Genomic DNA, 121,896 nt, shown 5'->3' on the forward strand with positions numbered 1-121,896 from the left:
AGCCAGAGCCTCGCTTTGTACAGGTGCTTTTATGGCCACTGCTTCATCTCACCCGGCAACAAACCTTTGAGTGGGTCACATCTCCCTCACATCACGGGTGAGAAAACGGGCCCAGAGGGGCTCAGGGACTGGGTCAAGGCACAATCACAGAGTATTAAATGTACGGTGAGAGCAACCCCTGTGGTGATAAAATACTGGCAGAGTCAAAGAGAAAAAACCTGTTCCATTTCTTCCAGCCACATTTATTAAGCAATTCATAAGAACCAAGGAACCGAGGAAACAGGAAACACGGGGCAGGTCCTCGCCCTCGAGGACTTCGTGGCCGTCAGGGAGTTCAACAGTGATTGCAGGACGGTATGGTCATAAGGACTGCGGGACACCTTGCCACCGATGGACAGAGAAGGGTCATTCAGACACGGAGAAGAGAGTGACGATTCCCGGAGAGGGATGAAAAGGCAAATGCTTGTTCCTACCAGGAGTGGGCAAAGCAGTAAGTCAAAGCCCTCTGGCAGGAAGCAGAGAAGTAGGGCATTCGTAAGGTATTCAGAAGGAATTAGGTGCCTCTTATGCTCTGCCTTCAATCCTCTCATCCTAGCTTTTACTCCGGCCAGCACTGTGGCAATCCGTTTCCTGCGGGTGTGACTGGAACGCCCCGTGTGTCTCTGGCTCCAGGCCTGCCCTGACACAGCAGCGTGGGACACCTGTGACAATCTGCCCAGCATTCACACATCCACACTCCACAACCAGGAAGTGAGAGTTAATCCCAGAGGACAGGTCTTGGCCACGGAACATGGGGCACCCGTGAACAAGTGCTCCCTCTCTGTCCAGAGTTGCACCGTCCAAGGCACACTTTACACACTACTAGGAGGGATCCAGGGATTGAGTCTGTGATGGTTAATTTTATGTGCCAACTTGGAGGGTGTTTTGGATGAGATGGACATTGAAACAGCGAATGTTAAGTAAAGAAGAATGCCATCCACAGAATATGGGTGGGCCTCAACCAATCAGTTGAAGGCCCGAAGGGAACAAAGACCGACCTCCCAGAGCAAGTTCTCCGGCAGACTGTCTTTGGACTTCATGTGTACCAACAGCTCTTGTGAGTCTCGGGCCCGCCGGCCCACACTGCAGATTTTGGACTTCCTAGCTTCTGTAATCATATGAGCCAATTATTTAAAATAAATCTCTCTGTCCTGCTTCTCTGGGGAGCCTTGAGTAACACAGAGCCCCAGGGACCGACTTGAGAATGCACACTTGTATTGGCTCTCCCCCTTTCCCGCCGCGCTCTCCCGGTCTCCGGAATCATTCGCGTTCAAAATAAACTGTGAAGGGACGTGCACACCTTTGTCTTGGGCTTGCCTTCTAGGTGCTCCCCAGCCAGTGCAGGACATTCGTGGCTCAGAGAGAGCCTCACGGGTCTTCGATTTCCGCGTGTCAGGAGACCCGGAACCCCGGCCAGGGCGCTCAGGTGTAATGGGATAGATGCTGCCGGGCCGCCTCCTGCTCCCCTCATGGGACTGCACTTCTGTCCATCACAGAACCATGCCCCTTTGTATCCCCCCTGCTGCCCAGCATAAGGGAAGTTTCCTAAAAGCACTTGCTCAGCTGGACTGGACGTTTCATTTTCAAATCTGCCTATGTGCTGTCATGACGTAGGCATAGTTTGTTGTCGTTCAAATGTCGTGTCACTCAGTGGGTCCAAATACAAAAGATGTGGCTAAAAACGACGCTCTGGTGCTACACGGGCATAGATTCAAGTCTCAGTTCCTCCACTAAGTGGATTTGGCACAGCAGAATCTCTCTATAAAGGAATATAATCGGATTTTTCTGCTGAGAGAAAATAAAGGCCCGTGTAGAATTCCCTTTCCAGCTAAATGCCAATACCACAGTGAGGGAGAGAAGAGGGTTTTCTTTCTTAAGAGACTAAGAGAGTACCACTACAAAGGTTTTCACTGGAAGAAATGCTATAGGATTTATTTCAGGGTAAAAAAAAAAACATCTGGAAGAGAGAAGTGTTAAGTTTATCAACTAGAAAGTAATTGTAACTATGTGGCAAATCTAAATCAGCACTGCCTGTTTGGAAACAACAGCACTAGTAAGTGACTTGAGGGCTGTAAGAATGAGAGACGGAAGTAACATAATTAACAACAATGGCATAGAGACAGGAGGGGGTGTTTGGCATTTTAGGGCTTTGGCATCATTCAAGACTAAAGGAGAGATATTTATTAATTTCAGATTAAGTCAAAATGAATGTTAAGTATGGAAAAGGGAGGCGTGGGAGTGGACGAAGGGATGTAATGAAAATTCAATTGATCCAACCAAAGACAAGAAGAGGTTTTTTTTTTTTAAATCAAATAAATAAAAAACCACAAAAAGTAGAAAGTACAAAAGCAGAAGGCAGAAATGAATGCATACGTATCTACGTTACCTAAGTTACCACCGGAAGACAGAGATCACAGACAAGGTAGAAATAAGAAAAATGCACCTGTATGATATTTATGAGACACATACCAAAAGCTGAAGTACCTGAAAGACTGAGACTCGAGGGGAAAGTGGTTTACGAGGAAAATATTACCCAAAAGAAAGCTGGTGCACTTATCTTAATATCAGAAAAAAGCTGAAAGATGGAAAGTGTCGTTAGACTTAAGAGGCTGTGATAAAAGGAACATTTTCTCACACAGGTACAAAATTTCGGAACCTGCTTGGAACCTAACAACATAATCTCAAAACATATAGACCAAAAATTGACAGAATTACAAGGAGAGATTGACAAACCCACAGTGAAGTAGGAGGATTCACCATCTTTCCAAGGACAGACTGAACATTTGTGAATATTGATCATGTACTAAGCTATAATGCAAGACTCAACAAATACGAACAACTAACGTAGTAAAGACCAAGCCCTGAACTCAAGATCATAAAAATATAACAAAAAATAAGCAAAAAGTGTCTACACTATTGCCATTTTAAAAAAATAAACTTCAAAATAATTCTTGGGGAAGAACTCAGAAACTGTAATAACTTAGGACCGAGTAATACTACTTTTTACACTTCCCCTCCACTGTTCCATTCTACCCCCTCTTGGCCGATGCCGTTAAGACAAAACACTGACACACACACACACACACACACACACACACACACTTTATGTTGGAAATGAAGAAACAAAAAAGTCGTTAGCAGAAGACCCCAATATTGTGGATCAAAGAGGATCAAGGACAAGCCATTGGTCGAAGAGAGTTCAGTGAGACTGCAGGATGTAAGGTGAATATCCAGAAATTAATTACTGGCCAAATGACTACAATAAATATTTGGGAACTAATTTTTAAAGCGGTACCATTTTGCAATCCCTACAAAGCATTTAAGGTATCTGGGAACAAATCAAACATAAGATGCGTAACATCACAAAACTTTTTGAATAACGTAAGTCGGTAAGGAAATTTGACATTTTAACAATGGGAATCCTCCTCAAACTAACATTAAATGTTAACATTAAATGCAGTTTTACGTAAAGTCTCAACAGGGCTTTTTGAAGAACTTTTAAACTGATTCCAAAATGTATGCGGAAGTGCAAAGAGCCAAGTATATCAAGAACGCTTTGAATAACGTAGGGAGACTTACTGGGCTAGTTATCAAGACTTACTATGAAGCTATCATAGTTAAGTTGTTGGTCCTGAGATAAAAATGTGGTGCATCGGAACTCAGAGAGCTGAGGCAGACTCGTGCATATAAGAAACACAATGCAAATCAAGCTGCTTTACAAAAAGAAAAGGATTTAAGGAAGGAGACTCGACGCGGCCGGTTCCTGCAGCAGCAGGCACACAGCTGGTGAGGGCGAAGGTGGGCGAGAAGGACCCTGCCTTCCCAATCCAAAGGGTGGTGATCTGAGCTCTGGCCACTGACTGCTGCTTCTGACCACCAGGGGGCAGGCAGGAGTGGGCAGCCACTGTTGGTGCACCTTCCGGCACAGCTGCAAGCCCCTCCCCCTCAGGCCGAAGTGACTTCTGTAGATCTAAAGGGCCAGTGCCCTTCCCCCCTCCCCCCGCCTCATTCTTCTCTTCCTCCCCTATTGGAAGCCAGACGTTAAAGATTAGGACATTAAAAAACACTTGCGTGTAAGGAAAAAAAAAAACTTACAAAGTGATCCACGCACACCCAGGGAAAGGCTTGGAAAAGACCTGAGAAGACCTTAAAGTTTACACTCAGGCTGATCTTCAGCACCGAGACAGCCTACAATAAAACAAAAACAAACAAAAGAGGGGCGCCTGGGTGGCTCAGTTGGTTAAGCGTCTGACTTCGGCTCAGGTCACGATCTCATGGTCCGTGAGTTTGAGCCCCACCTTGGGCTCTATCCTGACAGCTCAGAGCCTGGAGCCTGCTTTGGATTCTGTGTCTCCCTCTTTCTGCCCCTCCCTCACTCATTCTCTCTCTCTCTCTCTCTCTCTCTCTCTCTCTCTCTGTCTCAGAAATAAATAAAAACATTTAAAAAAAATGTTTAAGTCATTCTGGGGGTGCCTGGGTGGCTTAGTCAGTTAAGTGTCCGACTTCAGTTCAGATCATGATCTTGTGGTCTGTGAGTTCAAGCCCCGCATCAGAATCTATGCTGACAGCTCGGAGCCTGGAGCCTGCTTCGGATCCGTGTCTCCCTCTCTCTGCCCCTCCCCCGCTCACACTCTGTCTCTCTCCTTCAAAACTGAATAAATGTTAAAAAATAATTAAATAAACAAGCAAAACAAAACAAAATACCCAAAAAAACCAAACCTGGGAAAGAGGGAGAGAATATAATTTCTACTGTTACCACATTGTTAGATTCAAAAGTCCAGTTTTCAACAACAACAACAATAAAAAAACACAAAGCATGCAAAGCAGCAGAAAGTATGGCTCAAAGGAAAAACAAAAAACAGAAACTATCCCTGAAAAAAAAGACCTGAACGGCAGATCTACTAGACAAAGACTTTAAAACAACGGTCTTAAAGATGACTATAGAAAGATGTGAACAAAGTCAAGAAAATGATGTAGGAACAAAATGCAAATAGGAATAAAGGAGCAGTTACCCTAAAAAGAAACCAAAAAAATTCTGGAACCGAAAAGTATGATAACTCAAACAGAAAATTCACTACAAAGATTCAAAGATAGATTTGAGCAAGCAGAAGAAAGCATCCCTGAACTTGAAGATATGACAGTGGAAATGATTAATTCTCAGGAATAGAAAGAAAAAACATTGGAAAAAAGTGAACAAAGCCTAATGGACCTGTAGGACACCATCAAGGAGCCTAACATACGTATTGCGGGAGTCTCACAATAGGAGAAAGGGGCAGAGAGAATATTTGAAGAAATAATGGCTGAAAACTTCTCAAACCTGATGAAAGACATGAATATAAACATCCAAGAAGCTCAATGAAGTCCAAGTAAAATGAACTCAAACAGACCCACACCAACACAATATAATTAAACTTTTTAAAGACAAACAGCAAATCTTGAAAGTAACAACAGACAAGCAAACTGTCATATACAAGGGATCCTCAATAAGATTATCAGCAGATTTCTTATTAGAAATTTTGAAGGCCATAAGGCAGGGGGCCAATATACTCAAAATGCTAAAAGAAAAAAAAAAACAAAAACCCTGTCAACCAAGAATCCTATATCCTTCAAAAGTGAGGGAGATGGGTCGGCTGGGTGGCTCAGTCAGTTAGGCATCCGACTCTGGCTCAGGTCATGATCTCATGGTTTGTAGGTTCGAGCCCTGCGTCGGGCTCTGGGCTGATGGCTCGGAGCCTGGAGCCTGCTTCAGATTTTGTGTCTCCCTCTCCCTCTGCCCCTCCCCCACTTGCACTCTGTCTCTCTTTTTCTCTCAAAAATAAACATTTAAAAAAAGTGAGGGAAAGGGGTGCCTGGGTGGCTCAGTCAGTTAAGCATCTGACTTCGGCTCAGGTCATGATCTCACAGTTTGTGAGTTTGAGCCCCGCGTTGGGCTCTGTGCTGACGGCTCGGAGCCTGGAGCCTGCTTCGGATTCTGTGTCTCCCTCTCTCTCTGCCCCTCCCCTGCTCACACTCTGTCTCTGTCTCTCAAAAATGAATAAAAGTTAAAGAAAATTTTTTTAAGTGAGGGGAGAAATTAAGACATTCCCAGATAAATCAAATTTGAGGGATCTCGTTACCACTAGACCTGCTCTACAAGAAATACTAAAGGGAGTCCTGGGAGGTGAAATAAAAGTACACCAGGTAGAAACTTGAAGGCGTACAGAGAAATAAAGATCTCAATAAAGGTAAATACGTGGGCAATTATTTAAAAGCTAGTATTGTAGCAATGGTTTGTAAATGCATTTTTTGTTTTCTGCATGATTTAGAGACTTACATGAACAGGATTATTACTCTAAAAGCTAGTGTGGTTGTAACTTTGGTTTATAACTCCAAATTTTGTTTTCTACATAGGAGATGAATGCATTTACAAGAATTACCAGCTTATGTTTGGGCATACAACATATATAGATACAATTTGGGGGACATCAACAACCAAAAGGGGTGAGGACAGAGCTGTAAAGAAGCAGAGTTTTTGTAGGTTGTTGAAGTTAGGCTGGTATACATTCAAATTAGGATATTGTCACTTCAGGATGTTAAATATAATCTCCACAGTAACCACAAAGAAAACGGCCCTGGGATATACACAAAAGGAAATGGGAAAGGAATTTAAACATTTCACTACAAAAAGTCAACTGAACACAAAAGAAGGTAGTAATGCAGGAAATGAGGGACAAAGAAGCTATAAGACACGCAGAAAACAAATAGCAAAATGATCAAAGTCCTTCTCATCAGTAATTACTTTAGCCGTGAATGGATTAAACACCCCATTCAAAAGATCCAGTCGCACAAGAAATAAAAAGGCATGATCCAACTATATGCTGTCTACAAGAGACAATTCAGATCCAAACACAAAACAGACTGAAAATGAGAGAGTGCACTATTCCATGCAAATAGTGATCAGCACAGAGCAGCCGTGGCTCTACTAATATCAGACAAAATAGACTTTAAATCAGAAAAGGATACAAAAGACAAAGAAGGACATTATATATTAATAAAAGTTTCAATACAACAAGAAGGTTAACAATTATAAACATTTATATAACTGTTCATTGCTTCTCGGTCATATAATTTCTTAGCATAGTTATTCATATATTCCTTAGAGTCCCTTTTATTGCTTGAGGTCAGTTGTGATGTTTCCTCTTTCATTTCAGATTTAACAGTTTCTGTGTTCTCTCTTTCCTTCCTGGTCAGACTAGCTAAAATTTTGCTACTTTTTACTTTTTTTTTTTTTTTTTAATCAGTCTTTGGTTTTCTTTTCTAATTCTTTTTTCTTTTTCATTTATTCCCACTCTCTTTTTTACGTTTCTTAGAGTGGAAGTTTTGTTTATTGATTTGAGATCTTTCTTCTAATATAAATTTTGTTCTATGCGTGGCATTTGCTGCTTTCCTTAAGTTCTCGTATATTGTCTTTTCTTTCATCTCTATGTATTTCCCAGTTTCTCTGGTGATTTTGACTCTTCGTTATGAATGTGCTACTTCAATATTCCGTATTTTTGAATTCCCCAAATTTCCTCCCTCTCTCATCTCATTCTACTGTGGTTTGAGAACAGACTTTGTATGATTTCAATTCTTTCAACCTTAGGAGACTTGTTTTATGACATAACATATGGTCTATCCTGGAGAATGTTCCATGTGCCCCTGAGAAGAATGTGTCCTCTGGTGTTGTTGGGCGAAGTGCTCTGAAGATGCTTGTTAGGTCTCGCGGGTTTAGAGAGTTGTTTAAGTCATCTGTTTCTTTGGGGATCTTCTGCCAAGGTGGTCTATCCACTATGGACAGTAGGACGTTGAAATCTGCAACTATTATTGTTGAGTTGTCTATTTCTCCCTTCAATTCTGTCTCTTTTTGTTTCGTGTACTTTGGTTGCTTTTATGAAAGGTTAGTTGATTTTTGGAGGTCCTTATCATCCCAGGAGTGCTTCCATCTTTGATATCTTGTTTGGAGCCCAGAAAACATGTGAGCTTTTCCACTGGAGATCAATATTCTTCTATAAATAGCTTCTAGGGTGTGACATCAGGGTTCATAGTTCACAGTGTACAATGATAATATTCATTTTCTCCAGAGATAGCTAACAGATCTCACCATCTGGCACCGTATGAAGGTCATGACCAAAGTTGTAGCTGAAAACTGGCATACTGACCCCTAATGCCCTCTTCAGTTTTCTCTCGTGAAAGTGATGTGCCCCATATCGCCAATATCCTCAAACTTTACATTGTATTTCACCCAAACCATGTATTTCACCTGAAAGTCATAATTGCCAAACTACACAGCTGTCAGGATCTTATCTCCAGCTAGAATCTATGTTGGAATCTGTGTAGACTGCACCCCAGGTCAAGTCACTATTCCTAGATTCCCCAACTTCTCAGTACATAGCTTTATGTGTCATAGACTATTTTAGTTTCTTAACTGCTTATTTCGCCATCACTCCTCTCTCACAATGTGGGTTTCTACTATAAGCAAACTCAAAGTGAAATGCTGAATCAGAATTTCATTCATTAGTCTCCATAATGAGGAGTTTTAGCCAGTCCCATCTCCACCTTCAGTCTTTGTCTTCCCAACATGCTCTGAGATGTTCTTTCCTTATGAATTTTATCCAAAGGTAAGTATCATAGATTTGTTTTTGCACTTGGCAGTTGAACAAATGTGAGTTTTGCTGGCAAAAGAGTCTCAAAACAATTACGGAAATAATTCAGCTAAATCATAGATTGGGAGCTTTATTGCTATTATAGATATCTGAAATCCAACATGTTCTTCTGGAAAAGATTCCAATTACAGTGCTTAGAGTATCCTTGCCAAATACAGCTCGGTGCAAATAGTCTCACATGTAATAAGGTAGATACATATAATCCTAGGTGATCTCATTCCACTTGTGTTCAGGGTTTTCAATATTCTACATGCACTTCTCCTTCAAAATATTCTCTTTATTCAAATAGAATTATTTGTCTATAGCTCATGTCTAGACTGAGACTAGTGTTTACTAACAACACTTTGAGCCTTTTTTTTTTTTTTTTCCAAATCAATTTAAGCCCTTATCGACCACGTTATGGACTGAATTGTGCCCCCAGAGCCAGATTCATTGTGTTGAAGCCCGAATCCCAGAAGTCACTGTGTCTGGAGACAGGGTGTAGAAGGAATTAAGGCCGGATAAGATCATAAAGGTGGGGCCCTGATCTAATATCAGCGTCCTGTAAAAAGACAACAGAGAAACGCTTCTTTTCCTCTTTCTCTTGCTGTCTCCCTCAGTGCAGAGGAAAGGCCGTGTGAGGACTTAGTGAGAAGCCAGCCATCGACTAGCCAGGAATGGACCCTGCTAGGGTTTGATCTGGGACCTTCCACCTCCAAAACTGTGATAAAATAAATGTCGGTTGCTTACGCCACCCCGCTCATTTTGTTACAGCAACCTGAGCAGACTCATATACCATGTCTGGCTCTAGAGAGAGGCAGGTAAATGAGACAAAGCCCTCTGCTTCAGGAGCACAGAATCTAGGAAGAAGGGACGTCTCGTGAAAATACGTGATCAGTGCTTCCAACTCAGCCTGCGAGTTCTGAAAGGCTCCACAGAGCACAGATTTGAGCAAGGTTTTCAAAGAGGCCCGACTAGGCAAGGAAACAGCAACCCGGGAAGAGAGAATCCCCGGCAAGGAACTGACACCTCAAAAGGCGGGATGTATCTGGTGAACACTGAGAGGCTACAGGGTCTAGAGGGTACAGAAGGCATGACAAGGAGGCTTGGGAGGGGAGGGGCCGGAAAAAGGGACTGGGGACAAGGTGTGAAGGTCCCCGAGTGCCAAAGAGCCTATGTTTCCCACGTAAGAAAATATCACTCAACATGTTCATTTACTAGAGCTGTTAGGCTAGATCTCTCTTTTTTTTAACTTTATTTAGAGAGAGAGAGAGCACGAGTGGGATAGGGACACAGGGAGAGGGGAGAGAGAATCCCAAGCAGGCTCCGCACTGTCAGCGCGGCGCCCTACGTGGGGCTCAAACTCATGAACTGCAAAACCCTGACCTGAGCCAGTATCAAGAGTCAGACGCTCAACCCGCCTGAGCCACCCAGGCGCCCCCTACAGACTAGGTATCTTCACAACAGAAATTAATTTTCTCCTTCCAGAGGCGAGAAATCTGAAATTAGGTACCTGTCAGCAAGGTTGGTTTCCTCTGAGGCCTCCCTCCTCGGCTTGCAGACGGCTGCCTTCTCCCTGGGCCCTCACGCACCTGTCCCTCTGTACGTGCAGCTGTGTCCAAACCCCCCCTTCTTGTACAGATGGCATTCACCTAGGATTAGGGCCCACCTTGATGAACTCATTTTAATTTAATTACCTCTTTGGAGACGCTAACTCCAAATGTGGCCCGTTCTGAGTCATGGGGCTACTCCTGCAACACCGGAGGGGTGTGGGAAGGGAGAGGGCACAGCTCAGCCCATGGCAAAAAGCTACCAGAGGGATGATACACGTGAGACGCCGCCTGCTAGGGAAGGGACTCCTTTTATGCCATCTGGTCACTTCTCCCCCCGGTGGACTCCTAGCTTTTGAAAGAGTTCATCTGCCAAAGTACACTTACTAACTTATAAATTCTTCATTTCCAAAAATCAAAGACAGTAGGCCGGTCAGATGTGATCAGCAGGTAAATCTAGAATCACCATACTGAGTTGATAAAATCTCCACCAAGAGGAGAACCTGACATTCACATCGACCTGTGAGGACTTGTTGTGGGGAGCGTGTGAGTGTATGTGTGTGTGTGTTGTGGCTGGAGACAAGACTTTCTGGAGTGTCACGTGTGCTGAAGTGTATGCTCCCCCCCCCCCCCCCACACACACAGTGTCTGCATCATAGCACTTAGCATATCGTATCGCAATTTTGTGGTTGTGAGTGCATCCCCCCTCTACATTCTGAATCCCTGTCAACAGGGACCCCATCTCACTCATTTTGCAACCCCAGCAATGTCCCTGGTCGTCTTAAGCTGACTAGACCCATCACCACATCTTTAAGGCCTCTGGAGAACAAGGGACCATGAAGTTGAAACCCACCGCTCTAGGATCTTCAACGTACACGGGAAGGCTCTACGGTCACATGTTCACACTGCCACCATACACACTCTTATTTTAAATGCCATCACGCCGCAGATAAAGATGCTATGGGATATCGATACAGCTGTGGGATCCTGAGCGGGGACTCCTCAAAAGCTGGGGCACTCAGCAGAGCCAGCGAGGAAAGACCATCTCTGCTTCCTTGTCTGTTCCCAGCCGACTCCCACTCCCCCTGACAACAAAGGTATCACCTGGGCCTGGCCAAGTCTCATATTTAACACCACCTTGATAAATGCCATTGAATGAACGAATGAAGGCACACATGAATAAATGAGTCACAGAACTGTAAGTAAAAAAAAAAAAAAAAAAAGGCAGAGCTCTCAGGAAAGGAGGTGAGGTGGGCTTTGACAGATGAAGACGAATTTGGAATAAGCAGAGAAGAGGGAAAGACATTCAGGTGAGGAAATCACAACAGAAAATTCAGGGATGGAAAGATGTTTTAGGGTTTTCAGTAGGTAAAATTTTTATTTATTTTTAATTTATTTAATTTTTTTTTAATGTTTATTTATTTTTGAGACAAAGAGAGACAGAGCATGAACGGGGGAGGGGCACAGAGAGAGGGAGACACAGAATCCGAAGCAGGCTCCCAGCTCCGAGCTGTCAGCACAGAGCCCGACGCGGGGCTCGAACTCACGAACCGCGAGATCGTGACCTGAGCCGAAGTCAAACGCTCAACCGACTGAGCCACCCAGGCGCCCCGTCAGTAGGTAAAATTTTTAAATCAAAGTTTGATATACAGAGAAAAGTTTATAAATCATAAGGGTACAGCTAAATGAATGATCAGAAAGGAGATATATCCACATAGCCCCCTTTGAGATCAAGAGATAAGACATTATTCTCTGTATCTCCTTTTGTACGGTTGAATATTGATCCACAGGATGTATTAGGAAATATCAACATAAACAAACACCTAAGAGGGGGATATGTTCTGTTTCCTCGGTGCATCACAGCAGCTTGAACAACGGCCACGCAAAGACAGCAACTCTTTTTTTTTTTTTTTTAACGTTTTATTTATTTTTAAGACAGAGAGACAGAGCATGAGTGGGGAGGGGCAGAGAGGGAGACACAGAATCCGAAACAGGTTCCAGGCTCCGAGCTGTCAGCACAGAGCCTGACGCGGGGCTCGAACTCACAAACTGTGAGATCGTGACCTGAGCCGAAGTCGGACGCTTAACCGACTGAGCCCCCCAGGCGCCCCAAGACAGCGAGTCTTAATCCCCGGGATTTGTAGATGCGACTTTATTTGGAAACGAGGACCACGGATACATCTTTTGGGGGCCACTACTCCAGCGCTGAAAGAGAGGGATTAGCATCAGTCTGTCGTCAAAATCGCCTGTGGACACGTTAATAACGGAAGCTGACACCTGCCAGGCTGAGGGCCAGATCGCGGACACCTGCAGGTACCCTTCTGCCCCACCACAAGCCGCTAGCATCCCTGTCACCTCTTTCCATCAAAACAGCACAAGTCATTATTAGTTCCGTTTTACGGATCAATAAACTGAGCCACCAAAGATGGGGGTAAAGCTACAGGTCAAACGTGGTGACGACAGAAGTGGAATCTGGACTCTGACGTGATGGTGGAAAGACACCTCTCACCCCTACCCCCCCCCCCCCCGCCTCCTTCGCGACCATCACAGAGGCCATCACTTTGGGGCCATACGCACTGTGACAGATGACAAACACAAGAGGAGACTTCCACACATCTCTGAAAAAAACCGTACATCCTCTTGAGTTTTCTTTTCTAGTCTCGGCCTCCCTGATTCCTGCGGCCTCCACTTAGACCGCGTGGCCCGTCCCCTCACCCCCACAGTCACATCCTCCAAGTCTGCCACACGGCGTCTGCACGCTTCTTTAAAGAATGCTTCCCGGAACCGACAACCGTAAAAACCAACTTTCATGGAGTACTTATGTGCCAGGCTCCCTTCTAAGCACTTCAATTACAGAACTGCAATTTAATGTCAACAACTCCCTTAGATAAGATTACTACTATTATTCCCCATATTGGAAATGAGGAAACAGACATGGAAGTGAAGTTATGTTGCTCAAGGCCACCAAGTGAGGAAATGAAAGCTGGTACTGAAACGTAGGCAGCCTGTCTCCAGAGCCCCGTATTCTTAACCTCTACCCTCTATGCCGCCTCGCCTCGTGCCTCCTCAAGAGTCAGAAGAGACCACCTCCCTTGTTTCAAGTACTATACTCCACGTGATGCGACCTCAGGTCACATGGCAGTTACATCACGTGCAGGCATTCATTTGTTCACTGCTAAACGCGTATGCATCTATCCCTCTCCTCCTCCTCACCAGAAGAGTCCCCGAAAGCCACAGACTCTGAGAGAAAGTATGTGGCAGGGGTGGCAGGTGGACAGGCAGAAAGAAGGCTAAGAATGAGAGAGGGCGAGCCACAAAAAAGGACGAAGGATCCAAGCACGTCAACACGGAGGCGCAACGACAGACCAGACGCAGGGAGACCGTGGGCTGGTTGAGGACAAGTCTCACAGACGCCGCGTCTGCGTTCCGTCATTCCGGAGAGTCCTCAGAGGCAGGCCAGGCACCACCCTTGGCTGCATCCAGAAAAGCCCCTGCGCTCAGCCAACCTCGACACTGGTGATCACTCGGAAGCACCGGCAGCCAGAAGGGAGAAAAGCGTCTTATTCCAAACTCGTTAGACATGGCGGGGAATGGAAGCAAGCCGATCTCCTCAAAGACGTGGCGGACGCGCTCTCGTGCGGCCTCTCTCTGGCTTTGTCTCGAAGACTCGGGCACCTTAGTCGCTTCACCGTTCCGTCGCCACCTCTGCCCCCTCTCCACGTGCGCCAAACCCACTCACCTTGGAGGCCACTCAGCCCCAGTGCCGCGAACGCGTCCTTCATCGCTGCCCTCTGCGGGCATCTCTCCCGCTTCAGAGCCCAGAGCACTTTTTGCCTCTGCCATCATTGGGCCACGATATCTGCCGACGGTTTTCTTTCATTCTTTGAATTCTTGTTGGCAAAATTTTGTTCCCAGAAACATGATACGATAGGCTACGCTATACAATTCACGGTGTTTTGAGCATTTTTTTTAACATGCTAAATACCGCTACTGCTTTTCCAGAGACCGTAAAGCCTCACGAGAAAATAAGTAACAGCTGTACAAGACGTAGCAGTTTGTCTTAATCCTTTTGCACTGATGTCTGAAATGTGAAAAACACAAAAGCTATGACATGTTGGGAGCACCCGATGGAGTGGAATCCCTAGGACGAAGCAAGTCAGGCACTGCTCAAAGTCTTGAGAATCCAGCTAAATCCCAGTTTAATCATTGATATTTTTTTGTTATGAAACCAAACGTGTCGTCATTGAAAGATCTAGTCTAGAATCTATAAAGGGGGATAGGGAGTCTCCGGCCCTTGGGCAACGTTCCAAAAGCCTACTGGAAATCATAAATCTAAGAATAAAACTACTCGAGTTAAAACATCACAGTTCTTTGCTTTCAGCTCGAATCGTAAGAACCCGGTGAATTACATTAGTTACGGTGTGGAAGCCAAAACCTCTGAATGGTACATTTTTGATTAGTAAAAGGAAACTATTGTTTTGTAACTAAAATCTTTTAAAACAAGAATCCCGTTAGAAAAAATAATTTAGGGGTGTCTGGATGGGTCAGTCAGTTAAGCGTCCAACTTCGGCAAAGGTCATGATCTCACGATGAGCTCAATCCCTACACTGGGCTCTCTGCTGTCAGAGCAGAACCTGCTTCGGATCCTTTGTCTCCCTCTGCCCCTCCCCCACTCGCACCCATACACCCTCTCTCTTTCAAGAGTAAAATAAGCATTTAAAAAAAAAAAACAAGAAAAAAACAATTTAAAACCTTCCCATTCAATCCTTACAACTTAATGAAGGTATTATTACTACCTTCAATTTACAGATGAGGAAACTGAGTGAGCTCTTGTCCAAGAGTTCAATAGCTTGTCCAAGGCCATCCAGCTGGCAAGCAGCCTGCTGGGGAATCAAGGGGCAATTAATGCCAGAGCTCACGTTCTTCGTCTCCGGATTTTATTCATCTCCCTTTCCTCTCTCACTTTGGATAGCCTCTGCCTTCCCAACAACTAAAGGAGGAGGGCTCCCAGTAGCTTCAAGTTCAGGCAACAAGCAGCATGGGAGGAAACAAGGCTCTTGGGGAGTGTCTGTTGGAGACACATCACCCTGTGGATTTCTGGACCTCAGACGAGTCCGGGGAAATGCGTTATCTTCTAAGAACTATGGCGTTCGGGGGCACAATCATTTAAGAATTCCATGCTCTATGGTCTGGGGATAACGACCCCAAATTCTTCACTCTGCTGCCTTTAGCACCTACCTCCTCCTGACCGTGGATATCATTTTATCAATACTCAGTCACCCTCCCGGGGAACTGAAGAATGGGATGAGGAAAGCAGCACGTGATATTCTTTTCGGCACTGCCTGCTCTCTACCAGTTTGTTCTAACCTTTTTTTCCCTTTTTCTTTAGATAAAAGATACTCCAGGATGGGGCACAAATTCTCTTCGACAAATGGCCCAAAATAAAAGACAAAAGTACAAGTACATTTCTAGATTTTCAGAGGTCATTTCTAGATTTAAAGAGCACCTGGGCGGCTTGGTCGGTTGAGCATCGGGCTCTTGATTTCAGCTCAGGTCATGATCTTGGGGTCGTGAGATCAAGCCCCATGGAAGGCTCTGTGATGAGTGTGGAGCCTGCTTGGGATTCTCTCTCTCTGCTCCTCTCTCCCACTTGGATGCTCTCTAAAATTAAAAAAATAATAAAGAGGTCACTGCAGGGGCACCTGGGTGCCTCAGTCGCTTAAGTATCTGATTCTTGATCTCAGCTCAGGTCTGGATCTCAGGGTTGTGAGCTTAAGCCCCCACATTGGGCTCTGCACGGGGCATGAAGCCTCCTTAAAAATAAATGAATAGGCCATTGCAGATACAAAGGAGGTGGCGGCTTCTATTAGTCGGGAACTTCTGCAGCCCTACTCCACACTAGCAGCCCCACCGCGGGGCTGACGGTACAACATCTCACATGTGAACTCCGGAACATCAGGAGCAGAGTGGCCCTGTAGGCTTCCTGTTGAACCATGCTTTCTGTTACGTCCTAATAGAGAATGATTCCAATCTCAAAGTTCAAGTCTACCTGAACCAGAGGCCAGGACACAGCGGCCATTCAACAGATCTTATCTTGCAATTTTCTTCACCGGGTTAAACTAGACTTCAATTGTCCACGACGTTAACGACTTGATCACAGTGTGAAGCCGACCCAGTGGCGGTTCCGGTCCGCCAGTGGAACTCGAGCAGCACAAAGGACTCCATGAACTCGTTTTGAATTAGGTGAAACAGGTAAACCAACAGGTGTGGGTATTTATTAACTGAACATAAGAAAATGACCCAGCCTGGGCAACCATAAAAATCCTCGGTGGCTAAGCAAAGTGAAAGGGGTTTCAGAAATACCGTCTAACGCCTTTGGAGAACTATTTCGTAAGTTTCCCAAAGACCTTCACTAAATGGACGCGGCCAAATTCAATGGAGGTAGAGGTCCGTGTGCAAACTGCCTCTATTCTCCTGAGCTATAGGCAGCGTGACGCTGTCATTTCAGTAAGTGGGGGATTTTAACACATAGCGTGCAAGTCAGCCAAAGCGCCATTAAACGCATAAATCTTTTTATTTGCATGAGAAAGGCATCCATCACCTCACGCTACAATTCGCGATGAAGAAGTAAATGTGCTATTTTGCTTCGCCTCACGAGAAAACTTTTGTGTTATTTCCAGAATAAAAGTTGTGACTTTAACTGGCTACATTTCAATGGTAAATACAGTTGATCCCTGAACACGGGAGTGAGGGTCACTGACAGCCTCCCCTGTCCAAAATCCAGGTATGACTTTTGACTCCCCCAAAACTGAACCACTGTTGGCGGGAAGTCTTACTCAAATCATAGTCAATTAACCGTTGACAGACCTTGTATACCCATCGTACAGTGTATTCTTAGCATCAAATAAGCCAGACAGAAGAGTGTTAAGAAAGTCATCAGAAAAATACAGTACTACTATACCGTATTTATTGAAAAAAATCCACACCTAAGTGGACCCGTACGGTTCAAGTCTGTGTTGTTCAAGGGTCACCTGTACCTACACGAAAGGCTACGCCTACTTACCTAAGCTGTCTGTCTCTTGTGTGGTAACAACCCAGATATTACACAGCAAGCAACCTAGCATTTCTATTTTCACGTTAACAATTACCGTTCAATTTACAGGAAGGCACTAGAGGGGGACCTGGGGGGCTCAGTCAGTTAAGCATCCAACTCCTGGTTTCGGCTCAGGTCATGATCTAGTGGCTTTGTGGGTTCGAGCCTGGAGTCGGGGTCAGCTCCGACAGCAAGGAGCCTGCTTGGGATTCTCACTCTCTGCCCCTCCCCCACTCGCACAGTCTCTCTCTCTCTCTCTCTCTCTCTTTTTTTTTTTTAAATAGGCACTAGAGGGGTGCCTGGGTGGCTCAGTCAGTTAAGCGTCCGGCTTCGGCTCAGGTCATGATCTCACGGTCTGTGGGTTTGAGCCCCGTGTCAGGCTCTGTGCTGACAGCTCGGAGCCCGGAGCCTGCTTCGGATTCTGTGTCTCCCTCTCTCTCTGCCCCTCCCCTGCTCCTGCTCTGTCTCAAAAATAAATAAAAACATTAAATAAATAAATAAATAAATAGGCACTAGAGACATTTTGGGATGAATGAGCTTCACACAGAACCAAATACGAAGACTCACAAGCTGCTGATCAGATCAGGAAAGTCTGGGATAATATTTCTCTCAATGAGGAAACAGATGGGTTCGTCCTTTTAGTAACTAGTTGGGTGCCTGCAACCCAACTACAGATGAAGTGAGGTGAGACTGGGGGTTGGCAGGTGGAACAGGGAGGAAGGTGGCTGGAAAGGTCTAAGCGATGACAGTCTAGGACAGTCCCTGTAAAGAATAGGAAGGCTGACCTGGGACAGACGGCAGACATGAGCGGCCACCTGGCTCGGCACCAAACATCTGTGGAGTCCCCAACGTAGGCAGGTGTTCAATGGTTGTTGAAAGGGCTTGTGGAACGGGACGTCAGGCTGAAGTGAGACCTGGGTTCTGGCACTAACCAAACGGATGGCTCTGATAAGTCATGTATCACCCAGAAGGAGCTGTGCTGCAAAAACTGATAAAACCACTAATGAGCATGGCATTAAAGCCCACGCGATGACACGTGATTAGTCAACGTTCCTGGACCAGTTACACATACAATTAACAAGGACAGTGAGACAAAGTCAGGCAACAACTAATCCAGTTTCCTGGCTGGACATTTTTTTCATTATCTATCCTCTGGGGAAAAACCAAACATCTAGCAACATCTACCTTTTTGGATTCCTAGGGGAAGTCGCCATAAGGGCAGTGAATACATCAGGCTTTCTTTTAAATGGCCAACGCGGGGACCACTGTTTTTTGTTTTAATTTTTAAAAAATGTTTATTGGGGCGCCTGGGTGGCTTGGTCGGTTAAGCGTCCGACTTCGGCTCAGGTCATGATCTCACGGTCCGTGAGTTCGAGCCCCGCGTCGGGCTCTGTGCTGACAGCTCAGAGCCTGGAGCCTGCTTCGGATTCTGTGTCTCCCTCTCTCTCTGACCCTCCCCCGCTCATGCTCTGTCTCTCTCTGTCTCAAAAATAAACGTTTAAAAAAAAAATTAAAAAAAAAAAAAGTTTGAGTGAGACAGAATGCGAGTGGGGGAGGGGCAGAGAGAGTGGGGGGACAGAATCTGAAGCAGGCTCCAGGCTCTGAGCTGTCAGCACAGAGCCCGACGGCGGGGCTGGAGATCATGACCCGAGCTGAAGTCAAAAGCTGAGCCACCCAGGCGCCCGAGGGACCACCTTTCTTTAACCCTTGTGTGTGCAATCGAGCTGGATAAGGAGTCCCTAACACAGTGGTCCCAGCTCCCACGCACGGGACATCGTATGCGAACTTGTCCTCTACGAGCACGGATGCACAAACCTTTAGGTTTTCAAATGCTCAACAGCCATAAACCCCTCCCCCACCGAAAAGGTTAAGAACCATCGCTCCAGGAATGTTCCTTTTCTGAAGCAAGCCTCCTAAATAGTTAATTCTCGCGAGTGACTCCCGGGGTGTCCGCGGCTGGCAAGTCTCGTGACCCCCCAAGAGGCAGGGACAGACGCGCTGCTCCGTGCGGCGTAACCTAATCCTCCACTGCACGAAGCCCTGCACCGAAGCACTTGGGAGGGCTACGCGGTGGTATTCCGACCAGAGCGCAGGGACGGATGCATCAGTTGCGCAGTTTAACATCCGCGTCTGCGCACCGCCTCTTCGTTGGTCCTCACCAGTGGCCCGATTTTAAGCAAGTTATTTCGCCTCCGGGGCACCCGCTGCGGGAAGCAAATACAAGCCGGGTGTCCAAGTAGATCCGTTTTTTTTTTTTTTTTTTTTTTCTCATCCACGACCGAGGCCGGTGCTCCGCGCTCCGCAGTCCCAGGCCTCCCTGCCCTGAGCGGCCAGGGACGTCGCCGCCATCAGAGCAGGGCCGCCTGGGCCAGCCCTCTGGGGACAGGAGGAGGCGGCGCCGGGCATCCCAAACCCACTCACGTTTCCCGACCGCCGCCCGTCTCCTCGCAGTCCCGCGGCGCCTCGCACGGAACACCCCGCGCCCCGGTCACGCTCACTGCCTGACCGTGCGGTCCCGAGCGCCTGGCAGAGCCACTTCCCCCGACAGCACAGACCCGCGCGACACCCGCGCCTCAGCCGCGTCCCCCCGCCGCCACGTGACCACCGCGAGCCAACTCCCGCCGCCGGCGCCGGCTCCCCCGGCCGAGGCCCGCGCGTGCGTGGAGGCACGCATGCGCGCGCATGCGTGAGACGGGCGCGCTCCTCCCGGCGACGGTTTCCTAGCAGCTGGGCGCCTGCGCTGCGCGTGGTTCCAGTGCCCGCGGAGGGAGGTACTGCGCGCCTGAGCACGGGCGCGCTTGCGCAGTAACTAGACGCGGGCGTTTCTTTCCTTCCTTTTTATAGAGTTGGTGGGGGGGAAGGGGGCAGATTGGAGTTGTAAAATGGCGGCTTGGAGCGTATTCGGCGCCGTTCCCCCGGCGGTCTCTGGCTGAGCGGCGGCTCTCCCTCACTGCCGAACACAGAGAGGCGAGGCGAGGCGAGGCCCCCAGAGGACATGGTGTTTGAGACCCGGGGCTTGCTGACCACCAAGTCTTTCGAGAAGCTCCGCGCACCGGAAGCGACCAGGCGCGCCCAACCGGGCGAGCAGCGGCGGCTCCAGACCCGAGGCCCGCGCGGCTGCAACCTCGCACCTGCTCGCTGTCGCGCACCCGGCTTTCGCCGCACCCACAACCCAGCGAGTGCCGCGGCGGCCGCCTGGGAGGTAAGAGGAGGGCGGGCGGCGTGGCAGGAGAAGGAGCCGAGCCTGGGGAGAGGCGCCGGGGTCACGGTACGGGACTTGGCCTGGAAGGGGGAGCTGGGCTGCGGGTCCCAGGCCTGGGGAGGAGGCAGCCGGGGTCCGGGTGCGGGAGTCGGAGCTGGAAGGGGAACCCTGGGCAGGAAGCCGGGGTCCAGATCCGGGACTCGGACCCGGAAGGAGGACCCTGGGCTGGAGCCGGGGTGAGCGGCCCGGGCGTGGGGTGGAGGAAGCTGGGGTCCGGGCGCGGGACTCGGACCTGGAAGGGGGATTCTGGGCGGGGGACGGGGTGAGGGGCCCGGGCCTGGGGAGCAGGAAGCTGGGATCCGGGCGCGGGACTCGGACCTGGAAGGGAAACTCTGGGCGGGAGCCGGGGTGAGGGAACCTGGGTCGGGGGTGGAGGAAGCTGGGGTCCGGGTGCGGGACTCGGATCTGGACGGAGAAGCCGGGGTAAGGGGTCCGGGCCGTGGGGTGGTGGGGTCAGCCGGGGAGGGTGGGGCGGGATGATCCCAGCGGCGCGTAGTCGGGTGCTGTTTGTGAAGCCGGGCGCCGGACCGACCTGTCGGGGCTGCAGCGCCCAACTCGGGCGAGGCGGCCCCGGCGGAGGCCGGAGCGGCCAGGGACCTTCCTGATCCGGCCATCCTTCCTAGCCGTTCCCCTCGGTACTTCTTCCTTCTTGGCCGGCTCGCCGCCCTCTCCTCGCTCCCTACACTACCTCTGCCTCGGCTTCCCTTTCTTCGTGCAATCCCGGGCTATCGATCGGCTCTTTTACTCTGTTCCCTTAAGGAGCAATTTTGAGGCTTCCTTTTCCCCTGGCATTTCAGTCTCCGGGGTCTGCCCCCTTGTTTTTTGTTGTTGTTTTTTTTTTTCCTCGGTCAAATATGGGCACATGTGTTTTCATCTTAGGGTATCCTGGTGTCGACTGAAGTTCAGCCCCAAGGATGAGGCAGCGCTTGGTAGCAGAGACCGCATAACTCTATCCGGCGCAAATACTAGCTTTTTCCCAGTTACGAAAACTCTCAATTTGCTATGACAGTGTTTCCTACCTAGGAATCCTTTCAAAAGCTGGTACCTTTTTAACCACAAGCCCAAACGTTTTCTAAATCCTTTTTTTTTTTTTTTTTAAACAGATTTTATTTTTAAGTAAACTACACCCAAAGTGGGGCTGAAACCCACAACCCTGAGATCAAGAGGCCCTCGCTCTACTGGCTCAGTCAGCCAGGTGCCCCTAAATTCTTAGTAACAGCCGGGACATAAAACTCCTTAGGTGCTAGGCCTTGTTCTGAGTACTTAACAGAGACTTCCGTCCCACCCCCCCTTCTTTTTGCATAAAAAGAAAATTTATTAACTGAAGCATCGTGCTTTGAAATAAAATATGGATTTGCTAAAATATATTTTAAAGCGTGGCTCATAATTGAAGTCTTTTTTTCCACACTGTACTTTGTACATTTTGAAGAAAAAAAATAGTATTTTTTATAGCCTTTGCTTCTAACAAAATTTGTTTCTTTAATAAGATGCATTAAGCCCTTCCTCTGTTCTGGGCACTGTGCTAAACTAACTTTTTTTCTTTTTTTCTTTTTTTTTTTAATTTTTTTTGAGACAGAGACTGAGCATGAGCAGGGGAGAGGCAGAGAGAGAGGGAGACACAGAATCTGAAACGGGCTCCAGGCTCTGAGCTGTCAGCACACAGCCCGATGCGGGGCTCGAACACACAGACCGTGAGATCATGACCTCAGCCGAAGCGACTGAGCCACCCAGGCACCCCTAAACTAACTTTTTTCCTTGATCTTACTTCACCACACCTGCCTTGTCTACACATGAGGAGGCCAAGTCACAACAATTAAATAACTTGCCAAAGGTCTAGCAAGGAAATGGCAGAACTGAGATGCCGGCATCTTGTAGTATTTTCCGAGATCCGTAGTGCCCCGGGTCACTGATTGAGCACTTCTGGAATACCTCCTATAAGATGGACAGGTTCGGGGCCTTTGGAGGGGGTCAGCAAACACAGCGAAGATCCCTGCCCTGTGGCCAGGTCACAGATTCAATAAACAGGGTAGGATACGGACGCAGCTGTGTTCATTTTGGTTTTTACTCTGCTGGTTGTCTCCTCGCTTGTGGGTGTGAGTTAGATGCTGAAATTTTACTATGGTTTTTGCACTTTCAGCGTCACCCTTTTTTGCCTTAATCACTTACAGTTACGGCAAAAGCGACTATTTCAACTTCTCCCCTCTTCTGCCCTCTGGTGGAGGTGTTACTTACTGAGTAGGAAAAGAATCCCAGCAGAGACCTGGCCTCTGAACCTTTGGAGTTCAGTAAGATCGAGTCTGAAAGTACCTTGATTGTTTGACTAACAAAGATTAATGGCAAAACTTAACGAGGTATTTGGTGGGGGGAGACCTTAAAAAAGGATTTGCAGGTAATGGCTGGGTCTCATATTTCATGTGTTAGCAACTTGGGCTTTAAAACCGTTTATTCTATAATCAGGAAAGAAAGCGTGTACGTACTTGTAAAAGAGAAGTTTAGATATTATTAAGATATTACTAAAAGCTGAACATCCCTTATGTAATGACTCCACAGGGGGCCAGATTTTGGAGGACTTTGGAATGTCAACATTTGAATTTTATTGTGTAGCTACTAAAGAGAACTAGGCCGGGTGTAAATGTGTATCTTAATGACCATGAAATTCTAGGAACTGACTCTGGTAGGTTGTGGTGTTGAGTCAAATGAGTAGGGAAAGACCTTCAGAAAGGAGTCTAGACAGGTTTCAGGGACCCTGAATGAACTGGTGAATTCCAGGCAAGGCGGGTAGCACGGGAAATGGAATTTGCTTGTTCCATTTAGCTGGTGAGTTAGAGAACGAGCCAGTTCAGCACTCACAATGGAGCTCTCTGTTGAGTGTTTTGGTATTTTTGTTTTTTATAGTAAACAACATATATTAGGATCAGAAAACATTGCAGGTTTTAAGGGATGGTTTCAAGTACCCTCTCTGCTTAGCTGCTTGTGTCCCACTGCAGAGATAATACCGTTGCCCCCCGCCCCATAACAGTGGCTTTAGAGTTGAGCTGATGTCTTATTCTTGAAGGGTGACATGTAAATTTTCAGAATGTTAACACATCGATATTAATTACATTTTGAACTTTTAAATGATATCCTAGCTTAGCAGTATACAGATTGGGGTAATTAAATGTTCAGTCTCGGGAAATTTATTTCTATCAATTGTCTGTAGCCTAAAGAAGAGTACTCATGCTGTGAAGGTATTTCCACTGCCTTATTAAAATTCTTGTCTAAGGATGAGCTTCTTTACTGAATCATCTTTAAGAGAATTTGAAGCATTTAAAATGTTTTGCCTGTAGCAAGACTGTGATTATAATTTGCATAGAATAAATTAATCACTTGTTGATTACGTATACAGTACTTCGGATTTTTAAAAATCAGTGTTACAGTGTCTTTTCAAACGGAGCTGGTTTAGCATTGTTTAAAATTCTTCGTAAAAATTCTTTAAAAATTCGTTGTAAGGAATTACATCTTGATCCAGAAAAGTAAACTTTTCACTTCTTTCACTTTTAACGTAGGGTTGAAACAATGGCCAAAAGAATTGCTGAGAAGGAATTGACCGACAGGAACTGGGATCAAGAAGACGAAGCAGAGGAGGTAAGATCTTTCCCCAAGAACGATTCCCTGCTGCTTCTAAATTTAAATTCATTTTGGGATTCCTCGGGCAGATTTGGTAGGAAAATCAAAAGGCCTTTTAGGGGCGCCTGGGTGGCTCCATCAGTTAAGCAGCTGACTTCAGCTCAGGTCATGATCTCACGGTTCGTGGGTTCGAGCCCCGCGTCGGGCTCTGTGCTGACAGCTCAGGGCCTGGAGCCTGCTTCGGATGCTGTGTCTCCCTCTCTCTCTGCCCCTCCCGCGTTCATGCTCCATCTCTCTGTGTCTCAAAAATAAATAAACATTAAAAAAAAATTTGTATTAAAAAAAAAAAAAGGCCTTTTAAAGAACAGCCGGAACAGGAAATAGTATGGTTTCTTATGATCTGTACTTAGTATAGAAATTTATTTATTACATTTGGCTGTCTTTTTCCCACTAGTTCCCGTTCCTGAAATATTCTGCACCTTTGTAGAAGCACCTTCCTGAATTTCATATACTTGCTGCATTCTAAACTCATAGTTTTAGTCAAGCCTGAAGGGTGAGTAAGTGATCTGGTCGTGAACTTAGCATCGCGCCCGAACGTGAGAAGTGGTACTACACCACGTGACTTCTCCGTCTGCCGCACCCGTAATTTGAGATTTCTGATTGGGGTCACCTCCCTTACTCTAATGCTTCTTGGAGGCCTGTCTTCATGTTCGCACAGATCTGAGACCCCCGCCCCCGCCCCCACCCCCACAACAATGAAATAGAATTTGGATGGCCTAGTTTCTTTCCTCACAAAATAAAAATGGTCTTCCCTCAGAAATATTTCCTTTTCTCTCTTACAAAGAATAGAAATCACAGCTGCATTTTTAGTGCCTTGTCAGCAGTTTGATGCTCCCAGGCCAATAGAATAGTGCTAAGTTTAAAAAAAAGAGGAAGAAGAAGAAATCTGCAAAACTGTTTCCAAGCTTATTCTAAAACTGTCTTCTTGCTGAATCTGTCTTGTCATATGAACGTTTTTTCCTTGACAAATACATGTATTCCTATGTTTAGGGAAACCAAAATCACAAGTTTATTAATATTTTGACAAGGTTTTTAACATTTCTAACTGACTTGGTGCTTTTTAACCAGGTCTTTGGTAACTCAGGTTTTTTCCAGATCTTCTGCCCAGTTTCATTCTGGGCCTAGTAAGATTTAAGACTGCGGTATAATGATTTACTTTGATGCTAAGATATTTCAGGTATGAAAGGACCTCCATTTGGATTGAATCTAATGAGTCTGAAAGGGCATTACATTTGTTTGGGGACAAATGCAACCAAATAGTCCCGTCTGTAAGCATGGAGGTCTCTTTAACCTTACGTGAAATAACTATGGATGACACCTTCTTACAGAAAGTATTTCATGCCAGCCCTACAGGGTAAAAGAAGGGTTGAAATAAACCCAAAGGTCTTCAGCCAACTTCTGATTATGGACGAGGTACTTCAGCTCCTGGGAAGAGAGGTAGCTTCTAAGCAGGGTCCCTTAGAGTCCCAGGTACATCAGTGGGCTTTTGGGTGATGGACAAATGGGCAAGGTTTCTCTTAAAAATGGTATGCACACGTGATAAAAATAAATGTGTTTTTGGAAACTGAAGTAGTAACGTACTAGATTTGGGCATTTGGGTTTTAGAACTGGCTCCACCACTGTTAACTGTTGATGATCTTTAAGGTAACTGTTGGCTTTTGAAGAATAGATTTTGCTTCTTAAAACTGGATTTTTATTCTAAGATACATGTCTTTAAATATATTTAAAATTTGAAGAACCAGTTGTGAATAGTTTTCTACCAAACTTTTGATGGTCTTGGTCTTAGCAAAACTTTTTCTGTGTGTGCTCCTCTCCGGGTTGTATGCAAAGCCTGGATTTGCATAGATCCTGGGAGACTTCTTTCTTTCCTTTTTTTTTTTGAGAGAGAGCACACTAGCAGGGGAGAGGCAGAGGGAGAGAGAGAATCGTAAGCAGGCTCCGTGCCCCTCACGGAGCCCAGCCCAGCGCGCACTGCAGTTTGGGGGCTTGATCTGGATCCCAGAACGGGCCTGGAACTCATGTACCGTGAATCATGACCTGAGCCGAAATCAAGAGTCAGATGTTTGACTGAGCCACCTAGGCGCCTCGTTCTGGGAGATTTCTCATTCATCTAAGTAGCTTTGGGATTCACGATGTAGACAACAGACGTAAACTTTATTTTAATCTGCCCTCTCCTTACTTTGTTATCAGTATTAACAGTACGTTAAAACCAGCAGATAGGAAGATAAGTTTGGTTAGGCTTTTTTGTTCATTTCTTTTTTGGGGCCTCATCTTACTGCTGTTTAATTTGTACGCCTGCAGGTGGGAACATTCTCCGTGGCCAGTGAGGAAGTCTTGAAGAATAGAGCCATAAAGAAAGCAAAGCGTAGAAACGTTGGATTTGAAGTGAGTGTTTTCTTACCGCCCTTGGCATTAAACGCTAATTTGACTTCTGAGTCGCAGAGCATTTCTACCTCTGGGAGCCGTCAGATCGATAAATGCTTTTTAAAATGCTAACTCCACTTGTGAAAATCCTTGATGTAGACCACGGGAGATGGACAAGAAGCGTGGGACCCGTACCTTACCGAGTTGCAGACATCCAGTGTCGATCCTATAGACGAGATTCCCGCCGAACGGCAGTAAGGAGAGGAAAAGACCCGTGGAACGATACCACAGAAGTCGTGGCAGATGGCGTAAGGGAGGGAAACGCAGGGTGTCCTCGGAGTCCTGCTGCTCCTGGCGTCGGGGGCAGGGTCGGGGGAGTCCCTTAGCTCTGAAAGAAGCTTGGCAGGCGCGGGTTTTCTTCCAGGATGCTAGGTCACGGTGTTTTCCTTCCCGTGTTCACAAGGATGAAAGATGAACTGTAACTTGTGAATGGAAGTCACGTGGTCCGTGTTCAGCAGTCACTCCCATGTTTTGTTTTGTTTCATTTTTTTTTTTTTAACTTTTTTTATTTATTTTTGAGACAGAGAGAGACAGAGCATGAATGGGGGAGGGTCAGAGAGAGGGACACACAGAATCCGAAACAGGCTCCAGGCTCTGAGCTGTCAGCACAGAGCCCGACGTGGGGCTCGAACTCATGGACCGTGAGATCATGACCTGAGCTGAAGTCGGCCAGCTTAACCGACTGAGCCACCCAGGCGCCCCAGTCACTCCCATGTTTAACTAGTCTTCCCCGGTACAATTCCCAGCCCTCAGATACCTTCCAGGTGTCTGAGTGCTGACTCGGTGGCCCGGACATCTGTTGTCAGGCTGGAGAAGCTGCTTTGAACATCCGGGGTGGCAGCTCTGGAATGAATCTGCTCCCCTGCACCTTTCGTGGTGACTCTGTTCCGTTTGGTTATTCCAAGTTTTCACTGATCCGATTCCATTCTTAAAGACTGGTGACCGGTCAAAGCTAGGTATCAAGCCTAGTGAAGTTTGATGGCTCTTCCTCGGAGAGGGGGCAGCAGGAGGGAAGGACAACTTAATTGTGGAGGAAGTGATCGGTTCAGTTGGGGAAATGTGTTCTAAGAGCCTGGGGTACGTTGAGGTGAAGTTCTGGAAGACCACTAGGTGTGTGGGCGGCTTCCTGGAACAGGAGGTGCAGCTGTGAGAGTCCTCACCACGCAGGAGGTTGAAACCAGGGAGGGTGGCTGAGAGTGGCAGCTCACGGTGTAGACAGAAACCAGAGGAAGACCGCCTCAGGGAGGGATGGCCCGGCTGTCAGATGAGGGACAGTGAAGAAGTACAAGCCGTGTCCACCACAGTCCAGACTGGGCCAGAGGGAAGGGGGTCGGGGCCCTCTGGCTGCTAAAGGAAGTAAAAGACGCACATAATTTCGACTATAACTTGCAGCGTCAGGTTTCCATCAGAGCTTGTATATTAGAGAAATTAACAGTTACGTCATCTGCTTAAGTGCTGAAATGTGACCTTTCCTGTATACAGTTGACTGTTGACAGTACGGGTTTGAATTGCATTTATACGCAGATTTATTATTTTTTTGATAAGGGAGGGATGTTGGCGTCCCTAACCGCCGGTTGTTCCCATGTCAGCTGTCCTGGATTTGTTGTGCTGAGCACTAGGGATTCATTGGTGGGTGAAGACAGGAGTGAGTAAAATATCCGCGCCTGGTGGGCCTTACGTCCTAACGATGGAAGAGACACGCTGAACATACAATTTTAGTTTTCCTCTAAGTGCCATGGAGAAAAATCAAAGTACGCGAGGGAGATTGACAGACACGGGTGTGAGCCCCGGTGTATTACCTCATTCACTTGTGCTCTCACTTTTCTGAATGACTCCATTCCTTCGTTTAAAAGCCAGTGGTTCTTGAATTTTTGTGATGGCTCTAGAGCCAATGTACTGTCAGCAGTCTCTAAAATAACTATAAATATCCTCTGGTTCTTAAATCTCATGCAAAGTAAAAGGCTCTGAGGAGCTACTCACAGCTTTTTATGCTTCGTCCATGGAATCTTATAAAATGATAGCGCTCTGTGTGGTGTCTTCGGGATATTGATTCATTAAAAATCAAATTTATAGAGTGTCAGAACCAAAGAACTGTATTTATTACGTGCATTGAAATTTATGCAAGTCAAGGCTTTGCTTTTGTTTTTGATTTCTGGGTTTTTCTGGCCTAATTTTATTGCCACAATTGTATCCGTGGTCAGTAACCATCTGAAATCCTATGTTTATGATTGAAATTTTTTGAACGATTTTTTTAAAACTTTGCAATAATATTAGGCTAACTGGCCCATTTAGAAAATGAAGAGTTTCTAGTGTAAGTAATTTTTTGTGAGCTCGTGATTCTAATTCGTTTGTGCGTGCACTTAAGGTTGGTACACTCCCGTGGATGTTCTGAGCATATGTATTTGAGAGTATTTCCTAGAGCCTCCCTTGGATCCTTGATCCAAAAAGCAGACCATCCCCTGCTGCGGAAGGACCACTGTTTTGAACGGGAGGGAAACAGTAACTTCAGTCAAGCACTGTAAACTGAGGACCGTGTCTCCAAAAGTTTCCAGGGGCACAGAGCAGTGTTAGAAGTTCTCGGGGTGCCAGATGTTTCCAGAGCATCTCAGGTTAGAGAGGTGAGAGAGCCAGCCACAGTGGGTTGAAAGTGCTGGAAAGACCCTGCTACTGGAAGTCGCAAGAAAGTGGAGAATAAAAATGTTGCCTGTGGATTTCTCAACTCAGGGAAAGTCTAGATCTGAGAGTCGACTTCACCAGTTCCCAGAGACTAAAGGCTGCAGCAGGGCTTAGGAGATTACAGGTAAGTGGGTAAAGCACTTGGAGTTAACCTGACTCGATGTTTCTACAGCGTCCTTGGGCTGATGGTCTTTTTGATTGCATAGCACGTGAAAAATGGTTCGTTAGGGATCCGTTGTATTGAAATGTTTGCTTTTAGTTACAATTCTGAGGCTGCGTACACAACTTTATCGCATTAGTCTTTTTTGTCTTCTATATCCTAAATCTATTTTTAAAAACAAATCTCACTGTAAATTGGGACTGTCCTTCATGGCTGTCTCAGGAAGGCGGCAGCTTTGGATGGCAGAGCTGTGTCATCAGGAGGAAAATCCGCCTCATTTCCAGCTTGTGCTGGCGGTTTTCCTTTAATGCTGCTGGCGTAAGGATTCTAGGTGCTATCGAGCCAAGATAATGCTGTCACTTATTTAGTTATGAAAGAGAGTTATCTAATGTGTGCTCTTTCTTTGTATTTCAGTCTGATAGTGGAGGGGCCTTTAAAGGTTTTAAAGGTTTGGTCGTACCATCTGGAGGAGGAGGGTTTTCTGGATTTGGTAACGGTGCTGGAGGGAAGCCCTTGGAAGGACTGTCTAATGGAAGCAGCATAACTAGTGCCCCTCCCTTCTCCGGTGCCAGGGCAGCGAGCGAGACCAAGGCAGCCTTTGGTGAGTAGGTTCCCCTCCCGCTGGTCACATCTGGGTAAAGACCATCTGAAAAGTAACTCTGCAAAGATACTTTTCTTGTACTTATCCTGGGTCCTGGGACTAAACGAGCAGAAACGGGGTGATACCGAAAGGGATGCAAATTAGATATCGGCTATTTGCAGAGGAAGTGAATAGAGCGGAAGCTTTTGAGCCAGGATAGACCGAGGTTCTGTTCTCAGTTCTGCTGGCCGCCGGCTCTGTGACCCTGGTAAAGTCCCTTAGCCTGTGAGCGTCCAGATCTTCAACTGTGAAATGAGAGTGACCCTCGGAATTGACCTGAGGGTCAAAGGAGAAGAGGACGCTCTCAGTGGACCCTCTGTAAAGACCTGCCTTCCCGTCTCCTCATTCGTTCTGTGGGGGCCGAGGACTTTCTGTGTGGTGCGCGCCCCCCGGGAACCTAGGGGGTCCTCCGGCCTAGATTGGTTTCGCCCGGCGTGTGTTGATTGCCTGATCTGTTTTGAGAGAGTTGGTCACGAGCTCTCGGGATCAGTGACAGAGAATGGAATCCTGCGCTGCGGTCTTTGGTTTTCAGAAGTGACCCTGGCTGGTTGGATTGTACTTCGCTAGGTATTTTAAGTGTGGCCCGTTGGGTGTCAATTAGGCGGAGTGTTCGGTGTGATGAAGGTAGCACTCCCTGTTAAGATTTTAACTGCACGAGTACGTGCTCATCCCACGGCGCTGGGGGTTAAGCTTTCCCCTGACCGTTGTGACAGTTCTCGGGGAAGGCAGGCATCAGGCATCCTTTTGAAAGAAAAGACCATTTTAAACTTTTAGAGGTTTAACTGACGCGAGCCCCGTTTTTGTACAAAGTTTGATTCTTGTGATCACTGCTTCCTAAATGTCAGACGTGCACACGCTTCTTGAACTGTCACAAAACTAGGGTACGGTAAAAGAAGGTACGAAGGCAGTGCAGCATAAAAATCTGGGGGATAGAATCCAATCAGCCTCTCAGTAAACTCTTCAAACTTTAATTTCCTATAGGATCTGTTGCCACAAATGGTCCTACCTCCTTGGTCGATAAAAAGATTTTAAATCCCAAAACTAACGGTGACAGCCAGCAGCCCTCCTCCTCCGGCCTCCCCTCTAGCACGGCCTGCCCCAGGAACGCCTATCACAAGCAGCTGGCTGCCTTAAACTGCTCGGTGCGGGACTGGATCGTGAAGCACGTGAACACAAACCCGCTCTGCGACCTGACGCCCATCTTCAAAGACTACGAGAAATACCTGGCAGGGATCGAGCAGCAGCTCGGGAGCGGCGGCAGCTGCAGGGATTCCGAAAGCGACTCCGACAAGACGCCCGGCGCCACCGCGTCTCCCTCCCTCTTTGGGTCAGCGAAGTCACAGCAAGAGTCAACATTTTTGTTTCATGGCGGCAAAACCGAGGACACGTCTGAAAAGAAGACGGAGGCGGATCCTGAAAAGAAAGCGGACCCGTCGGCGGGAGCAGCAGGTGCCTCGTTTCACTTTAGCAAGAAGATCGAGAGTTCCGCCTTGGGCTCCTTAAACTCTGGCCCCCTGACTGGGTTTTCATTCTCTTCTGGAAACTCCAGTTTATTTGGCAAAGATATTAGCCAGAATAAACCGGTCTCTTCACCGTTCGCCACAAAGACGCTGGAGGTACAAGCCGACGGCGGCAGCAACGAACGCAAAGGTAATGGCGGAGTTCCAGGCCTTCCTCGCGAGTCGGCTCCGGGTGTGTCCGAGTTGGTGTGTAGTGGCACGAGCGTAGGTGTGTGTTCCGGACGGATCTGGATTCACACTGTGACTGTCGTTTCCTAGGTGCGATCCCGGACAAAGTTGGCCGGCTGTTTCTGAGTCTGTTTTCCCTACTTGTAAAACGGAGTAAGACCGTTTTTGTAGAGTTTATTGTAAGGATTAAGAATATAAAGGTAAAAGTGAGGAACATATAGATATCTGGCACGATGACTTTGAAAATTATGAAACGCGTGGCTTTACGTGTAAAAAATTGAGTGGCGCCTGGGTGGCTCACTTGGTTAAGTGCCCGAGTCTTGATTTCAGCTCAGGTCATGATCACAGGGTCGTGGGATCAAACCCCACGTTGGGCTCTGTGCTGAGCGTGGAGCCTGCTTAGGATTCTCCCTCCTCCTCCCCCTCCCTCCCCTCCCCTCTCCTCTCCTCTCCTCTCCCCTCCCCTCCCCCCTCCCCTCCCCTCCCCTCCCCTCTCCCCTCTCCTCTCCCCTCCCCTCTCCCCTCTCCTCTCCCCTCCCCTCCCCCCTCCCCTCCCCCTCCCCTCCCCTCCCTTCCCTTGTCCCCTCCTCTCTTTACTCCCCTCCCCTCTCCCCTCCCTTCTCCTCTCCCCTCCCCTCCCCTCCCTTCTCCCCTCCCTTCTCCCCTCCCCTCTCCCCTCCCCCCTCCCCTCCCCTCTCCCCTCCCCTCTCCCCTCTCCCCCCTTCTCCCCTCCCCTCCTTTCTCCCCTCCCTTCCCTTCTCCCCTCCCCTCCCCTCCCTTCCCTTCTCCCCTCCCCTCCCTTCCCTTCTCCCCTCCCCTCCCTTCCCTTCTCCCCTCCCCTCCCTTCTCCTCTCTCCTCTCTCCTCTCTCCTCTCTCCTCTCTCTTTCTCTCCCTCTCCCCTGCTCATGCTCTCTCTAAAATAAAAAGTGAATTAACTTCGTTTGACAATTGTGTCTTATTGAAAGAACTGGTCATAGGGGCGCCTGGGTGACTCAGTTGAGCATCCAACTTCGGCTCAGCTCATGATCTCGCAGCTCGTGAGTTCAAGCCCTGCGTCCGACTCTGTGCTGACGGCTCGGAGCCTGGAGCCTGCTTCCAATTCTGTGTCTCCCTCTCTCTGCCCCTTCCCCGCTCATGCTCTGCCTCTCTCTGTCTCTCACAGATGAATAAATGTTAAAAAAAATTTTTAAAAACTGGTCATAAACATCTATGGGATTTCTCGTGTTTAGGTTTTTATAATCGTAGGTGAGGTCACATGGCAGAAAAGTGCTCTACTATAAATAAAACAGGTAGACTCTTGTTAGCCACGGGGAACAAATTGACGGGGTTTTCCCTGGATGTGTCTGGGTTGCAGCCGCCTTTCCAGAAGTTTCCACCTTGTGTAGTATCAGTGCCCCCAGTCAGCCTTCCCTCCCTCTGTTCTTGCTCTTTGAGGAGAGGGGTTCGCGTCCTGATCGCTTGTCCTCACGTGGTGACTGAACAGCCCACACGTGTGAAGATACTTCTTCGTAAGCAGTTAAAAAGTATACGTCTCAGGGATGTTAACTTCGTGAGAGGGAGAGAGAAAGGAACCCGCGGTGGCCGGTTTGCCACCAAATGTTCCGTGTCCCTCCTCCCTGGAGCGAGACTGCCGGTACCCCTCTGCCTGGCCGTCGGGTGCGCCCTCAGGCACCGGCTGCCCCGTGCACAGCATCGGACGGAGACCGCCCTTCCCTTCCCCTGCCCTGAACGGGACCAGTGGGCCCGGGGCAGCGGCAGAGCCTGTGGGAGGGATGCGGAAGTGAGGGTGCCTGCTTCTCCGGGTGCTTGAGGTGCTTGACGCATCGGAAGGACTAAGCTCGCCAAAATACCGGGACGCCTGGGGCCTGCCCTGGAGAACCTGACTCCGGACTACCTTCCTTCGGAGAGAGAGGGTGCAAGCCAGGGGAGGGGCAGAGGGAGAGAGAGTCCCAAGCAGGCTCCACGCTCGGCGCGAGCCTGCCGTGGGGCTCCATTCGTGACGGTGAGCTCGTGACCTGCGTGGACACCAGGAGTCGGGCACTTAACGGACAGAGCCCCCCAGGGGCCCCCCAGGACTGCCTTCTTAAAATTTCAATCTTGTGGCTTTGAATTGTCTGAGCACCAGAATTGCTGTTTAACTTAGTGAGCTTCCTGAGACTGTGTTTCTCCAGAGGATGTTACTTGCATCCCATAGTGACTTCAATCTCCCCTGTGCCTTGGGCCCTGGGCTCGGTCAGGGAGGGGACCCGTGGGACCCGAGCCCCGAGCGGTGTGGCAGTTCAGGCAAAGCTTGCTTACACACGGGGGTGGTTTCTCTGGCAAGTCCTGTAAACAAGTTTATCTTCCTTATCTTTGGCCGTTGCTCAGATCGATTGTTCCTTAGCTCCTTAGCAGGAGCATTTGGGGGGAAGGGGGCTAGAACCCCATCTGACATTCCGCTTCTCTAGTGGGGTAATCTTGAGTATGTGTGGGTGTTGATTGGTTATTTTCCTGTTAAAATTTGGGCACTGAATCATGTCGATAACTTTTCATTCCAAGGCCTTCTAGAAATTGACATCTAGAAGAGAGAAGTAGGTCCTGTTAAAAATTATTCTAATTTTTCAGAAAACCCTTAAAATCCAGCGAGTCCTCCCGCTCCCCCACGCCCAGTTAGACGTGTGCTTCCGATTTCTACATCGGCTTACGTAGGATTTTTAGGTTGAGGATGGGGGTTGGTGCGGGGATAGACAACTTCTTCTGTTACACCGTTCAGCGTTCGATTTGAATTTTACTGAGTTGGTCTTGTTTTTATAAAAGGCGGAGATGAAGAAGAGAATGATGAGCCACCCAAAGTAGTAGTTACTGAAGTGAAAGAAGAAGATGCGTTTTACTCCAAAAAGTAAGTGGGAGTCCTGGGAGTGCGTTCGGTGAGCATGTCTTCGGAGACGTGGGGGGAAGAAAGGGGCCCACGGAACGCGCCGAGCATCCCGTCCCGGGGTCAGGCTGTGCTTGCCCTTTGAACTGGACAAGGAAGAATTCTTGACCCGTGTTTACAACAAGCTGATTCTGTAAATTTCCTGTGGGTGTATCCTAGTCTTTGTTATTTTTCTTTTCTGCCTTTTTTTTTTTTTTTTAAGAGGGCAAGACAGCGAGTGGGGGAGGGGCAGAGAGTGAACCCCAAGCAGGCCCCGCCGCAGAACCCGCCTCAGGGCTCGATCCCACAAACTGTGAGATCACGACCTGAGCCAAAGTTGGACACTTAACTGACTGAGTCACCCCAGTGCTCCTCTTCTTTCCTGCTTTTTAAAGTGCCTTAGAGATAGGTTTTTCCGTGACCCACCTGCCCCTTCTCCACTCGGGCTTGTCTCCTTCTCTGCCCCTCCTCCTTCCTGCACAAAGTCACCTCGTCACTGATTCCAGACTTGGTTTTACTCCCGCTCTTCCTCAGGCGGCCTCCTGTCTTCATGGGGACATGGTTGGCCTTTGTGGCTTTTCTCAGCCAGCAAGTTGTGCACAGTGACCATCCCTTGGTCTTTCCCCCAGTGATGAGAGTTGTTTCGGGGTTTTTTGTTTGTTTTTATATGAGAGCTGTTGCTTTCAGAAGAAAGATCAGAGGAAATTTTGAATTCTCTCATCCCAGTGAGATGCAGTTAGTGCTTTTTAACAAAGATATTTACAGAATACTTACTTGTGCCATTTTAGAAGCTTCCCTACATGTGTTTTCCTAAGTAACAAAAATTTCAGACTGAGTTTCATAATAAGTCACCGTATTCTATGGAATCCCCAAGTGTTCTATCTGAGAACTTTCAAGAATCCAACAATTCCTTTTGCTTATTCTTATTTAATTACACAGATGATACAAAGGAGTGATCCTGACCTGAGATTCTTTGCTAACTGGAACAAATCAAAGGAGCAGGCAGTGGTTTGGGTTTATTAACAACCTAAGGAGACGTGGGACACGGCAGGCTGGGGAGACATTTGATGACGTTACTGGTAGTTCAGCCTTGCTTAAGAATGTTTTCCAAGATTTCAGCATTTGGTAGACCCAAAATTGAAGGAGTCCGGAAGAAACGTAAAAAATAAATGGGAAAAGAGGGAAGAGAGATGGGGGCAGATTGTCCTGCATTTATTCCTGTCCTTAAAGGACCGGGTCAACCTCTTGAGCTCGGGGCCAGAGGAGCACGGCAGAGACCCGTGGGCTGCTTAGCTGTGATTTTGACTGAACTGAGAAAAGTGTCCGTTTTAGAAAGTGTCATTTTAAAAGTTGTATGTGACCCACTGGGTTATCTTTTTAGGAGCTAGCGGCAATTTTATTTTTCTTTCGGGGAGAGCAGGTATACGTGCACATGGGGGAGAGGAGCAGAGAGAGAGAGAGAATCCCAAGCAGGCTCCGTGCCTCGTGACCTGAACTGAAATCAAGAGTCGGACGCTCAGCTGACAGCCAGCCAGGCGCCTCATGAGCCACTATTTTAAGAATTATTATTATTTTGAAATCAGGGAGGGGTTCTACAGTATCTAACCAGTTTGCTTGTTCTGGTTTGGGCCCAGACCCAGCTTGAATCAGTCAAGGATTCATCCTGAAGCTTCCTCTGCTCATTTAATGCGGGTCTTTCCACACAAGTGTGAACGGTGGTGGTCAGAAAACTTGTGACTCGGTTTGTCTTTGGAATATCTGACGATACCTATTTTTCCCCATAGGTGTAAGCTATTTTACAAGAAAGACAATGAATTTAAAGAGAAAGGTGTGGGGACTTTGCATTTAAAACCTACAACAAATCAGAAGACACAACTTTTAGTGCGGGCAGACACCAATTTAGGTGGGTATCTCTTTTTTCAAGTGGCCCAAGTCCTCATAACCACATGGCGTAAAAGACTTCCCCTCGCTCACTGCAGCCCTCTAGGTCGAGTATATTGCTGTGTTTGGGGTTGGAATAGCAGTCGTTCAAACCAAATGCATCCTGTATTTACTGACTATTTACAGATTTAATTAAGTGACAATGTGTAAGGAGATACAGGTGTGTTAAGAACTACAGCCAAGAGGTCACCAAAATGGTTTTCGTTTTCATTTGTGTTAGAAATGTAACTAAGAAGCTATCGATAAAGTGGATGGTTTAATAAGCACAGAAGGGGAGTTAACCGTTCGAAGGAATCTGGTTTATGTAGGCAAAAAACTTGAACGTGCTGCAGTCCATCCTTCACCCCACACCCAGCTTCGCCCTCAGAACAGCCCGCCGGAAGGAGGACGGGGCAGGTCTGAGAGGAAGTGGTGGGTAGCTCTGGGCCCTGCCAGGCTGGATACAGAAACTTCCCTGTGGCTTTTTTTCCCCGAAGGCTCGATGCGTGGGTGACGCCATCATGGTGCTAGTGGGTCCCCCCCCCCCCCGCCGCCCCACTACCCACCCGGGAGTCATGCTTGCCTCAGACAGAGGTTTCTCTGCTGGCCATTCTGCCTTTATTCCAATGACCTCGTGAAGGCTCCGGGTCGTGCCAAAGCGTTCTTCCTTTCGTGTAAGAACGGACGCCTCTCAGCAGGGCCTGGCTGCTGCAACGGAGGCCGGGGATGTGGGCGGGAGCGGGGTGGAAGGTGGTTTCCCCGCGGCAGGGCCAGGGCCTGCCAGAGTCCTCGTGGTCCTCTCGGAGGGACGCCGTGCTGGCATGTGCACCAGGGATCCAGCGCCCTTTCCCGTGACCTCCCTGATGGCCCCCCGCGTGAGATCGGTTAAGTTGAAGAGGGCTTCTGGATTGAACGTTTCGCGTATTGAAGCTGTAGTCTCCCGACACGGGGTCTGTGTGATTTTGATGGACTTTTCCTTTGCTTAAATGCAGGCAACATACTGCTGAACGTCCTGATCCCGCCCAATATGCCGTGCGCCCGAACAGGGAAAAACAACGTACTTATCGTGTGTGTCCCAAACCCACCCATCGATGAGAAGAACGCCACCGTCCCGGTCACCATGTTAATCCGGGTAAAAACAGGGGAGGACGCAGATGAGCTGCACAAAATTTTACTGGAGAAAAAGGACGCCTGAACGCCCCCCCTCTGCGGAGTCGCTGCCGAGCTGCCGCCCCCCCTCCCCCGCCCGCCGCGGACGGTAACTTACAACCTCGTGAGGAAGATGAACGTGGCCAATAAAACCTGTAAATGTTAAGCGTCAAGAAACCGTATCCTCCCTTCTTAACAACTGTCTGATGTGTAAAATAACGTTTGAATGAAATTTTTTGGAAGATTTTTAACGTTCATTTATTAAACCGACCGCAAGTGATTTCTTAATAGGCTAAAATCAGGGTATCGATTAGACTTCCCAAAGGCTGTTCCGATCCACGGGTTTTGGGGTGCGCTGCTGCGGCCTGCAAGGCGTGCCGGCAACCCCCGCGTCCAGGAGGAAACTTGCCTGTGGCATTCTCTCTGGTGGGCTTGACTGATTTGGGAGGACAGCACCCTTTCCAAATGAATCTCGCTACCACGCCGTGACAGAGGTGTTTCTCCTCTGCCGCCTCGTCTTGTTTTAAAGCTGCCTCTTAACTACCAAATGTTCCCCCTCCGCATTAGAGGCTTTAGCTTATCATTTGCAGACATCGGCCTTTTCGCCCCGTGGCCTGTTTTACCTGATTCAGGAACTGCTTTTTCATTTTAAAAGGAAACGAGGAGTTTGTTCTTTGGTTTTGTAGATGGGGTTTTGTAGTGGCATTCCTGAGGTGCTGTTGCCAGTGCTGCGTCCCCTACAGACAGACAGAATGGGGGGTGGTCAGGAATGAGGGTTTAAAAGCACAAATTTGGTAGCTTATAGTTGATAGACCATAGACCGCAAAACCCGGGGGGAAAAAAATTAAAGTTCGAGCACGGTACAAAAAAGAAAGTGAATCTGTCCTCGTTCATTTGTACCGTGATGAACCCTGAGGGTCTCAGAGCTTTTACTACACACGAGCCATGTAAGTTCACCAGGAAACATGCAATAAGGTCATGGAATTGAAATTGTGTGTGCAAACGTTGCCTTTAACTTTAGACAGAAGTACATTATTCTGCATCTGATAAGTTTCCATTGACTTTTTTAAGAGTAAGATACTCGGCATGTCCGTTTGGAAGGGAGCCATGGTTGTGCATGAGAAGATCCCGTCACTTCGCCACCGCTGTTGGGTAGCTAATCCTAGCCTTCTGGGAAAACTCTGGGCACATGAATTAGATGCAGTTTTTAGTGTTTAAATGTCCACTTTCATTCCTCGTTAGTCATTTAGTGACCTTGTTTTAAAGGCTCAGGGTCCGTGCCTGAGGGCTCACGTCTGATCTTCAGCGCATAGAATGTCTTCTGACTTAGGAAAGAACAGTCACGATAACTGTAGATAGTACAGTTGCTTTTTTAAAAAAGAAGCTATAAGTTTTAGATATAAGGGGGGCAGGGAAACCGTTTTATGATCAACTGTGTTAAACACTTGAAGTGTGGTAGTTGGCCCCACATTTATCATGAGATTCTTGTACCTGTTTTCTGGTTCTGCTGAGAGAATTTGGCCCCCGCGTGTGTGTGACTCTGGACAAATACGCAGAGAGGAGCTTACACTTCGTGGGACGTGGTCAGACTCTCACCTGGAATTACAGGGAGGGCGTGGTCACTTCTGTTGCATTTTCCTTTTAGAAAGAGTACGTGGGTGAGTTTCTGTTACCGGCGATCTGTGGTAAGCGGGTGGCTGACACCGTTTCCGCGTCATTGGTCCTGTTCCCTCACCTGAGGTTTATCCAGCCGTTGGAAGGACGAGGCCATGTGGGGCCCCGTGTGTCCTACGTTGGCCTCACGTGCTCCCGTGGTCCCCGGGCGCCTTCGGGAGCGCCTCGGTGGCAGTAGCCTCGGCCTGTCCGGTGGGACGTTTGCCAGAAATGGCCCGAAAACATCAGAATTGGGCCACCTCTCAACCCCCCTGGAAAAATAGTTCATGTCTCTTTGAAGTAGTGGGTATGTGTGGCTTTCTCTTTTCCTAACATTCCTGGCAAACTTGCTGCTACAGCTGTCACTGTGAAAGTGATCATTACAGGGGCAGATGTGACATGTGCGCCATCACTCACAACGTGCTATTTCCTCCGTGTCCCTTGTGCGTGAGGAGCTTTGGCCTCCACTTTAATTATGTACTAATAGAAAAGAGCGTGAGTGTGTGTGGATTTTACTGTAAAGTCTAAGTGCTTATGTTACTCGGGGGCGGGGCCCCCCAGAGAGCTCACCCCCCACCGTACTAATAGCTCAGTTCCGCCCCTTGGCTTTAGTTAGAATTATTTTTAACAAAATAACTAGAAATTTGGCTTTAGTGTCTGATGTAGATGGAAATTTTTGTATTTAGTTGAAGGATCTGTGATGTGTATCATCTGCATGGCCCGAAGGATCACCTTTGATCCTAACCGTGCTGCGTCATATGGAGTGTCCCAGTGGCCTTTTTTTTTCTTTTTTTCTTTTTTTTTTTCAAACTGGTGCCTGTCCCATCTCCTCTGGAGCATTCCCCAGTAAGCAAAAACTTGGGCGTTGTGCTGTCTTCTTTTTAGAATTACGGGCTGGAAACGTGTGTCCCGTTTTTAAAGCAGTGTGTAGATTGTGTTTTCTACGGAAGGACAAGTCTGGCCATTTGTTAAACTGATTTTCTTGACAAGGATCATTGTTGTACAATTTCAGTTCTACATTATAGTTTTGACAAGCTGCGTGCCAAAAAAGATCTACCTGTTCCGGGGTAGAGAAAAAACAATTCACCTTACCATCAGAGTTCAGAACAGGTTGTCGCTGAGCCTTTTTTTGGTTTAGTTTTAAAGTTTAAACAAGTTGTTTGCTTTTTGAGCATTCGTCAGTTACTCTTTACTTCGGAGCGGTCGGGACGCAAGCGCGGGCGTTCGAAGGCTTTGCAGACCAAGTGGCTCGCTCCCCACCCCCCGGGTACTTGTGCTCGCTCTGGAAGTGAGAATCTGTGGTGGGACCTGATGTGTCCTGTGGTACCAGCAGGTGGCCGGGAGCAGCCCATCCAGGCCGCGCTCTACACACTGGTACGTTCTTGGCCAGAGGCCATCGAGCTGAGGACCGTGGACTCTGCCGACGCAGGTGCAGTTGTAACAGCCGTAAAACTTGTTAGCAATCAGTTGGATAAGATGTTTGCTTCCTATGTCACATAGGAAATTGTTTTCTAAAACTAAAATACTTGAATTGTCAGACAATGTAATCTCAATTTGTATTAGTTTTTGAGGAAGTGTAATATCCATGAAATGTGAATAAATGGAAAGTAAACAAAGTCACGGTGTTTGACACTTTTATGCTCCTGTGATGTTCCCGGTGTCGACACAAGTCAAGCGGACCAGAGGGAGGAGAGGTGTGGGGAGGCAGCGCCCAGAAGCCCCCAGGTCGCAGGAAGATCTGGAGGTGAGGACAGACCTACCCATCGACCCCCCGTGCGTGCAGGTGAGGCCCCTTCCAGGCCACTGGAGTTCGCCGTGTCGGATTCGTGTTTTCACAAATGAGCGTTGCGGCGGGGACGGTGGATGGTCACCGGCCACCATGGGAAGCACTGCGCTGGGCGCGCTGCCCTCTGCCTCCAGTGCCCGGGCCGACCTCCCGGACGGCCCTGCGGTGGGTTTTGCAAAGCCAGGGGTTTGGGCAGGTGAGTGTGTTTCTTCCACGTAAGTGAGCGGAGCTGGCATCTGTGTCCGGGTCGTCTGTCAGAAATCTGAACCCTCCCTAAGGATATTTTAAGACTAAGGACCAAAATGATCAAGAGAAAAATACACTGAGGTTATAGAATTTGAAATTTTCAGCGATTTGGCAAACCGCTCTCGAGGTGTTCACGGATCAAACTGCAGTAGTCGGGAGGATACTACTGTGTCGTCGGTCCAGGGCTGACTCCGCACCAGGCTGTACCGGAGGCGGCACCTGGGTCAGTACTGGGAGGACCGACCTCCCGTCAAAGTAGCCCTCCCAAGCTGCAGAGGTCCAATGGGTGCCATCCGAGCGACACGAGAGGGTGCTGTCTGAGGAGGGAGCCTGTCCCCGAAATGCAGCAGCCCTACTGTAGGCGCTCAGGACGGCTGGGTGAGAACAGGGTTCTCAAAAGGGTAACACCTGGGAACTTGTTCGAACTGCAGACCCTGGGGCCCCTCCCCCGAGACCTGCCGGAATCGGAGCCTGGGGATGGATTTTGCTCTGTGTCCATTGAGAAATTCACGCCTGGAAGTGCAGGATTCAGTCGGTGTTGGTACAGGCGCAGAGACGTGCAACCATCACCACTCGTTCTGGAACGCTTCATCGCTGACCATCTGGGTTTCCTCCGGTGGATAGGCTCAAGCGTGAGAACTCCTGGGCCGTCTCCCTCGTGCTCCCTTAGGACTTTTGTTTAAAGATAACCTAGGAGGGGCGCCTGGGTGGCTCAGTCGGTTAAGCGTCCGACTTCGGCTCAGGTCCCGATCTCGCGGTCCGTGAGTTGAGCCCCACGTCGGGCTCTGGGCTGATGGCCCGGAGCCTGGAGCCTGCTTCCGATTCTGTGTCTCCCTCTCTCTCTCTGCCCCTCCCCCGTTCATGCTCTGTCTCTCTCTGTCTCAAAAATAAATAAATGTTAAAAAAAAAAAAAAATTAAAAAAAGATAACCTAGGAGATGCCCTTGGGGCACGTTTCAGCAGCGGGACGGCCGGGACTCTGTCGACAGGAACTCTGGCAGCCTCTTGACACGCGTGTCTCCACCCTCTGTGCACCCAGGGCGGGAGGTGGTGAGCCCACTTTGTGGCTGAGAAAACCCAGCCCCCGCTGCCACGCGCCTGGGGAGACCCAGAGCCACGCAGGCTCTGCCCAGCGTGCCGCTCGAAGGCGTGTGCGCGCCTGTCCAAGGACTCCACTCACTGGCTTCTGGAATGGACGAAAGCCTTCTGAAACAAAGTTGTTTATTCGAAACAACGATAAAGTTCACTAAAAACCATGGTTGTTTCCAACTGAGCAATCCAATTGTTCTATTAAAGTCCGGTTCCAAGATGAACTGACCCTCAATCCACACATAGGAAAGAAATCCCTTGTCACACCCGTCAGCTTTCGTAGAGGCCAGGGCAAGAGGGAATCAACGAATCTGTGAGCAAAAGAAAGGACGCCTTTTGGTTTCTCGTCCCCCGCCAAAGCCAACGCTTGCCCTTCTTTAATTTTCTCAGCTGTTCTGTCATTTTAACAGCCCAGCACGAAGTCCACCATGTCCCCCGTTCACCACGTGTATATACAATGGACTATGTTCTTGCACGAGTGAATTTCTCTTCCGGTTTCCCCTCCTCCCAATATAAAATTCCCAAAGGTCTGTTCTTCCAATCGACGTGTTCTTCTAAGCTAGGACATGACGATCCCTAAAAGTTCATCCAGGGCGGAAAAAAGAGCCAAAACGGCAGCGTTAGCCCTTCAAGGAGTAGGCAGTTCACAGGATGAGTTCACTGCAGGGAGCCCCCCAGACAGCCCCCTCCAGACACCTGCTGAAGACCTTTCAGGTGACTGTTTTAAAAACGCCTCCTTATCTAGCGAGAAGGGGGTTGGATCTGGATGGCAACGAGGACGTTGCCTTTTTTTCAGCCCCTAGACCGCCTGGTGTCAGCACGCCCTCACACGGGCTGCCCTTGGTGGTGCTGCCTCCGAAAATTCTGGTGCAGACGCTTCGAACGCGAAGACTGTCAGGAGGTCACCGATGTGACCGTTCTCCCCATATTTCTGGATCTGCGTGTGCGCTCCTCGCAGACGCCCCTCCCGTTTTCACTTCCTGTCCCATCGCTTCCCACCGTGGGAGGTGATGCGTGCTCTGCACCTTAGACCCAACTGAGAGTCCGTTGGCGTGTGGGGACAAAAAGCCCCGAGACGCAGAGGCTGCCAACGTCTGCGACCGGCCCGCCTCAACCTCTGGCGGGTAGAGCCCGCTTGAAAACAGGCAACACGCTCCACTCAGCGTGGTTAACTGCAGAGTCTCGAGGCAACAGAGAGCCACGGCCCAGAAAGCCATCTTCCCGGAGGCCGAGCAGCCTGTTGAGAGCCTGCAAGCCCGTCCCTGAACTTGGGACCCCTCACTCTGCCCCTAGTCACGTTCCCGCTGCCATGAGGGCTTTTTAAGAGTTTCTCTAGAAATTAAGTGTGGGAAATCTGATGGTGTGGCAGAAGGGCATGTACTGCTTCACAGGGACTGGAGCTAAACCAGAGACATGTCTCTTGGGATTTGTTTTTGCAAATAACCACCTCTGCCCAAACCAAAGCCGTGGGCACGCCAGTCCCGGGCCTGAGTCCCCAGCTCCCAGGAGCCGGGGCCCTGGGGTGGATGCTGTCTGGCTCCGACCCTTCCAAAACAGGAATTCGTGTGAAAGCTCCAAAAACAGTTGAAGAAGAAATCTTTGGCGGGGTGGGGGTGGGGGGGAGGCAAATTAAGGTTCAATCACCGAGTTTCTCGAATTGCTATAATATCCGTATTTAATTTGAAATTCCCAATAAAGAAAAGAAAATAACCAAGTACAGATCCACTGGAGGAAAACACGGAGGAAAAAGAAATTTAATATCCAACATGCAAATCAACCTTCAACAGAAATGCAAAACCCGCACAGCACAGCTCACAGCCAACCAAGAGCTGCTCAGAAATGGTTTCTGTATACCGAAGACGGGTGGCCCAGAAGCTGCCGCTGCTGCTGCTATGGAAACGCCAGGGACAGTCAGATCCTAACGTGTCCAATGATGCCGTCGTGCTGTTTTTGCTAAAACAGATTTTGTAGAAACCACATTACTCAAGCCTCAAGGTCGTGAAAAAGAATCTCAACAGGTTTTCTTTGCAGGGTTGAGTACTCTCACACACACAGTCCGTCTGGAAACCAGAAAAGGTCCCTATTTACACCCAACCCGCCCGGCCCCCCCCCCCCCGCGAGCTGAGGACGTGCGTAAAAGCACAAGGAAGGTAAGAGGGACTGAAAGCTTCCCGCCGCTGCCACCTCGGCAGAGCTGGGGCATCACCGTTACGTATGGTCTCCTGTGCGCCAGGACCGGAGCCGCAGAAATAAAGGTGCCCGCTTGCCTTGGGGACCGAGGAAAACCGCGAACTAACTCTCTCCGTGCATCTGCGGCTTCCTCCACTTCGGGGGGCTACCCGCCGTGGCGCTTTGACCCCCGCCCCAGGCCCCTCGGCAGCCTGGCGGCCTGGCTTCTGTGCGTGGGAACCAAGGGGTTCTCCAGGCTGTTCGTTCCGGAGGTTCAGAGAAAAGGCCAGAGGACTCCCTTCTCCCCCCGAGGACCAGGTCAGTGCCACACCAGGTGGAAAAGAACAGAGGAAAGCAGCCAGAGGTGACCGCCCCCCCCTCCCAGGCCGACTCAGGCCACGGGACCAGGAGGTCACTTCAGGCTCACGCTCTGGGGGAGGTGTCGGCCGGCCCTTGCCTCCCTCTCTCCGGGAGCCTGTGTCCCCGTCAGGGTGGCGATGTGTTTTAAGAGAATTCTGCTTTCTGCTACAGAGACGAGAAGCAGCCTGAACAGGAAGAATCAACGTCATGTCAAAAGATACTTGGGCTTGAAACTGGCCATGAAACCCCCATTCTTGCTAATGTGCAAAACCGCCCAGAACACGTGCCCGGGCAGAAGCTATCCAGGCTCATGGAAAACGCTGGCAGCCTCTTAACGTGGGACGCCTTTAAAGAATCTCGGCCAGCGCCTCAAGACCTCCAAATTATGACAGGGTCAAATGCAGTCACGTCAGTCGTTACAATTTACCGACCGCACAGGGCCCGCCTTCTGGAATGTCTTTTAACGGGGGAGAAAAAGAAGTTTCACCATAGGGTCTACTGGCTAGACTCCGCTCCGTGTAGAACAGAAACCTCATTTCTGAGGGTCTGTTCACGGTCTTTGAAAAGCCCAAACGTTGGCAAGAACGGGGCTCTTCGGAAAACCCTTCCCTCTGCAAGTTGATTGGGCTGCAGAATATTTCCCTCGCTTTATTTGTTGCTCTTTGTTGACTATATAATATCATAAATAATACTCTTTTTCTGACATACCGAGCCTCGGCTGTTTACAGAAGCAACGGGCAGTTCCTGTAAGACCTCCGCGTGGGAGACCAAACGCTCCCGCAGCTTTGGAGGCGCTAACAGGTGGAGTGGAGGCGACACACCGTCCATCGACTCCGGGACCGTGACATTTCTGGTCAAGAGAGAACGTTCTCGGTCATGGCCCAAAAAGCGACGCCTCGTCTCTTCCCAGGAAAACTGTACTTTGACTCCAGTTCCCATCTGAGAAATGCACGCGTGCTCTGGCCATCCCCGCGTCACACAAGAGACGGGCACGCTTCCGGCAAAACGCAAGATGGCCTTGCGAGAAGGCAAACCGTACCAACGCCAGGAACACAGCAGGACCAGGGCGCTGGGGCCCCGGTCTCGGCCCTGTCCCTTGTTACTGTTACTTTGCCACTGATGTTGTTGGTCGCTTTGAAAAAATAAGCCTCGGGGGGACAGCTTACTGCCCAGCTACCAAGTGCTTCTAAAACCAGCATGTCCTGCACAGATCGAGAAAGGTGGCCTCCACGACGCGTGTCCGTCTGTCACGGCGCGGTACGGCCGGGGCCGGCTGCCTGGACGGGACTCCGGCTGTCGCTGTGCGTTTTCCTTGCCCGCAGGCTGGGCGTGACGACAGCACGGTGCCCGCGCAGGCTGGCGCCGCCTTCGTGCTGGATGGAAAACAGCCAGACCGTCGTGCGCATCCGCTCGCGTGTGTCACAGATGAGGGGTCGTCTCCAAACTCCACCGCTGCACACGTTTCTAGGACCCGCCAAGCACCTGTACGCGCACGGTACCATCACTAATCCTCAGCTCGCCTGTGACGCGGGCAGAACTCACGTGTGTCACCTTACAGAGGAGGCGTCTGGTGTGCCCAGGGCCCCCCGGGAGCGGGGGCTGAGCCTCAGGGCCCGGTTCCGGCAGGGGGGGGACCCTCTCGTGCCCCTCTGGACTTCTGCGTGGGAGCTACCTCATTCTTCCACGGGAGAGACGTCAGGAGCGTATTTCTCCCGAGACCTGAGTTCCAGAGTCTTAAGACCCCAGATGACCAGGGAGGAAAAAATTTCCCGAAGAAAAAGCTGTACTTTAGCCACCCTAGACACACACTGGGGGACGGCGTTTGGGTCCCCCGGAGAGTACTCCCGGAACACGGGGCCGTGCTCAGGGGTCTGAGGGGCGAGGCCTGGCTCTGTGCTGTCCTGAAACACTGCTCCGGAACGCAAAGTCCTGAGGCAGCTGGGATACAGCCAAGCAGGAGCTGGGCGCTGCCGAGAATGCGAGATTGTTCCAGCCCAGCCCCGTCACACACACGCGCGCGCGCGCACACACACACACACACACACACACACACACACACACACGGATGCTGGGGGGCGGGGAGGCATCCCAGGTCTACCCCCGAGCCGAGCCGTGCAGGGTGGCCGCCCGACCCAGTCGTACACTGCAACCCTGGAGACTTCGGTGAGGTAGGTGGTATCAGCCCCATTGTACAGGTGGGCAAACTGAGGCAGAATGAAACGCAATAGCTTGCTTTTAATAACAGCATACAAAATCTAGAGAAAGCCCCAAAGCAGCCCGTTCCCAGAGCCCAGCGCAAACCCTTGCAGCGTGCGCAGAATAGAACAGGTGGGGGCGAGCCCCTCCGGCCCCTTCTGTCCTCGCAGAGAGGATCTCTACGCACGACTGGAAACCCTCACGTGTTCCTGGGGACTTCAAACAAAACAACGTGGTGACAGAGACCCAGCTTACAGTTTATTCCCACGGGGGCAGGGCACACGCTTCCGCTCTGGAGAAGGCTCGTGGTTTGTCATCACCGGCGGGACTCCCTCCAGCCGGAACCAGGCCGCTCACGCCAACCCACCAGACCGGCCGCGTGGAGGCCAGTTCCGCTTTGCCTCAGTGAGCTGGTCTGAGAAACGGGACCGGCACACTCAGCCAAAGGAAACGAGCTCCGGGAAACACCCCATCCCCTTCCCAGCTCCCCTTCCCCCCCCAACCCCGGCCCTGGGATGGGATGGAGGTTCTACCCGGAACCTTCCCGGGAGGGGGCCGACTCCACCGCACTCCCCCAAAACACTCTTCTCTGTCTGACGACCGAGCCGTCCCACCTGCCCTCAGAGTCCAAATTCTGTGGGTCATGCCAGCCGAGGCGCAGAGCGGGATTATCTCCAAGGCGGAGGTGTGTGTGTTGGTGGTGCTCTTTGGCTGGAAGCAAAGGCCGTTCTGGCAGGATCGGGGCCTGTCTGCTCAGCTCGAGGCCTTTCTGGAACCAGGCGTGGGGTGAGGTATTCCCAGCCCAGGGCAAAACCCTCAACAGCCGCGTGCCCCGTTTAAAACCCCGCGGTAACCCATTTATAACCAAGCGGTGAACGAGGGAGGGCGGACGGGTCGGGACTAACTCGGACGCCGGAGTTCACCGGTACAGCGTTACAGACTCTGAAGCCAGTTCTCCTCGGGGAAGCGTTGATGGTCCGACACACTGAGTGCCCCCGACCGGGGTTGGTGGGGGGGGGAGGGGTCTCTCCACCTGCGGTCTGTCCGAGCGTGAACGTCGGATCCGTAGGTCTGGACACACGCCGGGCGCCGGCCGCTCCTCTGCTCTTACAGCCCCTTGGCGTCTCTGGGCCTCTCTGGGTGCCGAGGGCCCTCCGGAGACGGGCGGGGGCGGGGGCGGGGGGGGGTGGCGCGTGATGGCGGCTGGGCACAGGGGCGGGAGCAGAGCCAGCAGGGGAGGAGAAAGAGGCACTTCAGTTTGGGCTGGTGTTCGTGGAGTCGGCCCCGGCCCCCGGAGTCGAGCGGCCCCGCCTGGCTGGGCTGTCACAGAAGACCCCGGTGGCGGTGGACGGGTAGGCACTTGGCAGCACGCCCGGGGCCGGGCAGGGCCGGGGGGGCTCCGCGCGGGCTCTGCACACGGCTAGGTCATCAGGATGGGCTTCTGCCGCACCTCCAGGATGTCTAGGGCGGCGGGAGGGGGCGGGCGAGACCAGGAGGTGAACACCCCGAGCGCTCCGATTCCGCGGGCAGTCCGCGCCAAGTACTTCCGCGCGTTTCCTCGCACGCCCTCCCGGGGCTGCGAGACCGGTCGTCCCCATCCTCCAGACGGGAACCGGCCTCGGAGCAGCTGCACAGCCCAGCCATGGTGGGGGGGGGGGGGGTGGGGGGGGGGGGGAAGCAGGGCTCCGGTACCGGCCGGCCCGAGTCTGGAGCCCCTGCCCGGCCCCAGGCGCCTCGCCCCGCCCACCCGTGACTCACACCCAGGGGCCCGCAGTCACCCGAGGGGGACAGGAGGAGCCTCCAGAGAGCTGTGAGAAGGGGCCCCATCCACAGGCCTCGACGGGAGGCCGAGAACCCAACACGGACACCTGCTGATGGGCTCTGGGCTGGAAACAACAGGACGGGGAAGGACAGCCCCAGGAGCAGGTCTCAGGTCGGCTACGAAAAAGCCATCCGGTTTTCGGCCTCCAGCAGCGTAGTTACCTGTTAAAATCCGATGCAGCGGCAAAGTGACGTAGGTCAAGTGTGCATAGAGAAGGAAATTTCCATCCGCTCTGTTCAGCTTCAGCCAGGACCCAACCAGGGACCGCCCCGTGCCAGACAGGGACCGAGACCGCAGGTTGGTGGCGTTGTGCAGATCCGCTGGAGGGGAGAAGGCCGAGTCAGGGCCCCCGGGAGGACCAGGGGAGCACCCCCCACCGCAGGCGGCTGCCTAAGGGGCTGGCGCGGCCTCTGCCGCAGCCTGGGCCCTTGACCGCCAGCCCCTCCGTGCCTCAACCTACCGCAGAGCTGCCCGCCCCTGGCCTGTGGCTGCCCCACTCCCTCCTGCCCGCCCAGCCCCACCCACCCCTCCAGCCGTCCCTGACCCCCCTTCCCCATCCCGGACAGTCTCTTCTGCGGGACCTGGCTCATCGTCCCACTGTGTTCTCTGCTTCCCCGTGGCCCATCTGTCACCGGAAGTGGGCCACCAGCGTGCAGGGCCCAGGGCGAGGCTGGGAGGCCCCACCCGCTCTGATGGATCACCCAGGGAGGCAGGCTGGGGTGCCTACCAGCCCTTCCCTACTGATCTGGAAAGGAGCCAAGGTGGGGAGGGTGCTTTGCCCAAGCACACACGAGCAGGTCGAGGCTGGGGCCCTCTGTCTTTGGGCCCTGGCGCTCAGAACGAGGACGGCCCCAGCTCCGGCCAGGGGCCACCCTTTCACCCCTGCGGCGCAAGCGCCCGGTGCCCAGCACCCACATCTCGTCTCCGGGAGCCAGCCTGCCTCCTACAGCCCCTTCCCTGCAGGGACCGCTCAGTGCTACTCGAGCCTTCACATCTGATTCTGTCACTCCCTGCTTAAAACCTTCCGACGGCCTCCCGCCGCTTAGATGGGGTGCCTCCCGGCCTCGCGGCGTGGGGCTCGCTGGCCGCGGGGCCTGCCCCGGCCGGGGAGACGGTGGGAGGTGCGGGGCAGCTGGGAGACTCTGCCGGGCACGAGTGGGCTGGATGGGGCCCCCACAGACCCAGGCAGAGACGCCCGGTCACCACAGGCGGGGAGGTGGGCCCTGAGGAGACCCTGACGGTCACCCCCGTGCAGGCTCTAGAGGGAGGGCACTGAGGAGGAGCACAGCGGCAGCCTGAAGTCACCAAGTGCAGGAATCAACCAGAGAGCTCGTCTCCCACTAGGCGAGGATTTCTCGGACCCTCCGTGTGCAACAGTCAGACCATCGACATCCGGAAAAGTCTGCAAACCGACGGTGCCTCCTATTCTCCACAGAGCGGGAGCTCCTCAGGGCAGGGACTTCCGTCTGGCCGTCTGCCCGTCCACGGCTCCTCCCCAGCCCTGACGGGCACCCACCGGCTCTCCAGCTGCGAACGAGGGACCGAACCGCGAGGAAACAGGGCCGCGGCTGGCCCTCCGGGCAGAAACGGCCGCACTCACCCCCTCCGTTGTCCTCCCGGAAGAACTCCTCACTGTCGTTGGCCGAGTGAGACTTCTTCATCTCAGCGATCCGGTTCCGGGGCACCTTCCTCTTGAGGGACGGGGAGAAGAAGGCGGGCCGGTTGTTCCGCTCCGGGGTGGGGGGCGTGCTGAAGGAGGTCACCTGGGAACAAAGAGCCGCAGTCACGGGGCAGCCCAGGGACCCCGGGAGGGCCCCGACCCCACCCACCGGAGGGCGGGCCTTCCTGGGGCTAGGCGGGCACCGGGGGCCGGTCCAGCTCGAGGGAGGGCAGGAGGACCTCGCTGCCAGCTCTGCCCAAGGAGGGGCCAGGGGCCCCATAGGGGCCCCAGACACCGGCCAGCACAAAGCCTGGCTGCGGACGCTGCCCGAGCCCCCTGCCACGGCACAGGGATCCACGCAAGCTTCCCAACCAATCCGCAAGACAGGAGCCCCATCGGACAGATCGGTAAACTAAGGTGGGACAGCGACCTTGACCCGCCCAAGGTCACCCAGCAGGAGGGGGTCAAAACCAGGGTTCAACCCAGGTCTTCGGCCTCCTAAGCTCTTCACCCCAATTTCTTCTCGGCTGATAAGCCCCCGTCCCTCTCGGCCCCCGCACCCTTTCGAGGAAGTGCAATGGCGAAGCAGCCAACACTTCCGTCCCCTCGTCTCTCGTAACCACACCGCTCAGGCACCAAACGTTCTGGACACCCACGCGGGGCCAGGCAGGCGCAGCACAAGGGACAGACAGGCACACAACACCGGGCCCTGCCCTCAAGGAGCTCACAGTCTGCTGTGGGGGCGACACACTCGGAAAGCGACAACCACAGACTGAATGCTGGCTGCTGAGACAGAAAAAGGGAAGCACAGGATACAGGGGAGCACAGAGCAAATGGGGTCGACAGCCTGGGACATCAGGAAAGGCTTCCCGGAGGAGACGCCGCTTGAGATGGGTCTTGAAGGACGAGTAGGAGTTCGCCAGGTGAAGAAGGGGGGGAAGGGCGTTCCAGGCAGAGGGAACTTGGCCCATCTCCTCCCTCCTCCCCACGCAAACAAGAATCTGAGGAACAACGTGAGCTGGGACTGAGACTTCAGGAGCCCCATCAGTCTCCTCGTCACGGCTTCCGACATCCAGCAAAGTCGCGGCGGCCGCTGGGCTGCAGACGGTCCTCCCACAAGCCAGGGAAGGTTTTTAAAAGATAGAAAAAACAAAACAAAACACCAGATACCACAATACACACACAGTCTGTATTTGTCATGAGCTGGTTACAAAGGACCCCTCTGGAAAAGGGGGGCGAGCGGCAGGAAGCACAGAGGTGGCGGGGGCCCGGAGCAGTCCCCAGGAGGTCAGGCCCCGCCACCGGCACCTGCACGACCCTGGCGGGTCCCTTCCCTCGACCCCGGGCCTCCCTGAGACTCTGAGCCAGGTGCCATCTCCCTCCCCCCCAACTACCACCCCGGGAGGGAGGGACTCTCACTGCCACTAGATGGATGGGAACAGCCAAGACTCGGGCAAGTCCAGTAACACATCTCTCTGTTCGCGAGGCCTTTCACATACACATTCCGCAGGGCCGGGGAGAGGAGTCAGACTCCTTTTCTCCGCCGTCAGCTCAGAAATCTATCAGCAGCCTCTATTTCACAGATAGGGGAAGCCTCCGCTTGGAACCCCCACCCTGGTCTTCGTAAAAATTAAAAAAAAATTAAAAAAAAAAATAGCACTTATTATTTTTATTTTGCTTCTCAAACACATCCGTTGCAGAAGGAACGAAACCAAAAAGGCTACGAAGGAGAGAGAGACACCTGCTATCTGGCTGCCTGGGCATATGCGCGGCTAACGGTTTTACACTAAAAAGCGTAGCAAACACAGGCTTCCTCATCTCGGGCACGTCAGCACTAAGGGCGTTCCACGCCCTTCAGAGTCACTCTCCCAAGCAGGTCAACAGCCAGTGGTGACTGGTGGCTGGGGAAGCACCCCTGAGGTCACGCCCGAGCCAGGTGCCCGCTGTTCAGCAGCAACTCTGAGCCTCCCACCACCGCGGGGCTCCCCGCTTCGGGATGGGAAGAGACTGGTCCCAGGTCACGCGAGCAGCGGTGCCCGGGTTCCAGCCCACGGTGTCTCACCCCCAAGCCCTTTCCTGGAGGCGGGCTGGCCAAAGCTGCTTCCCGGCCCCCGGCGCCCTCACTCACCTCACCCCTGCCAAGACCCACAGCTCCGAGCGGCAACCCCCTGCCAGACCCAAGCCGGGCAAAAGCAGCCAGCGGGTTGCAGACTTTCTCCCGCCCGAGCCCTGGGCCCCACGGGAGGCCCTGGGAATACAGCTGCCACCGACCTCGGCTTCCCACCCCTGCGGAAGGACGGTGGCCTAGAAAGAGTGGGGTTCAAAGGCTCCGTGCTGCCACCCGAGAGCCGTGTGACCTGGGGCAGCGCCAGTAAATCCGGCAAGCGGACAGGAACACCCATGCCTACCCACGGGCTGCCGCTAGAGTTCAACGTGTACGGCACCTGGTAAACCGGCGGGCCAGGCCGAGGGGAGAGCTGGGCGGCTCCGGGACCTCGTGTTCTCCCGCTCGTCCTCACAGGGCAGGAGGAGAGGCTAACTCATCGTCATCCCCACGGCAGTCCCCAGGGAAGGCTGGCCGTGTGCCCCCGCCCGGCCAGCATGAGCCCGGAGGCAGGTGCCGGGCCCAGCCCGGGTTCCCCTTAGGCTTAGCCCAGCTGCAGCTGGCAGTTCTGGGAAGCTGGCCCACGCACGGACCTGCTGTGTGACCTTGGGCAAGTCACTGCCCTCTTTGAACCCCGGCCTCCTCACCCGAGGGGTGGGGTGACGCCACCTACCTCACCGGGGGGCTGTAAGGACCAGGGAGGCGGTGGGAGGCGGATCCGAGGGACGGGAGGCCCCTCCCCGAGCTGTGCAGCCCTTACCCGCTCATGCATGGGCGAGGCCGGGCTGGAGTCCTCTTCCGTCCCGCAGGGGGATGTGTCACCGGTAGACACACGGCTGACTGCCATCTCAGCGTGGCCCTTGCCCTGGGGCCCCTTCATGCGCACAAACTCCATGTTGTTGTACTTGTAAAAGCCGAATGACATCTTCTGTGCCATGCGGGCAGCCACACTCACCTGCGGGCAGGCGGGGGACGGCCTGAGTCAGCGCACGGAGGGATGGGCTCTTCCTGGGGACACAAGTCACTAGTGTCCTGGGAGGGGCCGGCCTCAGGACGGTGCCCGGCTGCGGGACAGCGGCCTGTCCACCCGGTTCCTCCCCGTTCCCTCCAGCCAGGGCCGGCTTCGGGAGTGTCTGCACTCGGGGTGGGGCCTCCTGTCCCTCGGATCAAGCGTGCCCGGATCAGCGAGGAGGAACATTAACGCGGGCCCCGAAGCACCTAGAGGCGCGCGGGGCCACAGGTGCGGAGGAGGGGCGGCGACAGCACCAGGCGGAGCCGGACCGGGACAGAGGGGCCGCGGGGCCACCCACACACGTACTCGGTTGTCATACACCTTCTTGAGTGCCTCGTAGCGGATGGAGCCCTGAAAGATGACACCCTGGAACATGTTGGTTTTGTCACTGGCCACCAGCTCCACACAGACCATCTCTCCTTCCCCCACTGTCATGTCGCTGAACACCTGGGATGGGGCACAGAGGAGGAGAGGGGACAAGTGTCAGCTGCCCACCTCCCAAACCGCTGGCTGCCTCCCAGGCCACCAGCCCTCCCTTGCCCGGGGCCGCCGGGAGGACTGCTCAGAAGCTCCCATCTGGCAGGGGACACAGATGTCACGCTGTTCGCCCACGGCCGCAGCCCCGCCCCTATGGCACAGGGACCAGCACAGGGGCGGCCTAGCCACGGCAGGGGGAGCAGGGCCGGTGTCTGGCAGGGGGAGGTTCACGACAGTGACTCTGGGACAGGAAGGGGATGCGCCACCCGCTGGCCACTGGGAGGACGATGACGCTCATCGCACGCCCTCACGTGGAGTTGAACGGCGCACGTGGTCTGTCCGTCCCGCTGTCCAGCATGTCCTTCCCTCTGGCTTCGGGCACCCAGCCCCAGCCGCCCCACCCCTGCCCTCAGGAGCACCCGGAGTGGCCATCCACCTGGGAGACCGATCCACAGGGGGCTCTGCATCCTGTCACTGCTCCCGGAGCTGGTGCGCAGACCCAGCTTCCAGGTCACCCAGACTCAGGTTCAAATCTCGGCTGTGCCACGCACGGGCTGTGTGAGCCTAGAGAGGGCACTTCGTCCCCTGAGCCTAACTAAGGTGGTGCTTCAAGGCGCCGTGAAATTGAGGTGAGACCCCGCAACATGTGCTCCCTTCTCTGCGAGGCTTCCCTGGGGTCCTGGCCACCTGCAGGCGAGTACAAGCACCTCGGCGGAGGAGAGCAGCTGGGCAGGAGCGGAGTGGGGGCAGGGTGCGCCCGGTGCTCCCCGGCTGAGTCACTTTCTGCCGCGCGTCCCAGTTTTCCCAGACTGGCCCAGAAACTTCCGAAGCCCGGCCCCCCTGACGTCTTAGCATCCCAAGGCGGGGAGGCACTTATTTGGAGTCTTCATGGAGACACTAATGACTCCTGCCCGGGCAGCCCTTTTTATAGGCGTTCATGACGCATCTTTCCACCCATGCGCTCGTTTGATCTTCGACCCCGACGGGTAAGGTAAGTAGGACGCATGATCGTGACGCTCATTTTACAGATGAGAAAACAGGCTCAGGGCTAGGGGGGGCCCCCTGGCCCCAAGTCCAGCACCAGGAAGAGGGGGAGCCGCAGGGGTCGGAGTCGGGACCGACCCTCGCCTGTCTGCAAACACGTGAGGCCCCAGGGAGGCCAGCTTTCCGCGCCCCTGACCGAGAGCCCGAGGGGAGACATGGCTGGGCGCGTGTGGCTCACCTCCTCGAAGCTGTCGATCATGAAGAAGATGTTGGGGTAGCTGATCTTGGATTCTTCGCCCTTGCTGTCCATGGGGTGTTTACTGGGGGACGCGAACACTTGCTGAAAGGAAGGAGATGTGGAGGGTTGAGCGAGGCCCGACCCCCGCACCCAGGCCCACAGCCACTCGAGGGACAGGTCGCTGTGGTCACGCTGCTCAGGGCCAGGCCAAAGCCAGGTCAGGTCCTATGTCGCTCCACAAGGAGCTGCTGGGGACGACCTGGTTCTGTGTGCTCCTTGCAGGCGACACAGGACCCCAGGAGCCGCGTGGCTTTTTTCTGGTCAGAAGTTCACCTCGAGGCAGGGACGGAGGAGGGGGCGGGTGGTGTCCCCCCCCCCGAAACCCTGAGCAGCCGGTGGCTGCCACTTCTGGGCTGCGCTGGCCGTCAGGAGGCCCGCGGGCCCTCAGCCCCACGGCTTACCTGGGACTTCTTCTTATGGATGTGGATGTCCCCCCCATCGGCGCGCGTGCACACGGCACATGTCACCATGTAGTCCAGCTGGAAGAGAGCGCGCAGGACGGCATGCGTGGAGGGGTCTGCTGTCCCTCGGGGCCTAGGACGGCCCTCCTCCGGGAGCCCCGCCCCCTACTACACCCCTGTACCTTCTGCAGGATGAGATTCAGGCAGACGCTCTCCTCCCAGTCAATGTCAGGGTCCCCGAGGCCCGGCAGCTTCTTGGAGTCACGCCGGTACACCTCCACGTCCACCTCGGGCTCAGTCTCTGCCAGCTGCGAGGATGGGCACGGATGAGCCTGGCCGTGGCCTCCGGGGCTCTTCCTCCCCACCCCCGCCCCACTACTGGGTGGGCAGGTGTTCACGCGGACGCGGACTCCAGCGATGCGACCCCAGGGCGGTCAAGAAGTGTGCCTGGGGGGGGGGGGGGGGGGTCCCTCGGGCCCTGCAGCAGGACGTGGGGAGCCCAGCCTCCCGTCCCACCCACACGGCTTCCGTGCAACCTGCCTGTAGGGGGCTGTCCACCCTGCCACCCGCCACCACCGGCCGAGCGCCGGAAGCCCCCCTCCCCCCTCCCGCGGGTCGCTATGGCAACCGGGTACCAGCTCAGCCGCAGGAAGGGGGAGGGGGTGGGCTTGCCGCAGAGAAGCCGCAGCGCGCAGGCGCCGCCGCCGCGGGAAGCGCCCACACTGCGCCTGCCCAGCGCTTTCCTCCCTTTCTGTTCCTTTGGGCGGTGGGGGCGGAGGGGCTGCCTGGGAACGGCCGTCGGCTCTCCCTGTGTGTCCCTCCGTGCCCACCCTGCACCCTTGAGGCCCGCAGGGTCTCCCCACGTCGCCGCCCGCCCCCTGCCCTCCCAACACTACCCAGTCTGCTCTGGTAGGTGCTTGGCGCCCCCTCCAGCTCCACGTGTGCTGGTCCCTCCAGTGGGAATGCCCTTGGGCCACCGTGGTCCCCTCACTCTGTCCTACAACGCCGAGGCCAGGTGTCACCGCCTTCTCTTGTGGGCTCCCCCTAACCGCCCCTGCCCCCCCCCCCCGTTCTTCCCACTACAACAGCACCGACCGCCCTGTGTCCCCAGTTGTGCCCTCTGTGTGTCCCAATAGACTGCAGGCCCCCCGAGGGCAGGGCCAGGTCTGAGTCATTTCTGTGCTCCCAGTGCGGAGGGGGAGGGGCCTCTGCATTTGCTCACTGCGGTGTTCAATGGAACATTCTAGCATGGGGGCAGCTGGACTTGCCACATGCTCCCCAAACCTTCCCGAGAGTTTGCACTTGGTCCCCAAACTCCTCAGTCCTGGATCCAAGAAACTTTCCTTCCCACCTCTTCACCTGGCCCCCCTGGGAACATGCCTGGAGCGTGCCTGGGACCTGGCCTCTCTGTTCTCCCGCCTGCCTCCCGGAGAGTTCAAGGCTGGGTAGGGCTGAGAAAACCATCTCTAACCAGAGCTGGGGCCTCCCTCGGCCCCAAAATTCAAGGTCCAGCTGAGAGTCTCAGATCCTTATTATCAGAGCCTCTGATCTGAGCAGGTGGCCTTTGGGAAAAGACTCCCAATGTCTGCAACGTGAGCTCCAGCAGAGGCCGGCAGGCCAGAGTGGTGCCGGCTGGCGGGCAGAGGCCACGGCCCTGCGGTCCCCTGGCGGCGTGCCCTTGGGCAGAATGCTCGGCGGTTCCCGTTTCCTCTCAGGTGAGCCTGTGCCCCTGGGCTGCGCTGAGCGACGAAAGCATGCCCACAGTGAGGGTCACAGCCAGAGAGGCTCCCTCGGTGCTCACCACCCTCTCTGCCAGGGGACTCGTGCGGTCACGCCATCCCACACGTCTGGTCTCCGGGGTGTGTGCAATCAGAGGACCCTAACCTTAGTGCGCATCTGCCCGGCCCCCTTCCCCGGACAGGCTGAGCCCCGGGGAGGAACTGATGGGCCACAGTCACATGGCAAGTCACGGGGAGACAAGTCACGGGGAGACAAAGCCAGAATGGCGATCTCCCAGATGCACCCCCCCCCCGCCCCGACAGGGCGGGCGTGGTGACCCGGGGCTGAGGAGCCCTGGGCCAGGCTCCCGAGGTGCTCAGCTCATGGACCTCTCCACCAATACCTGCCCCCGCCAACTCCACCAACTGGGGCCTTTTCTTCGTCCCTCCCAGAGGGCACCCCCTGCCCCCCTTCTCACCCTGCCGGACTTGGCTCGTCAGGTCCCGTGTCCCTGCTGGCCACGCCCCCTTATCCTGGGACCCCCATCTCTCCAGCCAGCCGCTCAGCGTCTCCTGCTGGTCCCTCTGGCTTCAGGCTAGCTCAGAGCTCGGCCCCAGGCCCTCTGACCGGCACACCTCAAAGTCTCCCTCCGCTTCCCACACATGCCTACGGCCCCAGGTGTCATCTCAGAGCCAGTGGTCCTGACCCGAGACCCTGTCCCTGGTCTCTCTGCTGACTTTCAGACAGGAGATCACCACCAGAAGACATCGTCGTCTGATGTCCCACGGGCACCTAGCACTCAACCTGCCCCACAGTCAACTCCGTCCCCCTGCGTCCCCTCCTGTGAGGGCATCGCACTCACCCTGGGCCCAAGTCAGGGACCTGGCCCACATTCAGTCACCTGAAGCCCTGCTAGTTGAGCTCACTTCCTCGGCCTCCCTGCACCCCGCCCGCTGACTGCCCCCCTGCGTCCCGACCTGATGTCCGTGCCCCTGCACCTGACCCCCTCCCTCGTTTCTGCTCCAACCCCTCCAGCCCGACAGCCTGCTAAGCCCCAACTCCTGGCCATGACCTTCAGCCTCCACACGGTCTGGCCTGCGCCTACCTCGTTTCGCCCCCCACCTTTCTGTGCCCAGGCCGCACGCTACCACCCGCGGCCACCTGAATGCACGGGGCTCTCGCGCAGCTGCAGGCCCCCGCTTTGGGCCATCGCCCCTCCTGCTAGGGAACCTCCTTCCATCCTTGCAGACTCACCTCACCCAAGTGGCCTCTGCCGACCACTTCTACCCCTTCCGGTCACCGGATTTACCGTGTCGCCCGGCTCTGTGTGACGCACTTCCGGGTACGCAGCCGGCTGCCGCGCCACTCGGATGCCCAAGGGCCCCGCCCAACCCCGGGTCCTCCTGCGTCGGCTCTCGGGCCGCCGGCACCCAATCACGGCGTCTCCTTTGCAGCAGCCACCAGGCCTGTCCGTTCGCAGAACACCTATGCTGTGAGTGCCACGCTCGCCCAACAGGCACGCGGCAGGGAGGGGGCTCCCCGCACTTGACACACGGGCCACAGCTCACAGGCCGCGGCCGAGGGGTCAGAGGCCACTGCGCCTGGAGCCAGGGGTCTGTGAGCTCCAGACCCGCCTCCACAGCCCTCCCAGTTTGGGGCAGAAAGGAAAACGACACATTTCCACGTTTGGCATACAGGTCGCTTAAACATTTTACGAGCTAGCAACGCTTCTGAAAAACAGACAGACATGTGCGAAGTTTGTCTTATAAACTCGTCCGCGCACTTCGGTTTAGTGGAGGGAACACCCTAGGTGAGTCACGTCGCCTCGGAGCCCTTGGTCTCCCCGTCTGACCTGTCCAGGGGCGGGGAGGACACGACAGGTAACGTGTCTGCTGCACGTAAGGGCTCAGACCTGCCAGCATCATCTCTGAGCTGCGGCATCCTGCCCGTGGCCAGGGCTGACCCTGGCCCCCGGGGTCAAATCTCTGCTCTGTTGGGAGATGCTGGCCAAATCACCTCGCCTCTGAACCTGCTTCCTCGAAGGTACAATTGTGATGGAACCCCTGCCCTTCCAGGGTCACGAAGACCAGCGGGCGTGTGTGGCCGTCTCCACGCGGCCCCTGGCACCCAGCAGGTGCTCCGTGGGCATCACCTTCCCCTGATCACCTGCGTGAGGACTGCAGGGAGGCCGACGCGGCTGGCTAAGAGCGGACCCCGCAGGGATGCGGGGCTGGGGCCGGGGGGGCTGGCTCACCTTCCTTCCGTCCACGCCGCCCTCGCTGCCCGCGTATGCCAGCTTCCGGCGCACGTAGAAAAGCATGTCGTCCTGCCGTGGCGCCCACTTCTCCATGAAGTAGGTAGAGAACATCCACGTCCAGAAGACGATGCGGTCATCCTTGAAGCACCCTGCAGCGGGGAGGCCAGAGAAGACTGAGAAAGGACGGGCCAACCCGGCCCTGGCGTGTGACCTTGGCCAAGCCCTGTCTCCCCCCCCTTCTCCGCACTCCCAACCCCCAACCTGCATGTCTGCTTGGAAATCTGCTGGAGCTCTCTCTGCGATGCGCTAAGCCCCCTGCTCCCTCACCGCCACCCCCCACCCCGGCCAGGGGACGGGGGCTCAGGGACACCTCCCAGCAGGCCCAATGCCTCCACCCAGCAGAGCCCGAGAGCCCCGGCTCCCAGCCCCACAGCCCCCGGCGACTCGGCGTGGATGAATCAGCAGCTTCGGAGGGAAGGGAGGCCCTGAGGAGAGTCAGCGTCACCGCTGTCTGGGCTGGGAGCTGACGACGGCTCAGGCTCCGGAGGGAGCTCAGGCAGGCTGGCACCACCCTCGGCCAGCATCCCCCACCCCCACCCCAGGCTGCGGCAGTTCCCACGGAGAACCCGACTTAAAGGAACAGCCCGGCCGCAGGCACAAAGCAGGGAAGGCGTCCACCCCCTCCCTCACCCCTGCACGCAGCGGAGCCTTTCACGCCAGATCTGTTCTTGCCTGATCTTCGGCGGGGGGGGGGGACTCTTTCTTTCGTTACAAATACTTTTTCTTCGGGATACATAAATCTGTCATCGTCCTTCCCGCACGAGAAGTCGCCCAAGCGCTCTGGTGGGAAAGACCTGGGTGCCCGCTCCAGCTCGGCCACTTGCTGGGTGACGGCAGGCAGGCTGTTTGGGGCTCTCTGGTCCCTAGGTTCCTCCCAGCGAATGTCGACTGACCGGGAGCTGCCCGGGAAGCGGCACATACAGAGCCCGTGCCTGGCACAGAGCGGGGTCTACGACGGTGGGCTTCCTTTCTGGGCACACCCGACGAAATGTCAAGGTACCCGACAGGGCTGCTTCTCACGAACTCAAAAGATTAAACTGTTGCTGGTTTCTTCCTCTCTTTTCCAGAAACTACTCCACCACTGTGACCTCGTCCTGGGTTTGGGATGCCAGAAAGACCTAGTCCCCACCCCTAGGGATGGGGAACCCGAGAGCCGGCCGGTGCCGGCCCCCTCCCCCGACACAGGACTGTGGTCTCCCGCGGGGTCAGCCGTGAGGCTCTGGAAGACTGAATCGCAGAAAACCCCGGGCTTTTGTTCATTTCAGCCACACCGAGACCAAAGCACCGGGGCTCCAAACCAGCCTCTGCCCTCTGCCAGGCCGCCGCCCGCAATCTGTGGCCCACCCACTCCCACGCCCTGCTTGGCTCCCAGAGGGAGGAAGACAGAAGGGGCCTTCTGATTGGGGGTCCAGGTCAGGGAGCCTGCCCGTCGGCCCCAGGCTCACCGGCACCAGGTGGAACCAAGCCCACCAGGTGTCATCACTGCTTTGAAATTCCCACCACGCCGACCTCAGGCACTGCGGGTGCCCTGCAGAGGCGAGGGGAGGCGCCCCGTCAGCCCTGGAAAACTCCCCAGAAGCCACTCTGGCCGTGAGTTGCTGGAGTCGCGGCTCAAAGCCCCGCCACCTGCCACGGAGAGGCAGAAGCTGGCTGTCAGCGTCCTTCCGCAGGGGATCGCTTTCGTTGTGCTGACACCAGTCACCCGGCAGTGACCCGGTGCCAGCTGGGCACCCAGTCGCTGTCAGGGACGACGAGCAGGCCACCGGCTGTGATTCGTGACGCGCCTGCCACCTGTGGGTCGTGGGCGAGGAGCCCCACGTGGGGGAGCCCTTCAACAGTCACGGCGCCCCACCGCACAGGAGAAGAAACCCACCGTCGGGAGGTTCAAGGACCCTCTCAAGCTCACAGTTAGAAGCTGATGCAGCCGCAGACCCCTCGGACCCGCACTCAGGCTCTTGACAAACGCCCCCGCGCTATGCTGGGCAACCTGGCGGAACGAAGGACCCGGATGCCCGGTGAGCAGCTGTCGCGCCCGGGGAGCGCAGAGGACAGAAGGCTTCCTGGGCGGGGGATGGAGTCTGGCTTCAGGAGCAAAGTTCCGGGGGTGGGCGCAAAACAAGCACCCGTCTGCCCTCGATAGAGGGGCGCAGCGGGGGCCAGGCGAGGGGGCCCCCGTTTCCCTGCTTCACGGCGCTAAAAACACTCTGGTCGCACCCCGTCCACCCCGGCCCAGGAGTAAAGTCCGCAGACCCCGGAGCCTGAAGCAGACGGCCGGCTAGTAGTTCACGCCTCGTACGAAGGCTCGGCCCAAAGCCCACCCTTCCGGGGTCCCCCACTCTCCACCGGCCACACCCAAACCTCTCGGAGGGGACGGTGCTGGGCCCGGCACGCAAATGCCCCCCACCAAACCCCCAGCAGCCAGGTGGCCGGCAGCGGTCTGTGGGTGCCACGCGCCCAGCCGTCCCCCGTCTCCCCCCAACCCCCAACCCCAGCGAGCGCCACCTCTGCTGGGACACACCAGCTGCCACTTGCACTCCCCACCCCCCCCCCCCCCCCCCCGTCAGCCACAGGTCCCGGACTTAACAAGCCCCAAAGAAGCCCCACTTGCTGGGCTCCCCAGGGCCCAAAGCAATGACTCCATGGTGGAAGCAGGACGAGTGCGTGGGGGCGGGTAGGCCTACTGTGTGCACCGAGCAGGTGCGATGGGAGAGAAGAGGAGAGGGCTGACCCTCACCCAGCCTGCCACCAGGCGCCCGGCACGTGCAAGTTAGGAGACCCAGCGCCGAGCTCTGAACGGAACAAGGGGCTTCGAAATTCGGTCTACACCATGGACGCCGTTAACGTTATCTTAACGTTAATCGTTAACGTTATCTTAGTACCAACCCAACAAGCCCCGCAGGAAGAAACTCAAACTGTCAGGGAAAGCCCCGCACACCTCACTCTAACACAAGGTGAAGAACGTCCCACCGGGAGGCGGGAGAGGTGTTCAAGTCAAAGAGCCACCAGGACAGCCGCCAGAAGGGGGCCACGGGCGACACGGCGGTGGCACAGACCCCCAGACCATCTCCACGCCCGGGACGCTCAAAGTCAAAGAGCAGGAAGAGAAATCACAAAGGTCAAGAGCTGTCCTCCGGAACGCTTGAAACTGCCCTCGTGTCCCAGAGAAGCAAAATGAAAATCAAAGGGAACTCGAAAACCAGGAGAGAGAAATCCGCAGTCGAGCAACAGACGTCCGTAATATAGAAGGAACTGACATCACAGAAGTTACGGAAGGAAATGCCTAAGACCCTAACAGCTACGTGGGCGAAACACCCAAAGAGGTAGCATAACCAGTTAACAAAAAGGTGGGAAAACGTTAATCCCACTGGTAATGAAAAATCCATGACAAAGAACGAGCTGTCGTTTTTAAGAGGGCAGGGTTGGTATTTACAAAAATCCCACTTACAAAAACTGGCGGGGTCTTACGAACATACATGTTTGCCACCGACTGAGCCCTTCCTAGGTACTCACCCAAGAGATGAGACGTGTCTACGTAAACACCGGGCCACAGATACTCCTAGAAGCTTTATTCGTGACAGCCCCAAACTGGAGGCCAGGAAAACGGACCGACGTGACACAGCCAGTCAGTGGCCTATTACTGAAAGTGAAAACAAACTCTGATCCACACAATGCTAGGGATAAATCTCCAGACCTGCCCAAGGCAAGCGTAAAGGGCTACGCGGGTTTCTGCCTGCAGGGACAAGCAGCAAATGGCCAATGTCCCCACACGTTCTGCCTCTCGTGGTGGTGGCTCCCCAGGTGCGCGCAGCCACGAACCCCATCAGGGCTTCCGCTTTACACGCATGCAGTTTGTTTTACGTGAACTGGGCGCCAGTAACGTCAGTAAAAAGTTGTACAGGTCCAGGATGGCGTGTAATCCGACGTTCGGGGAAGAGCCCAGGGCTTCAGCCGCAGACACGCTGACCAGAGCTGGGGGGCCACAAGGAAGTACCAGAAGCAAACAACGAGAGTGACGGGAGCTGCTGGGCCCGACAGGGACTATCTTTTCCTTTCTGCTTTTATTTTATTTCCAGTATTGTTAACAGTAAGAGGACACCCCCTTTTCCCGTGAAGGTACAACTTTTGGTGAATGGCATAGGGCTGACGAAAGAGAGAGAATGGACGGGGGTGGAGAAGGGACCCCCCCCCCCCCCCGCCAGTCTTCGGAGACCTCGCGCTCCAAGTCCAAAGCTAGGGTCGAGAGTCCAGACTGGGCGGGAATTCTGGCTCCTGGAGGCACCGTGCGGTGTCAGAATTTGCAGGCACACCCAAGTTCAGGTCCCAGCTCTACTCCGCACTAGCCAGGCAGCCAATTCACGCAACCTCTCTGAACCTCAGTGACCCCATCCGTAAGATGGGTCTCACCTGCCAGCCTCCCGGAACCGACGGTGAGGACGGGGTGAGAGGCCAACAGAGCGTCCTTTGCAAGCTGTAAAGTTCCATCCACACGTGGGTTCGTGGGGACCCTCTGCGCTGCTGCTTTGCACGTCTCTCTCAGCAACGTGGCCTTTCCCGAGGCCTGCCCAGCAAGAGATCCCCTGGGTCACAAGCCAGGCAGCTGCCACTCCAGCAGGGAGCTCCCTCACCTGCAACACTCTCCCCGTCCCTGTGTCCCTGTCTCCTTCGCCAGCGGGTTTTCAGGACCCTTGAACCCAGTGGAGGGACTTATGGGAGACAGGCAGCCCCTGATGCTGGGCCACTCACCTGGGAAACACTGCAGACAGCCCCCCCGCCCGAGGGCCACCTCCCCTGCTGGCCCGGGGTCCTAAAGCACCATCTTTTAAATTTTTTTTTTTAACGTTTATTCATTTTTGTGGGACAGAGACAGAGCATGAGTGGGGGAGGGGCAGAGAGAGAGGGAGACACAGAACCCAAAGCAGGCTCCAGGCTCTGAGCTGTCAGCACAGAGCCCGACGCGGGGCTCGAACTCGTGAACCACAAGATCATGACCTGAGCCGAAGTCAGATGCTTAACCGACTGAGCCACCCGAGCACCCTGTTATGTTCTTTAGCCAGAAACGCGGGGTTGGCCGTGTCACGCCAGCACGCGGTCAGCGGGTCACCCCAGCGTGGGGTCAGCGGGGTCACCCCAGCGTGGGGTCAGCGGGGTCACAATGTCACCCCAGCACGGGGTTGGCGGGGCCACACCAGCGCTCCTAAGGGGACACCCAGTTAGGTTCTGCAAGCCTCTGGACACATTGTCGTCCACCAATCAACACGCAACCTTGTTTTATGTGTGTTTGTTTCAGGACACCTGATTTGATACATTGTCGATTCCTCAACACCGAACGCAGGCCAACAGCACAGTAACTTGCGCCTGAGCGAAGCTCACTTAATACACAGACCTTCTCCACAAGGGCCGGTCACAGCCTTCTCATGCCTGGGACCAGACAGACCGAAGCATTATGTTTGGGGTTGCTTTATTTGTTATTTTTATTTTTTGAGATGGGGGCGCATGAGAACGAGGGGCAGAGAGAGAGAGAGAGAGAGAGAAGTGGGGCTCACTGGGAGCAGGGCTCGAGCTCACGAACCATGAGATCACGACCTGAGCTGAAGTCAGATGCTCAACCGACTGAGCCACCCAGGCGCCCCTTGGTGTTGTTTTAAACAGCAAAATCGGGGCGCCTGGGTGGCTCAGTCGGTTAAGCGGCCGACTTCGGCTCAGGTCACGATCTCGCGGTCCGTGAGTTCGAGCCCCGCGTCGGGCTCTGGGCTGACAGCTCGGAGCCCGGAGCCTGCTTCTGATTCTGTGTCTCCCGCTCTCTCTGACCCTCCCCCGTTCATGCTCTGTCTCTCTCTGTCTCAAAAATAAATAAATGTTAAAAAAAAAAAATTTTTTTTAAATAAATAAATAAATAATAAACAGCAAAATCACCAACACAAAGCACAAAAATGCAAAATACAGGCACTAAATCGACCGCAAAAGGACACTCGTGTACCGTATGAGCTGAGACAAGGCAGAAGCAGAAGGTCACCTTGTTCGACCTCAGGGGGTGGGTAACCTGCACCCGTCAGGCAACTCAAACTTTTCACCACTGTGCGCATGTCTGCAATTAATCACGAAAGCACCATAAGTACTGATTTGGTGGCCACCAATAAATTTTAGCAAGCAGGTGAATTTCCAAATACTGATCCATGAATAATGAAGATGGGCCATATGGGAAGAACTAACAGCCGTCAGCTCCCAGGGGGTCCAACTGTTTCCCCTGCCTCCGGCAAATTATTGTCCGTTGACCAGACCTTTGAGAAATCGTGAATTAGATTTTGGGAGGCATTCCTTGAAATCACCCCCGTCCACTTTAAGACCATTAAACCACATGGCTTAATAAGCAAGCCGTGGTAACAACACCCCGAGTAAAACATTCACAGCCATTAAAAATGAGAACCGTGTATTCCAACAGAGAAAACTGTCCGAGAGCCACTTCTAAAAAAGGTACTTTGAGTAGCAGGCCAAGAGATGTTTTTGAGAGGGCAATTCTACCAGAGCCTCAAGAAACAGCTAGTTCCAGTGCGACTCATACATTTTTAGAGCCTAAGAAATCTGCAAATTCTTTTTAACAAGGCAGCATAATGTTGATTCCAAAAATAGTGCATGCATATACATGTGCATGCAGGAAAGCACAGGCTTGTGGACAGCAACACAAAAATCTTCAAAGCAATATTAAAAAGTATATGCCATTTCCAAGCAGGATTTAATCTAATACAAAAACTGTCCCATATTAGGAAATCTATCCATATATGCACTATACATTGACAGATCAAAAAAAAAAATAACACGTGATCATTTCCATGGTACTGAGAAAACATTCAGTAAAATACAATACCCCTTCTTGATTTAAAAAAAAAATTTCGGGGCGCCTGGGTGGCACAGTCGGTTAAGCGTCCGACTTCAGCCAGGTCACGATCTCGCGGTCCGTGAGTTCGAGCCCCGCGTCGGGCTCTGGGCTGATGGCTCGGAGCCTGGAGCCTGTTTCCGATTCTGTGTCTCCCTCTCTCTCTGCCCCTCCCCCGTTCATGCTCTGTCTCTCTCTGTCTGTCCCAAGAATAAATAAAAAACGTTGAAAAAAAAAAAAAATTAAAAAAAAATAAAAATAAAAAAAAAATTTCTCGGGACGCCTGGGTGGCTCCGTTGGTTGGGCGACCAACTTTGGCTCAGGTCATGATCTCACGGTTTGTGACTTCGAGCCCCGCATCGGGCTCTGTGCTGACAGCTCAGAGCCTGCAGCCTGCTTCGGGTTCTGTGCCGCCCCCTCTCCTGCTCATGCTCTGTGTCTCTCTCTGTCTCTCAATACATAATAAACGTTAAAAAAAATTTTTTTTTTAATTCTCCATAAAATAGGAATGAATGAGTAGCTCCTTAAACGTGGTCTACAGCTCAAGTAGAAAACATTGGAGACAAATTAAGTATAAGATACTAGACACTGCAATTAGACAACCAAGATATTAAGAATAGAAATCGTGAAAGTCCAGTAAAATTATCATGACTTACAGATGACATTATACCTGACTTGGAAAATGCAAAAAACTCAACTGAAAAATTATTCAAACACTAGAAGTCATAAGTATAAATCCAGGCAGAAGGTGTAACGGGAAGAAATACTCCGTTCAGAGTTTTTTTTTCAAAGACTTGAATAATTGACAGGTTTGCCGAGATCTTGGCTGGGAATATTCAAATCACAGAGGGAGCGACTCTAGTAATTTGGTCACCTAACATGAGCCAACAGAAAATGCCAAGAGAATGTGTCCGAATTAGCGCGAACGGCCAGGACACTTCGGGAAGAACCATGTGGGGGCAGAGTTCCTATCGTTGTTAAAAACCACACCGGAAAAAGCCCAAAACCCTCAGGCACTACTAACAGCCCCAACCACCCGTCATCACCCTTTGGTGTTGCCCGGGGCCGTGGGTCTACCTGCAGGACAGAAACCGACCAGCGAGGTCAAGAACAGAGGAGAGAGCGGGGACCTGTTAACCCACAGACTTGTGGCAAATACAACGTCGAGGTTCACCGGATGCTAGAAAACAACCCGAGAAAAGTCCCGACCCTGCATCACCTTCCAGCTACCATCTCGACCGGAAGCTGACTCCAACAAAAACTTTTCCATCATGTTCCTGGGCAGGTTTGTTGATGCACACGTTTGTTCATTTGTACCATTGCTTCCTCTGTTTTCCCTGCCACTGTGACTTTGTATCATTTCATGGATTCCATCTTCTCACAAACCTGGGATCCAACCATCTCTCGGGAACCACTGCTCCCCCCGGGCCCAAGCCACCATCGCCTGCCTGCCCGCGTTACTGGTACGGCTTTCTAACTGGTCCTGTGAAATCAGTTCTTGTCCCTTCCCTGCTTAAAATCCTCCCTGCGGGGGATACTTCCTCCGAATCTCCATCAAGTGCTTCCTGGCCTCCCTCCAGCACCTCACTCAAACGCCTGCCTTCCCGGGGAAGCCTTTCCAAGCCCTTGACCCGACTGAAACCTGCAACCCCCACCCCAACGTCTCCTCTCCAGCTTCCTGAACCTGGCCCTGTAGCACATCATCCGTATTTTACCTATTTAGTTACTTTGCTCTCGGACTTTCCTTAGGACGGGAGTCAACACACTTTCCCTGAAAAGGTCCAGACAGAAAATACTTTAGCTTCTGCAGGCCATATGGTCCTGTCTCACCTACAAAATCACCCAGAGCAACATGTGAAGAAATGAGCATGGCTATGTTCGAACACAAGTTTATTTACACAGAAACTGGCGTCAGGCCAGAACTGGCCCACGCTTTGCCAACACCTGCCCCTAGGAGAACAGAGATGCCCCATGAGAACGTAAGCTCCGTGAAGGTATGAAGATTTTCCCCCTGTGATCATACTGTTCGCGGCTGCATACTTAGTCCCTAGAAGAGTGCTCAGCCTACAGGAAGCAATAAATATTGGCTAACTGAATCAGCAAGTGAAATGAACGAACTGGTTAATGAAAGCAACATGGTGATACACATCGGCAGACAGATCAAGGCAAGAACACAGAAAGCAAACACAGAAAAAACACACCGTAATTTAGTTTATATACACATGCCGCTTCGAACCAGCAGGCTGGAGACCGACTCTTCAGCAACTGGTCTTGGGGCAACTGGCAGGCTAAGGAAAAAGAACGAGGCTGGGTCTGTGCGCAACCAAAATAAACTCCAGAAGATCAAAGCTTTTAATGTTAAAAGTAAAATCGTAAAAAAATTAATAAATAAGCTGTGAGAGAATTTTTTTATTCTCAGAGATGAAAAAGCCTCTCTAAATAGACTGCATAAGATTTCAAACAAAAGATTAATCAAACTACATAAAAATAAAATATTTCTATGGGGGGAAAAAAAAGCACCACATGCATCGTAAACAAAAGAAAACACACCAGAAAAATTACTGGAACTGTTTTTTTTTAATTTTTTAATGTTTATTTATTTTTGAGAGAGTGAGTGTTGGGGGTGGGGGCGGGGGGCAGAAAGAGAGGGAGACACAGAATCCAAAGCAGGCTCCGCTCTGTCAGCACAGAGTCCAATGTGGGGCTCGAACTCACGACCTGGGAGATCATGACCTGAGCTGAAATGAGACGCTTGACCGACTGAGCCACCAGGCGCCCCAAAATTACTGGAACGCTTAACTGAGGTTTATTTTCCCTAATAAATAACAAGTTTCATCTAACGCACACAAAATGAAACAGGATGCAAAGCAAAGGCAGATCCAAACGGCGAGGGGAGATTCAAACGTGAAAACAGGCTCCACTTACACAATTACAGGAATGTCACATGAAAACCACAAACATCTACTTTTCGCCTCTTCGATCTACAAAAATCTAAACACCTGACAACACCCCCGGGTGAAGGGGATGCCGAGGCACAGGACTTCGCGTCTGGCAGCAGAAGGTGAACGGGTAACGATCTCCGCAGACACGGCGGGGAACAAAAACCACAAATGCTCATACCTTCCACCCAGCAATTCTCCTCTGGAGGGTTTGCCCCAAATAATGTAACTAATTGTAGCCCTTTGCGAAATACTGGAATGGTCCCCTCAACAGGGAAGTCACGACAGAGGTCAGAGATCGTTTACAGAGTGGGCTGCGATGCGGCTGTTCCACGAGAAGGGAAAGAGCTCTACCTGCGCCAGTGAGGAAAGGTCTCTAGGATAAAGTGAGCAGCAAAGCAGCCCGAGGGGTCCCCCCAGCTAACGGGACAGCCGGCCGCGACCGAACGCTGGCGCTCGGAGGCACAGGAGGGCGGGCGCCGGGCTCCAGCGGGTCTGGCCGGTGCCTGGCAGACCCCAGGCCCCTGGCTGCCTGTTTTCCACTTGTAAGACCACAGCAAGAATGGAACCCACCTCTCGGGGTTACTGGGGGTTTTAATGAGCGGATACACGGGAAGCCCTCCCCAGGACGCTGGCAGGTGAGCAGGCGTTATTCACGCCCTCGCTGGTGCCACCACGGCGTCCCAAGACAGGCTACAGAGAAAGGGGCCTTCTTCACCATGACTCTCCTCATACCCTTCGAGTTCAGTGCCCTGAGCGTGTTCTGTTCTCAAAGTCACAGAAGGGGCGCCTGGGTGGCTCATTCGGTTAGATGTCTGACTCTGGGTTTCGGCTCAGGCCAGGATCTCATGGTTTGTGAGATCGAGTCCCACTTCGGGCTCTGAGCTGAGAGCGCAGAGCCTGCTTGGGATTCTCTCTCTCCCTCTCCCTCTCTCTCTTCCCCTCCCCCCCTCACACATAAGCAAATGAATAAGCCTAAGACAGACTGAAGGAAGTAAACCAAAGGCCCGCGGTGGTTAGTGTTCAGAGTTCTGGAACGACTCTTCCTGGTTGTCACATACTCTGTCGTACATTTAGAAACACTTCTGAACTGAAATAACACCGAGGGTTTACCGAGTGCCGGGCACTGTGCCGAACACTTGTTTTGCCGACGTTAACAGTGTGTGAAGCAGGTTTCATTTACCAGTGAAGACACGGTTGTCCAAGGTCACTCCCATCCACACCTTGTTTAATCTGGAGCCAAAAGGCATGGGGTGGCACTCGTAGGGGCTGGATGCTCAGTGCGGGGTGTGGGGCGGCCCCTGCCCCCCCGAGCATCAGGGGAGGGAGGATTTATCCACAACTCACCCACACGCGCGCGCGCGCGCACACACACACACACACACACACACACACACACACACACACACACGAGTGTTAATACTGCCTCGGTAAGGGTCAGGAACACTAGGGAGGCTCCCCTGAGGAGGGGTTTCACATGAGGGCTCAAACCTACAGGTTAAGTGGGTGAGGGCAGGGGAAGAACATCCAAGGCCCCCCTGTGGGGCGATGCCCGGTGAGGCCGGCTGGTGAAGGGGTCCAGGGGTAAAGATGCCCAGTGGGAGCCAGAGCTGGAGAGGACCCCACTGAATGGGGCCTCCGGGCCTCCACGCTGGCAGGGGCCAGGGAGCCCTGAAGGGTTCCGCGGGGAGGGAGTGGGGCGGAGTCTCTCTGCTGTGGGGAGGGGCCTCCTGAGAGCACGCCTCTGCTCCGCCTGGCCCCCTCCCAAAGGTGGGAGGTCAACTAGCCTCTTTGGGGAGAGTCCCAGGGAGACCTTGGCCCCTGGCCACCCCCACACCCCTGCAGCCGGGGCGGGATGAATAGGCCTCTGTGGCCCCTCAATAGGCCTTTCACCAACTCGTGCCTCTCAGTGCCTCTCAGTGCTCCTAGCTGGCTGAAGACCCTGCCTCGGGGCACAGAAGACAAACAAAGGAGCTGCCCGGGGTGCCCGGCTGTGGTGATAAGGCCCTTGGAAGGGGAAGCACTGGTCAGACGGTCCCCACGTGAGGGATCCCACGGGCCTGGCCAGTCCTCCGGGAAGCATGGGGTTTCGGTGATGCAAGGTGGCCAGATCGGGTGAGGCCCCACACCCCTGCCCGGTTCCCCGTCCTCCTCACCATATGAGCCAGGCCCTCCAGACAGCCCCCCCAAAGTCTGCAGTGTGGTCCCCCGCCCTTCCTCCCTGGCCAAACTCCAACGTAGCCTCGGCCTGCCAGTCCCCCCACCGTAGGGTCTCTGCCCCCGGCCGTGCTGGTCGGTCTCAAGCCTGTCTGTGCTGACACCACAGCTGTCACCTCCCCCAACGCCCCAGGCCACCTGCACCGGAGCACCTGATCCCTTCCACCTCCGCCTCCATGCACACTCCAGCTCAGACACCCTGTGAGGTGAAGTCACTGCTTCCATTCAGCTGATGAGGAACGTGAAGCTCGCAGCTCGAGTCACTCGTCTGACGTCAAGTTCCAAGCAGGCGGCAGGACCAGACTCCTGCCCGGGGCTGCCTTCCGAGCCGCGCTCCTAGCTCTGGGCCACGGCCTCGGCAGCCGGCTCCACACACCTGCCTGGGTGTCCCTCCCCTCCAGGACGAGACACCTTGCTGGCAGGATGACCCAGTACCCAGCACAGGGCGGGGCCCCCAGCAGGCACCAGCGAAGGCTGAACAAATAAATATGGTCGTGATGACTGACCTCCGGCTTCCAGCTGGCTCAGAGGACAGACACCACGGAGGCGTCGACGCTCGCCCAGAGCCTCCACCAGCAAGCACTTTACTCCCGACCCCTTCTCACACATGCACGGCGCTGTGAAATCCTCGAAGCCCGTTTACGACCCTCGGTCGCATCCGGGATCTCCCTAATGACCCACTTCGCGGTGCGGGAAACAGAGGCACCTGACCCAGGTTACCCAGAAGGGCCATAACGGGCCTTGGGACTTGGGACTGGAATCCATGCCAGGGCGGATCAGCACCGGCTCCGAGAGCGGGCTCTGCATGAGGCCCCGGGCATAGTGAAAAATAAACCCTGACCCTGACCGCCAGGTCGCTCTCACGGGGCAGGGCGTCCACCCGAGTGGTCCTTGGCCCGAGGTTCCCAAAAGCGATCCTCTGGACTCTCCAGAACGGCAGCGCCTGCAAATGGCCCGCGGCCACTGGCACTCAACGCCACACCTCACTCCCCACAAACTGCTCCCAGATACCTCAATCCTGCCGGAGCACTTATGGCCCAAGAGTAGCCGCACATTCAAAGCTCCATCTCCTGTGAGCTCGTCATTGCTGTGGCCTTGTTCGAACTCCTGACTCACTGCTTCGCTCTGACACATTAAAACAGAGCCTACGAGACAAGCTGCGGTTCTGCAGGGTCGCCGAGGCTCCCAGACACACGCGCAAGGTGCCCCATCCCAGACCGGAGCCGTGACCGGCCACCCTCGCGCCCACCTGCGCCCCACCCCGCTGCCTGGGCAGGAGACCACTTGCTCGTGGCCCTGGCCACGGCCCAGGGCCCCACCTCCACAGGCTACCTGGGTGGGGGCAGGTCACAGAGCCCCAGAGGCCTAGGTCAGCCCTGCAAGGCGTCCACAGCCCGCCCGCTCCAAGCACTGTGTCCCTGCGGACATACAGCCTGGCGAGAGGGACTCAAGGCCACACGACAGCATCCATTCTGCGCACCAATGCCAACGTCCCCTAGCGCACGAACGTGCCCAACGCACCCTCCCCAGCCCCCCCCCCGGCGGGCCTGCTCCCTCCCTCCCTTCCCCCCCCCCCCCCCCCCCCCCCCCGCCCCGGGTCTGGGTCACGGCCCTTGGCCGCACAGCCGCATGCTCAGGAGGGGCCAGTCCCACATCCGTCTCCGTGTCCCGATCCCCTTCCCCTCACTGTGGAAACCAGGCGGCCCAGCTCCTGCTCACACACCAGACCGGGCGAGGCCACAGGGTGAGTGGGTGCCAAACGACTCCCCTTGGGGAGACGGTGCGTCTGAGCGCGAGAGCGCACAGGCCACAGCCTCCAGTCCCACCCTCGCTGCTCCGCGACCCTGAACAAAGCGCCCCGGCCTCTCTGGGCCTCGCCGTTTTCACCTGCCAACGGGGCGAACACCCCCTCGCCACAGGGTTGCTACAGGACCATGGCTGCTCTGGCTCCCACCCTCTGCGGGAGCAAGCGGGCTTCGCGGCCTCCCCGGCGGGCTCCCGGGCGCAGCGCCTCTGCACAGACAGGCCCGCACCCCTGCGCCCTGCAGCTGCACGGAGCCCCGCCGCGTGGGGGCCACTCCCCTCCTCCTGGGGTCGGGAGGAATCTGGAATCGGGCAGGTGGCACCGTGGTGGCATCACCCAGGGGGGCCCCGCCAACGCAGCTGGGGACCTGCCGGTCATGAAGGCTGCAGCCTGAGGGGGAGGCCGGGGCCCCGGGTGGCAGAAGGACAGGGTCCTCGTTTCCCGCCTTGTTGGGGGGTGGGAGCCGTGATGCTTCCCATTTCTGCCTCTTCCCATCTCATTCCTGCCGTCCTGAGCCACGGCACCCCAGTGGCACCGAGCTCCCTGAGGCGCGGTGTCAGTGGCCCTGCTCGGTTTCAGGCAGTGGCATTGTGGCCTGGTGAACACACGTCCGGGCACTGCGGGTTGAGAACGCTGCTCCAGGTCAACCTTCCTTCCCTCATTTGACGCAAGAGGAAACTGAGAGCCAGAGGGGAGAAGGGCCTTGCCCACAGTCTGGATTCGACCCCGGGCTCTGTCGCCTGCCACAGGCAGCCTCCGTGACACTCTCCGACACCCTGGGCCTGGAGGCTGACCTCCGCCCTAGGTGGAGGCACAACAATCGGTCCTACCCTGCCAGGAGAACAGAGAGCTGCAGTGGTTTCCCCAAAGCAGCACAGCACTTGGGAAAAATTAAATTCTGAATCTTCTCTGCCCTCTTCCCCACTATTGGTCTCTGCCAGGCAGACAGTTCTGTGAGGAAGGCCCACTCAAGGGACACCCCTCCCCAGCACCCCTTGGATACCTATCCATCCACCCATCACCCACACCACCCCCGCCACCCCCCTCCCTGGGCTGGTCAGCCCACCTTGAGCCGCCACAGCACTGACAGCCCAGGAGGGAAGGGGGAGCCTGGCAGGGCGGGGGCGAGGGAGGGGAGGCCACACACAGAGCAGGGAGAGCAGCAGTACGGGACTGGTGGGACTGGCGGAGTGGCAGGGGCGCTGATTCTGTCAAGGGGTCAGGAAGCGGCCGGAGAGCCACCCCCCCCCCCCACAAAGGGCCACAGAGAGGCACAGATCTCCAGCAGACAGGGTGAGGCCAGACCCAGGCAGAGGGAGCGTGTCCCTCCTCCGCGAGGGAGGGAGAGTATCCTGCCTCCGAACTGTCTTAAGAAACCCAAGTCCAAAAGGCGTTTCTCAAGATTTTTCAAAGCACATCCAAAAGCAAAGGGGTTTTACCTGAAGATAAACAGGAACAACAACTCCACCAACAAGACAAAAACCTGAAAACTAAGGCCCCTCTTCTCTGCTTTGCCAACAGACATTTTTCAAGTATTTGCTGGTCGTTCAAGGGAGGGAAATATATATGTATATATGTATTTTTTTTTAATTTGTTTAAATGTTTATTCATTCTTGAGAGAGAGAGAGAGAGTGAGAAGGGGAGGGGCAGAGAGAGGGAGACACAGAATCCGAAGCAGGCTCCAGGCTCCGAGCCGTCAGCACAGAGCCCGACGCGGGGCTCGGACCCACGAACCGTGAGACCGTGACCTGAGCCGAAGTCGGACGCTCAACCGACTGAGCCACCCAGGCGCCCCTATATTCTTTTAAAAACTCAAGCTGGCCGGATGTTTGTCTCATGTCATGTCAGACACAGGACTCCCTTTTACTTATTTTTTTTTTTCAAAGTTTCTTTACTTATTCTGAGAGAGAGAATCCCAAGCAGGCTCCACACCAGCAACGCAGAGCCCTACTTGGGGCTCGAACTCAAGAACCGTGAGATCATGACCTGAGCCGAAAGCAAGAGTCAGACGCTTAACCGACTGAGCCACTCGGGCGCCCCAGGACTCCCTTTTTAAAAGGAGGGGGTCCCTCTCTAACTGAGCTGATGCCCTGCCACCGAGCCTGGGCTGGGCAAAGGCTCCTTCCAAGCTGGGCGGCCCCCGACCTTGGCCCCCACCGCTGCGGGCTCAACTCCAGCCGCTCCAACCCCTTACCTGTAGGTCCAAAAGCAACATCCCAGCCCCCGTCTGTAGCCGACGGGGGCCCTGAAAGGGGTGCACTTGAGCTTCTCCCCCTCACACGTCCTGGCCCTGTCACTGCAAAGGGAAAATAAGGGAGCCTCTGCCTCTGCCCTGTCGCTAATCATCTCTCTCTCTCACCTGTGCGGGGGGCTACAGGTGGGTCAGATCAGACACTCTGCCCCTTGTGGTCCACCTGTGGCAGGGTCCTCTCTGAGCCTCACCCCGCTGTCTGTGCAGACGCAGGGTCGGGCTGGTGGACTTCCAGATCCTTCCTGTCCATCTGGCTTCCCCAGGCCGGGCTGTGACCCACAGGACGTTCTGCTGCCTGAGCCCAGAGCAGGAGGCCGGCTGAAAACCTGGATCCAAGCTAAGTTTCCCACGAGGTAAGACCAATCCAGGAAACGAGGGCACAGCCACCCAATGACCTTGCGGTCGTCGAGACGGTGTCTCGTTTGAACAACACGGAACATGCTTCAGGAGTTTTGAGTAAGAAAGCGTGACTAGGAAACTCTGTGTCTAGAATGTCGAGTACTCCTTAAGAAGGCTTTAGAAGGATGGGAAAGCAAGCCTTTGCAAAGTTAACGGTCGTCTCTGCATGATTGGAACTGTGATTTTTTTCCCATCCTCTTAAATTTTCCAGTTTCTGTAATGTGCGTGGAACACTTTTTCAATGGGAAAAAAAAAAAAAAATTTGGTTTTGGGTGTCTGAGGCTGTTTTTTTAACAAGTATCCTGCGTGCGGATTCTCCTGAGTGGCCTCACGGCCCAGGGGGCATTCCCGAGGCTTCCAGGCTCAGGGAAGGAGGCAAATATGGCCATGAGGGGCCACGGCACCCACCTTGGGCAGGCCACACAACCTCTCACACTCTTGCCTTGCAGAGACAGCCCTGCAGCTGTGACCCTTGGTCTCCTCATTTATTTATTTATTTTTAATGTGTATTTATTTTTGAAAGAGAGAGAGAGTGCGCGTGCACAGGTGGGGGAGGGGCGGGGGGGGGGGGGAAACAGAGGATCCAAAGTGGGCTCTGTGCTGACAGCAGCGAGCCCGATGTGGGGCTCGAACTCATGAACCGCGAGATCATGACCTGAGCCAAAGTCGGACCCTCCACCGACTGAGCCCTCAGGCGCCCCTTGCCTGGTCTCTTTGAAGTGTGAGGTCCAAAGTCCTCCGGTTTCCCTGAAAGGACACAGAGTCCCTGCCTCAGGAGAGACCACAGGGCAGCCTCCTCCAGCCCCAGAAACGGACAGAAGCCGGAACCCACAGGCCTTAAAAATAGGCCCAGGAACCGAAAGAGGCACCGCTCACCACGCAAACGGTTACACTTCCTCCCCACAGCACGGGCCCAGACCCGGCCCGGCCTGCCTCGGTTGGGCTGGAGGGCGTGGGGCCCCAGGGAGCCCCGGGGAACTGACCTCAGGGACCGCACAAGCACAACCCCAATTGCATGCACGGGCACCAGCCCGGGTGCTCTCAATCCTCTGTAACAGCAAGCAAGGCTGGGGTCCGACTCCGTGTAGGGTCTGGACCTGCCCTGTCTCGCTTGCTCCTCACGCTGCCCGTGAAGCTGTCACTTCTGCAATTCCCGTGACGCCACAGACTCTGGGTCGCCACTTCACAGAGGCTCAGCCCCGCCCCGGTCTTCCCTTCCAGCCACACCTCCCGCTAAACCGCCCCCCCCCCCACCATGCCCAGCTACGCCGCACCTAGCAAAATGGGAAAGGGCCAGGCTGGCGGGCTCCCTGGAAGGCAGTTTCCCCACTTCATTCCTTCTGGCTCATTCCACCAACCCCCTGCAGGATGGCTACCGGCATCTGACGGGCCGCAGCTGGAACGCCACAAATCCCACTTCTGCCACCTCCCAGCGACATGACTTTGGGTGAGTCGCCTGGCTTCCTGAAGCTTGCTTTTCTCACCTGCAAAACGGGGTGCCAACAGACTCTACCCCCCATGGGCATGACTGTAGCTGCCGTGTGACGGGCACAGGGCAGGCAGCCCAAGTCAATGGCCACAAAACCCCCCCCGAGGCCGGGCCGAGGGCCCAGACCACTGCTGCAGCCCCCACTCTCCTTCCAGCCGGGCCAGCCTCCCCCGCTCCGCCCAGGCAAGTCCTGCCCTGCCGTGGCCCCTCTCAAAGGCCCCGCACTGCACAATCACCCTGAGCAGCCGTGGTGGCTCCCTCCTCTGTGGCCCCTGAGGGAACCTCTCGTGCCGCCACCTGGGCCCTTCCTCAATCCACCTGCGCACACCTGTGATGACTGGACCACCAGCACCCTGAGGACAGGTACGGGTGGGTCCCACCGCCGCGGAGAGCTTAGGCTCAGACACATCCTGCCACTTACGAGCCACGGACCCGGGGACACGTTACTTCACCTCGAAACCTGCATCTGGTCCTCAGGACAAAGAGAAGAGCGTACCGATACCCACCTTATAGGACGATTTCAAGAATAAAACAGTGAACACGGAACACTCCTCTCGCCGCCGCCCCCCCCCCCCCCCCCAGCACTCCCGGCCAGAGAGAGAATGCCCTAGGCCACCTAAAAGGGGACATCGGTCCAGGCAGAGCCGCTCTGAAAGGTGTTCGGCCCAGGCAGAGCCCAAAGACATTCAGCACGATGTAGGCCCCTCCCCTCCCAGCGCCTGTCCACGGTTCACACCAGACCCCGGGGCCAGGTCAAGTCCACGCGGCCCCGTTGAACGTCAGCGGCGTGCTGCCTCTGTCGAGAGGGAGCCTTCCCGGTACGGGACGCTTCAGCTGACGTCCAGGGCCCGGGAGAGAGCCCAAGCCCCGGGAGGAGGCGTCGGGCTAGATCCGCTTCTGGACCACCTGACTCTTGCCGGCTCCGGGAATCTGGAGCCCCACAGAAGCTGTCTCAGCCAGCTGCCTGGAATCCCAAGCAGCTTCCTGTGGATAAAACACTACAATCCTGCTCGCCGGAGCCACAGCCCTGGCTGCTTCCAGCAGGGTCTCTCCTCCGGCTGAGCCACCTGCGCTCCCGGCTTCTCTCCCCTACTCAGCGGTGCCCTCCCACCAGGCACGAGCAGGCAGGACCAGGCCCGATCCCCCTGCCTGACACGCAAAACACGTCTCCGCTGCAGACGCGGCCGAAGAGAAGATTCAAAAGACAGGCTTGGATCCACGAGGTGCCAAGTGACAATCCCTGGGGCGGGGGGAGGGGGGGGAAAAGCAGTCGCTTTCTCCCATCTCAGACAGACGCTGTGACTCAGAAATGACAACAGTGTGTCTAGGGTCAAGCGTCCCCACCAGAGGCTCCCTCACACCTTCACAACAACCTCAGAGAACATGGCATGGTTCTCAAGAGCCTCAGCTTTAACTGAACAACCACGGCAACAATCTGGGAGGTTCAAATGCAGGAACGTAACAGGTTGTCACAGCTGTGAAGTGGAGAAGAAGGGCCGGGCGACCTGCTGGACACGCGAAGGTTCTCTGGGGGCGGCGTTCCGGGTGGGCAGGCCACCCACTGGGTCCTGACTCCACTCTGGCATTAGGTCACTATTCAGCTTGGCCCTCTCTGAGCACAGCATTCTCTTGTGAAAAATGGAAGAGGGACAGAGTGCACCCTTCTAAGAGGCCAAGATTCTACTCTCTATACACCCATACCCTTATTTGCTCGTCCAGAAAGCCGCTCCCTGGTGCTGCTAAATGTTTACTGGGTATCCGCTCTGCACGTGCCCTGTGCTGGGCACTGAGGAGTCACAGACTGGGCAGTGGCCTCAAGGGGCTCGCTTGCTAACCGGGGAGCCGGTCACACAGACTGTTACAGCGCCACAATCAGCCTGATGATCCAGAAGACATGCATCGGGCACAAAGAGCCTAGGCAGTGGCGCAGGAAGGGGAGGTGGGGTCACTAGGGTGGTGGCATTGGAGCTGAGGCCTGGAGAGGCCCCTGTAGGTGTGTGTGGAGCAGGGGAGTAGGGGTGGCCTTCGGGGAGGAGAAGAGAGCGGGCATAAAAGCACAGAGCATCAGAGCGCCACAGGGACGGAGTTCAGTTCAGGAGTTCAGGACGGGGGCTGGGGGGTGGGTAAGGCAGGAGGGAGGAGGGGAGGGGGGAAGGGTGTGGGAGTGGGGACCGCGTGCCCGGAGAGGAGACACGGGAACTACGGGGCATTTCTCCTCCCCAGATGCAGGGCGACAGGCACAGCGAGGTCTGGCCAGGGACATCTGGGGAGCAGTGGAGGGACACGGCAGGCTCTGCTGTCAGACTGGCCACAGGTCAACCCCAGCCCTGCCACCTCCTCACTGGCTTTCCCTGGGCAAGCCTCCCCCCTCCCAGAACCTCCTGCTCATCTGTGAAACGGAGATGACACTCCTATCAGGCCAAGTCAGAATGGAACTGACAGAGCGCATAAAGGCCCTGGCACAGGGTAAGCAGCTCCGGAAATGTCAGGTGCTAGAATTCATTAGGATCGGCCTCAGGGAATGGCCCCCTGGGCTCCTGGGGGCGGGGCCTGGCAGAGGAGAGAAGGTGCTCAGAGAGGTGGGGAGGGGCTGCCTGGAGCTTGGGAGCAAACTGGGCGGAGGGGCTTGGAGCAGATGGTCCGTCAGACCCCTCCCATCCCAGACATCCTGGGCCAGGTGGCAGGCGGGCCTGGCACGCAGCCTGGCACACAGTAGGTGCTCAGTGAACGCTAGAATGAACTCATGAGGATCCCTCGATGTCTGCTCAACACTGAGTCTTGACGCCTTATCAGAAAAGAAACCTGAGAAACCCATTTCCTGGCCCGTCCCTACTTCCAAGGCACCCCACCCTCGCTCCAGGAAAGGTCATTCCTGGGGCAGGCTGGGCTGGGACCTGCTTCCTGAGGGGACACGTAGTCTTCTGCTAAGGTAACTACAAAAAAAAAAACGAGGATTCGGATTCATTTCCTCTCCTCTCTAGACTCAGGGTGTGGCCTGCTGAGGGGCCCGGACCCCTAGGGGTGCCATGTCCCTGCTGCTGTGTGACCTTAGAGGGGATATGTTGGCACTTTGGGACTCCCCAGTGGTGAAGGAAGGGGGGCAAGGGTAGAATCTCCAAGGCTGTCACCCCCTCTGAAACTCCCAGCTCAGATTGGGGTGGGGAGGGGGGGTGTTGGCTGACAATATGGTATGAAATCATGCCGGCACGAAGAAGGGAGGGGTCTTTTCATGGAAAAAAAATGACAACCACACACTACAAGGAAGGGGGCTCCTCGGCTCGGGTCGGGCAGGATCCAACAGTAGTGATTACCTCACACCCAGCCACACCGGGAGACCCCACCCACACCTTCAGCCCCAGGCATTTCCAAACAATACCAGGTGCCCCCCACCCCACCCCACCAGCAGAGGTAGGACTCAGGGCCTCAGCTAAGCAGGATCACACCCAGAGAGGTGGCAGTCCCTGCTCCCTCCGCTGAGTAGGGGGGGGGGGGGGGGCAAGGCCCAACAGGTCCCCAGTTGGAGCTAATGGGAGAGGAAGAAATGGCAGTGTGGAGAGGTGCGGGAAGACAAAGGCTTCAGGAAGCGGGGGACGGTGGCCCGGACACGCTGGCAGGGAGGTCGGCCCAGAGCCCACTGGGGGCCTGTTCCGCCCCCGTCTGGTGATGGGCTAAGGATCTCCCCAGATCCCACGCCCACACTCCCTGCAGCGGCACCGAAGCCCCGGGGAGGGCTTCCTAGAGAAGGAAGGGACCTGTCACAACCCCGGAGAGGAAGGAGAAGGATGGACAGACACACTCGAAGGGACAGACAGAGGGAGACACCGAGTGACCCGGGAAAGAGGAAGAGACACAGAGACGTGAGTGTGCAGAGCCGCCGTTGGGACCAAAATCAGAGACCAACACACAGGGACACAGGAAAAACCCATACGTGGAGACCTGGGGGGCGCATGGAGGAGGCCACGACAGGCAGAGCCAGAGACACAGAGACAGACACACGCATAGAGACACACGCAGAGACGTTAACAGAGAGACGGAGACAGGCGCAGAGACGGAGACACCCAGAGACAGAGACGCACGCAGAGGCGGAGAGAGACGCGGAGACCGAAAGACCCAGAGTCCGAGACGCACGCAGAGACGGACGGAGGCGCAGAGACGGAGACACAGAGAGACCGAGACAGGCTCAGCGACAGGGTCGCACGCACAGACCGAGGCGCGCACACCCGCGGCGCTGGCGGCCCCGGCCCACCCCACTCACCGAGGCCGCAGACCTCCCGGCGCAGGCTGAGACGGCCGCGCTCCTCCGCTATGGCGCGCAGCATGCGCTGCAGCGAGCGCTCCTCGGCCTCGGCGCCGCCCGCAGGCTCGGGGGAGGCGGCGGCGGCGGCGGCGGCGAGGGCGGGCGGCCCGGCCCGGAGCCCCGCGGCCGCGGGCGCCGACGCGCAGGCCCGGCCCGGCGGCCGCGCAGAGGCCATGCCGGGCCCCGGCTCATCGCCCGCGCCGCGCCCGCCGGGGCCCCCGGCGCGCCCCGCCGCCCCCGCCCCGGCGCCGCCTGCCGCGAGCACCAGTGAAGCCACAATCCGCCTTTGTGCGCGTCGCCGCCGCCGTCGCCGTCGCCGCCGCCCGCCTGCCGAGTCCGGGGAAACGAGCGCAGATCCGCGCCGCCGCGGCCGCCCGCGCGCCTCCGGGCCACCGCCCGCCCCGCCCGGCCCCGCCCCGCCCCGCCCCCGGCCCCGCCCCGCCCCCGGCCCCGCCCCGCCCCGCCCCCACGCCGCCTTCTGCTAGACCCCGCCCCCCTGCCGTTTCCCGCCCCGCCTCCGGCCCTCCAGACCCCGCCCCCTCCCGGCACGTCCTGTCCCGCCCCCCGGCGCTGCTCGCCCCACCTCCCACCCTCCCTGGGCCGGTAGGCCCCGCCCCCGACCGATGAGGCCCCGCCCCAGGCCGGGCTTCCAGGGCCCCGAGCCTGGCGGGCGGGGTTCCTTCCCCACCCCCACCGACCGCGGCCGCTCCGGCCCCGCCCACCTCCGACGCTCTCTAGCCGCGCTCTACCCACAGCGGCCGCCCTGAGCCCGCTTCGACCTCCGGCGCTTCGTCTGCTGTTCCTCCCCGGCCCCTCAGCCCCTGCGCCCGCCTCCTCCAGGCCCAACCCCCGCGGCCGTCCCCCGCCCGCAAACATCATCCAGCACTTTGGCGTCCTTGAGCCCCTCCCATCACCCCTTCGGGGCCTATTCTGCGCCCCCTCTGCCCTCCCATCCCCCTCCCCACTCCGCGTCCCTCGAGACAACACTTTGTCACCTCCGTCCGCCGTTGCCACTCTCTTCTCTCCGTCCAGTTCCGGGAACATCCTCCGCGGAACCCAGGAAGAACTCACCCCTCCCCATAAAGAAGTGTCAAAGGGGCCACGAGGCAAAGCGCTTCCCTCCCCGCGCTGAGTCCTTGGCCCGAGTGCAGTGCAGGGTGTTGAGAAAGGCTCTGAGCCTCGGTTTCCTCCGCTGTACAATGGGGGTATCTCCCTGAGTGTTGACTAGGTATGAGGGGATTGAGAAGTAGGGAGGTACGAGGTCGGCTGTGCATATGATCCTGATGAAGGCCAAGGTCCAGCCAGGCGCCCCTGGTGAGCTGGCCCCCGCTGATAGAGGGAGACCCAGGGGAGAAGCAGCCAGAGGCCTCCGCGGGCACCCACGCCTGCCAGCTCACTTCTAGGGGGAGGTAGAAATGGAGAGACCGTGCTGGGGTGGGGGTGGGGTCTCAGCTCTGACCCCTCTAGGGAAGTCCTGCCTCCGGGCCCCGCCCCACCCGCCCAAGTGCTGTTGACCCTTGAACACCCCCGGGTATGTGAACTGTGTGAACGACTAGGGTCCACTTACAGGAAGATATTTTTCGAGAAATACAGTACAGTACTATAAATGTATTTTCCTTGTGATTTTCTTAACATTTTCTTTCCTCTAGCTTGCCGTATTGTAAGAATTCAGTATGCAAATACATACACAGACACGTGGAATACGTAACACAAACCTAACACACATTGCGACGGTGCCATCGGTCGGCACCGGGCGGTCCAGTTTGGGGGGAGTCAGAAGTTATACGGGGATTGTCACCTGCGTGGGGGATGGCACCCCTAAAGCCCCACATCCCTCGAGGATCAGCTGTGCTCTTCTCCCCCATCGTTGTGAAACCTGTTCCCTCATTTCCCTCAGGTCCCCGTGGCACCTTTCCTGACCATCTCACCCGAAACCCCGCTTTCCCTCCGCCTCTAGTCCCTTACCCTGCTTTATTTGTCTTCACAGCACAGCACGCACCTCCGGGGACATCACACTGCATAGCTATGAATTCTGTTCAGTGTCTGATTCCTGCACAGCTCACAGCTGGTACCTAGAACGCTGTGGAGACACAGCAGACGCCCTGTAAATGAATGTGGGAGGAATGTATTAAGAAAGGACCGGAGGGGCCCCTGGGTGGCTCAGTCGGTTAAGCATCCGACTTCTGCTCGGGTCATGATCTCGCGGTCCGTGAGTTCAAGCCCCGCGTCAGGCTCTGTGCTGACCGCTCAGAGCCTGGAGCCTGTTTCAGATTCTGTGTCTCCCTCTCTCTCTGACCCTCCCCCGTTCATGCTCTGTCTCTCTCTGTCTCAAAAATAAATAAACGTTAAAAAAAAAAAAAAAAAAAAGAATGGACCGGAGGCCTGATAGGAAGCAGGAAAGCCTCTTGGACAAGGCAGTAAGGAGGCCTGGGACCATGGGGCATAATAGCCTGGGGGAGGAAATGGGTGGTCTGGACCCTGCCTCAGGCCTCACTGCTGGTTTGGGGCCTCTGGGCCCGTGTCTGGCCCCACTGTGCCCTCAGAGCCAGGCCTGGGGGTGGGGTGGGGGGCACTCTGTACGGAAGTGTGGGGCAAGAGTGGTCATGAAGCACGTGTTTGGCCGTCGGCAGGCCTCTCTTCTCCTCTGGGTCTGTGTCCCTTCCTGTAAAATGAGGACACCGGCCTGAGGGCTACGGCCACCAGTTCTGAGTCTGGACAGCTGGGCTTCGGGCTGGTAGAAACGGGAAATGAGACTTGCCGAGGGCTGCCAGGCTGGGAAGTCCAATGGTCATACCCCTGCCTGCTCCCCCTGCCTCCCCTTTGCTGATGCTGTCCTCCCCGCCCCGCCTCCACCACCACCACCCCGGGGCCTGAAATCCCCTCGTCTCCACTGAGCATGGCTTCAAGGCCCACCGTCAACGGGTAAGCCTTCTGGTTAGTTTTGGCCAATGCGTTTGTGTTCTTACCTGCTTCATCAGCCCCACCTCTCCCCTCACGGTCACCTCCGTAGACTGTGCCATAGGACCAGCACTGGATCAGCTCACGGTCTTTACCCCGGTATCCAGCCCAGGACGGGTGTCAGAAAATATCTGTTGAACGGGGGCACCTGGGTGGCTCCATCGGTTCGACATCGACTCTTGGTTTCAGCTCAGGTCATGATCTCAAGGTTTCGTGGGTTCCAGCCCCGCGTCGGGCTCTGCACTGGCAGCAAGGAGCCTGCTTGGGATTCTCTCTCTCCCTCTCTCTCTCTGCCCCTCCCCCACTGCCCCTGTCTCTGTGTCTCTCAAAATAAATAAACTTAAAAAAAAAATTTTTTTTTAATTTGTTGAATGGATAAATGAACATCGCTCGTGCCCTCTGCTTTTTGTTTCAACGATACTCCAGGTATGGTCCACATAAGGGAACTTTTAAATATCAGCGAATGTTGAATCGCGTCTTTCACTTAAAGTGGGTGTGAGCAGGGACCATAGAACATGTTCTGTTTCTTGACGTGGGGGCTGATTACATGGAAAATGTACAAAAGAAGCTGTACTTTTGTGAGTTAGGTATTTTTGTGTATATAAATATTCAGAATATAAAATAGAACTAAAAATAAATGATTTAAGGGGTTATTGGGGAGCTCAGTTAAGTGTCCAGCCCTTGATTTCAGATCGGGTCACGATCTCACAGTTGGTGACCTTGAGCCTGGCATCAGGGCTCCACAGTGACGGGGCGGGGCCTGCTTGGGATTCTCTCTCTCCTTCTCTCTCTCTGCCCCTCCCCTGCTCTCTCTCTCTCTCTTTCCCTCTCGCTCTCAAAATAAATAAATACACTTAAAAAATCAAATACATAAAATTTAAAAATAAAATAATAAAAATATAAAAATAAAATAAATTTAAAACACAATAAAAGATCCTTGGAAAAATTCTGGTTTAGCCATATTTCCTATGATGATGAAAATGTTCTTTTCTGCAAATAAATGAGCTGTGCTTTTAGAAAAGCCACGTGGGGGGGCGCCTGGGTGGCTCAGTCGGTTAAGCATCCGACTTCGGCTCGGGTCATGATCTCGCGGTCCGTGAGTTCAAGCCCCGCGTCAGGCTCTGTGCTGACCGCTCAGAGCCTGGAGCCTGTTTCAGATTCTGTGTCTTCCTCTCTCTCTCTGACCCTCCCCCGTTCATGCTCTGTCTCTCTCTGTCTCAAAAATAAATAAACGTTAAAAAAAAATTAAAAAAAAAAAAAAGAAAAGCCACGTGGGGGAAAAAAAAGTGTAGGCCCAATAATGTCCCCCAAAGATGTCCAACCCTAATCCTTGGAACCTGTGAATATTTGTTACAGGGCAAAATGGACTTTGCAGCTGGAATTAAGGGAATGGACCTTGAGACAGAGAGATCCTCCGTGATTATCCGTGGGGGCCCAATCTAGGTGGAGGAAGGGGCCACAAGTCAAGGAACACAGGCAGCTTCTAGAAGCTGGAAAAGGCCAGGACACAGGTTCTCCCCTAGAGCCTTTAGAAAGGAACACAGCCCTGCCTGCACCTTCGTTTCAGCCCAAAGTGTGACCCCAGTCATACTCAGAGAACTGTGAGATACTAAATTTATGTTGTTTCCAGGCACTTCTTTTGTTAGTTAGGGCAGCGAGAGAAAAACAATACAGTGAGCCAACAAAGGGAATCACGAAAGCCCTACAGCTGAAGCCTCTTTTCCCCGAGTGGTGATTGCAAAACACACTAGGGCAACAATTAAGCAACGATGAGCAAAAGGAAAAGTCAGCCACAACCCATCTGCTTTACTGGGTCAGTTTTCTCGTTTTCCAACGTTCTTGCCGGGGCAATGCCCAAGCACCATTCTTGTGTATACAGCTCTCTTTTCCAGCCCTAATGTTTGGGGGCTGAACGGATTCAAAGAGCCAGTGTCACCAACAGATGCTCCCAGAGAACCCTTCTCCCGGTGGTTCTTACATAGCTGAAAGCCTCAGGGACTCGTGTGAAATGGTGCCACCGACCTTCTCTTCTCCAGGCTTCTGTCTACTGTCTGTACAAAGGTGGACAGGACCGGATGACGGCTGAGATTCCCTCCTGCCCGTACAGTTCCGTGGGTCTAGAGTTGGGCTCTGATCTTTTCTCCTTGGTCCTCAAGAAGAAAATACAGTTCCCCGGGGGTAAGTTAGGTCTGCACAGCCCCACCTTCGATCATTAAGCACAAGAACGGCAAGGGTCAGGTTCAGAGGCTTTTCATTCATTCCAGAGAATCTATTAAAATACTTTTCACAGTCATGTGAGTTTCCTGGCCTGACTTCTCCCTCCTTGTGACTCACTTACGGTTCTCCTTTGCTGAAATCCCTGTCCCTCATCCTTCTGTTTTTCCGGAAATCGAAACCCGACCACTCCCAGATCTCGATTGCAACAGCGCCCAAAACACTGGGGTTTGCTCACCTGCCGCCAGGGTAGGGGAACCGCCTGAGAAGGCTCACCGCCTCCCTCCTCCCCTCCTCCGGCCCTCTTTCCACCATCCGCCCCGCCGCACACGAAATACTTTCACATCCTCAGCTGCTCTCCTTTTTTAAAATAGATCCCTGCTAAAATTCTCCTGGAGGGGATAACCTCAAAGTTATTTTAGGCACCGACACGGTAGTGAGAAGAAAGGACCCAAGAAGGTTTGCAGGAAGACATGCCTGGTAGGACTGGGGACGGGGGACGTGCTCACATTGCCCAAGGAACTGCTTTATGCCGGAAGCTCCTTGAATGTGCCTTCCTGAGCCCTGGAAGGCAGCTTGTATTGTCTTCATGTGTTGGGTAAGACCAGCACCACCTAGAGAAGCTGAGCGATGCTCAACATCACACAGCAAGTGAGATCTGGAGCCGGGATTTGAAGCTCCCGAAGGAGGAAGGAAGAGGCAGAGCCACACTCATCTGGTTCTAGGAGGCAAGGCCCGTTGGAGAACGGACGTGGGGTAATGAGTTTCAAAGGGAGAAGATTCGCTTCGAGGAGCTGCAAGGCCCCGGGGTCATTGCTGGGAAGTAAAGTCTTGGGCTACCCCGGGACGAGGCCAAGTGTGGGCAGGGATCAAACAGGGAAAGAAATCTTATCATCAGGAGCGGGGACCTGGGACCAACACAGTTCGGACTTTGGTCTCTTTCACTCCGGAGCCCTGGGCCTCCCGTCTGTCAGTGAGGAGGCTGACTCAATGTCCCCTTGTACCTTTCCAGCCCCGACATCATGGAAAGACGGGAGGGGTGAGCCAGGGCGGAGAGCTAGAGAGCCTGCTTCCGATTCTGTGTCTCCCTCTCTCTCTGTTCCTCCCCCACTCACGCTCTCTCTCTCTCTCTGTCAAAAATAAATAAACGTTAAATTTTTTAAAAAATAATAAATAAAATTAATAGATGCTTCGTTAAATACCTACAAGATATGACACCGGATCATCTTTAGGTTTGGTTTGACATTCATAGAAGTTTCACGACATTTGAGAACTCTTTGTGGGTTCGATTTTCTCATGCAGCAAGGATTCTGAGAATGCCAGACAGCCAATGGGAAATCAGAAAATAAAGTGTACTGATGTGTATTTCATCTTATTTAGCCAGGGAGCAGCAGAGCTGAGATTTGAGCCCACGAGCCTGGAGGAGAATGCTGTGACTGTATTTGTACATTTTGGTCTCACTTCGGTCCTGGTGGTATGGTTACTAACACCTGCTTTGCGAAGGCTTCTTGCTGAGCGTTTAGAACCCAGCAGCTGTCCGCACCCACTGCTGTCCTCTCCTGGCGGACGTGTTGGGAGCAGTGGTGCACCCTGGGAGTGGCAGGTGAGGGGCTGGTTGGAGGCCCAGCCCCTGCAGGACCCTCAACCTTTGGGAGTCACCTCTAGATGCTGGAAGGTGTTTCATAAGTGAGACCAGGGTGGGTGTGTGGTGGCTGATGACAGGAATGTATTTCCCTCGCGGCTCTAGAGGCCGGAAATAAGAATTCAAGGTGTTGACAGGGCTGCGATCCTCCCGAGGCTCCAGAGGGGGACCCTTCCTGCCTCTCCAGCTCCTGCTGGCCTCAAGTACTCTTCGGCTTGTCACCACGTCACCCAGTCTCCGCCTCCGTTGTCACATGGCCTCTCCCGTCTGTGCCTCTGCCTCTCAGAAGGACACTTGACAGTGTCCTTGGGCCCATCCTGAACCCACGATGCTCTCATCTCAAAGGTCTTAACTTCATTGCATCTGCCACGACATTTTCCAAAGAAGGTCACTCACCTTCCCGGATTCCAGGTGTGCGTATCTCTGGGGGTGCACAGCGGGCTTCTGCTAGCTTTGTGGGTGAAGCACACATTCCATCTTCTGGCCAGGGGTCTGGCTTTTCCCACTGGGACCCACTTGGCCCCCATTTCGGTCCACCTGGGGTGAGCACTTGAGCCAGAGCTAGCCCATCCGAGCAAAGCATCTCTCTGGCACAGTGATGGGTCCAGGGCTGGTCCAGTCGGGGCCAATCTGGGGCTCTGGCTGTCGCTGCAGTGGGGCTGTTATGAGGCCAGGTGCTGGCTTCCTCCGGAGGCCGGAGACCACACAGAGGAGAGCAGGGCTGAGAGATGGCAAGTGACACCCATCAGGGTATCGGTGACGGGGACCGACACACGCCCCTTCCTGCAGAAGCCAACTGAGAGAGGCTTGTCCCTTGCTCAGCTGTGGGCCGTGACCGAAACAGAAGTGCACCCTAAGCGAGCCCTCGCTTAGCCAAGGGAGAATTCTGGTGGACAGCGGGATCGGGGCCCCATTCACCAGCGATGAAAACGAGGCGCAGGCAGTCAACTGTAAGCACCGTGTGAGGGCCCCCGGAGGCCTCTGTCCCATGTGCTCGTGGCACAGAGAGGTGGGACCTACCTGCCCGAGGCCGCCCCCGCGGTGCCTGCCGCCTAGAATGCCCCCTGACCCTCAGACCCTGACCCTGCTCGCCCTGCAGGGGGCCGCCAGGGGCCCCATCGGTCCTGCTCCACATAAGGGCCCTGAGGATTCTGCTGCCCCAGCTTACTGACGCTTTCTTCCTCCTTGGCGATGCTGTTCTGCTCACAAAGCGCACCGATTCACGCCTCATGGTGGGAGGGAGCTCCACCTGGCGATCTTGGGGTCTGCGGATAGAATTCTCAGGAGGTCTGGGCACTTGGGTGGGAACGACATCACATCTTTACGTTCACTAACTTCTGACTCAAAGCTAGCATCCGTCCACCATGGTTGCAGGCTACAGGCCACGGAAATGTCGCAGACCACAGCTTTGCCGGCAGCACCCACACAGGGCCCGGCAGGCAGGGGGGGGGGGGCGGGCAGGGGGCGTCAGACATCATTCCTGCCCTCTCAGAGCTGTCCCAAGAACCCAGGGAACCCCCCCCCCCACCGTCCAAAGACGCCAAGCAGGGACATGATCTCAGATTTGAGCGTGCAAGGATGACCGTAGAGAATGGGAGTCAGGGAGGCCCCTTAGGGGAATGAGTTGCTACACGGGGTCAGGGAAAGGGCCAGGAGTCCTGGGCTGGGGGTGTCAGTGCCGGGAATGGGGAAGAAGACAGAGTCCAAAGGCAATGAGGAGGGCACAGCGGGCCCAGGCTCCGTCCTGGGCCCTCCTCCTCACTCCCATGCGCCAGCCCCCCTCGCATGCTAGCAACTGCCCGCGTGTGCCTCACCTCGCCCCGGGCCCAGCCAACTGCGTGACGAGTTCACTGCCCGAAACACCCCAACCTCCTCCTGCAGGTTCCCCACGGCGGCCGCTCAAGCCAAAAATCCAGCAGGCTCTGCCTTCGCCTCCTCCCTCCTTCTCGTCTCTAACCCGTCAAGCGATTTATCTTCTGAGGGCTCCTGAGCCCCTCTCTTCGCTCCGTCCCCACTGTCACCGCCCCGATCCACACTGTTGGCTCTCTTACGTCTGAACTCTGTTAACATGTATTTGTTTCCTGTCGCCCTGTAACAAAGCTTCACACACTTAGCGGCTCCCGGTCTCACAGGTGTCGTAGGTCAGAGGTTGAGGCCCAGCACGACTGGGTTCCTTCCTGCCCGGTCTGGCAGGCTGAAATCCTGGTGCCAGCAAGAGCCGAGGTCTCACCTGAGTAGAATTCCTTTCCTGGCAGCTGTAGGACTCACGGAAGCTGTGTCTCCAAGGCCACAAGAGTGCCTCTCTCTGACTTTCCCTAGTCTTTAAGATGCTCTTTGAGAGCTCACCTGATTAGGTCAGGCCCACCCTGGATAATCCCCCTTTGGATTAACTCAACTGATTAGGGATCTGGTTTACACCTGCAAAATTCCCTTTTGCCATCTAACATAGCCAATTATGGGAGTGATATCATCTCGTATCGATAGGTCTCACTCACTCAAGGGGAGAAGATTATACAAGAGCACTGGTGGTCATTTTAGAGCTCACCTACAACAGAGAGCCTCTCCATGGGGTCTCCCAGCCGGGGACGCCTGGGCCCCTCCACCCCCAGCCTCTGCCGGACAACCAGCGTAACCTTGCCTGTCCGTCTGTCTGTCTGCCTATCTATTCATCCACCTATTAATGATCTATGCTCCCTACTTTTCCGTTCTTTTTTTTTCAGTTTCACGTGAAATATTTCAAATAAACCCCCAAATTGAGAGAATAGAAAAATGGACACCTCTTACTCCTATCACCTAACTTTAAATAATTGTTCACATCTTGCCTCATTTTCTTTATCTTTTTTCCTTAATATTTTGAAGTCGGTTTCGGATGTGGTGATTGTCCAATTCTAAATGCTTCGATATGTGCATCAGTTTTTTTATTTTTTTTATTTTCAATTTATTTATCCAAATTCAAGTTAGTTAACACACAGTGCCGTGTTGGTTTCAGGAGTAGAATTTACTGATTCATCACTTACACGTAAAGCCCAGCGCATCCCAACAAACGCCTCCTTAAATGCCCATCACCCATTGAGCCCTCCCCCCCCCACCCCTCCAGCCACGATATCATCGCCTCCTTAACAAAATTAACGTTAATCCTCTCGCCCTTTCTTATCACTGGCCACATTCAAATTTCCGAATGTCTCACCTCCCCCACCTCCTGGTTTCCCCAGCTCGGCCTGAAGCTGGTGACAGCCACCCGCCCCTTGTGTCCCCTCGCTCACCCCTGCCCTCCTGCCCACTGGCCTTCTTTCTGCTTCTCAGCAAGCCGTCTCTCTCCAGCTGCTCACCCTCACATCTGTTGTTTCCTCCACCTGGAACTTTCTCTGCGCCTTCTCTTCCAGTTCAGCCGCCGTTCCCTCGGGGGCCCCAGGACTCTCTGAACCAGGTCCCATCCCCGTCTCCTCTGATCTCTCGGAAGGAACCCTGTTTTCGCCCCGAACGCACTCCTGTCCTTCAGAGCACCCACCGCGGTCCACGACGACCCGCTCGTGGGCGTGACTTCTTGACTGCTCTCTCACTCCCCGCCCAGCCTGGGACCCCTGAGAGTGAACGCGTCTGTTTGCTCACCATCATATCCCCACCTGACTCACAGCCAGGGGCTCGATAAATACACGCGGAGCCCCTGAACCGGGTGTGAGCGAGGTCTGTGCCGTCATCACGGGAGCCTGCGAGTCCCTGCTGACCAGAGGGGAGTCGACGACAGAGGGGCGTGGCCCCTAAAGGACAGGGCCAGCCACGGGGGTGCTGTTGCTTCAGTGGTCATTATGAGGCGCTAACAGCCCAGCATGCCCCTTGCCCCCCGGCCCAGCACACCTCACCTCAAGGCCCTGGAGAGAGGCCAGCTGGAGCTAACCTTCCTTCTCTCTTGTGCTGCTCTTAAAGTGGGGGGGATGCCTTGATGATGGGGGCGCAGGCAGGGCGAGCGGCTGGCAGGGTCCGCGTGCTGGCCGGGGCCTCCGTGCTGCTCCCTTTCAGCAGCCCGAGCCACACTCGCAAAGGTGTCTGCCGACCTTCCCCAGGTCTCCCAGGACCAAATCAACAGAGAGATGCCACGGAGAGCAGGGGGCCTCCCTCTCAGAGGAGGAGGCGCTGATGTGGGGCAACATCAGGGCAGAGGGTTCCCGGCCAGGTCGAGCTGGAGCTGAGGCCTGGAGACGGGAGGTCTCTGCGGGAGACCAAGCGGGGGAGAGGCAGGGCCCAGAACAGGTGGCTCAAAGATGGGCTTCGCTTTGGTCCGCGTGGCATGTTAAAAATATTCGAGTTAGCTGGAACAGAACAGTCCAGAAATAGACCCACACATACACGGATCGTGGGGAAAGAAGAGAGTTTCAGCAAATAGCATTAGATCAATTGGATATCCAGACGCATAAAACAAAACAAAACATGAATTTTCACCCTGGCCTTGCACTACACACAAAAACTAAATTTTGCGTCTATGAAATGGGTCATAGACCTAAAAAGAATTCATAAAAATAGGAAACGGCTACAAGAAAAAATAAGAGAAAATCTCGGTGGCCCAGAAAGCTGTACACAGAATGCACAAGCTATAAAAGGAATGATTGATAAATTGGACTTTATCCACATTTAACATTTTGCTCTCCGTGAAGCGTATATCCAACAAAGGCCCTGCATCCGAAATGGTGTTTCCCAGCCTTCTTTTCTCCCCACCCTCCCCCAAGGACCCCTTTTCCACATTGCTCTCCCAATTGCCCCTGTGAATGTTTAATCCCACATGTCTGTTTCCATCCTGCATGTGCATTGTGCAAAAGAATGATTTTTTGGGGCGCCTGGGCGGCTCAGTCGGTGAAGCGTCCGACTTCGGCTCAGGTCACGATCTCGCGGTCCGTGAGTTCGAGCCCCGCGTCGGGCTCTGGGCTGATGGCCCGGAGCTTGGAGCCTGCTTCCGCTTCTGTGTCTCCCTCTCTCTCTGCCCCCCACCCCCCACTCATGCTCTGTCTCTCTAAAATAAATACATGTTTAAACATTTTTTTTTAAATGAAAAGGAGAACTTTAGGGGCGCCTGGGTGGCTCAGTCGGTTGAGTGTCCAGCTCTTGATTTTGGCCACGATCTTGTGGTCTTGAGATGGAGCCCCGAGCGGGCTTAAGATTCTCTGTCTCCCTCTGCCCCTCTTGCCCATTCACACATGCGCTTTCTTGCTCTTGCTCTGTTTCTCTAGAATAAATAAATAAATAAATAAATAAATAAATTTAAGAAGACCTTTAAACACCAGGCTTTGGACTTAATCTGAGAAGAGCGATAGCTCATCAATTCATGATGGACATCGTACCGTTGGATAAGACCACTGTCCCGTTCTACTAGGATCACAGGGACTGTCTGAATGGGCGAGGGGGTGAGGAGGGCGGCAGGACTTGCATGAAGACTATTTCTGTGCGGGGTTGTTGAGTCCATGGCTGGCCTAGAGCTCTCTGCCCACACGCCCCTTCTCCCCCTCTTGCTGGGGGACGCAGGGGACCTGGCTTTACTCACCTCTGTTGCTCAGTGCCTCCATCGGTCCAGCTGATCTAAATATTTGCAGAATTGACCCCTGTGGCATTAGCCACATGCCTTCCCCTCTTCCCTGCCTCCGTTTCCCCACCGCTGAAGGGGAGGTAGGCCTGATTGAGGATACACCTTCCCCTCTCAGCCTGTCCCTCTTCAGAGCTAATTACCAGGCTCAGTTGGGAAACACGAGATCCGAAGGCTCTAGAAACCGGTTCCATCCTGTGACCCAGAGTTTGCCCAGAGTTCTGGGCTCTTGTAGTTCACCCAAATCTGGGGGACATTTGAGACCCCAGAAATCTCGAGGAATCTTGACTAGTGACTCTTCACTCCTTAATAGTGACGCCTCACTATTCTTATGCACTGAACTAATAAAAAAAAAGCAGATAATTTCCCTTTGTGCTCTGGTTTCCAGGAAGCTCGAAGGCACTTCTCCTTGACTTAGAAATGGTGGAGGGTCTCCTCTATCTACCCGTGGGTTTCTACCTATGAGCCCTGAGGAATGAGGTGGGATGCTGGGACACATGTCCAACGTGTGGTCCTTCAGGAAGATGGCCTGTGGTTGTTGATGGGGCCACGGGGGAGAGAGAAGGGGCTCAAGGCAGGGGGACAGAGGGGAGGGGACACATCCAGGGGTGGGGGCACCACATGGCTTCCTAGCTGGGCGCCCTGCTTGCACTCGCAGGCCAGGCTGCCCTCCACCCCACAGCCAGGGAGGGCCTTCTAACGGCCAGACCCCACGGGCCTCTGGCCCCAGCTTCCAGCAGAGGAAGAGCCCAGGTCCCCATCCGAACCGTACCGGGGGACGCCGCCAGGGGGCGCCCGACACCAGAGCGTGGCTCCCACTGGGTCGCGAGAAGGAGCCGGGCTCGCCTGCAGCGGGATCCTGCTCTGCGCTCTGGGGGTTCGGGCCCTCCGCACCAAAAGCACACTCTGGGCACCTCACTGCCTCTCTTCCCCCTTCTACACCCAGTTGAGGTACCATCGCCTCCAGGAAGTCATCCTGGGTCTCAGGCTGGGCCAGGCTTCTCCCCCAGCCTCCCAGAGCCCCCTGGGCTCTGTCCACACTGCCAGGCCCTGCTCCCTTCTTCCAAGGGAGTGGACAGTGACACCCTGGGTAGGGATGGGCCTGGGTCACCCATGACCCCAGAATGGCCACTCTGGCAATGGTATTCAGGTGAATACATCTGGGAGCTGGGAGCCCCACGCACCTTTCCTGGGTCATCAATGGCAGAGGTCCTGGCCCCCCACCCCTCCCTTGCTTAGGGCCTAAGTGGCTACAGACGGTCAGTAATGGGTTCCCTGGCTCCCACCCCCGTCCCATCTCATGTCTGTAACCTCTGAGGAGTGCCCTCCGAGCCTGCAGGCTGAGCCCTGCCTCAGTTTCCCCACCCCTTCCGGCTCCCAACCTCTGGCCTTTGCACCAGCTGGTCCCTCCACTGGGACGCCCTCCCTGGTACCATACATCTCTGCCTGCTGTTTCCTGCTTAAGAGGAGTGGTCAGCTCCTGACACTCGGGCAAAGGACTCAGAGATGTTTGGAAATGATTTTCTTACAATTAATAAATTAGAGAGGGTTCCGGTTATCTCTGTAACGATCTGTTTCCCTCACGTGATTTGACCTCACAGCGGTGGCTGCTCTTGTAGACGTCGCGTGTCTGGCAGGCAGGATGGCTTTGGAAAGGCTGCGTCTGAATGTTCTCGAACATCCAGACCCCCCTCCCCAGGGTCCCTGCTGGCCTCTGGCTCATACACGCACCACGTAGGGGATGCGTGACACACGCTGGAGAGACACCTCCTGGGTTCGGGTCCCAGCTCCACCCGACTCTGGCTCGCTGTGTGACCTTAGGTAAGCTACTGAACTTCTCTGTGCTTTGATTTCTTCCTTTGCAAAACGGGATAGTGATATCGAAGCTACCCCCCCCCCCACCCCCAGCCCCGGCCTCCATTCTCAGGAGGGTTAATGAGACCAGGCCTGCAGAGGACCCAGGAGAAGGCCCAGCACAGAGGAAGGGCTTAGAAGGGTTTGTCATGAGCAGTGCTGCTAAGCACAGAGTCTGCCATCACTTGCTTGGGGCCCCGTGGCTGGGCCCCCCCCCCCCCCGGGCCCTTGGCAGGCTTGTGAGGTCCGGCCTGGGCCCTCAAGAACCTCCCTCCTCGTGCCGCTCTCTGGAATCCGCGACCACACGTGGGAACACCCCCATCCCCTTAACTCACAGCTCCCGGAGGAGCGCGGGCGTTGGCGGAGTAATGATCCTGAGGGGAAGAGGGAGGGTGTCACTGCCTTTTCCTGGGTGAGGACTCTTCACCCTGGGGGCCTAAGTTGAGGAAGCAGGAGCTTCATGTGGGGGCTTAGTGCGGGAATGAATGACTGGACAAATGAATGAATGAGTGAGCAGGTCTGGGGCGGTGCCAGCAGTGGCTAAGGACTGGGGTGCTGGCTCGCCCACCTCCCAGCTGTGTGGCCTCAGGCTCGGCAGCTCCGAGCTGCAGCGTCCCCCGCTGAGCCACCAGACCCTGTGCCCAGCCTCTCGGAGGGAGGACATGCTCGTCTGCTGAATCCATCCGCTGAGGTTGAAGGTCTAACCCCCCAGGGTGGCCGGATTTGGGGGTGGAGCCTATACGGAGGTCACTGAGTGAGATGAGGGCATAAGGGTGGGACCCGGATCCCATAGGATTAGTGTCCTCGTAAGAAGAGACACCAGAGAGCTCGCAGTCTCCGAGTGCAAACGGAGGAAAGGACGTGTGCGGACACACACAGAGAGAAGGCCACGATCTCTGTGCCCGGAAGAGAGCCCTCACCAGGAGGGGAATCAGCCTGACCCGCGATCGTGGAGACATCTGGCTTCCAGAACCATGAGAAACCGAATGTCTGCGGTTTCAGCCGCCCGTGTCTACGGTACTTTGCTGTGGCAGCCCGAGCTGGCTAAGACATCCGGAGGGCACGGCGTCTAGAGGCAGAGCTGGGGCCGGGCCCTGCCTGAGCACCAGGCCCGGGACTTCCTGGCTCCCTTCTCTCTGCTGGTCTGAGCACCTGTGTCCTCCCTCTCCCCTCCCCCCTGCCTGCCTGCCTGCCTGGGGCTTGCAGAAGGGGCCCACGCTACCCTTCCCACCCCTTTCCACCCCGGATGAGAAGCCCGCTCCCGCCTCCTCAGCGTTCCCCAGGGAAGAGTCCCCCCCCTGCAGGACGGTGGGACCCACCTCGCCAGATGATCTGAGGGTCAGCCACTTACGCTATGGCTCTCCAAACACCTGTGGGCCAGGCACCGCTCCTGGGACCCCTAGACCGCCCTTGGGGAGGTGACGTTTGAGACAACAGACACATGCGCCTCAGATAACCCGCAACGGGTCACTCCTGGCAAGCTCTAGCAGAGCCTGGAACACAGGGAGCCCTCAGCGATGCCCTCTGGGGTCACCCGCCCGGGTGCCTGCAGCTCCGAGATTTGGTGTTTCCGGGCCTCTGCGACGCAGGTGCTCTGAGATGGGGTGATCCCCCCCCCCGCACCTCCAGTGTCACCAGACCGGTCGCAGCACCTCTTCCTATGGGTGGGGTTGGCTCCTTGCCCCTGGGGGAGGGGGTGAGCAGGCCCTGGGGAGACATGAGCTCAGGAGCCACACTGCAGCGCCCCCGACCCTACTCTGTCACCCCAACACCATGGCCCGGGAATAATACCTTTCAGGATGGTGAACGCAGGGTATTTCGAGAAGGAGTTTACACCAGGTTATCTGCGTGAGCCCTAAATGCAACCACATGTCTCCTTATCAAGAGAGAAGCAGAGTTCAGAGATGGCGTAGGAGGCCACGCGACCCACGGAGCAGAGATTGGAGCCATGTGGCCACCAGCCGAGCAATGCCCTTGGTGGCCAGAAAGCGGAGGAGATTCTCCCCTGCAGCCTCCAGGGGGAGCACGGTCTGGCCGACACCTGAGTTTCAGATGTTGGCTCTGGAACTGTGAGAAAATACATCTTGGGGGTTGGAAGCCAGCAGCTTGTGGTGGTTTTTTTTTTCCAGCCCCAGGAAACAGACACACCTCCCTTTAAAATGGGCATAAGAGCTCCGACCACAAAGGATATGGTGAGGACCAGATCCAAGGTACAAAACTCTTCGAACAGCACCTAGCTAGCACATAGTCGGTGCTGGATGTGTGAGACCCTTACTCTCTCCTGGCCCCCTACTCGGCCAGCGGGGGCCAGCGGGGGGCACAGGCCAACCGAGGCCTGGCTCCAGGGACTGAGCAGGGGAGCAGAGAGGATTTGACCCTAGGAAGCGTCTCCCACTCACAGTGACCTCCGCTCCCGGTCCCGCAGGCTGATTCAGCCCAGGCCCCGCACTGAGACCTCTGTGCCCTGTACCTTCTGCATTTAGGGCACTGTCCTAGGCTCTGGGGACATAGGGAGCCCGGTACAAATGGTTTCAGCTGTAGGCAGGGGTGGGGTGGTGGGGAGAACAGACAGCTGAACAAGTGATGATTTAAATACGGTTTTCAGAAGCCGGCGAATGGGGGTCAGGAAAAGGTTTCCCTTCCGGGGGGGTGGGGAGGGATGTTTCAACTCGGATTGTCAAAGATTAGTGGGGGTCAGGCGGGCACAGGTGAGGACAGCAGCCTGATGCAGAGGACAGCTGGCCCGTGCGGCTGAAACTCAGCACGGAGGCCACAGCGGTGCAGGAGGGGCGCCCTGGAGGGGTGACCAGGGTGGCAGCACCCGTGCCTGCCAGGCTTGGAGGGTCAGGGGAGGATTCTGGAATTTTCCTGAGATGAACAGGAAGCCATTGCAATACTCCAACCCAAACGACGTGATCCCGCCAGAGTTTTAATTTTCAGAAACCTCTCTGCGCAAGGAGATACCGTTTCACGCCTACTGGGGCGGCTGCGACAAAAGCGACAGTGTGGGTGAGGCTGTGGGGACAGCGGGACCTGGGGCATTGCCGGAGGGAATGTAAAATAGCGCAGCCGCAGTTTCTCAGAGGGTGGCCTGGAGTTGGCGCCCGTCCCAGCAATGTCACCCCAGGTGTCTCCCCGGGAGAAAGGTGCACCTGCCACGCAGACCCTGTGCCCGAATGCCCACGGCAGCGTCACTTCCTGACGGCCCCAAGGCGAGAACCACCCAAAGGTCCTTCTTCGATGAGTGGATACAGGCAATGCGGGTTGTCCGTGCGATAATAGACGGCCGTAAGAAAGGAAGGGAGTCCTGACAGATGCCGTGACCTGGATGAACCCTGAACACGTTGCGCTCAGAGAAAGGAGACGGTCACAAAAAGCCACATGTTGTCTGACACCCATTGTGCGAAACGCCCGGAACAGGCGAATCCCCACAAAGAGAGGCCAGACCAGGGAGAGGGGGCGCAGGGGTGACTGCTAATGGGCACGGGGCTTCTTTTCGGGGTGATGAAAATGTCCAGTAGGGGTGAGGACTGCGCGGCCCCGTGGATAGACTGAAGGCCACCGAACTGGGCACTTCACGTGGGACGGAGAGGTCCTTGGGACGCTGTCTTTGCTCGGACGATTCGCTGCTGGGGCTCGTTTTTCCTGGAGTGAGGGTCACAATTCTGCTTTCTTTCCGCTCCCGCTCTCAGCTGGTGCTTGTCCTGCCCTCCCAAGCTCAGACCTCGAACCCACATCCACGAGCGCTCGTGCTGGCTGGGCTGGGAGACATCGCTCTCGCTTCCACCCTCCCTCACCACCCAATTCCAGTCCATCCCACAGTTCCTGCTCCCCCCCCCCCACTCACCCCCAGCCCTTCCGCCATTGCCCCAGCACAGACCCTGTGGATGCCAGGATCACTGGCTCCTCCTGCCCTCCGGCTTCTCACTCCTACTCTCTCTCACTCCTTCCGTGGCCCCCTACTTCGTGAAAGCTCTCCTTTACTTCTTGTCTCCCCTTCTTCTCCTCCTGAGCGGAAGCCCCCCCAGTCCCGCATCCCTGGGGCCTCCACATCAACGACTCTGGTGGATGCTGGTCAGCCCCGAGCAGCACGCAGCCTCTGGCCACACTGTCCCCTCCTGATTCGGCATCATCCCAGAGTGGCCCCGTAGAGCGGACCCCCCTCTCCTCCGGGTGCTGTATGTTGCCCCCCCCAAGAAAAGGCTCAAAGCTGAAAGCCCCCCAGGATTGAACCATCACATTATCCGCTCAAACCGAAAGCAAAAGGGAACAATCGAACTCACTATTCATGAAGGGATTGCTTACAAATCACACGGGGCGGGGGGGTTAACACGTGTTTGAGAGCAGAGCTCTTGGGGTCCCACGCTGCGGGCACTGGGGGCTGGATCATTCTTTGCTGTGTGCGGTTGCCCTGTGCGTTACAGGATGTTTAGAGACATTTCTGAGCCCCACCCGCTGGATGCCCCTCCTCATCACCCCGGATGGGACAACCAGCGCTGTGCCCGGACATTGCCACATGTCTGCGGGGGGCAGAATGGACCCCTGCTGAAAACCCTCTGCTCTGGAGCAAGCATTGGATAGAGCATCCTTGGAAGGTGCGTTGGGGTCCTCCGGAGAGACCTGGCCACAACAGTGTGTGTGTGTGTGTGTGTGTGTGTGTGGGTGTGTGTGTGTGTAGAGAATGCGATTTTAATAAACTGGCTCATGGGACTGTGGAGGCTTAGTAAGTCCAAGGTTTGCAGGGCAGGCCATCAGGCTGGAGGCCTGGAAGAGCTGTGGTTGAGGTCCAAACACCGTCAGGAGACAGAATCCCCCCCTGCTCAGGTGACGTCAGTCTTTTTTGTTCTCCTGAAGCCTTCAACTGATGGGATGAGCCCCACCCACATCATGGAGGGTAATCTGCTTTTACTCAGAGTCCACTGACTCACAGAAACATCTAGAATAATGTTTGACTAAATATCTGGCCACCGTGGTCTAGCCAATGTGAGGCATAAAATTCACCGTTGCAATGGGATGCAGCCTCCCCTAAAAGAAATCACTTAGAAAACCTTGAACTTGATTCGGTTGTCCTCCTTCCTTCCTCCCTTCCTCCCTCCTTTCTCCCTCCTTCCTCCTTCCTTCCTCCCTCCTTTTTTCCTTCCTTCCTTCCTCCTTCCCTCTTTCCTCCTTCCTTCCTCCCTTCCTTCCTCCTTCTTTCCTTCTTTCTTCCTTCCTCCTTCCTTCCTCCTTCCTTCTCTCCTTCCTTCTTCCTTCCTCCCTTTCCATCCTTCCTCCTTCCTTCCTTCCTTCCTTCCTTCCTTCCTTCCTTCCTTCCTCCCTTCCTCCTTCCTTTCTTCCTTCCTTCCTTCCTCTTTCCTCCTTCCTTCCTTCCTCCTTCTTTCCTTCCTTCTTCCTTCCTTCTTCCTTCTCTCCTTCCTTCTCCCTCCCTTTCCATCCTTCCTTCCTTCCTCCTTCCTTCCTTCCTTCCTTCCTTCCTTCCTTCCTTCCTCCCTCCCTCTTTCCCTCCCTCCCTTCCTTCCTTCCTTCCTTCCTCCCTCCCTCTTTCCCTCCCTTCTTTCCTTCCTTTCTTCCTCTTGGTTTTTATACTGGCAAAGTTATTTTCGAACTATTTTATTGTATTTTAAGCAAAAATACAACTAAGTATATATGTTCATGGGTTAGGAGTCAAGATTTCAGGTAAGAACATAAGTACCAATCACAGAATCAAATAACGTAAGTAAGAATGTGAGAACTACATTAGAAATATTGACACAAACTCATGATTTTAAATAACTACATTAACAGTTATTAATGATTATATATATATATATATATATATATATATATATATATATATACCCCTGTGTCCCTGCGTGTGGGCCAGGAGCTACGCGGAGGACCTGTAACACCTTGGTGAGCAAAAAGGGCCAAAAGGCTTTTAAGGATTCCTGGGGTCACGTCAAGAGGACACAAGAGCTTACTTAAGGGACTCCCATTGGCCAAAGTCCTGACGATTTGGAGCTCAAAAGAAAAAAAGTGACTATACTTGATTAAAGCACACTAACACTTTGAAAAACCAAGCCCATAATGATATAGAACATTAAAAAGTTACAATAATGGGGGGGGGGGGGCTGGGTGGTTCAGTTGGTTAAGCGCCCGACTCTCAATCTTGGTTCGGGTCGTGATCTCACGGTTCACGGTCTCTCTCTCTCTCTCTCCTCTCTCTCCTCTCTCTGTCTCTCCCCATGCTGACTGGCTCACTCTCTCTCAAAATAAATAAATAAACATTTTTAAAAAGTTACCATAATGTCTTACAGAAGGTGACCATAATAGAATGTGCTTGTGCTGTCTCATCATTCATTTGGTTATTGAATCAATAAAGAATACCTTTGTTTGGGGCACCTGGGGGGCTCAGTCAGTTAAGAGTCTAACTTCGGCTCAGGTCATGATCTCACGGTTTGTGGGTTCGAGCCCCGCATGGGGCTCTGTGCTGATGGCTCAGAGCCTGGAGCCTGCTTCAGATTCTGTTTCTGTCTCCCCTGCTCGTGCTCTCTCTCTCTCAAAAATAAAATAAACTTAAAAAAATAGTAATAAAAAGAATATCTTTGTTTGAAGACATTTTCCTACTTGAAGGCAAGGACTCAGTAGAATAGTCCAGTATTCTGTAACTTTCATAATGGTAAATTAGGGTTTGTTGAACAATAATTCAAGGGGAGGGACAAGTGGGTGTGAGGGCGGACAAAGTAAGATTAATGCAAGAGTTGATCATTGTCACAGCTGGGGGGTGGGCACAGAGAACTGTTGTGTCGTCGGTCGACTTTTGTATATATTTATAATTTCCATAAAAAATTTTTTTTAATTTTTTATTTGATTTAAAGAAATTAAAAATATTTTTTAACATTTATTTATTTTTGAGACAGGGCATGAATGGGGGAGGGTCAGAGAGAGAGGGAGACACAGAATCGGAAGGAGACTCCAGGCTCCGAGCTGTCAGCACAGAACCCGATGTGGGGCTCGAACCCACGGACCGTGAGATCATGACCTGAGCCGAGGTCGGACGCCTAACCGAATGAGCCACCCAGGCGCCACTCATGAGAAAAAATGTTTAAGTCAGAAGGACAGATGAAACAAAGTGGGCCAAGTGTTGACTATTGGTGAGGCTGAGCCCCAGGCACACATTCTCTTATCTCTACTTCTGTGTGTGCTTTACGTTCTCCATAACAAAAATCGGATTTTCTAAGTGTTCGCGTTTGTTAGCGTCATACGTCAGAATCTTAGGTCTGCAGGCTGAACTCAAACACCGAGGAGGAGACCCTTAGATATCACTTCCCGTGGTACGTTCAGCCATCCAGCCCGAAGGGAAAAGACCAGGCTGATCCCTTTTTCATCTTTCCACCCTCCTCTGGGCCCCCTGCCCCCCACGGGCTGCACCATTGGGCTCCCCACTCCCAGCCTTCCCTTAGGGTCCAGCAGCGGGGGTCCTGGCTGGAGATGGAAGGCTAGAGGAGAGTGAGCTGGGTGTGTCTGGCTCTCCTGGAGGCCCCCGGCAGGAGCCAGCTCTCCTGTCTTCTAGCAGATTCTCTCCTTGCCCCTTGAGGCCTAGGAAGGGCCACCCCATGCCTCGTTTGTGCGCAGTCCCAACTTTCCCATTCTGGTGTGCAAACCTTTCCTGCACCGACTCAGGACCCCTCTGCCCAGCCAAACCTCATCCCCGCCAGAGCCCAGCCTAGGTGCTGCCTCCTTGGGGAGCCTTTCCTGCAGCCTGGAAGGAGTCCAAGCCCGATTCTAGGCTCCCCGAGCCTCTCCCTAGCCTGTTGTAGGTTTTTTTTTTTTTTTAATGTGTTTCTGTGTGATTATTTGATGAATGTCTGCTTTTCCTAATACAGAGCATCCTGAGCACAGGGGCTCTTTCCCTCTGCAACTGTTGGAATAATGGTATTCCCAGCACACAGTTGTAGGCACTTTGTAAGAAGTTTATTTATTTTTGAGAGACCCAGAGACAGCGTGAGTGGGAGAGGCAAAGAGAGAAGGAGAGAGAGAATCCCAAGCAGGCTCCATTTCATCCCCACCCGAGGCTCGAACCCCTGAAACCGTGAGATCATGACCTGAGCAGAAACCAAGAGTCTGGCGCTTAAGCCACTGAGCCACCCAGGCGCCCCAGCACTTAATAAGCGCTTGTTGAATGCATATTCCTTTGAAGGAAGGAATTAGTGAGGCGCTTTATCCTACAAGCAAGTGCGCTTAAGGAGCTGAATTTTTTACTTTAATTTGGATGCGCTGTGAACAGCACGTGTCCGGCGGCTACAGACTCGGCCACTCGGGTCTAGAGAAAGGGGCGGGGCTCAACCATCTGGATGGATGTGAGGAGCAGCCGCAGACCCGCCCCTCCCGAAACACACCCTCCCCTCCCCTCCCCTCCCACGGTCTAGATCGTGCGATCGGGTTATTTGTCTGGAGGAAAACTGCTTAACAAGCGACTGCCCAGGATCTGCTTATTCAACCTTTACCGGCTCACTTAATCCTCACAATTGGGTCCTTTGTTATATACATTAGTTACTGATTTTATTATTTTTTTAAAGTTTATTTGTTTTTCAGAGAGAGTGAGCAGGGGAGGGGCGGAGACAGAGAGACAGAATCCCAAGCAGTCTCCAGTGCTCACAGCACGGAGTCCAGTCCGGGGGTTGGAACCCAAGAACCGCGAGATCATAATCTGAGCTGAAATCAGGAGTCTGACGCTTCCCCGACTGGGCCACCCAGGCGCCCCATTCCACGAGTCAATTTCATCCTTAGAGCAGACCCGTGAGGGAGAGATTATGATCATTTCCAAATGAGGACATCGTGTAGCGAGTATTTTATTTGCCCAAAGCACAGCCTGCAGGGGCTGACAAGTCCCTTGGGCTTAACCTGGGTGCCTCCTGGCCTCCGGAGGGAACTGTCTAGGGAGCCCTGAGGCATTCACGGATTCACAAGAACTAGTTTGTCCTGCCTTTCCGGAGAGGGGGTGGAGTTAGGGTGGGGACACGACACAGAAAACTCATTTTAGATGTGTGGTTATTGGCAGGGTGTTCAGATGTAGGAGTAAGACCCAAAGGGCAGTGTCGGAAAACACCAGATTGATCGAGATGTGGGCACAAATAGGGCAAGAACAGGGGGTTCTGAGCCTACCCTGCTGGGCTGTGCTGCGTGGCTGTCCCCGGCTCTTCCCTCCGGGCCTTGGTGGCTGTGAACGCACACGGTGGGGGCGGGCGGGGGGGCTTCCAGCTGGCTGGGCAGTGCCTGGGTTGGGTGGGCTTTGGGAGGGGGTGAACAGCAGTTAAATCAGGCCAAAGCCTGGAGTATAGGCTCCCAGTGCCCAGCCATCAGATGCCCAGCATCTGGGGGTGCCCCAACCCATCCCCCCGCCCCCCCACCCCCGCCCGCAGAAGTCCTGAAACACACAGTCAGCGTAACAGAGCGTAAACAGAACCAGCGGCCTGGGAAGCAGGCTCAGCTTCCAGCAGGAGACAGAGGAAGTCACTGCAGCTTGTGAATCCTGTTTTCTCCCCTGTAAGGGCAGGGGTGGGTCTGGGGGGATGAAGGAAGGAAAGTAAGAGAGGGGGAAGCGCTTGGAGCTAGAAAGTCAGGCCTCTGACCCACCCAGGTTGGTTGGGGGTGAGGGGCCAGTGGGGACTGAGCCATGAGGCAGAGGGAGAGCAATGCTGAGCCAACAAGGACCATTTGGGGCCGGGCAAGAAAGGGCCCCATGCCTGCCAGCCTCCAGATCCCACAGATAAAGAGAGATTAATGTCTAATCCAGGCTTCATTCCAGAGATGGACAAACCAGTTTGCCAAGGCTCAACCAGAGAAGCCTCACCTTGCCCACCACCACCCCCCCCCCCCCGCCCCAGGCAAGGGGGTGGGGGCCGAGCATCCATCTGACCTTCCTGTGCCTCGAGGCACAGCCCTTGACCTTGACTCTCTGTGGCAGGAGCAGTGGGGGATGGGGCTCCAAGAGAGTCTCCAGGACCCAGCGGGTCTGAGGGGCTGCCCTCAGTCCCCTGCGCCCTAAGGAACTTGGGGACATTCGGTAAATTCAGGTTGTAAATCAGTCCCCTCACCTCCTGCCACCCTCAGGTGTCTCTGGGTGGGAGAAGCTGTTGCTGGCCCCAAGAGATCCCCAAAACTCTAGGACAGAGAACCAGTCTCGTAGACCCCAAAGTGGACGCCGTCGGGAGCAGGACGAACATTGTAGATGGATCACTGCGCTGGGCTCTGGGTGACCTGTTCTAGCCAATTTGCTTCTTTCCCAGAGCCTCAACTGGGAAAAAGGGAATCCAAAGGTCTAAAACCGACATCTTGATTCCCTGTCCCCTCCAGACCCACTCTTCCTGCGCCCCCGTCTCGGTTTACGGCCACTCCAGCCGGTGGATGGTGGAAGGTGGCCCAACCTTCAAAATATATCCTCAGGGGGAACAGTCCTCCTGCCCCCGCTGATGCCAACCTGCTCCGTGCCTTGCCATAGCTCCTTCTTTCACTCATTCATTCAAAACTGATGGGCACGTGCCCTGGGCAGGGCACCGGAGTCACTATAATAAAGAAGACTCCATCGTGGCCCAGGAGGGGCTCTTATTCTGGGGCTTGGGGAGCAAGACACACCAGTGGAACGATGTCATCAGCGCTAGAGAGGTCGTGTGCGGGAGAGCCCCGGAAGGAAGACTTCCAGGAGAAGGACGGATTGGGCTGGGCCTTGGAGGACAGGGGACCCCCAGGCAGGATCGTGGCTCAGTCACCCCAAGCAGTGGGCACAGGGGAGGGGCCTTGAGAAAGCATCAGTTATTGATATCAAAGTTGGGGAGCACAGAGAAAGCTCTCATTTTTGGAGCCACAAAGGGCAAAAGAGAGAGCATGGGGAGCTTGGGGACATGCCAGTGTCCAGTGGGGCTGGTGGCAGGGGTGAGGGGAGAGTGGGGAGGCAGACAGGTTGGCGGGAGCTGACCCACCATGCAGGGCCTTGGGCGCTGGGGTAAGAAGTGTGGCTGTATCCTGAAGACCGTCAAGGCCCCCAAGGGGGTTTTTTGCACAAGGGAGGTGACAACCAGATTCATATTTTAGAAAGGCCCCTCTGGAAAAAATAATTTCAAACAGAGACTGGGGGCAAACCATAAGAGACCCTTAAATACAGAGAACAAACTGAGGGTTGATGGGGGGGAAGGGGAGGGGAAAATGGGTGATGGACATGGAGGAGGGCACCTGTTGGGATGAGCCCTGGGTGTCGTATGTAAGTGATGAATCATGGGAATCCACTCCCAAAGCCAAGAGCACAATGTATATATACACTGTATGTTACCTAACTTGACAATAAATTATATTTAAAAAAAAAAAAAAAAAAAAAGGAAGTCCCCGCTGGCTTCTGGCTGGAGATGCACTGGAGGGGTGACAGGTTAAAGAGACCCAGGAGGAGGCAGGGCGGCGTAGTGGTTAGGGACTGGACACTGGGGTCCCATGACCTACGTTTAAAATCTGCTTCCCACTTCTTACCTGGGGGCCGCTGGACACACCTATTTGTCCAGCATAGCAGCCGACGCTGGGTGCTGGGGTTAGAGACTCTGTTCCAGAGAGATGTTTACATTCTAGGTCCTCAGCCTCAGTTTCCCCATCTGTAAACTGGAGGCAATAATCATACCCGCCTCCCAGACCAGATGTGATAAACGAGTTAATATATGTCAAACGCTCAGCATAGTCCCTGCACCCGGGGGCTCCTGCTGTTACTGGTTACTGGTCCAGGCAAGAAGGCACGGACAGAACCAATCGTGAGCTGTGTTCCCCCAAATGCACATGCTGAGGTCCTGACCCCCGGTATCTCTGAAAGTGACTGTATTTGGAGACGGGGCCTTTATAAAGGGGTGATTAAGGTCTGGAGGATGAGCCCTAATCCAACGTGAGTGGTGTCCTTAGAAAAAGAGGAGGTCGGGACACAGGCACACAGAGGGATGTCTACGTGAGGACACAGGGGGAGGACGCCCAGGAGAGAGGCTCAGAAGGAAGCAAACCTGCCCACACTGTGATCTCAGACTTCCAGCCTCTGGAACCGTGAGAAACAAGGTTTCTACGGCTTAAGTCCCCAGCCTGTGGAATCTGTTTGTGCAGCCCTAGCCAACTGATACACACACCAGGCAGCATAGCAGGACCGGAAAGGAAGACACGGATATGAGTCGCTTGGGGGGGCGGGGGGAGGGCGGGGGGGAACTCGTGTGCCCAGCACACAGTAGGTGCTCATTATCTGTTGAATATGGTTGGATCTGGCAGGACAGGGACCGGAAAGGGAGGGCCGAGGACCGTCGAGAGAAGGCGGGACAAATCCGATGGCACTGGGCAGAGGCAGATGAGAGCTCTAACCGCCAGCACTGCCCAGCCCCCAACCCCCAGCCACACAGCAAACACTTCATGCCTCTGCTCTGCCAGGGGGCACCTTGAGAGCCCACATTTACTGAGAAAGACACCAAGGCTTTGGAAAGGGGCAGGGACTGGTCCCGAGGGAAGCAGGGGCAGGGGCCTCCGGGACCACCAGGGCGGGGACGCTCTGCAGGACAGGTGGCTGGAGGCTGGGAGAGAGGTGGGAGCTTCTGGGAACAGCCTGGAGCTGGGGGGGGATGGATGGCCAGGCTCCCAAGGCTCAGGGCTCAGGTCACCTTACTTACATTCATTTCATTTTGTTTTCACGTGACTGGATCCAGGGGCACCTGAGTGGCTCAGTCGGTTAAGCGTCCGACTTCAGCTCAGGTCATGATCTCACAGTCCGTGAGTTCGAGCCCCGTGTTGGGCTCTGTGCTGACAGCTCGGAGCCTGGAGCCTGCTTCGGATTCTGTGTCTCCCTCTCTCTCTGCCCCTCCCACACTCATGCTCTGTCTCTCAAAAAATGAATAAATGTTAAAAAATTTTTTTTTTAAATAATTGAAAAAATGAATAAACATTAAAAAAAATAATAATAAAACAAAGTGACTGGGTCTTAGCACCTTGGAAAGCTTCCAGGACTTTTCAGACGTAGCCCACACTAAAGGCAAGAGCTCACTGCGGTGAGGATTTCTGGCAACTTCTCTGGCTTCTAAAGAAAAGAGTCATGGAAACCAGAGGCCCAGGCCGCTCTGGTGCTTGGAGAAACATGTCGGGGTCAAGAATTTCCCACCCGTAAATTCCCCACGTTTCAAGTTCAGAGGAGGTCTGCGCAGGGCTGGGGTTTGCATAACCTCTCACATCCCAGCTCTTCCTGCTTTGCGGCCTCCTGACAAGCTTGTCATCTGGGCCAGGGTTCACGAAGATGGTCTGATGCACTGAGACGCGCAAACAGATGTAAAGTCAGACTGAAGCTCGGTGCCCTGGAATTTGCTTGATCAAAAGGGAAATTAAAAAAAAAAAAAAAATATATATATAGGCAAAAACGGTTTTGGAATGTGCACCCCGGGGCGCTGGGCACAGGAACCCCCCTGTCAGGGCCTCCTGGTTCCCCATGTCCCTCCACGCACACCAGCATGGTGTCTCCCAGCCAATGTGCCACAGTGACCCCATTTCCCCTGGCACTTGTCCCTCTTCAGAATTCACCAAACAAAAGTCAGCATCTTTGAAGTGGATGTTTATAAATCCAAGACTTTTTTTTTTTTTTTTTTCCCAGAATGTTTGGAGGCCTTAGCAGATTATTTTAACTCTTTTCCCCAGATGTTCTTGCCATATTTGGGCAAGACAAGAGACAGGAGGGCTTTTTTTTTGTTTTGTTTTTTTTTTTTCATGAGAAACTGCACTGTCTGGGAGAAGGCCACGGATGCCCGGGTCTTCTCTCTCTCACGGGCGATTCTGGGCTGAACCTTCACGAACAACTCAACCAGATCCTGTTCCAGTCCAGGTACACAAATGATCATCGGACGGGAAATGTCAGCCGGTAAACAGTTTTGGAGGAACCCCCAGCACCTTGCCCAAGAGATCCCTATCTCTGGGGCAGAGACTTTCTGTCACTTTCTGTGTCCCAGAGATAAGGATCTGATCATCCACTCGGCATGTCAGGGCTCGGGGCGACCGGACTCGTGCCCATTTCACAGAGGGGAAAGTGAGGCCCAGAGAGGGGAGCAGCGTGTCCGGTTTTTAAACACATCTTCGCTTGGGCACATTTCAAATCTATAGACACGTTTCAACAACAGTATAATGAATATCCATGTTTTTTACCAAATGTTAACATTCTGCGACATGTGCTTTCTCTCTCTTTCTCTCTCTGTCCCTCCTTATTCACGTTTCTGCTCTCGCTTCGGAGGTGGTGACATCGTCCGGCATGCAGCTCCTTCTACGTGACCACGATACTGTGACTGCATTCTGGAAATGGCAGATCTACTCAATATTACTATCTGATACACATTCCATAATCTGGATTCCCCTCATTGTCCTACTAGCCGTAATAGGGCTCTTTGTAGGTAGTTTTCATCCAGGAATTAATCAAGGGTCACCAGGGGCGGTTAGTGGTTGTGCCTCCTTCAGTCTTCAACAGTTCTCAGCCTTTTGTTTTGTGTTGTGTTTGCCTCTGGCTTTGTTGACATTAACATTTTCAAAACACCCAGGCCAGCTGGTTTGCAGAAAGTCCCTCAATTGGTGTTTGTCCGGTTGTTTCCTCTTGGTCTGATTTAGGTTAAACTTTTGGGATGGGAACGCTGCAAAGAAGATCCTGGGCCCTTCTCAGAGGCATGACACCAAGGAAGTACATGAAGTCAGTCTATCCATTATTGGTTACCTTACGTCTGATTACTTCCCTAAGCTGATGTCCCCAGATTCCTGTACATCTTGTTCCTTAAAAAATCTTTCACCTGTGGGGCGCCTGGGTGGTTCAGTCGGTTGAGTGCCTGACTTTGGCTCAGGTCATGATCTCGCTGTTTGTGGGTTCGAGCCCCGCGTCGGGCTCTGCGCTGACAGCTCAGAGTCTGGATCCTGCTTTGGATTCTATGTCTCCCTCCCTCTCTGCCCCACCCCCACTTGCACTCTGTGTCTCTCTCTGTCTCTCAAAAATGAATACACATTAAAATTTTTTTTAATTTTATTTTTTATTTTTTAAAATTTACATCCCAATTAGTTAGCATATAGTGAAACCATGATTTCAGGAGTAGATTCCTTAACGCCTCTTATCCATTTAGCCCATCCCCAAACCTTAAAACATTTTTAACAAAATCTTTCATCTACGGTTTTAACATTCATTGAGATGATTATTTCTTGAAATCAGTTATTACCAGGATGTTTGCAAAATGGCGATTTTTGGTTTGTCATTCCTTGTACATTTACCAGTTGGTGTTCTCCGAAGAAAAATGTTCTCTTTTACAACATTTAAAAAAAATGTTTTTTTAATGTTTTTATTTATTTTTGAGACCGAGAGAGACAGAGCACGAACAGGGGAGGGGCAGAGAGAGGGGGAGACACAGAAACTGAAGCGGGCTCCAGGCTCTGAGCTGTCAGCACAGAGCCCAACACGGGGCTCGAACTCACGGACCGTGAGATCATGACCTGAGCCAAAGTCGGACGTTCAACCGACTGAGCCACCCAGGCACCCCATACATTTTTTTTTTTTTACTTTTTAAGTTTTTTAAAGATTTATTTATTTCGAGTTCGAGAGAGAAAGAGAGAGAGAGCAGAAGAGAGGGGCCGAGAGAGAGGGAGACAGAGAAACCCAAGCAGGCTCCACACTGTCAGCACAGAGCCCAATGCAGGGCTCGAACCCCCAAACCACAGATCATGACCTGAGCCGAAGCCAAGAGTCAGATGCTCAAATGACTGAGCCACCTAGGCTCCCCTGTTTTATAACATTTTTTCAAGTGCCAGTATTGGCCCGCGGATTCATGTTTCACCCAAGGGGCTAGATTTGTTACTTTTATTATTTATTTTGTGTGCAAACTTTCCATCTGGCCGCGGGGCACCCCTTCAAGCCCCTTCTGGGCCTGCACCTTGGACATAGTCCCATCGTCTTCCAGAACTTCTTCAGTTTCTAGGCTCCTCCCGACATTCTCTGTCCCAGCCCGGAAGTTACCATCTCTCCCAGGGGGCCCAGTGCCTTTTACTGGGGAATGCTTTTGCAGGACCCAAAGTGCTAAGTGACTGTGGCTAGGCCCTTTGAGCAGACAGAGCTAGGGAGTTGCTATTTTTATCTTAGCAATACTACCGATTCAAAACTCCATTAGGTCTCCTCCCCCCCGCCCCCCAAATCTCCCTCGTGCTGTATTGAGGACCTGGGTCCTGACACCAGTTCTGGGGTACACCCAAGTCACTGCAGAACTGCTCTGCCCTCCCCACCCCTGCTTCACTCCTGCGGTCCAGGCCTTGGCTACAGCTCTCCCTGCCTTCACAGTGCTTTCTGCAAGGGAGCATAGTCAGACAGGCCTCGTCAAGTTTGTCGGTAGTTTTCTGCACAGGGTTATGTCGTTCATGCTATACCCGGATTCCTTACTTTCTGTTAAGTTTCCAATTTCAGTTCCCTCCCCACCCTTGTTGATTTATTTCTTATATGTAAAATATAGTATTTAAGACACTCTTGGAGATTCCTGACGCTGGAAGAGTGTGTGTGCGGCCTGGAGAGTCCCTGGCCGCCCACCTGTGAACCCCAAGGGTCACAGCGGGGTCTCTGGATAGCTCACAGGCCCGGGACCTCGTGGTCTCTATGACAGCGCTTTTTCTCATTAGCCTGTTTAATCTTCCCAAGAGCCGAGAGAGTATCCGGCACCTAGTAGGGTCTCCGTAAACAGCTGTAGGAATTAGAGGCCCATTTCACAGGGTGGGAGCCGTGGCTCAAAGAGGGGACGTCTTGCCCTCAGAGGTCTCATTAGGGAAGAGACGCTGTGAGAACGCCGCCCCAGCTCCTTGCACACAGTAGGCGCTTCGGTGGAGGCGCGGGGCGGGCCTGTGCCCCGGGGAACCAGAGTTCTGGGTAGACGGGGCGGGGCGTATGCAAATAGCCAGCGAGGAGGCCGGGGATTGGCCGGCGCGGGCGGGGGCGGGGCGCGCCGAGGGAGGGCCCAGGCCGCCAGGTGCGCGGACCCTGAGACGCGCGGTGCCCACTGGACCGCCCGCCCCGCGCTCCCCGGGGCTGGTTCAAGGCCATGCTTCCGCTCTGGGCCCTGCTGGCCCTCGGCTGCCTGCGCCTCGGCTCGGGTGAGCGGGGAAGGGGAGAAGGGGCCGTGCCTCGGGAGGGCGGGCAGCTGTGACCTGGGCCCTGACCCTCCCACAGTCCGCAGAGGAACCTGGATGCAAAGGAGCATTGGGAACGGGGAGCTTCGCGTGTTCACTCCAGGAATGGGCACGCCTGCCTGCTCTGTGCCAAGCCCTGTGGATCCTCTGGGGACTCGGGTGTTGCTAACAATAGACCACACTAACTAATAAGCTTCCTCAGGTGGGATTCCAGGGCTCAGGGATCACAGATCCCTGTGATGGGTGCTGTGAGAGACAGACGCACAGGGGGCTGCGGGAGAGCAGAGAAGGGGCGGGACTAGACCCTGGAGAGGCCTGGACTGGAGGGGATGGAGGGGCATTGCAGGGGAAGGGGCAGCCCCGGCAAGTTCAAGGAGGGAGGCAGTATGGTCTGTCCTGGGAACCTCCCGACCACTGTCCATCAGCGTGGCTGGAGCACGGGGTGGGGGTGGGTGGGGGGCGTGCTTTGGGGTGAGGCCGCAGGCCCAAGGAAGCAAAGCCCAGGACCTCAGGACTTTGATGCCCCTTCAGAGGGGCTGGACTGTGTTGGAGTCCCTTCCAACGCAGTGGGGAGCCACAGAAGGGGCCCAGGAGGAGAGTGACAGGGTCAGGTTTGCATGTTAGAGAGCAGAGAATGGGGGAAGGGTCCACGTGAAGAGAGTGGAGCCGCTGGCCTGGGCTGACTGCGTGAAGAGATGCTTAGGAGAGGCAGTGGGGTTCTTGGCAACCGAAGAGAGAGAGGGCAGCCAGGGGCTGGACTGCTTGGCTTCAGGGGGTGGGCGGGGGGGTTGTGGGGGCAGGGGTGCCGCCTGTGTCTGAGACAAGTTCCTGAGATGGCCCTTGGGGAGGGCGAACCCCGGTGCCCGGCACACTCTGGGTGTCGGGAACCCTGTGCAGACATGGGGTGGGGGGCAGAGTGTGCCCAGGGCTGTGGGCTCTTCTGCTGGGGGTCAGCTCCTGTCCTCATTGCCTCCTCTAGGTGTGAACCTCCAGCCCCAGCTGGCCAGTGTGACCTTTGCCACCAACAACCCGACCCTCACCACGGTGGCCTTGGAAAAGCCTCTCTGCGTGTTTGACAGCTCAGCGGCCCTCGATGGCACTTTTGAGGTCTACCTCTATGTCCTGGTCGACTCAGGTAAAGGGCTTCTTCCCGCGGGCCGCACTGAAAGGGGCTTTGACCCGTCTGCAGGGAGGAGGAAAGGACACGGGTAGTGGGGTGCTTTAGCACCAGAACACGACTACCCCCGTGTACCTCACTGACATGCAGCCCTGTGGGCTCCGTGCCAGCCCTGGGCGGGGAGCTGCGGCCACACGTATGGACTCGTCCCCGAGAGACGTCCAGTCTAGCGGAGAAATAAAGGCAGCACCGGTCACTGAGCACCTGCATTGTGCTCAGTGCTTCCCACACCTTAGAGCTAATATTGACAACCGGCCGGCAAGACAGCTGCTAGGATGCCCATCACAGAGCAAGGAACCAAGGCTCGCAGAGGTGGAGTCACTCGTGGGAGCTCCCAGGCTGGAAAGTGAACCCAGATCACTGTGGCGTCTCAAGCCCCGGCCCTTCCCCAGGCTCCCCGAGGTGGTGCCTGATTGGGGTTTGCGAGGGAAACCGTGCACTTGGACCCACGTGCTCTGGCCGGGCCTCGCCTGCTCACTGGGGCGATCCTGGGCTTCTGAGAGAAAGAACCCAGTGACGACCTCTTACATTTCTGGCAGCCCGTTCAGGGCCATCGTTTTATTCTTTCAGCCGACATTTCCCGCCCGCCTACCTGTGCCCGATCTGTGCCCACTGCAGGGGGGTTCTCTCCCATTTTACAGACCAGGGCCCGGAGAGGTAAAAGGGGTTGTCCAAAATCACCCAGCAAGTAAGGAAGGGACCTAGGACCCAACGCAGGTCTATCTGCCTGCATGCTGTTTGCCCCGTACTGTAGCACCCTCCTTTCTCATTTTACGGAAGATCCAGGGCTCTCAGGGGAAAATGGTGGAAGTCTGTTGGGGTGGGAGGGTCTGTAGGAAGAAGAGGTGGGTGAGAGCCGGGAGCCGGGCACGGCGCCCGAAGCCGAGAGGCGATCCCGTCTGCCCCCTCCATTGCACAGGGAGCCCTCGAAGCAGGGCTGAACCTGCCTCAGCCTGGGACGCAGGGCCCAGCATAGCGCTGGCTCAGGGAGGTTGTCCGCGGGTATTGGGTGAATGGCTGAGTGAGTGACTTTGAGCTGAGGTGGCCAGGAATCTCACTCCCGGCCCTGTCTCTGCAGCCAGCTCCAGGAACGCCTCCGTGCAGGATGCCAAGACCCCGCTGAGCTCCACCTTCCAGCAAACAGAGGGGGGAAGGACAGGCCCCTATAAGGCAGCGGCCTTTGACCTGATCCCCTGTGGTGACCTGCCCAGCTTGGATGCCATCGGGGATGTGGCCCGGGCCTCGGAAATCCTGGACGCCTACCTCATCAAGGTGGGCGCCAACGGCACCTGCCTTTCAGACCCCAACTTCCACGGCCTCTGCAACCCGCCCCTGTCAGCGGCCACGGAGTACAGGTGGGTGTGGGCAGCTGTGGGTGAGTGACCGTCATGCCCCAGCCCTGACTCACTACTGGCCCAGGGCTCACGAAGGGGCCTGCTTCAGGGCGTGTGACCATGCCAGGGCCCCATGCACTCAGAAGGACCGCTGCTTGGCTTAATCCTCTGCCTGTGTCATTTTGAAAATCTTTTATTATTTTTTAAATCTTTTTTTTTTTTAACATTTGTTTATTTTTGAGAGAGAGAGAGACACAAAGACAGTGTGAGAGGGGGAGGGTCAGAGAGAGGGGGAGACCAGGATCCGAAACAGGCTCCAGGCTCTGAGCTGTCAGTACAGAGTCCGACGCGGGGCTCAAACTCACGGACCGCGGGATCATGACCTGAGCCGAAGTTGGATGCTTAACCAACTGAGCCCCCCAGGCGCCCCCCCCCCCTTTTTTTTAAGTGTTAAACTAGAGGCTGTTGATTTTTTGGTTCTCAGAATATCCGCTGTTTTAAACTGACCGTGTATGAGACCGTCAGTGGGCTCTTGGTATTTTGTGCTGATCTTCCTTTATGATTAGAAACACTTGATTGGGGTTTTCTACATAAAAATATAGCCCTGTCCCAGGAAAGTTGGGTTGGGAATGAATATTATTCCTTTTTTTTTTTTTTTTTTTCTTTTTTAAAGTCGCTTTTGTGTGCCAAGGACCAAGCTGGGAATAGTGGAAGGCAAAAATACCACCAGGACAAATGGGTTAATACTCAGCCAGTATGCTACAGGCCTCGTATAGATAATAGAGAAATGGTGGGGGCGGGGCTCCCAGAGGGAGAGCTGACTGGAGGGCCATTGGTCCCTTCCTGGAGGCTTCCTGGAAAGAGTCCAGGGGCAGGAATATGGGGCAACGGTGCCGATGCCAAATCCAGCACTGTCCTGTCGCCCAGAGCCCACCCTGTGGCCGCCTAGATTTCCATCTCCTGGAAGTACCCCGTCTGTCGCCCAAACCTGTCCTCCCAACCCCTCCCACCTGCCGGTGGCCGGGGCGCACAGGATGGATAGAAGTCGCCCTTTGCTCCGTCTCCTTGCAGGTTCAAGTACATCCTCGTCAACATGTCCGCGGGCTTAGTACAGGACCAGACCCTATGGTCCGACCCCATCCGCACCAAGCGGCGTAAGTGGGGGGGGGGGGGGGAGGGCTGCGGGGCAACCCTCAGGGGAACCCGGGAAACCAGACTCAGCCTGTCATGGGGAAAAGTCTCCCCAGATGCAGGGCAGGCTGTTGGGTTGATGAGGAAAGTGCATCTTTAAAAAAATGTTTTTTAATATTTATTTATTTTTTTGAGAGAGAGAGAGAGAGAGAGAGTGCGTGCATGTGTGCGGGGTGGGGGGGAGGGGCAGAGAGAGAGGGAGACAGAATCCGAAGCAGGCTCCAGGCTCCGAGCTGTCGGCACAGAGCCGGGGCTCGAACTCACGAAGCATGAGATCATGACCTGAGCTAAAGTCGGACGCTTAACGGACTGAGCCACCCGGGGGCCCCAGAAGGTGCATCTTAAAATGGTTTACCTGACACTTGCCCCCTCCCTTGTCTGAGGTGTTGTAGCGGGTTTTGCTGGCGTAAGTGAGGTGGGTGTGGAGTTTGTCCTGCATTCCATCCTGACCCCCCCACCCCGTGTTGAGTCCACCCCCACGGTAAGCTGACGGGCCGTGCAGTAGCTCTGAAGGGTAGCTTGAAGTCACATGGCTAGTGACGGGTGTGGACAGGCAGGGCGTGTCTGCATGTGGCTGGGGTGGCTCCCCGCCTGCCTGTGTGTTGTGCCCCTACCCCCCCCCCCACCCCGTAACAGTGCTGCCTTGGGACCAAGAGTCCCGAGTTCAAGCCCAGCCTCTGCCCCTCACTGCTGTGTGAACCCTTCAGAACCTCAGTTTCCACATCTCAGAAGTGGGAGGAAAAACCCTTGGTCTGCCTCCCCAGCCGGATTCCTTTGAATTATCCAGGCAAAAGCACTAGGCCCAGTTCTTTTTGGGCAGGGCCCGAGGTCAGTTTGTGGGAAGACTGTGCCCTTTGGCACTAGACAGACCGGCACGTAAACTCGAGTCTAGAGTCCGAGTGCCCTGGGACAGGAACTCAATCTCCCTGGGCTGCAGAAAGTGATCTGTAGAATGGGCATCCCGTGGGTCTATATGGGGCAATGACCAGAAAGCAGCTAGTTCACCGTAGGACCTGTAAGTTGTTCACTGAGTTCTAAAGGGTGACTTTGGTAGAGGGGTGGAGGGGTTCTGTTAGACCAGGGCCCTTTGGCTCATCTTTAAAAAAATTTTTTTTTAATTTTTATTTTTGAGAGGGTTTTGAGAGAAAGAGTGAGCAGAGGAGAGGCAGGCACAGAATCCAAAGCGGGCTCCAGGCTCTGAGCCGTCAGCACAGAGCCCGACGCGGGGCTCGAACTCACGGACCGCGAGATCGTGACCTGAGCCGAAGTCGGACGCTTAACCGACTGAGCCACCCAGGCGCCCCAAGTAAACATTTTTTAAAAATAAAGTTATGTGGAGGGGCGCCTGGGTGGCGCAGTCGGTTAAGCGTCCGACTTCAGCCAGGTCACGATCTCACGGTCCGTGAGTTCGAGCCCCGCGTCAGGCTCTGGGCTGATGGCTCGGAGCCTGGAGCCTGTTTCCGATTCTGTGTCTCCCTCTCTCTCTGTCCCTCCCCCGTTCATGCTCTGTCTCTCTCTGTCCCAAAAATAAATAAACGTTGAAAAAAAAAAAAATTTAAAAATAAAGTTATGTGGAAAGACAGTTAAGAGAGGAAGAGATGAGACACACGAGGTAGTTGGGACGTGGGTGTGGAACAAGCAGGATAATTGTGCCTCAGACCTGGGGGGGGACAGACACCGACCCGGGTCCCTGCTTCATCCTGAGATCTGCGGCTGCCAGGCCTGGGGGTGGGGGTGGGGGTCCCCTGTGTGTCCCTGGGAGAAGGCTGAGGGGTGCAGTGTCTGGGGGGTAAGTGGGCCCATGTCCCGTTAGCCACCCCCTACTCCGCGATCGACACGTGGCCGGGCCGGCGGAGCGGGGGCATGATCGTCATCACGTCCATCCTGGGCTCCCTGCCCTTCTTCCTGCTCGTCGCCTTTGCTGGTGCCATCGTCCTCAGCCTCCTGTGAGTAGCCGCCGGCTGGAGGGTGCGACTCGGGGTGCACACCAGGCACGCTCCTCCTCGAGCGTCCCCCCCCAGGCAGGGGAGAGCCCAGAAGGCCATGGAGCTGCCTTCCACCCCGGGGTGGGGGCGGGGCCGGGGGCTGGTGAGAGGGGAGCAGTGTCCTGGGGTGTCCGAGGTCAAATCATTCAGCTGGGTAGGGAGGGGCTCGGTACCCAGGCTTTGCGGGCAGGTCCCAGCTCTGACACCTCTCCTTCTGTGCCTCAGTTTCCTCATCCGGGCGACGGGGATACGAACAAATACTATCCTCTTTGCGGAGTCTTGAAGGTTAAGTGACATAATCCCTAGAGTTTTCAGGGCAGCACCTGGACACTCAGTAAATATTAGCTTTGTTGTCATAGTTCAGTTCACCTACTTGCTGTAAGATGGGGAAACTGAGGCCCAAGGTCACAACAGCCAGTTAAAACAGAGTTGAGCTCAGAGCCCTGGGCTTCTGAAGCTACCAACAGCTCTGATGTTGGACGAGGACTTGAGGTCTCCCGTGGGGGGTCCGGAGCAGCTCACAGGGCTGCCTGGTGGCCGTACACAATCCACTCATCCTGGGACGATGGCGCAGGGGGGGAATCAAGGCACAGGCAGGTGCTGTGGGAATCTAGAGGAAGGGGAGGAAGGTCCTGGCTGGATCCCTGCCAGGGAGGGCTTCCTGGAGGAAGGAGCAGGAGGAGCCGAGTCTGTACGGGGATGAGTCGTCAGGTCCTATGCAGAGTGCTGCTCAGAGAGAGGGAGGCTTTGAAGGGGGAGAGGGTGCCTGCCCCAGTGCTGGTGGGAGGACAGATGGGAAGTCCCCTTGAAGCAGGTGAAATTAAGGGGACACAGAAACCAGCCAGGTGGGAAAAGCCCTGTGGGCTGGGTGGGGGATGGGGAAGGGGACAATGAACCTGCAAATCAGGTTGCTCTCTGCCATTCAAGTCCTTAAAAACACAAATAACAGATGAGATTAGTCACTAGGAGACTGGTCTGTCTGGTCAGACTTGGGAGCCCTGGGGACACGGGTATGTCCCTCCCTCCTTGTGGGCAGCACGTTAATCTGGCACCAAAGGTCCTGTTATCTGACGTTAGCCTGGCTCTCCCATTTATCCCTCCTCTACCCCCATCCCAGCCCCAGCGACACCAGACTTCCCACTGTTACCCCAGCCCTTCCTGTCACGTGCCTGGAATGCCTTTCTCAGCCCCCTCCTTCGGGATATATGACCTGTCCCCTCCTCCAGGAAGCCTTCCTGTCCCTTCTGTCCGGTCATTCTTTCCTGTGGCCTGTCTTCCACAATCTTAGCTCTTTGGGGATTTGGGACGGCCGCCTCCCAAGTGTCCAGCTCATGGCAAGATCTGTAAATCGCCTGTTCCCGCAGTTCCAAAGGGGGTGCCCCTTCCCTTATCCCGGGGCCCTGGCACGCAGTGAGGGCTCTGGAAAGACTGGTCTCTGGCCGAGGGCAGTGTCTAAGTAGAAAGGTCCCTGAGCAGCTGCAGGGGTTTAGGCTTGCTCTGTGCCCCTAACCCTTACTCTCTTCGTCTGCTTGGCCAGGGACACGGGCGGTTCTGACAGGGAAACGACACACGACTCCCAGATCACGCAGGAGGCCATCCCCAAGTCCCTGGGGACCTCGGAGCCCGCGTACACGTCTGGGAACCGGGGGCCGCCGCTGGACAGGGCTGAGGCGTATTCCAGCTAGCTGCAGGACTGAGCCCGGGCCGCTCCCGGGCGGGAGGCCTTCTCCCCACTGGCCTTGCCCAGGGGGTGTGCGGGCAGCCGGTGCCCTGACCCCACCCGCGGCGGAACAGGGTGTGTTGGCCCAACCTGCGGGAAAACTGTTAATAAAATCTTCCCAAGGTTTTGAGTTCCAAATGAATGAGGGACAAGACAGATGAACGAATGCTTGAGTCCGTGTTGGGCAGAGGGGCCGGATTGTTTCTCTAGAGGGTGGGGGCAGGGGACTAATTTTCCATCAGCGTGGAGGGGGTGAGGGTTAGGAAAAACGGGTGTCAGAACCCCTGGAACATCCGGAAGATGGGGGAAGCAGCACCCCCCTGATCGCCTCCTGTGAGCCGGAGGGGTCCCGAGAGACGGGCCAGGCGTGCAGTCACTAGATGGGGTGTGGGGTTCGCTGACTCCGAGGTGCTTGAAGCTGAACTGGGCCCCACAGGGGCAGCGGCCATCAACTCCTGTGTCCCCCAGCAGCCATCTCCTTCTCTCTGGGGCTCAGCTTCCTCATCTGTAAAATGGGCTGATGTGTAAATGGCTACTTTCAAGGCTCCTTCCCTGCTTTCCCTGAGGGCACCGCGGTAGGTGGGCCGAAGAGGCTTCCGGAAACAGAAGAGGGGCACCGAGTCCACTTGTGGGGGTGCCGCAGGGACCCTCCTACTCCCGCTTCCTGGCTCAGATGACTCAGTTCTCTCTTCTGAGCCAGGTAGCAGGACCA

The 121,896-nt window shown here is 54.4% G+C and overlaps 3 protein-coding genes and 1 long non-coding RNA gene across 9 annotated transcripts; 2 read left to right on the forward strand and 2 right to left on the reverse strand.

Moving 5' to 3' along the window:
* Nucleotides 1–14,422: 14,422 nt before the first annotated feature.
* LOC109265708 (uncharacterized) lies at nt 14,423–19,925 on the reverse strand. Of its 2 annotated transcripts, none has more exons than XR_002079321.2 (3): nt 19,764–19,925; nt 18,128–18,330; nt 14,423–15,910 (listed from the first exon to the last, which is right to left on the reverse strand). It is a non-coding gene; the product is annotated as an uncharacterized LOC109265708 (long non-coding RNA). The 2 variants fall into 2 exon arrangements; XR_002079322.2 differs by having other exon boundaries at nt 19,158–19,925.
* A 253-nt stretch (nt 19,926–20,178) lies between these two features.
* On the forward strand, nt 20,179–41,090 carry NUP50 (nucleoporin 50). Of its 2 annotated transcripts, none has more exons than XM_019447166.2 (8): nt 20,179–20,544; nt 24,150–24,228; nt 26,572–26,655; nt 29,945–30,131; nt 31,152–31,820; nt 34,656–34,737; nt 36,537–36,655; nt 37,665–41,090. In XM_019447166.2, the coding sequence occupies exons 2-8, from the start codon at nt 24,160–24,162 to the stop codon at nt 37,865–37,867; spliced, it is 1,413 nt and encodes a 470-aa protein (XP_019302711.2). In that variant the 5' UTR covers nt 20,179–20,544; nt 24,150–24,159; the 3' UTR covers nt 37,868–41,090. The 2 variants fall into 2 exon arrangements, with proteins under 2 accessions (XP_019302711.2, XP_019302712.2); XM_019447167.2 differs by lacking the exon at nt 20,179–20,544 and adding an exon at nt 20,587–20,610.
* A 3,161-nt stretch (nt 41,091–44,251) lies between these two features.
* KIAA0930 (KIAA0930 ortholog) lies at nt 44,252–83,439 on the reverse strand. 4 transcript variants are annotated; one of them, XR_008419687.1, is made up of 11 exons: nt 82,339–82,768; nt 60,051–60,202; nt 56,260–56,385; nt 56,078–56,155; nt 55,617–55,718; nt 54,224–54,364; nt 53,666–53,860; nt 50,742–50,904; nt 49,303–49,461; nt 47,934–48,780; nt 44,252–47,734 (listed from the first exon to the last, which is right to left on the reverse strand). XR_008419687.1 is itself a non-coding variant. In XM_053895769.1 (11 exons), the coding sequence occupies exons 1-11, from the start codon at nt 82,553–82,555 to the stop codon at nt 48,740–48,742; spliced, it is 1,584 nt and encodes a 527-aa protein (XP_053751744.1). In that variant the 5' UTR covers nt 82,556–82,772; the 3' UTR covers nt 44,252–48,739. The 4 variants fall into 4 exon arrangements, 3 of the variants coding, with proteins under 3 accessions (XP_053751744.1, XP_019302716.1, XP_019302714.2); XM_053895769.1 differs by adding an exon at nt 77,869–78,078 and having other exon boundaries at nt 44,252–48,780; nt 82,339–82,772; XM_019447171.2 differs by lacking the exon at nt 82,339–82,768 and adding an exon at nt 83,376–83,439 and having other exon boundaries at nt 44,252–48,780.
* Nucleotides 83,440–113,610: 30,171 nt separating this feature from the next.
* Nucleotides 113,611–121,326, forward strand: UPK3A (uroplakin 3A). The gene is made up of 6 exons (XM_019447172.2): nt 113,611–113,741; nt 114,757–114,912; nt 116,033–116,309; nt 117,360–117,442; nt 119,293–119,425; nt 121,002–121,326. Exons 1-6 carry the CDS (start codon nt 113,690–113,692, stop codon nt 121,147–121,149), a joined length of 849 nt encoding a protein of 282 aa, XP_019302717.2. The 5' UTR covers nt 113,611–113,689; the 3' UTR covers nt 121,150–121,326.
* Nucleotides 121,327–121,896: the final 570 nt, after the last annotated feature.

The sequence above is a fragment of the Panthera pardus genome, unplaced genomic scaffold (genome assembly GCF_024362965.1).
Source record: "Panthera pardus isolate Hobbes unplaced genomic scaffold, ASM2436296v1 HiC_scaffold_6, whole genome shotgun sequence".
In the NCBI taxonomy this organism is placed as follows: Eukaryota; Metazoa; Chordata; class Mammalia; order Carnivora; family Felidae; genus Panthera; species Panthera pardus.

Bases quoted from the DNA above. Each gene is read 5' to 3' on its own strand.
- UPK3A (XM_019447172.2), top strand. From the start codon at position 113,690: ATGCTTCCGCTCTGGGCCCTGCTGGCCCTCGGCTGCCTGCGCCTCGGC. The intron at 113,742-114,756 runs GTGAGCGGGGAA...TGCCTCCTCTAG, and splicing joins CTGCCTGCGCCTCGGCTCGG to GTGTGAACCTCCAGCCCCAG. The intron at 114,913-116,032 runs GTAAAGGGCTTC...CTGTCTCTGCAG, and splicing joins CTATGTCCTGGTCGACTCAG to CCAGCTCCAGGAACGCCTCC.
- KIAA0930 (XM_053895769.1), bottom strand. From the start codon at position 82,555: ATGGCCTCTGCGCGGCCGCCGGGCCGGGCCTGCGCGTCGGCGCCCGCG. The intron at 78,079-82,338 runs GTGAGTGGGGTG...CCCGTTTTGCAG, and splicing joins CCGGGAGGTCTGCGGCCTCG to GTGAGAAAAGCAAGCTTCAG. The intron at 49,462-50,741 runs GTGAGTGCGGCC...TCTCCCCTCCAG, and splicing joins CCGGGAGGACAACGGAGGGG to CGGATCTGCACAACGCCACC.
- NUP50 (XM_019447166.2), top strand. From the start codon at position 24,160: ATGGCCAAAAGAATTGCTGAGAAGGAATTGACCGACAGGAACTGGGAT. The intron at 30,132-31,151 runs GTGAGTAGGTTC...AATTTCCTATAG, and splicing joins CGAGACCAAGGCAGCCTTTG to GATCTGTTGCCACAAATGGT. The intron at 34,738-36,536 runs GTAAGTGGGAGT...TTTTCCCCATAG, and splicing joins GATGCGTTTTACTCCAAAAA to GTGTAAGCTATTTTACAAGA.